Raw genomic sequence first — 121075 nt, forward strand, 5'->3', positions numbered from 1 at the left:
GGGACGCTATGGGACCTTTTACACACTGGAATTATAGCTAGGGGTGGGATTAAAGGCTAGATTAGGGTAGGGGTAGCGATAGGAATCTGGTAATGGTTAGGGTTAGAGTTTCTGCTGTTTTAGGGTGTGTTTACAGGGCTAGCTAAAACACCATTCCTCCCCCACAACTGTTTCCATGACATCCATACAAACCTATGTTACTGCCTGATTGTTCCTCTGCCTGCCATGTTACGCATTCATCATAAATTTTCTCAATTATGTCATTTGAAAACGAACTATTCGCATGGGATGTATTTTGAGTAATCCCTTAACCTACGTGTGATGGGGCGGGAGTGGGGAAGCGGTATAAGATGAAGCAGCTTACATGACTTTTTATTTGTAGTCCATGATCTACCATGTTGCTAAATTAGTTAACTTCTTTATTAAAGCAATAAACATTTCAACTGTAAACCTAACGGTTTTGACTACGCTTTTTTGAATTCTTCGTTATGTGTGATGCACAGAATGTCAAGACATTTCTTAATGCCGCTTCTTGTGGGCGGCGTTTACGGATTGTTGGTGGTGGTGCTGCTGGTGTCATTGTACTTCATTCTGAGACACTGTTCCCGACGTCGTCGTGACATGTCGTCAGCAGGTACAAATTATACACAGACATTATTAGGCCAGTCGTGTCCATTATGGTTTCTCTTTTTATATTTCTTTAAACAGAATGTAATAGGGACAAGGTGGAAAAGATTTTCTTCATATCTATGTTCACTGGAGAAGTCTTTTTTGGCAGCTCTTATAGAATTTTAAAGCTCTTTCATCATCCCTGATTTTTCTTACATCATTAATGACACATTCGGTACTGCACAAAAAGACATTACTTTTGAATATCTTTTAGCATATTCGATAAAGGGGTGAGTCTCAACTTCTGAACCCAGATGCACTCAGGTTGATACCTGTGTGGCGCAGCGTACTTCTCCCAGTCAACTGAACTGTCGGGGATGGGTACTAGACTCCATAGAGGGTCGGGAAAAAGCAGCGAGAGGTACGAGCTATGGGTACCGACATTATAAAAAGCCTATCTTGAGAAAAAAAGGTCTGTAACACCTCAGTCTCCAAGCGACCTAAAAAAAAAGAAATAGGGCGATAGGGGACGACTTTTGCCTTTGTTTGCGTATTTGAAATTCTTTTATTGAGTTTTATATATATTTTTAAAAATACTGCTTTTCAAAAGGTAGGAAACAACAGCATATGAATTTAGCTTTGTTTGTCTTGGTCTAGTGACCTAACTCTACAGATAAAAGCAATCTCAGATAAGTCATTGCTTTAATTGCATGTGCATAGGCCTGTTTCTTTAACTACGGCCTTTGTCTGCAGGTTTTATAAGCAGAGACACACGTGGAGTTGAAGATGGCATGGCGAGGACCGTGAGTCACCCACCCTCAGCAGCTTCACAAGATGTTGCTGGGATGACGGTGATACCCAGACGGTGGCCGCCTCGGCAGAAGGAAGATGTTGGCGGTGACGCTGTCAAGGAGAACACTATCGTCGATATAGAAAAAGAAAATGGAGATGATGTGGGGAACTCAAGGTCCAACAATCGTCTTCTATCAGACCACGTCATCTACGTGCCCTACACGTTCTCCTCGGCACGTGCGAGTCACGGGAAGAGCAGAGACGTCTGCTTGAGGTCTCGAGCAACGTGTTCCAAGCAGAGATCGGGGACCAGTACGAGCAGACAAAGCAAACTGTCGAGACCTTCTTGTCCAGTGTCATCTGATGTCATCGCTCCCGAGTCCCTCGTCGATCGCACAGTGACTGCCGAGCTGAAGGACAACCAGAAGAGGGAAGCGACGACGATTTCGATGTCGCCTGTCCGTCCATTGAGTCTTCGTTCGGAGAAAAAGCCTGCCACACAATGCACCCCTCGTAGTGCACCACGTGGCCAGCGTGTCCGCCAATCGGATGATCGAAGCAAATTAAGGATTGATGAGGATGGAGTTTTCGCGAGCTTTGTCAAAACCCCGCCTTTTATGAGGCTGTCGTCCACAAACTTGGCCGTGCCCAGAGTTTTAGCTGTTAGGTCCTCGTGCGGAGGACCGTGCTGCGAGGTCACGAGTAGGTCACAATATTATGGGGTACACACTTCTGAAACCTTACCTCGTCACAACTCTCTTAGTTCTCTCTGTACTCCATGCGACTGCCCATGCCTCGTTCGTCGAGATAACAGATGGCACCACTGTTATCGCTATGGCACTCGGTGTGTACTATGCATAAATCGTTGCTGTCACCGTCATGGGCTAGGAGCTTCAGCTCATGATGTCAAAGCTGCCAAGAAGCATGCACAAGCACTAAAGGAACACAAGTATTATTCCGATCTCGAGCGACATCGCCTGAAACGCAAAAGGTCCTCTGCATGCCCCACAGAGCTAAATCCGGGCTCTCGATCTCATCGTCCTGAAGCCACCCATGGGGGAGAAGCAGGTATCTCCCACTGCAGTCCCGTTGTGTTGCATTCAGCCTCTGAGACAAGGTCCCATGAAGTGGTTCACGAGGACGTGAAAGAAACCTCCGCAGATTCAAACCCTGTGAAACTGGACCTGGCCGACAAACAGCTTCTCACATCATCAGCAGATTCGCAACATGTCGGTGATGAGGACACTGGCGATGTGTCACAGCGACGTTCCGGTTCATCAGACAAGAATGTGACCACCTCTCTAGAAGTTTCCGCTGCCCCAGCCTCAGATCTTGTGAGTAGCAGTCCGTGGACCCCTTCCCAGGAATTGAGTGTCTGTCAGCAGGTTCCAGAAAACCAATCAAGCAGGAACTTCAGCGAAAACTTGCTCTCTTGTCATTCAAACATCGACGATGATGGTGACAGAATAAAAAGCAACCTATCGGTAGTTAAAGAACGACTGTGGGACTTACGAGTGCACGTCCCTGGAAAAACAAAGTTCCTGTAATATTGAATGGTTCTTGCACACAGCATTAGACTGAAGCTGTTGGTTGTTTTATTTATTTAATATTGTTTTATATTTTATACATGTTTTTAAAGTAGCTCAAAGTCTTAACAGACGTTGGCCTGCAGATTGCTAGTCAAGACTGCAGTTTTATTTATCGGTTCTCTTATCACAGACTACCTGAGCAAAATAATTTTAATTTATCGAGTATTAGAAATATTAACCTTCAGACAGTAGTAAAGTAGGAGAAGGAATAAAGAAAAAAATATTAATACTTTCTGACCGGAATGCATACTAGCAAGGTGACAAACCCTCCCGCATGTTGCTGATTACTAATCCCACAGGAGTCGAGGCCTAGATGTCAAAGTAATCAGGCAGAACATGACTAATCAAGCTTGAGTAAATTTGCAAGGATAACTGCTCAAAACAAAGTTAAACTTGCCAATAAAAATAACGGTAAAGCTTAAAGTTTAAAAGAATTTTTGTAGCAACTGCGCAGATTAGCAGGGTATTTAGCAGAGTAGGTCCGTGAGTTTAGAAGTGGGTGCGTGTAGTAGACAAGCAATCCTATGATTTTATTACAAAACTAGTTATTATGAAAAAAATTAGTTCGGGTATAATTTCAGAAAAACTCCAAAAAGTCTTGAAAAGGTGTCCTTTACGATGTCGACCTATTTTATATGTGTATATATTTTTTAATCTCAGCCCTTTATTGCCGATAAATTTTTGAAAGTCGAAATGAAACATTAGCATTGTTGTCGAGATATTTATGCTCTTATTAAGCACATGCAATGTCTAAGCTTTGTCAGCGAGTGTGATATCCTTTATCCCTCCCTCCAAACAAAATGTATGGAGACCGATAGTGTGAGAAGCCAGACACTTTTCGGGAATGAGTAAAGAGTGAGGGGAAAGACTGAGCAAGAAAATATTTGTCAAAATTGTTTTAGGTATCTTACAGGTCTAGTCATTGTTTGCATCTTATCGTGAAGCTGTAATGATTGTCATGTTTGTAGTGCTTCAAATATAAACAATGTACAACAGTGCTTGCTGAATCTCTTATGAAAGGTAAAAGTGGTATCCTCTCTCTCTCTCTCGGAGTGTGGATTTCCAGAGTTCACACTTAAAAGGTGGGCTGAAAAAGAAGAGAAAGTAATGAAAGAATAGTCTTTGCTTATGAAAAGGCTAAAACATATTTACAGTTACTGGCTAGATCCGGACATTCAGTCTCCTGCACCTCTTCGCTCGCAGTGAAGATGTCAAAAATGGTTGGACATGTGCTGATCATCTTTAGTCGTTCTAACGGATATAATATCGTCTGTATTCTGTAACTAGTCTCCGCTAGGTGACAGTTATTCTAGGAGAATACCTTTCGTATATTACATCGGGGATCATCCCCATTCAAAATTTGCTAATGTGAGAATTTGGGACAAGCAGAACAGTGTCCTCTGACCGACAGGACTAGTGTGATGACATGTCAAAAATGCATATCACACTGATATTTTACTTTTGGAGGATCGACCCACAAGATTTTAAAATATTCAGCACATCACCAAAGAGGATGACGAGTGCACCCAGCGGAGTGAGGCAGAGGGTGCGAGAGGATGTATGAAAGTTTAAATGCGTCAGGTGTCATCATTCAAGAGCATGTTGACGGCCGTTAAGTGGCGATTAATAATTTAGTGAAAAATAAAAGTGTTCGACATTAACGAGGGTGGCACGTTGCTGAAAGTATAAAAGCTTGGCTGAAAAAAACTGGTGCAAGGTATTGAAGGTAGTAAAGCGAACATCGGCGACTCTGTGAGACTAAGGCACTTGTTGGATGGATGCATTACACACTTCCAGAACATCCATGACAAGTGTAACCAAGCCTCACCATGCAGACAGTCGCAATATATACCAACTCTAATAGTGCTGATTCTGTTGTCACGCTTTTGATCGACTTTCTACATGGCCGTATAGTCTTTAAAAATCCAGTCTTTAAAAATCCAGAGAAATACATATTGTCCAGGTATACATTTTATGTTGAATCATATATTTATTGTTGTTTCTTCTCTTTTTTCTAGTCGCAATCGTAATGGTAGGAATAGTCCCTCGCTGTGCGCTAACAAAACCTAAAAATAAGCAGGAACTGTATTCAACGAGTGACAGAGGTTGGACCGACATCTGTGAGGGTGACAAAGGTATGAATGACAGCTGTGATGATGGGTGAAGGGAAGACACCAGCTGAGAATGAAAGAGCATAGACTTGTCACAGTCGGATAGGTTCACATCTTTACGTCTTGTATGAATCGTGATTTTCATGGCTGCACACCATTAAGCTGGGCTTACATCACTGATGAAACACACCAGCAATTATCGAAACAAGATCTGAGTAGCCGAGCGCGGGGATACCCACTCCCCGATCATCACTGGGAGGACGGACAGCTGGCAACGTGCCGACTGGTGTATCTCCCCTCCTTCCTCTCCACCCCCACCGGGAAAACAACCGCCTACAGCGACGTTAGTCACGGACCACGTGATGTGTAGGAGGTTTGTTTTACGACGTTAAGCACCCTTCCGTCTCCCACCCCTCATTGCCCTACACAGCATTTACAGGCTTTTATGTCCCCATTTAGCAATTTCTCCATGTGAAGTCGGTACGTACAGTCTGTACAGTCGTACAGAAAGAACATGAATGACCGCAGTAGAAGAAACCAGGGAAGCACAGGCATTAAGGAACAGTTAGTAATGTAATTATATGCTGTGGTTTAATCATAATTTTCTTTGTGCGTTGTTTATAAGCTAATGTAGAAGAGGGAGAGAGAGAGGGAGGGGAAGAAGGGTGTGTGGGAGATTTGTTTGCTTGTGTGTGAGAGAGAGACATAGCATGACATTATAAATGCCAATGACTCATGGTCATTATGACATGTGGGAGATACAAGCATGTAAACAATACAAAACAGCATGTTTAATAACACTCATGCAAGTATTTTATCGAGGTATGTTCGTTATACTTCTATCCATCTATACTTATGCACATCTATAAGTGGTTAAACTTTACCTGTTGAGTAGCATGGTATGTACAGCTGCATCTAAGTATAGAAACAGGCCACAAATGGTAGGTTCATACAACCTTTAGATCCAATAAATCAGTATGCAAATTTCAATTCAAAAACATAGATATACATGTCCACTAGGGACATTATTCTGCCTCCCAGGCATGCAGTACACACAAATTTCTTCTTCAGCTGTCTGTGTTGGAAGTAAGCCAGTGGGTGTTCATAACTACTATAAGAAACTCTGATTTATAACTACATGCTTACAAAAGGATTTCTATGCACACATATACCTATAATACTTAATTTACATGTATACAATATGCTGACTTTAAGATTATCCCATATTTATGTAAAAGCATCCATTTGTTACGAAAACTAGTCTCTGCTCTATTTGCTGAGTAGTGCGTTTACTCGCATATCATTTTTTTGCAGCTACCCTCCTAATATACCCACATGCTTGAAGCGGCTTCAATGCGTACTCTATATCCGGGTCAAATAGCTATCTTTAAATTCATCAAAATCTTATTCATTTTTGTATTTAATGGCGTTTTCTTCACATCATACATTTCATTGTCATAGTTTTTAACCGATGAAAGGAACCTCATATATCTTAAAAGACGCACCATTCCATCCCAGTTCAACTGGGAGACGGGAGGAGTGAAGTGCATTACCGACATGGAGATTACAACGGTCAGTGATCGGCTCTCGGATACCAGGAAATAGTCGATGACACTATATTTATCTATAGGGAGACACAAATGTAACTCTTATTCTATGTAATCTTCACAAGCACCATTCACTGTGACTAGGTCATAAGTAAACAAAAGTTTAACAGTGACCCGAAAAACTGTTAATAGTGTGACCTATTGTGAATTCCTTTCACATGTTTCGCTTGCCTCATCCGTGTCAACGGGGGAAATACTCGATGTGTGTGTGTGAGAGAGCATATCGATAGTCGACATCAAAACCGGAAGTGACCTCACATCGACTATGTGTGAAGGTCACATTGAGATTCAACACTTCCGGTTTAGCCGCCGTGGTTTAGCGAACAACTTCAATGGCTATGTCAGCGGAGTCTGCGAGAGTAACAACAATAAAGAAACGCACACACGGTGGTTCATGCTGCTGCATGGTAGAATGCCACTGTGCGAGTATCAAATGTTTCGGTTTAAGTTTTTTTTCGCTTCCGCGGGCAGGTGTATCGACAGAGCAAGACAAGTGGCGAGCGGCTCTCATTCATGCTATATGCCGCTCAGACAAAAGTTTCAATCCATTGACAGCCAAAATTTGTTCAAGGCACTTTGAAGAAGAGTGCATTAAAAAAGGTACCCGATCTTATCGCTGGATCACTTATTCACCTTTTGCTCTTCTCTTTCCTGTACGTGCTTTTAGTTCGCGACTAGAAAATTTTCACACCGCCGAAAATATGCCCATAAAAAAACAATCACATCATTCATTACATTACACGAGAAGTGTACTGATTAAATATTCTTCTTATTGCTTAAAAAAACCAGCCTATAAGAATATGCCAAGATTAAAAACAGTGCTTTAACACATAGATGATTTAATATGTTTCTCCCCTGTAAACCAGTATCAGAGTTTTTAATCAAGAATAAAAATATCTGAATTGTATTGATGTTCCATTTTTCTTTGATTTTTTTTTTTTTAGTATATTATCTCATACAGTTTTATATTTATGTTTCATTATTACGAGTGACATGCTTTTTAGCTCACACACCCCACCAGCAATGCATAGGTGATCTAAGATGTTTTTTAGGCTGATTTTTTTGTGTGTTTTTTGTTTGGTATGTATCATCTCATAAATTTTTATATTTTATGTTTTATTATTAATTCGCTTCAGCATTTTTAACAGGTCCTTCTGGAAAAGTCATAGGACTAGTTCCTGGGAGCATGCCAACTAGATGGATGCCTCTAAAATCATTGGAAACTCCGAAAACAACTAGACCCAAGCCTGTAAGTGTAATTTTTAAGTTTTGAAAAAAATCTTTTACTTTTAAGAGGTGAGGAGCCCAGAATATAAAAGGACTTTATACAGATAGATTTAACTATGAATACCTGTGAAAAGAACTACTATTTGTAAAGTAAATCCAAGTTTTTCTACTGCACCTAAAGAGTAGTACATTATCTGAAATATTGACTTTGTGAACAATTTTCATAAGCGTGCAATTATGGCAAACAAGTAGGAAGGGGAAACCCAATGATTAAGAAAAGTGTAATGCTATGAAGATAAGTCCAGATTTATTTTATAATAATTGAATGTAATTAAAAACATGTGGTTGTGTATATGGATTAGATAAACAGCATCATATGTTCAAAATTCTCACATATCTCTCTTCAGAAGGTACGGGAGCCCCCTGCCGTGCCAATTCGTATCGCCTACACTAGCTTCATGGACATGAAGAAGGATTTGACTCATCTGCCTCCTGAGTGGATCATCATGAAAAATTCTGAAGATGCTGTAGTGCTTGGCTTGTTGTCAAGTAAATCTGAAGAAGTATATGTGAAGGTGAGCTTTTCTGCAAAAACCGGGTTGCAGGCAAATGTGAGTGTGTTTCAAATACCTGCACCATGGTTTGCAAGAGACATTGAAATGGTTAGGCTTAAAATATTTTTGAAAGAATTGGGTGAAAAGACACTCTGCACTGCTGTCACTGAAACTGATCTGCAACCATTAGCTGAAATTGAAATCACTGATAAGAAGTATTTCCGACACATTACCAATATCTATGAGAATGGTAAGCTCTGTTCTCATTCATGTGTAAGGGCAACTACCTGTTCACTGTTGGTGAGTGGTGCAGAAGCAACATGCAAAGACTGTTTATTGGTCAAGAAGACACTCTATGAAAAAAAAAGCAGACAAGAAGCACGTTGCCAAGAAGCAATAAGACCAAATGACTCTCTCCAAGGTATCCCTTATGACAAACTGAAGGAAGCGTTTAAACAAGTCCGCAAAGATAAGAGTAGGCTGGAGAAGGATGTTGCTCAATTTCTAGAACATTTAAAACAGGAATACATGGACATAGACCCTGAATCTTCTGATAGTCTGAAAACATTTAATTGCTTTGACATGGGAGAACCTCTGCAGCAACTGTTCCGGGAAGAACAGAAGAAAGCATTTGCTGCAGAGCATCATGGCCACAGTTGTAATGAATCATTCAATGCTATGATAACCTGTAACAGTCTTTGTGCTAGTGTAGTGAATCCTATAACATACTCAGACCCTACAGAAGTATGACTAATTGTGTGTTAGCACTATTTCATATTCTTGCCAAGCCCTCTGAACACATGGACCTTAGATTCTGTCATTGAGTTTAATAATTTACCTTACCCTTCAAGGTAGTGATTGAGTATCTACATTCATATTTCTAGCATTTCTGTAACACCAATGTGTTATATTTGCTGTATCTTATGTGACTTTTCCACGTTGTGAGAACATCACTTACATTTGTTACCAGTCTGTATAATTTGTTTTGCTCTTGTATATTGCATAGTAGTACATCCTCCATTTGTGTGTCACCATAATTTACTGATCATCATGTGAATAGACTGATACTCCTTTTTCAACATCCGTAAGTAGTGTGTACATGTAAATGCTATCACTCTATATAGAGTGAAGTGACTTGTGATGTTATGAATGTGTGTATGATTATATATATGTCAGAGTCCATGTTTGCTACTCACTGTAAACTTTATTAAAGAAAGCTTTGTCCTCTGGTGTCAAGCACTTTTCAGTTTGCCAAGGACTGGTAAACATCACTGATGATTTGTAAATTTGTGTGGAATGAGATAAACAGGTTGAATATATTAGTGATTTGTTCAATAATTACTATCTAATCAGACCTAACAGTCAAATGAATACCTTTATTCAATGGAGAGCACTTTACATCTAAAGAAGTCAACTGAAATATTATCTTTTATTCATTTATGCTTTATGTTGAAGATTTATATATAATTTTACCATTTAATAATTATATTTCAACATGCTTAAACTCATAAACTAACATTTGTGATCATTGATGCTAAAATACACTTTCATAAATTTGTCAACTAAAATTATTTGTTAAACATGACTGACTGGAGGACTGGAGTACAATGTCTATGCTTAATATGTGCTTAATAGTTAAACCTTGGCTGTGTCCAATAATAAAATATTGCACACATTATTGCAAGTTGTTTCAAGCGGCAACGCAATGTTCGAATCCCAGGACGTTCGCTCAATCGCGCAGAGTGTATCTGCACATGCGTCGTCTCCCGATAAAAAAAAATATTAGTCAGAAGAGCCGACGACAATGAAGATCAATCATCGAACGATCATCTAGAACTAGCAAACCGTACCGTGCGCGAGTCCACGCATGAGAGAGATGTGTATTTGTATATGGTGGGTGTGTGCACCCGTTCTCTCATCTTTTATTTAATCTGTATTTTTTTCTCGTAATTATTTTTCTTTGCGTCTCATGCGCGTGCGTTTCTGCGGGACGTTGGAGTCTGCATGGCGAGGATTTTTCCACAGTGGCAATAAAACTGCTTCGAGCCTGCGTTTGCGCGCTTGAGCAAAGGTTTGAGTACTTCCGCTCGGAGACAAGGAAATGACGTCATACACGAAAACTGCAGTTTGAAAATCTGCATGATGAGCTCACTTCAAAGTCCTATCACGGAACCGGAAACACTGCCAAACATCCTGCTCCAAATGTAAAACGGGGGCTCTGTACTCTGTCTCTCTCGCTGTATATATCCTTTAAGTCTTTCCTTTTTGTTTTCCTGTGTCCATCAATACTATTTGTTTGGTCGACATCAGAAATGTCGTTATCGTCTGATATCCTTGGAAGACACTAATTAATGATTTGTGTAGAGAGATTCTAAGAGAGAGCAATCAAGTGGGCTGTCTATCAGTATATATCTGTGAACACACAATCGCAGGCTTCTCTCATTATCATTTTTTTTTTTCATTTTGATGTCTCCCAGGGTTATTTTCTAAACATCGTGGACATCTTCATTATGTCTTCCTACTGGGACATCTTTCTATGAAATAAATTCGATTTTACTCGAGTAAGTTAATTGCATCACTGTTCTTTTAAATACACATACTACTCTATTTTTATGAGCAATTTTTTAAAAAATGTAATAAGCTTTCGGAATACCAAGAAGACTGCTGTGTAACACTGATAATGTGCCATGAAAAGCGTTAATTTATTAAATGAATTGTTTCATAGTTCACACCCGTACGAAATATACGATTCATGATATTGGAAGTTCTTCATCACAAAGATTACAGAAGAGAGTGGAACTGTGAAATTAATTAAAGGGGTGGGTGGGTTAGTGCAGTATGAAGTTGTTGAGTTGAATAACTTACAACTCAGACACAGACACAACAGTTGACCTGCTGTGGTTACAGATACTGATCGTGATGAAGAGTGGCTGGTGAACTGCAGCGTTATCGCTGTTTCCGCTCACTGTTGCCTCTCTGCAGATAACACCGATGTCGACAGAAATACGATAGGTTTCGCCAACCGTCTTTTATATTCTTTCGTTCCCAGAGATGTAAGGCCATTGCAGACAGGCCTCTCGCGAAGCAAGGCACACGAAGTTTCCCACACACTAGAAACCTTTGTTTGTCTGTCAAGGACGAGCTTCATTCTCAATCTGGGGCGTCCGTCTCCCACTGCTGCCTCCGCGACACGCATGCGCCATCTGTGCAGCAGCCCCCAGGCTCTGCAGCTTCCGCAGCCATGAAACAACAAGACACGGACCATTGCAAATTCTCATGCAGCAGAAGTCAAAGTGTGAATGTAGTGAACAGACTTGCAGACCACTTCCGGTTCTCTGTGATGGAGGACAAGGCTGTATTCCCAGCAGTTTTTTTTTGCGTTCAGCTAATAAAGAATGTGGAATTCCTGTTTGTTTTGTTAAGTCTGATGATGACAAACTTGGCTGTCACCTGTTTGGAAAAACAGAAAAAAAAGAGTCTAAACCAGCCTGACCTGCCCGCAACAACACGAAGAAAGCCTGCGAAAATAGTTGGCGTGAAGAAGAAAACTTTTTAAAAAGGATTTGTTTTCTGATTTATTGGACATTTCCAGACTGTAAACAAATGTTTTTTCTCTTGAATGTCAGCAACACTTCGCCATGCCACAAACTTACAAGGAAGTGAAAGTGGGTGGGGGAAATGAGTGTGTGTGTGTGTTGTTTTGTTTTCTCTGTGTGTGGATGTGGATGTGGATGTGCAGGTTGTATTTGTGTGCGCGAAGAGGTCACAAAGACTACAGCAGGGTTAAAGTCTTTTGGAGTTGAATGTTAAAGCTTAACGGTAGAAAACAAAACAAAACAAAACAAAATTAAAACAAAACAAAACAAAAACCCAAAAGCCCCACCTAAGCAGAGCCATTTTACTTCTGCTTTCCTAGCTGTAGAGCAAGTACTACGCATGCCGTCTCCCAGGTAGGAGCAAGTTGCTTCCCTGACACCGCGCTGGTCGACTTTGTAAGTCGGAACAGATATACACAGGGTTCGTTTTTAGCATCAGGTAGTCACATAAAGTACTGATGTTCGGACTCGTACGATCGTTAATCTGGAACTGCCTGTAAATCACATTCCTGATTGCAGTCTACTGACACCAGCTCTCCACACGACGGCTTCACAAAGAAGTATTATGTCCCACACTCACAGACCTATTGTCGCAATAAAGAGTATTGAGTGATGGCGTTGCTTGTCATGTGAGTAAAGCTCACGCCTTACATTGATCTCTCTCCTGTACACTACCCTGCCAGTCACCTGCAACTACCCGTAGAGAACGGAAGCATCTCGACACGCGGTGCTTGCACAAACTTCCCACTTCATCTTGGACTGGTTTGCATGAGCTTGAATATTCATTCCGTACATAAAAGTATATCATAAATTGCGCCTCACGGGTGCTTAAATTGTAAGCAACAACACTCGTGCAGCTGGGCACATTCGGTGATGGTGCAAAAACATTGATGGACAGGAGGGTGCACTGAGCCGATGACGGGTCCTGGAGAGGGCAACAGACGAAATAAAAACGCAAGACAAGGGGAGATTATCGACGGCGACTACATTTCGATGGTCGGAAAAGAATATTTTCGGATTGTTCTTTGCTCTCACGTAGCATGGCTGGAGCTGATGGAATAATGTTGTATGGTCGATATTATGAACAGTAGCTGACTGGGCCACAACTCGGTGCAAGGGTTCTCTCCTATCAAAAGGATGGAAGGTTGGAGGGGAGGGGGAGGTCATCAGACCACTCATAATATCAATATTTGTAGGGAACTCTTTCTTTTTTTTTTCTTTCATAGTTTTGTCTTTCTTTTTCGTCTGTTTTTTTTTTCTTTCTTTCATTCATTGTTTCTCATTTCGCCCTGGGGTAACTACTTATTCGCGCGTCATAGATGCGGCACCTGGTGTTGACGAAACTTGTTTTAAAGGGGAAAGGACTTACTGCTGTAAAACGAACAAAAATAAATATTTATATTCAAAGCAGCGTGTAGGGAAAGGGTCGGGAGATGGGTTTGGGGTCACACACATTGTACTTGAGTAGTTTCAAGTAGCCCGTCTATAAATTTAAAGAGACTTTGTGCTCCATGAAACAACCATCCCCATCACAAAACCCAAAATTAAAAAAAAAAAAGTCAAAAATGGAAAAAAACACAGGAAGGCTGCTTATAATAAATCAGACGTGTCAAGAGTGGCAGCAGCTTCTCTCTTTCTCTACACAAACACCAGTTTTCCTGTTGCACGGATTTAAAGATGTAATAGGGTATAATTTTTAAGGACACTTTTATGTTAATGCTCAGTGCTAGATACCATTTCTCAAAAAATTTTCATGATGATATTTGTACGCATGTATATCGGGAATAAAAGAAAGATTTTCGCCCCTAAATGAAAAGTATCTCGCACGGAGTTTTATCTAATCAAAAGAAAATACTTTCATCCCGCCAAACCTTTAACTCATTTACTTGAGAAACTCAATTACCAGCGGCTCTGTTGATGTTTCACCAGATTTACCTCTACCATCTCCACTCACCTTGGTTTGTCCTTAAGGACAAGACTACACGTGTTGTTTACTGGCACACACGACATTTAAAAGCATCCAGATAAAAGCTTCAGGAGTTTGTTTCAGTAAATTATAATTATCTTCAGTTCTTGAAAACGAGGTGACACGTGACATGTGACACGCCCCATCAATCCAGCTTTTGGGACTTACTAAAGGTAAAGAATGTAAGTAAATCAATTAATATAGAAATAGCTAGGCAACCGAGATAAAAGAAAGTATGGACATACACTCCTGATAGAGGAGAACGTGAATCAACAAAGGGACAGAATTTCGGTGTCGCGATGAGTTGTCCTTCTTGATAAGCCGCTGGCCCCTTGTTGGTCTTTAATGTCTTCAAATATTTTACTTTGCTATCAGACTTCTGTTTCCTTCTATAAATACCTCCCTTTTGACTAGCCTGATTTTCACACATAAAGAAAGATTTTTTTTTCTCTCTCTCTCTCTCTCACCCCAATACAATTCTTCGTTCCCTCTTTTTTTCCCCTTCGTGTTATTCCTTTATTGTTGTTTTATTTCACTCAGCCAGAGACATAGTTGACACCAAAGCATATATCAGTTATCTGGAAGGACAGAGTTACTGGGTGATTAAGCGCGTTGTTGAGTTCCTCCCTTAAGTTAATGAGTGTGCTAATAAGTTCAGTTAATTAACACACTCGCCCGACAGAGAGAGAGATCGACTGTGCTTGTGTGGGTGTGTGTGTGCGCGCGCGTGTGTTTGTGTGCAAATATGTGGAGACAACAATATCTTAGGATAAAAAGTCAGCTTTTAAAAAATATATCAGTGGAATACAAAGTTAAACATAAAGTTTTTATTTAAAAATATTTTCTGAACCCTTGAACGGGTGCGCATATGCCTAAAAGGATAAATCGAGAGAGAACTGACATAATAGAGCATGAAACAGCATTTTATAATTCAGACAGAACTTGTTGATTTAGGGAGATGGTGTGCTAGCACGCACGTAGCGGGAGTTCCCATCATCCCGCCTCCAGAAGGGGGCGTGTACTTTGAACTTGTCCTCACCTCCCGGCACTTGGGCCGCCGGGGCTGCCACGAGCTGAACACAACACGTGCGGGAGGATCACAAGACTTCGCTCTTTGCCTCCATGGCCTTGCTGCAAGGGTGCATGTGTGGTGAGGGGACAACACATGGACACACGTGAGTGAGTGCAAACACGCGCGCATTCCCTCAGACTCATGCCATTCAGCGGGAAAAGAGAAGGGAAGGGGAGCTAGAAATGAAAGAAGGGGGAAAAAGTTGCAGGGAAAAACAAAATGGAAATAGGTTGTATCCGAGTTTTGCTATGTTTGTGATAAAAGAGCTGAGACTGTGAAAACACAATCACAGAATATGGATTGCACTAAACTTAGGTCAATGCCTGTACTTTCGGTGGTCGAACCATGATGCGAAAAGTAATAACAATAATAGAACTCATGACGATGATCACGACGATAATAATGATGATGGTGAGGAGGAGGAGGAGGTGGAGAAGGAGGAATAAGAGAATTGTTTGTTTTGGGTTTGTTTGTTGTTGTTGTTGTTTTTATTGAATCCTAGTATGTATAGTCTTGTATAGTATGTATAGTCTTCCTTTACTTTGTCTGTGTGCTGGATTGTCTTTGGTTTTCTGCCCTTTTCCATATGGAATGAACAAATGATATAGAAGTTTTTTTTTTGACTAACGGTCTCCGTATCATCTCACTTTCTTCGTGGTCTGTGATTTGTATCATTCAGACAGACTGACAAGGACAGACACAAGTGCAAACGCACTGACGAGACTAGGGCAGAACTCTCAAGATTCCCAGCAACATTTTGAGACTGGGTCACAACCACGAGCTAATAATAAAACTTTGAGCTCTTTCGAGATGATTGTGACCCATACGTGCTCAAGACACTTTATTTTTATAGCCTTGCGACGATGGGTGGTGTCAGCAGCACGACACGTGACCTCGAGACTGTGTGAAGTGTCTTCTGTAACTGTAGTGGGGGATGGAGAGAGGGGAAGGATGGAGTTAAATGACAGGAAGAAAGTTTTTATCTCAAGCGTACGTGGTAAGGACGAACGAGAGACCTTACTCTCACTTGGTCTAATAGCTAATTACAAAAAATAGTGACAACAACGCAGGGGTCGGGGGTCATATCTTCTAGGTTTATTGTTTATTGTTTGGTGCCGCCTACAATTTTAAGACAATTCTTGTTTTAGGAACGATTTGTTTTAAGGCAGTTGATAGACGCAGTCCCTGCTGATACATTGTCATTGCTAGCACATCAAAAGCAAAAAAAGAGGAATGAAATACAAAATGAAAGATGATGGTGATGATGATAATAAAACAAAAATATTGAAGGAAAGGAAAAAGAAGGAAATGCTTTTTCCGGGACTTATTATCTAAGGTTTGTAGCATACCCAGAAACTCCAAACACACGAACAAACACTCTTTACCTCATAATTCTGACAATTCTAACAAGATGAAAAACTTGGACAGAAAATTGGAACAAAAAACAGAAACGAGTAATAAAGCATTAAAATATACTTCCCCTATTTACAGTACTAGTGCTGCAAGAGTGATTACATATCTTTTGCCACTTAATGAAAAACTAGAGAATTGCAAACTCACATCACAGATTTACCGACATTCTTGTTGCTTTTGGAATGGATGATTTATGAAAATTTTTTACATGTTCGCTTTGATTAGTTTAGTATCTACTCAAGCCCGTAATTTGATTTACTGGAGATTTCTGTCGTCATTCATGCAAGCACAAAAATACGAAAAATACGATCAACCAGCCAACAAGCAAACGATAAAATGAACGAGACCAACTGACAGACAAAAAAGACTAACCATCCAAAAACAAAGACTCCAATCGAAGAACAAACCATTCAAACAGCAAACAAACAAACGAACAAACGAACCAACCAACCGACCGACCCACCAACAAATTAACAATTGAACTATACAGCAAACCAGCTAACTGACAAATTAGCAAAGCAAACCAAAACAAAAGTAAACGAACTACCCAACAAACCAACTAACAACCCAGTCAAACAAAGCAAACAAACCAGCCAGGTGACAAAAGAACAAACAAACAAACAAAAAACTGCAAAGTTAACAAACTAACGAACAAACCAATCAACAATCCAGTCAGCGAGAGACACACCAAACAAACCAGCAATCAAACCAACCAACCAACGAGTACAAACAGACCAATACGAATAAAGAAGCTCATTTCTTTACCCCAGATGTTCCTTTCGGACAACAAAGAAACCCCGGGTTTGACACCGGGTTGACATCTTTCACTTTTAACTCTACAGGACGAAGTGGCTTCCTTCCTGCCTCTTTGCCACCCTCCTTCATTCCTCCCCACCCCTCCTGTCCCTCCACACACACCACCTTATCTCTCACGCCACTCACTGTACGAGAGCTGGTCTGGCACTGAGTCGTCTGCTTCTTTCTCTCTATCCCTATTCTGCCCACTCATCTGCACCACTTACCGGAGACGGTGGCGTCGGAGGAAATGTAAAGAGAAAACAAGAAAAACTTTTAAACAAATAAAGAAAGGGTAAGAAGGGGTGAGACTGGCTATAAACCCCACAAATGTCCGAAAAAACAACATTTGTCGACATCATATTCGTGTTTTTGCGTACGAGGAGCTGAAATTCAAGCAGCAGCTAATGAAAAGATGGAGTGAGAAAGATGTGAAGTTGTGTATCTGTGTGCCTGTGTGTGGGTGGGTGAGAGAGAGAGAGAAGACAATGTGGCAGAAGACAAATGCCAACTAAAATGAAGCTGTTAGAAATGCTTCATCATGTCATCAGTGGACCAGAGTATCCAATGAGTGTCAGAAAGATGAGCAGCTGTCAAATAAAGTGATTCCCGAGTGGACGATGAAAGCTTTTAGGAGTGGGATGATCATGAGATACAATTAGACACTTCCCTGCTTAGTCTCTGAGTTCTCATTCAATGTGAAGTTTCTAATCTCAATTTCATTTATTTGTTTTTTCTTGCATGCTTTCACAGAAAAAAATGGTCGAAATCTATGTTAAAAAAGTATTAAAGGCTGCCGCTAAATTGGATCGCTCACGGATGCGTGGACGCATGAAGGTGTTTGCAAACCGTGCAACAGAAATTCCCCGTCCAGTCCAGTTTCCTGGGTTTGGTTGTCAGTGGTTACAGGACTGGCACGAAACAGCAATGCCATGCATGCACCAATGCCTTTACTATCTCATAGGAAGCTGCCAGGAACAGGTGAGAGGCACCAGAGATGGCGGTTTGAATTTGCCTTGATGGGTAATAAGAGTAACAAGAGCGAATCCCATCATACAGGGCTCATATCACGGATTTATTTTAATCAAGGAGAATACATTTTTTAAGGTATTGCTTCACATATTTAGCATGCACAGTTACAAATATGCATGCGCACACGTGAGCAAACCCATGCATCAACACACGTGCACTATGTACAAAAACAAGCATACTCATATTCACGAACATACATGAACGTACACACACACACACAAGCTCGCATAGTCACACATTTGACAACACTGACATCGTGAGAACTCCATTATCACAAAGCCTTTGAAGAAACTGCACATTTTGTGTGCGTGTCTGTGTGTGTTTTCAAGCGCGGAAGCGGAAATGTAGGGACAAATCTGAATTTGCGTAATTAATTAATTTTTTAAATATCGAATAACAGGATTTCCTTCTTCGTATTTAACGAACACACACATTCACATACATTTTTGTTGTAGTCTGAATTCGTGGGCTGTTCGCCAAGTTTCTAACATTCGAATTTCCGGTCTAACCCTGAATAACCCCAACCCCACACCACCTTTACCCTCCGCATATCATTGATAGGCCACTATCAAGAAAAGTAAAATTACATTCGCTATGCCTTCTGATTCTAAAAAAACAAATAAAAATTTTTAATAAATGAGTGACTGTTATCAACTTTAGGACAGCTTCAATAAAGTCATTTTGCTCAGACGAGATTGTTTTGTGAATAGATACCTGTCTCTTCCTCCTGTTGTTCAATTTTCCACCGCTCTCTCTTTCTCCCATCTACTTTTCTCTTTCTCTACTTCTCCATCGCACGAACATTGTGAATTCCTTGCCTAGCTCCCCTAAAACACTTTACATAAGCATAAAGATACATCGTTTCGGTGTCCAACTCTGCTGAGAGGGAAACAAGAGATGACAAGGGCAGTAATCCTGGCTGTGATCAATGGTGGACAGTGCAGATTAATATTCATTAATTTATCATGCGTGTTTGGTTGACTGGTTTGAGTTTCTTTTTTCGCCTGCTGTAAAAATCTTGATTGATTACTGCACCTTCGCGCCTCCTTGATAATCACCAGTTGTTGCAGTTAATGTTTCTAAAATTACCCTTCGTCATCTTTTCGCTCGTTTTCTGGCTGTGACGGGGTTCTGTCCCCTGGTCGACCTTCTGCCTGCAACCCTCGAATGATCGTCCTGGGTGTGTGTATAATTTTAACATGTTGTCATTGGCTTTTCTATGAAATTTAAACCTAAAATGTACAGTGACTTATTGACACTCACTTTTGTATCTTTGAAAAGAAACGAAACTCTTTTATTTACGAAAATAGGGAGGTCCGGAACCATTGATTGCAGTTTGTTTTATTTTTTCTTTCTTTTTGAATGATTCTTTTTCTCTCTTTATGTTTTCTCACTGGTATGATTTTAGAAACTCGCTTGTTTTGTATAGACTCGATGGAAATTATAAAAAGAAAACTACAATGCTATCAGTAACCTAGCAGTGTAAGACAAATATTCTAGACTAACGATTTTAAATTAATATTGACTGAATTATTTAAAAGATCATTTCAGTTCTGGATTAAGGATTTTACATTAATATTGATTTAAAGATCCAAGGGATTTAAATAGCATTCTGGAATAATTAATATTTATGATTTGAATGACATAACAGCTGTAGCTGTTCAAAAAATACTCTGCTTAATTACAGAGATATTTACGGAAATACGCTGTCTTGAAATTCCTCATGCATTGTCAGAAACCATGGAAGAAGAACTCAGTATAAAACCCAAGACTAAGGTTGTTGATTATTTAGAGTTGTCATTAGAATAAATACATATATTGACAAAAGATGAGGATTAATAGTCACATTTTGTGGCAGCCAGAATAAACACAAACAAACAAACAAAAATTCATAAAATGTCGTCACCGACAACTGACAAAGCATCACATAAAAAGATAGATATATGGGGAAAGCAGTGAAACATTTGCTTAGAAAGATGTAAAAAAGTGGAATGCAAGCTTGGCAGGCTGTGTACTTTGCGCAACTGGGGTCGTCAGATCGCTCGGCGCCAGGTCGCCATGCCGACAGCATCAGACAAGACATTGCTGGCCTCATCTGCTTTGCAGAGCCTGTCACCGCTCGGTTCATTCACTGGGGTCGTTCTCATCATTGTTAGCCAATCTTGAAGCTGTGAACCCTTGTCTATATATTTGTGAGGTAAAAATGGCCGTGCTCCAGGATCTCCGCTTTTCCTTCTTTTTTAGGGATTTTTTTTATTTATTTTTTTGGCAAGGGAGGCAATTTAGATTGACTTCAAAGTGGTCTGCCCTTTGGGAAAGCACAGCGTGCATCATAGGATGATTGTATGAACATACAGCTTCACGTGGCTTAACTGTTGACCTGAAGGCGACCTCCTGAAGCGAACATGAGTATGGAAGCTCATTTATGCCAATGAAAGTAATTTCTGTCCAACAAGTCACTGTTAGTCTATAATTAATCGGTGTTTGTGAGGAAAAAAATATGCTAATATGTCTATCGGAATTTGGGTTTATTTTTCTTTATTCATCGTCACTGTGATGACTGCTTTTTTCATCATGAAGCATCAAGCAGAAGATTTCTTCACATCACTGGAGTTACGAGGTGGTCGATAACAAATTTCGTTACGTGGACACGAGAACCGATGATGTGTCTGAACGTGATGAGAGTGGCTGCAAGTTGATTAACGACTAGATAACGGGAACACCATGCTGAGTCTCGAGCTCTCATCTCTGTTTGTTCTTTTATTTATCTGCCCTTTTGTCCTTTTTGTGTGTCAGTTTTTCTGAATTATACCAATATTGTATTTATGCTTTCCTGTAATAACTCTGACTTGTAACTCTCTAATAAAAAAGTAAATATATATCTCTCTCTGTTTCTCACAGACATAAATATATACATCATATAGATACACAGACAAAACATGCACAGTCCCACATGCTGAAAGAAAAAGCAGACGCGCGCTCGCACACACATACACATTTAAGCACGCTTAGACACACCCATACATGCACTTAAGCACACACACACACACAAACTCATGCACGCGCACGCATACACATATGGATATACACACATGCATACACATATCTGAACATATGTAAATGCACACACATGCAGATAGGTACACATGTAGGGTAGCGCGCACGTACACAAGCATCACGGACGCATGCGCATGCGCACAGCAGATGCAGACACCCTGCTGAACCCTCCCTAGTGACTGCAGGCGAAATGAAGGATGCCTATCAACGTCCATTTTTTTCTGTCCGGGCAGGTAGATGGCGTGACCACCGCGTGCACCCTGCTGCGTGATCACCGCTCAGCTCCAATACAGGGGCGCCTGCTGTTTCATTTTGTATGAAGGTGGCTGGTGCCTGGTGTTTTATTTTGTATGATGGTGATTAACTGAGTGCGGCCAGAGCGCGTGCAGGCGTCATGGGAGAGCTCTCACACCGCCATGTCTTGGACTGTCAGGTGTCAAAGGTCATTTGCGAGAATATGACGAGTCTCAGGTGCTACTCTGACTGACTCTGTGAATATCTCGCGCTTGCGTATTTTTATCTATGTTTATTTGTGTGCATGAGTTTTAAGAAATTTGAAAGCTTGTCCAGACGCGCCAATGCATGCACATGTGTTTGTTTGTGTGTGTGCTTGTTATGTGTGTGAGAGACAGTAGGAAAAAGTGACAAAAAGAGAGTGAAGGATCGCACAGAGCTCACTCACCCACGCCCGAGTAAGCACACGCACGAATTTTAATAAAAAGATTACCAGAGATTGTTAAGTATTTGCATGCCTCCTTGCTCTATTCCTAGAAGGGATGGGAACCCAGGGAGTTTATTTTTTGAAAGCAGCAGACGACCAGGTTGAGGATACTCTACACCACTGCTCTTTTGAAGCAGCCACCTAATGGCACACACTTTGGGCCTCTCTTTAATCTTAATAGTGGATCTGCCCATCTTCCCCACGCTTCTCGCACTAGATGTTAGTTTGTATTAATGCTATTATCTGTAATTATCGCTATTCTGAGACAAGAAGAACAGCTTCCACAGATAAACATAGTCTGAAATCTGAAAGTGCATCTAGTACTTTTGAATCAAGTTTGGGGCGGTTTTTTTTTTTTTTTTTTTTGCTAATCTTACCATTTTTACTGAATTTAGCGCCAGTTTTCCTTAGAGTTAAAAAAATAAAAATACCTTTAAATTGAAGTTCAACGGTGATTCTACTAAACCTTTATCGAGATTCCGCCCTGAACGTACATGATGTCGAATTTGTAACATTTGTAGTTAAATCTCATGCTCTTGTAGGTAAAACTTTCCAGGGAAATGTTCCAGCACCTACGTCAGTTTGGATCCATTTTGGTTGTCTCCCTGCATGATGCCGATAATCACGCAGTAATCACATAACGTCACGTGATCAGGTTAAGTTTCTCTGCAGTGTGTCACTAACGGTCTGTCTACCGCAGGGCCACCTACCGACGTCACTAGTGCTCCATCAGTCTCACAACAAGCGATTCCAGCCAACAGATGATTGCGTGTTCGAGGCTTTTGAACACTGAGTTGTACAGGCCATTTCAAATTTCACACTTGACTTCGAGGATTAGCATTAAAAAACTGGACTGGAGAGATTTAATTGTGGTGAAGAGCCAACCAACTAACTAATTAACTAACTATATATAAATTTAAGAAACAAAACAAACAAAAAAAACAAAAGCTTCCTCACTGTCAACGCTCTGTTTCAGCATCATCACAATTTCTAGCGTTTTGCCTCTCCCTTCCACACATGTTAAAGGAATCCCCCGATATTTGTGAGTGGAAACTATTGTATAAATATATTGACATCAGTGTAGAGAAATAGAAAAATGCTTGAACTCTTGTACTTGCGGTGTTCATGGTGTCACTTATCTATGAGAATGTATTTGACAAATACTATCAATTCTTTAGTCATAACTATTTATAACCTGATGTTCGTAAAAGAATTCTTTTCAGGGAACAACCTAGAAACATCTACAATTCACGTATGCACTACACGCTTAGAAGGTTCTAGACGATGAAAATAACATCAGTCACAGAACAATTCCAAACTCCAGAAATTTCTAACAAAGACCAGCACTGAGTGCACTCCCGGACCACACCGGATACCGCGGGACAATTCTTGAAACGAGCCTAATCAGTGAAGAATTAAAGTTAATTTCTCAGGGGATGACATAAAGAGGTTGAAAAATGTATGTTTGTTTCCTTGTTCTTTTCTTCCTTCATCAAAAAAACAGGAACGGAGTTTTTAGTTATGGTTTCAAACCAGACAACCATTGAACTATTTAGCCAATCAATTAACTAACTAACCCTCACATTCTAGAAACAAACAGATTAAGAAATATTGACTGTCAACGTTCTTTTCAGCACCTGTCGACAGTCCCCCTGAGCCAGCCTCCTGCCTCTCCCTCCCCAGCCTCCCCCCGATGTTAAAGGGTTAACTAGTTCTCCCGATATTTTTATGTTGGTAAATAAGGACAGCATGGCTCTTGCTATCCAGCTCACAGCCAAATGATTAATTGCTTGACCGGCTGTAAATCGGTGTATTGTGTACTATCATTTAAAACATTCCTTTTTCGTGTTATGCACTTTCAAGAGGGATACAAAGGAATTAAGCGAAAAGTCTCTTGGGGAGAGTGGTTGGGGGGAGAATGGTTGGTGGGGGGAGTGGTGGAGGTGGTGGTGTTTTTATACAAGAGTTGTTACCCATTTGACCTCTGTGCCATAACCCATTAACATACTGGTTTTTACTGTTTTTTTCTTTTTCTTTTTGTCTGTTGTGAGAATGTCAGTTTTGGTGTCGGGCAGGACAATCTCCATGCAGTTTATAAACCTTTTGATCGCGAAATGCACGATTGTAAGAGAAGAGTTGTGGTTTGCTCTTGCTTTTGCCTATCCCTCTCATTTCGAGGAAATATTGATAGCCTAGAGCGGAGGTTGATTACAATTTATGGAAGTCAGTGTCAGAGAGACTCGATAACATGCAAGCAGTCAGATTATAAAGAGAATTAATGATACAATTAACCCACATCTCGAGGAAATAATAGCTAGAGCAGCATGATGCCTGTTTTGGAAAACTCGTGACACGGACTGGTACAAAAACAAAGTGAGGGAGAACTTACTTTTTAATGAGATCGGCGATACAGGAGTTGAGAAGGAACGGCTAATCAATCATCATCTGCCTCCCTCCCTCACAGGTCACCTCCGTGGTCTAAGATGGTGAATGGTTAGAGCCTGTCGTAGCTGAATTCTGGGGCACACACATTTTAAATGGGCAACTATTAAATATTTTTATTGTTTAGTTCATCGGTCCATAACAGGAAAAGAAATCAAAAGAATGAGTGGATGTGGCGAAGAAATCAGTGAATAAAAAAGTCGTGTCCGGGACAAAAAAAATTCGTTTAAAATAGAAAATATATATACAAAGCTGGTCTCATCCTGAATTTTTTTTTTCTTTTCACTGATTTCAGCAACAGGAACAATGATCCCCTATTCGTATCTGAAGGTTTCTGTCAGTGACATCGCACTTTTTTATAGTCACCATACTTCGGTCATTGTCCTGCTTCATCCATAGTGTCCTTAGTTGTTTGTGGTAGTCACAGACTACAGCCAGTCTTGTCATTATTGTTACAGTGTTTCCTTCCTTGTAAGCTTTATAGTGTAAGAAAAATCTGCAAGAGCAGTAATTTGCCGGATGTGCCAGTCTCACATCCGGGCACATCAGGGTAAGGAAGATTTGCGGCAAATAGAGTGCGACCAGCCAGCCTGCTGCTGCAACTCTCTGTATCAGGTCTGTTCCAGCATCCTATCTGACGAAATACGATATCTTTCTGCATCGCCTAACAGGTTTGGCACTTGAAGCCCCTAAAAATGCAGAAGTGGGACGATCCCTTGAAGGTTTTGCATTGGCAGGTAAACGTTACAAAAAATAAGTCCCGGTGAAGAAGCAGTCAGCCACTCCACAGAAGCAGAGGTCGCCAAGGACACACATTAAATTTTTTTGGGTTAATGGGTTCCAGCATGAGCAGGAGAGACGGATTTGATTCAACAAATAGACAGAGGTGCATACTGCAGGCGATGCACTGGCCAAGCTCCAAAAGGATTTGTTAAACGAGCAAAACAGGGTCGGTACTCCGGCCGGGGTGTCACAGAAACATCCGCATACTGGAGGGTATGCTGCTGCTGTCAGGATCCGGAGTTGCTGCTGCTGCTGCTGCTGCTGCTGCTCCATACACACATATATAAACAGTCACCTACACTGCTTTAATTATAAGTGTCTATCAGTTCTAAATGTATATATGTTTTGTAATAAGATATCTTACAATTAAGACGAAGATTATCCACGTGCATACTATATATCTGACATCCGTAGTAGTATTTATAAATGCGAAGTGAGCCGCTGTTAGTCTCGGCGAGACGTAACAAAGAATGTGAATAAACCGGAAGCTATGTCGTCTAATGCCTCGTTTTAGCAGTTAACTGGAAAAAAATCGTCTGCCAGCAGTCCAGGGATATTAGTTGTGGTTTTATCAAACTGCAGGAGAAAACAAGTGGCAGGTGACTGAGAATTGTTGAATGTAGCGACAGCTACTGCGGAATAGAATCGCTTTGAACAGATGTTTGCAGGCAGCCAGTAGATGGGGAAGCTCCACTTGCAGGTGCAATATCCGGCATGTCAACATGTTATTATCTGATACTGTGTGTGTGAGTGAGAGAGAGATTGCTTTTCAGACAGGGACTTCTGCAGAGGTGAGATACATTTTTTAACACCAGACTCTGGTCCTTCTCTATCTATAGAGTAACGGGAAACATTTCCATATTTCAAGACACAATTCAAAGCACTATACATGGACACTATAGGAAGAATAGAGACTATCGCTGTCCTGTCCCAGGATTCGAACGCCGCAGCTGTCACAAGGAGACTGGACAAAATAAAAACAAGTCATCTTACATTTGTACACAACAACTAACACAGACCTGGTCAGACTTTACTTTTATCATATTATTTAATAAGATCACGCTATAAAAATATTCTTCTGGCTCACACTTGAGTACATCTAACGCTGAAGAATCATTGTAAAGTTCTCAGGGAGTAGAAGAACAGGTAAACCAGGTGAAAATGTTGCTTTGTCAGTGTCCCACATGCAGCGAGGAAGCTCAGGTAACCGAACCTGGTTTCTCTTTTACCAAAGGCAGTGACTGGGCAGACAACGAGCCAAATCGATTCGAACCCTGATACAGGGCTTGATGCCCCTGGCTGTGGATTCGCCGGCGGTGACCAAACGGCACCAGACCCTGTGCACCCATTCACACCACTACAGCAACAGCAGCAGCAGCGCGGCGCTACTCCCAGACTTGCCGCATGCAGCGCCACGTTGACGGATGTCGATAAAGCGGCGATAGGGTGGGCTACAGTGCAACAGCTTTTGGGTGTAACCGGCTGGGTGCTACCCGGGTCTGGCGATACTGTAGTGGCGAAACGGTAACCACTCTTCACCCCTTTTCGCCTAATCACGGGGTTCGTTCCACTTGCTCTCATGTTTGTGCTCCGAGAAAGGTTACACGAGGCTCAGCTGCTATCTTTCTCTCTCTCAGTATAAGTGTGTGCGTGTGTGCGCGTGCTTGCGTGTGCAGGTTTATTTATTTATTCATTAATTACCTTCCTTCTTTCTTTTTTTTCTTTCTTTCTTCCCTTCTTCCTTTTTTAAATTATTTTTAGGCAAAGAAATATCTTTAACAGTGTCATTGCACTCCCACTTTGATCTATGTTGCCAAGAAAGTTAAATAACTCACAATGCTATTATCCAAAGAGATAAGTTATCTTGTTTTATGTTAAAATTGACAAATTTTCTTCCTTGTTGCAAAGAGATTTCTATTTCTTTCGAACGATTTTCCAGCTATCATTATGCGGAAGTGCGAAGGGATGGGAACGGTCAGGACCTCTGCTAGACCTTTTCAAGGCGAGGCCTGATTACAGTGTCATTGAGAAAAAAGTTTCTGTTGCTCAGCATGTCCTCCAGGCAACAAACCGGCGTTACTGTGAACGGTTGCACTGTTGTACAAACATTTATAAAAAACCCACTATCATCATTTAGTGAAAATCTTCCGGGTTTTTCTTTTGTTCGATGACAAAGAATTGTTCAAACATACTAGGTTTAAGAGGAACACATTTTAAGAAGCTTAAATCCCTAATTAGAAAATTTTTGAAATGAAGTTTCTTCATAATATTTCAAAGACGACACAAACATTTTAAAAAGAGAGACATCAACTGCCGGGGAGGTTATCAGCCGTTGTGACTTCTGCTGCCGCCATGATGACAGGCACGGCCATCCAACGCTGACGTCATCTTTGTATACAATCCATTAACTCCATAGAACAACAACTCTCCTAATGATACAAGTCTAACATGTGTAACACTTCTTTAAATCGTTTCACAAAGGCCTTTGCAGGCATTCTTACTTGCGCTGTGTCGAAACCAGCAAAAACCAGTGATGGGGGTGGGGTGGGACGCATTTTGATGCTAGGTCCCTTTCCCTTAAAATATTTAAACATTTCGTGTGAGCACCTCAGCTCTGTTTTCAAAGTGCTTCGTAAAGCTTCTAGGTTACAGAATATCTTGACACGAGGTGGGTGGCGTGTGCGAAGCTACACTACAAATACTACTGCTAGCCCATAATTGTTTGCTTGACTAGTAAATGCGTCTTTTCCACAACTCCACTAATATTCTGGCCCCCATCGCAGGTGCAGTTTTATAAACTGATTTTTCCTTCCCACAAACCACCACATCCCAGAAGGATCTTATATAAGAGATGGGAGAGAGATTGGGAAGACAGAAAAAGAAACAAATCCATAAAGTGATAAATAAAAATAGAGGAAGATATTGCAGTTGGGCGATTAGGTGGGTATGTTTGAATTTCCTCAGAAATGGGAGAAATTTTGCGCAAGCGATCTAACCCTTCTTCCGTCCCTAGACCTGAACTGCATCAGCAAATTTTCTTACTATCTTCTTCCTCTTTGTCACCAGTAAGCACACAGATACTCCCACACAGCCACCCAGCTACCCAGCCATCTACCTGTATACACACATATCTACCAACCCACCCACCCACGAGCACACACACACACCCATAATCCTCCAACACCCACAAACCCAACCACACACACACTTCATGTCCACTTTATGTCTAAAGCAAATCTCTCTCTTTGCAGCCACACACTATAGTAAAAGAATGCGAGCGAGCAAGTGTACAAGTGTGTGTGGAATGTCTTCACACCCTTGATGCTGCTAATGAGTCTATTTACTTTACTAAGGAGCACGCGGAGAGGGAGGGTTCTTCGTAACTGCGCATGCGTGTAAGAACTTGTTTATGTGCATGTGTGCTCTGTATTTATAGATATATATATATGCTTTTATGTATCTATATATACTTTCTGTGTGTGTACGAGCGTGGCAGCAGGCTTGCATAGGGGTATTTGCAGCAGGTAACGGGTGGCACACCTGTTATGTGGCTTAAAGAAGGAGCATGAAGCACCTTCACTCTATCTCCGTCACTATAGACAGAACCATCTGTCATCTCGACCACCTGAACATTCTCCAGAACACACAGGGACTAGGCTCATCGTTCTCTTTAACTTCTCAAAGATGCAGAAATAAATACTAAATAAAATCATTCACACAGGCTACGTTTCTATTTTGAAGAAATTTCCGAATTTCCGAAGTTTATTGATGATATTTTTTTCCTTCGGAGAAGAACAATAGAATCTCTGAGTCTGTCCGCTCTTAGAATTTTTTTCTTTCTTTCTTTCTTTAAAATTTTTAAATTTGTTATTACATATCTTCAAAATGAACGACGACTGAGGCTTTACATCATCACAGACTTGCAATGCTCCCCCCAAACCCAGTTTCTATTAACATCACATACCCCGAAAGAGCAGCTTACAGCTATTTACTATCTCTCATCTTCAGGGACGAATAATCCAAACAAACGGCGCAAAGTTGGGCTGAGGGTGTACAATACCCGGCGAGCAGCAAGGGGCTGGTTGTCGATGGTTTGGGTGGAGCAGAGCGAATGTTTCCGGATGTTTCTGGATTCCGGTGCAAGCGGTAACGAAGACCGAGGCTGTGGATGTCTGAGGATCTGCAGACCTCTCTCTGAAAGGCGTCGGCCACCTTCGCCGCAATCTGTTCCTATCTCAAGCAGTAGCCTGAATGTGGCCGGCCACACCAAACACCACTAAAGTGTTGTGGGAGGAGGGGAGTAGGAGGTGGAGAGGGGTGTGTGTGGAAGGTGGGGGGAAGGGTCAAACGGCTGGAGGTTTGCTTCTTGGTTAATTGCTGAGGCAAGCGCGGTTCTTATCTCGAGAACACTGGGTTGGGTGTTACTCCTGGGAGTCAGTTAAAGGACTTTGCTTTCTCTCATTGTAGTCATGGTGACGCGCTTGCGATGTAGACACTTTCATCGTCGTCAATCTTATCTCCATTACAGTTGTCTTCCTCCTCTTCCTCCTCTTCCTCTTTCTCCTCCTCATCATCGTCAATCCTCTTACCTTCCTCCTCTTCTCTCCTCATCATCGTCAATCTAATCTCCATTACAGTTGTCTTCCTCCTCTTCCTTCTCCTCTTCCTCTTCTCCTCATCAGCATCATCATCGTGTTCTTGTCCATCTCTTCCCCCGTTTTCTGCTATTAATACCTTTACTACTATTTTTCTTTTTATACTTTTCTTTCTCCTTCTAAAACGAGGCAAATTGTTGGATTCAACTTTCCGTTGTTGTTAGGGTTAAGTTGATACTGATCTCTACCTGTCAGGATAAAACAGAAAACTGTGAGTTCATGTGTATTCCAACAATGGGAAAAGTCAAGTAGTCTACTCATGTCGGGGTCATACAGGTCAAAGACTACGTGTCATCGCTGCACACTGTTCTTCACACAACTGGTCCTCGTCACCTGCTGTCGGACACATAAACATCCACTGTGCAACGACCGAATTCCTCACCGCAGGTTTTCAAGTTTAACTGCTGGGGGGAGAAGGCTTGGTTGGGGGTGATTGAAAAACGATATTTGCAGCAAAGCACCTGTCGGGGGAGTCAACACTGCAGACAGCTGTAGAGCTCCAGGATCAAAACAAGGCGCCAGGTAAGAAAGTGGACTAAGTGGGATCACGCTGCGATTCACGAAATACCCGGACAACCTGACGACCACGAGTGTTATCGCAGGTTATTCAGGATGACAGACTGGCTGACGGCGCACACTGCATAATCGTGTCATTATCCATGAATATTATACTATTGAAAAGGCTTCCATATTTTCCATTAAAAGGGAAATTTCGCATTATGTTGGTAATGGAGTGGGATAGGCGGGGACGGGGGAATATGGGGAAAAGGGGATGAAGGAGGTAAAGGGTTACAGGTTTTTCTAGTAGGCCACCTCTTCTTGATTCCTTGATACCTGCGAAGTTTTCAGTGGTGGGTTGCTACATCGGTTAAAGGATCTCAGTGTTGCGTTGTTCCTTTATCATAGGCTGTTAGTAGCATCCAGAGGTATGTTTAATTCGACTTCCGAAGATGACTGGTTCGATGTCCAGCTGGGACTGGGACTGAAAAATATCGCTTTCCAATTTAGCGGCTTTCCAGAAGAAAAATGATACCTGATTTATCAGGGAAGGGTGGGAAAAAAAAAGGTTAGGCGCCTTCTCTCACAACCCCACTCCCACGCTAGAAATGTTGAGCCACTTCGGTTTGATACTCCTTAGGCTACTGCGATGTGGGATTCCTGGGTGCAAGCAGCCGGCAGTGGGTAGAGCAAGTGGTGTCTGAACGGTGAGCCACAAATACACAGAGATGGTTCCATACACGTGTGACGAAGCATACCTTCCTCACTTGTTGACCTACCTGTGGAATTACCTCATTACCTGACTCCTCAAAAGGTAAGGGAAGGTAGAGCAGAGAAGGGAGCGGAGATGGGCACCACCCTAAAAAAAACAACCCCAAAAACACGAGATAAGAAAGGGTGGCTAATGCCTACAACGTGACAAAAAACTTCATTAATGGTAGAGGCGTGAGTACTGCTCAGTATCAGACGGTTGTCTGTGACGTCAGCATCAGTCGACAGTTTTGCCATCAGTAACTGTTGATTTCTTTAATTGCCTGATCGTTCCGTTACCACGGGAAGAAAGTTGCGCAGCAACTACCGCCGTTAAAAATCTGTAGCCTAATGGTCACAACAGGATTTAGCTGTCTCCGCACCAACGCCTGCATGCCATCACCGTAGAGACAAAGTAGGCGACGGTTGAAGCTTGTAGCCGCCATCAGCACTTCAAAGTAACGGCTAATCGTCGTGTATTCGCCCGACACAGGCGTGTCTGTGTTTGCACGTGCTTGACGGAGACGAGAGTGGTCGTCATTGGCGTTATCTCTGTTGGGGTGGATGACAGACAACCTCTTCATTATTTTAGACAGGAATCGTACAAAGAGATGCCTTTATGAAGAAGGAAGAAAGGACAAAAAGGAAATAGAGAGAATTACAATTCGAATTCCTTTTTAGGGCTCTACGCAAATATAATAATAGATTGGAACACAATTTGGCTAGGTATAAAGAAGGAAATGAAATATAGGGTCAGGAAATGCTGAGAATATCTCTCAGTCTGACGCACGCAGTGATAGTCATGGGAACCATCTCCAGTAGCTCGTCATTGTCCCCTCTGCCAAGGCATGATAGACAATGAAGTACATCTGTAAAATATTTGTCCTCTTTATACAAATCTGAAAAAAAAATATTGTAAAATATTGAAGGAAGAGTCTTATATTCTCAAACAATTATATAGCATCATCAATGAGTCGGCAATTAAATAATTTGGACTATTTATATTCTTGATGTTGGGAAAACTTCGTTGGACAATGAACTGTTCGACTGTGTGGTAACTGACCAAAAGCTAATATCTTGACCCATCGAGAGAGTTGTCTGAAAGAAGAGCTCAGTAGCATCGCCTAGACAGACCTTGGCTTTGTGAGATTTCCGTCTGCAGGAGGCCTACAAGCTCTATCTTGTAGAGAAAGAACAGCATGCCGGATACAAGATCTGAACCCAGGACATCTATTCCTCACTGCACTGGTGACACCACTGGACCACCTACACAGTCCTGTGACATAGATGTTGATACTAAGGGAATAAGAGAGGTAACGAATAAAAATGCCTCTGAGTCAGATGAATTGGACTCCAACAGTGTTAACCAGAGCTGTCACAAAGAAAGAACTGCGTTTATGCTGACTGGATACGAAACCACTCCCTCTGAACAGTCACAGTCCCGAGAAATGTCGGAGGAGGGACGCGAGGTGTGGAGCTGCAGTTTCTGAGCAATAAACCAGAGGATGCCGTTTCCGGAGTACTGCTATGCTTTGTGAATATTTTAGTCGTCTGCATGTACAATCCTGTTGTCAAGTGAGTTTCTGATGTTGAGCGGTTTTTTTTTTTTTAAAAATTTTTTGCTGGTGAGTCAGTGGTGTGGGACGTGACTATTGTTTACTTACCGATGTTGGAGATTTGCCGAAAACAACAATTATATAGTTCAGCTGGTGCGTGCGTGCTCTCTTTCTGTAGATTTATTATAGTAAAGCAAAAAGAAAAAAGTGATTCTTGCTTTTGTTTTAAGGTCAGCAAATACGAAAAATGATTTCATCAGATAAGTTTAGACCTGACAGTATCTTGAGGTGAATATACTGTAGTCTTCTTGTCTGCCTGTCTGAGTGTGCGTGTGAGCAAAGAGGATACCCCTTTGAAGTGAGCGTTCGTGGGACTGTTTATTTATCTACTGTCTATCAGTTCACTACATTGTGCGTGTTTTTATTCCTACATGCTCACAGACGAAATCTGTGAATAATATAGAGTTTGATGTGAACACGAAGGATGGTTCAAATCTCTCCGCGGCAAAACGAAAACAATGCAATAGTGCGGTCTCGGGTATGAAACCTCGACACAGGTCAACACAGATGGCACACATAAAACCGAGCTCAAGATGGCGTTCCTGACAAGGGCAAACTTTCTCACAGTCAGGCAAGAGTTTGTACTGGAGCTGTAACCCTACTACTTCACCTCCGGTGGTCCTCTCGCCACACCCACAGAAACCCTCCTCTACTCTTTCAACAGGCCGCACCTAGGGACATGACATAGGACGAGGACTTCCATGGGTATCCTACTACTATCCTCCAAGGTTCTGTTAGAGTTTAGCCTCGGATTCCGCGCCACCTCGGAGGCAGCGTTACCACACGGGTAGGTAGCCTTGCGACACTGAGCTTGTAAGTCGGAGGGACACGAAGAATCACCTGCCCGACCAAGTCCCGCTTATCTCCCAGCGTGACGATGTTGTCAGGGGGAGTGGTCCACCCTGACATCTCGTCTTGTACTCTCTTTGCTCCCTTGAGCCTTCTGTTGTCGCTTTTCTGAGACACGAAACGCAAACAGGTGAAAGGCGGGAAGGGTTATCATCTACAGTCGGGGGCGCGACATGAGTGGTCCAAGACTTCGTTAAACTGTCTTCAAATATAAGGTCTAATATAACAAGTGGCGATGTAGGTCGTTATCTCAAAATCTCGGCATCGTCTTCTACACAACACAAACATTCTCGTGGAATGAAATAAGGACGGATGACTGTTATCGATTAGTCACGTGACACGTTAAAGAACGATTTGTTAGATCCCTCACTCTGTCTCGGAGGCCAGCTTTATTTTTTCCCTCTCCCTGTCTGCCTTCTTTGTCACAACCATTTATGGAGTTAGGTACCTATTCCTCAGGTGTCAGCTAGGGGTGGGGGAGTACCCTGACCTGATATCGAACCGACTTGTGTACGAACAGTCAGGCTCGATCGTCAGCTTCCAGTTAGAACTAGCTTTTGTTCTTTTTTGATACTTTCACCTCTACCTCTCTTTCATCCTCCTACCTAAAAGTTCTTGCATTGCTCCCTCCTTGTTAATCGATGGAAAATCACATTAAGTTTTTTTTCCTTGAAAATTAAGAGTTTCGCAATGAAGCCCTCTTCGGAGAAATTGAAAAATGAGACACACCCTCTAACGGAAATTAGGGGCAATCTAAAGTCCTCTCCCATTAAAAATAACAAACTGAAGTGGGGAGATAACAGCGGAATGTGTTTTGCCACGATGAGAAATGTCCACGTTTGGCATAGTCGAACAGCAGAATGGGGTAGATAAGGGAGTTGTGCAGCTTATATTTGGGGCTACAACTAATGTTGTTGTCCTATGTCCCTATGTTGATGTTGTCCTATGTTCCTAGGCTATGATGCAGTCTGACCATCGTCCAGAGGCCGGAGATCACAGCTCCCATGGGATGAGGAGGTACTGGAAGCTTTGTACCTCCTCGCGTTGTGCTCCATCCATTAAGGATCTCCACCTTGCCATGTGGTGATCTCCATCCTGCATGTACTGGAATTTCTTGCGAGTTTGTGAGTTCTTGCAACTCGAAATGCTGCCTGCCATGAGATCGCTGTCATCTGGACACCCATGGACACGCAGGTGTCATGGTCTGAGAGGATAATACGCACGATAACCTCCAGGTAGATGTTAAGCAGCACCGGGTACAAAGAGTATCTCTGTCCACCGTCGTCAGGAAGAGCTCTTCTTTGAATGTTGAGACATTCCTGTATATTGAATGTCTGCATCACATGACGAGGTCTTACATACACATACAGTGTTACAATCAGGTGTAATATGAGTCAAAACCCTCAAACGAGTAAAGGAGGCATTTAGGGAGGTTAAGAGGGTGGACAGTGAAGTAGGGAAATGGCGATCATTTTTACTCCCCCGACCCCTCCCCCACAACCAGCGATAGTTTTAAGAACACAGTTATCAGTAGGTCAGCAGTTTCAGACTTTGTCTTCCTTTCTTTGTGTCTTTCGTTTTACCGTTGGAACTTTTTTCTTTCATTCTTTATTTCTCTGTCTTTTTCTTTTTTCTCTTCTTTTTCCTTTTGTTATCGAGTCCTTCCTGTCTTTTATTTTGCCTTTTTTAAAAATCACTCACTGTCAGCTTGAGTTAGTGACTCACATACACTTACAGGACTAGGTCAGGTCACGCAGCGAGGTTTGGATAAGACGAGCCTGAACTGTGTCAACACACTAGAGGGCGCCAGTGTCAAGGGAACTGGGTTGCTAGTATACTGGTAACACTTCAAGAACAATGTCGGTACAGCTGCTCCTGTACTTGCAATACAAAGACTTTGGTGCTATCGCCTTATGTAAACAATACTCTTTAAAAGTCCTGAGCAAAATTTGTCAGTCGCGTGAGACGATTTTAATCAGTCAACATAGGCTGTCCTCTGTTTGTTAGAAAAAGTGCTAAAACACTGGTCGCCGATATGTGTAGGATGTGGCAAATTCTGACTACACTTAGTGATGAAGCACCGGTTAATTAGTCAGTCTGTCAATCTTGTTATCTGATTCGTTAATCTTGACTTTTCATGGTTCTCATCGAAGTCCTACACGACTGCGTGAAGAAACACTAAAAGGACCTGGAGGTGTTTGTCCCATCAACATACCTTCACTTGATATAGTCAACACTTTCTTTTCTTTTTCTCTCACACACACTTCCCTGCCACTGTGATCACAGTAACGAGAAGTCAGGCGTGACATATGATAACGATAACATATATTTGGTGGTGGTGGTTGTAGTTTTGGTGATTGATGATGGTTACAACCTGCATGACAGCGACCTGATCAAACTATGGTATTTCCATAAAGGGGCTACTGTTTCCCCAGTCTTTCTTTCTTTTTTTCTTTCTTTCTTTTTCTTACCTGGACAATTGCCAGCCAGAGACATCTGACGTCATTCTACCGGCTTATTTACTAACATAACGACAGCAGCAAAAATATTTATAAGCGGCGTAAGCACAGCACACAGCATGTATAAAAACAACCATTTTCTCTGCAGATGAAAGAAAAAATTAACAGAATACTCCCACGTTCTGGGATGATGATGAAAAATAATCACTTAAAAAAATCCTTTTAACACCGCCGTCATTTGAACTGAGATTTTCGACTGGTGAGGTAATCGAAAAAGGAAAAAATTAATAAAGAGAAGGGGAGAGGACGAGAGAGAGAGAGATTAAAAGTAAGATTTTACTGACCAGGAAGACGCGTGTATAAAATGAAATACAATTGGTCTTCAGCATTCGCATGTTTTCTGCCAATAATAAACGGATTTTTTTTTTCTTTTTCTCTTGCCGAAAATGGCACACGTTGCAAAATGTAAATAAAACTAGATAATGTTTCATAGGCAATAAATAAATAAATAAATAAAAATGTATGTTGATTATTCTATCACATTTAGAATATTAATCTGTGTGTTGGCGTGCGTGTGTGTGTGTTTTATGTGATAAACAGTGTTTAGAGTTAAGTCTTTTGGAACTTTGTGCCTACAGTCACTGCTTTTCAACCTTCAGCATCTTTAATTGCCGAAAACACCGGGTATCGACTGCCATACAAACGAGGACATAAATGTTGCACGCGCTTTGCACGAAAACTGAGTGCTGGAAGTTCGTGAAGCATGGTCTTTTGCCAAGTTCACCTGCTGGCGTCAGATAACAATACCTGGAAACTGAAAGAGGAACAAATGTAGAATGTGTTTATAGAGAGGTTTCAGCATGACGAATTGTGAAAGGTCCCTGACGCCATCAGATGCCATTCAGAGGCTAGGTGCACAATGTTCTAAACAATCACTCCTTTTGGAAAATGTGCTCACAGGAATGAAAGTCTAGCTTAAACAGTTTTATCTTATTTAAATAATTCTTAAAATTGATTGTTTAAATAGATTAAGACATTTAAGTGTTGGAAATTAGAAATGTTTTGTGCAAGTGGCCCAAGGTCTATTGCGTGAATTCACGGCTGTTTTTAGTCGATGAATCCTGAATCCACAGTAGCTAAAGACATTCGAACAAACGAATAGCATCAGGAAGAGACATTCGTATGTAGAATGTGCTGTCGGTGTGTTTCAAGAGTGATGTATTTTTAAAGGGCCATGAAGTCATCAGATGCAATCTTGCAGTCTTGATACCCAGACTTGGAAAACAACAGTAGAAAGTGAGGCAACGGAACCACATGGACCCAACTGAAAAGGTTTGCCCTATACCGGGTCCGTTAGGCGAGGTGTTGTTGTAGCCCTGTGCTCCTCGAGGAGTAACAAAGACTAAACTAAACTAACTAAACTGTCGTAATACTGATCGGATCCGTTTGCGACTGTTCCTTCAAGTATCCCAGCCCGCTAACATACGAAATCAGGAGGAATATGAGGACAGTGATTTGATTACAGAACAGCTGCTCAACTCGCCATTAACTACAGAGATGTCTACAACTTACACCTTGGTCTCTGGTAAGCAAATAATATAGAACTGTGTGTGTTTGTGTGTGTTTGCGCAAGCGTTTGTGCGTGCGTGCGTGTGTGTATGGGTGTGCAAGAAAGAATGAGTGATAGACCAATTACAGAAATGTACAGACAGGTCCTAGCAAGTGGAGGTGGAGGAAGAAGTTATCGAGAGGAAAATCTCGTGTCGAAACCAGACCGGGAGGCACACGTCAGCCACTCACGTGACCAACGATCGTTACACGAGGCACAGGATGGTGTTCATGTAACACCAGGGCACCAGGCACCCAACTGCATGTAGGAAGAGGGGATTAAGCAGAATCCCGTGTTGTAACCTGCCCCACCAGACTGACCATAGCCGCAAAACTGGTTTCTTTCTGTCCTGGGGACTCCCGTTATTTTTTTAAATTCAATGTTTATTGGGGTTCATGCAGTAAAAGTGCACAGAGAGACAGAGAAAAAGCAGAAATAAAGGGTGACAGACGATCGAGACGACAAACACCAAAGACACAAAGAAACAGATGGAAGACAGAAAGGGGGGAAAGAAAAACAAAGATGAAAAATAGAGAAAAGATAGTGAGTGAGTGACCCTAACTCTCTCCTATTATTCAAATGAAGTATAAGCAGCCCATGCGCTGTTTTGTTTGACCGAAAAAACTGGAAAGGTCTGTTTATTTATTTATTTTTTTTTTTTAGAAACAGAACACTAAGGGTTCTTCTGTCTACGCTAGTAGTCCACTGGTTTCTTTGAAACCTAAACTCTAACAGAAAGAGAGAGAAATAGATAAACAAAGCCTTTTCCGCTCAAAAACATTGGCTGCTGACACGAACAAAAGACATTTTCTGCCTTTTCATCTATTGGATAAACACCTCTAACATCAGTTACCGTCAACTGCTGACTGGCTTTGAAAGACATTTCACAAGACACAGCAGTAAGTAGCAGCTCGACACAACTACCTGAGTTCAAGGAGGTTTAGAGGAAACCTCTCTTTTTTGTTTAGTTAGTGGATTTACTTTCGAGACTTTCAAGAACTTCACAAAAAAAAACAGCGATGGAAACATTGTATTCTGAACTAACTTGATTGTATTGAACACGGCTTGGGACAGAAAGGTTAAAGAAAAAAAAACCAAAAAAAAAAAACCTTTTTTTGATGTGAATCTGGAAGAAACATTGGCGTTGAAGAGAAAATTTTTGAAGACAATTTTCATTAATAGAAGGATAATGCTGGTAAGAACAGAAAAGTAGACAAAGTCTATAGAGACAGTTTTTGATTAAAAAAAAACAAAACAAAAAAACCAAAAAAACAAAACAAAACCAAAAAAAAAAAACAACAAAAAAAACACAACAAAAAGCAAATCAAACACCATACAAAAGAAAAAGAAATCAAACCACACCAACCAAATCAAACCAAACATAATGATAAAGGAGACACTTTTATTATTCGTTGCACCAAATCACAAATATTTACAAATTATTAATTGTTGCTGTATGTGCAATCTGAGTGCTAGACAATAAAAAAAATCATAATAATTCTACGATTTAAATTATTATTTATTGCGAAAAGTCCTGCATTAAACCTGTATAACTGCAGGAGCTTACAAGTATCGCTCACAGTTTTACCAAAACAATGCCACAATGATCAGTGGTTGCTAAGCGACTAAATTTCGACACTTCCGTAAGTGGCATGTCGTAATAACACTCGTCAGGCTCCTCCGTGGTACAGTCGATAATACTGAAAGCCTTTCTCTCCCCCTCGTATCCTTTCCACTGGCTTAACATGAGATTTCCATCTCTGTTTGCAAGGCCGGCATTTATGTTTTTAAAAGGCTAAGCTGATTTAGTTTTTGGTAGAGAGGTCTTAAAAAGCTCGTGCGATGCCATCAAGGAAATGGGTATGGTGGCGGCTCCACTCCTGGCAGAAATCCAAACTAGAAAGTTCCAGTCCCACAGAAGTTAATGAGGCCATGATTTTTCCTACGCAGATTACATGCTTAGCCATTCGGCTGGCAGGATTTATGCCAGAATTTTGTGATTGATTTGTGAGATGTTTGCTGTGTAAAATTTGATGGCTGCTCTCGTTAATTCACTTTTGTGAGATATAATTGTAAAATTTAGGTGTTTTTAAGCATGAATTGCAAAAAGTTATGATTACTATAAAGATCTCATTGCTCCCTTACGCAAGAACAAACAAACAAGCAAACGAACAAACGAAAACAACCAAAGAACAAATGATACAATAAGAGATCGAACGAACAGATGAACCAACAAATTAATCAAAGAAGCTTGATTTTTGTTGTTAAAAGACAGAAAAAATATCTAACAAATGGTATTGATACAAGTAAATTAAACTAAAAATTAAGTAAAACAACAGAAAACCAATCCACCACCGAGAAAAGAAGCACGAACATATCTAGAATATATATCTAGAGGATGCGAAAAGAACTTGTACGATTAAAGGGGTCGGCTGCATATGAAGTTTTAAAATAAGTCCGAAAATACTGGTTTCTTGTCCAAGTCGACTTCGCGAGAATTTAATTCTGAAAAGTCTATCTTGCCACTTCCGAGAGACAACTATGCACTTATTTTCAAGACTTCCCATGCACGGCAAATCATAGCCGAAAAAAACTTGAGTTTCACTTCAAGTCTGACTTATGACATCCCATGAAACCTAGCGCAGGCAACACTAAATGTCTATTAGCTCTTTATTTTCTTTGCAGACATAATGGGACGTTTATTGCCAAATAACTTTAGCATACGTTTCAACGATGTTCCTGACTTAGGTCAAGACCTTAACGGTTTTTAACTTTTTTTTAAAGTAACATGCATAGACAGGTCCTAGCAGTGGAGGTGGAAGGAGAAGTTATCGAGAGCAAAATCTCGTGTCGAAAGCAGACCATCGGTCACACGTCAGCCACTCACGTGACCAGCGATCGTTACACGAGGCACAGGATGGTGTTCATGTAACAGGTTGCATATTTTTTCCCCTTTTATAGTCTTTTTATAGGTTTGTCAAACGTTTCCTTACTTCATCCTTATGCTATCTGACCTATCGTTATTATCATACTCTTATGTCACCTAACCTGCTCATTGTTTACCACGCTAAGTCACCTGATTGTTCGTTGACATCACATTGTTACATCATATGTCAGGATCATTATCATTTTATCACCGTTGTTACATAATACGACTGATCATCCCTTAATTCATTGTTACAAAGTCATTAAGATGCTCTCTCTCAGCAGAGATGGCCAAGATTAGCAATGCCGCCACTAACTCTATCATTTCATGTTTGAACACTACATGTTTGTTTGATGTTAAGGGGTCAGGACATGGGGTCATTCATCTTTCCTTCCAGCTGGTAATTGTTAGTAATAATAATAATATGAAAGCGCGTGGACCACTAGGTCAGGAAAATGTCTGAGTGTCTTCTGCATCTTGATTATACAAAAATTAAATAAAGTGACAAAATTATCAAAATTCCGCATTATCAACATAGAACACCGATTATAAGAAATCATCGAACAGCGCTTGTGCCCTAGTGGATGGCTAGGGAAGCAGGAACTGCGATCCAACCCAAGGGAGAAATGATAAACAAAGTATGGCAGCCTTTCGTGACGTCACATCATGGCGGGCTTTGAGAGGTTTCCGTGGGAGTCTGCTACTAGACATCACAGTCTTCAGGCAGGTGTGCGCATGTTCGTTTAGTGGGTGTTTAATTTCTCAGGCCTGCCTATCGTTAACGCCAGTACGGCTCTTGAAATTCTTCCCTGCTCCTCTCCATCTTGATGAGCAGGATGCTTTCAAAGAGCGAGCACCATCGTTTGCGGGCCCACGCCGGAAAGAGCGAACGAGTCCTCGCGAGATTAGCTCGAGATATCGTCTTTATATCACGTGATAAAAGTAATGACGATGGAAGAGGAATCGTCTCCAGACCGGCATCATGATGGTCACAGACTGGCAGAGATGGCCTTTGAAGCTCTGATAAGTGAAGAGTACAAATTGATTGCTGGTGTTTATGTACTGTCTACCTGTCCATATCCCTTTCCATATTTTCTTCTTCTGTATTTCTATTTTTTTTTCTTCCGTGTTCAGCTTCTTCTTCTTTCTTTTTCTGTATTTTTCTTCTTTCCTATTATTGCTTTTTTCTTTTTTCGTTCTTTCCTTTTTTTATTTTTATTCCTTACTGCCTACCTTACCATTTTTCTTTTCCTCCTATTTCCGTTTTTGTGACCAATCGCTGTAAGAGACAGGTCGGGAGGTCATAGTTCTCCAGGGACGCACCTAATTAACATCTATCTTGTCCAGCTCTCCCATTGGTTGTAACCTTGACAACGAAATGGTAGCTATGTAATTACTTATGTCAGTGTTTTGACTGCTTTTTCACTGAAGAAGATATTTAAAAATACTGGACAGTCCTTCAACAAAGCATGTGGCTGGTTGGTCATCAAACAAGGCAAGCCTGACTTAAAATATAAAAATAAAAAGGTTTGCTTATTGAGCGCCATACTTACACCCTGAGTAAGCTCAAGGCACTTCACAGATCACATAGCCGACGATGACAAACGAGGAGGATAAAGGATAGAGACTGGGCAGCATGATAACAACATAACAAATTGACTATATCGCAGCATTTGCAGCAAGCTTTTATTTTTCACTGAGTTAAGCTGGTATTTCGCTACGATGGCTACAAAATGTAATAAACTCGGACATAATTTCAGAAACAAGAAAATGGAAGTAAAGAAAATCGAGACATTGGGGAGGATAATTACATCAGCCAAAGCCATTATCAGTAATTTGAATGAAGCCAGCCTACAGAATATACAGTTTTTTTCAAAGCAATTAACCAGCGACTGGAGTGCAGAAATAATATTAAAATATCGCATGGGATTAATATGAGACTGTTGATAAGCGACACTTAATAGAGTCATCTAACGACACTTCAAGGAAATATTAAGGTTTGAACCACCTGGGTCACGAGGTTGGGAGTCGCTTGAATGCTCAATCACACGTTCATTGTGTTGTTTAAACGGAAGTTTGTAAGGCAACATAAACATTATTGTTTGACTGCTGCTTTGAAGCAGTGTTTGTTTTGATTTTATTGTGAAATATTCCTCAGCCAATTTGTGTATTAAAGCTTATAATTTGTCATTTGGCTGATTTCCTTAATTTTTTTCTTTGTGGTAATGCCTAGTTGAGATCATCCAAATTAATTTGTTTATTTGTTTGTGAGTTACTTTTATTTTTTCTTTTGTTGTTGTTGTTTTGTTCCTTTTTGCGTTTTATTATTTTTGTTTACTCGTTCTTTCTTTCTTTTTTGGGTTGTGTTCTTTCTTTACTTTTCTGTTGTTTAGTCTCATTTTTGTTTTTTTTAATTTTGTTTTTATTTATTTATTTTTTTTTAATTTTTTGTTCGCTACTTCCTTTCTCTGTTTCTTTTTTTAATTTGTTCTTTGTTTTTTTTACGTTCGCCTCGAGCTTTCCTTTCTTTGTTTGTTTCTGAACTTTCTGGAATAACACTCTCCATGGCAATGTCTTTATCAGTCTCAATAGATATACACCCCAAAAGAATAAGCCACAGGTAAAGTTTCCTGAACAGCTCGGCTCATTCCAATACAATGGCATCAGGTCCTCACGTCCTCACGTCTTCACGCTACACTGTGAATAAACATGAGTACACGATAGTGAGAAAAAAGCAATTAAAAGAACATCAATGTTCATCAAGTATAACGGCCTGCTGCAGCCCTGAGCACGTTTGTCGCAGCAGCGCACCACGACGCACGACGCAAGCTGCGTGCAAGGGACACGACGCTGAACACTTCTCACGCTCGTGATCACCGATGATACTTGCAAAACAGAATGGCGGGAAGATGTCAATGTAGCAGGTGTCTGACAAGTTCCACTTCTGTCACTTCTTAAATCAGGCATTTAATCCATTCTTATAGCAGATTTGATCAAATCGGTATAAAAGCTCATTTGTTTCTTAAAATTTGTGTATATCGTTAGAAACGTGTTAGTATGGTGTTAAGCAAAAATTTTGCTGACTAAACCTACTACATTAAACTTGAAAATTTTTCGTTGTAGACCTTTGCATATGTAGCCTCCGATCTCCCCTCCCCACAAACAGTTCCCACGGGGTCTTTCCTTTTGGAAAATAAAGAAAACGTAAACTGAATGATGGAGAAAAATCTTACGTATGTTAAAAATAGATGGTTGCAATTGTAATTAGTCAGCAAAGAAACAAACAGTAAATAAATCAATAAAATATGTGTATGACTTTTTTTTTAAATAGAAAGTTAAGTGGAAAGGAGAACAGAGATGACAAATGGTGTCAGATGTCTCCTGTGGGTGTAATAACTGCCAGGTTCTCACCACACGACTTTAAACTTATGGCGATGCACTTTGATCCTAGTACGTGTTCACAAGCGTTGTCAGGTTGATCGTGTCTTCTTCATCCTAGAGTTGTGTGCTTTCGACCTTCACCCCAAGTGTCGGATTGACCTCTTGTGATGTCAGCTCATCGCTATGTGCGTTATCTGAATTACGTTTGTGCTTACTAAGAAAAGAAGAATACTGTCGTCGAATCACTGTTAGCAAGCCACATTTTTAAAATTTAGCTTAAATGTCTAGCCATAAGCGCACGCGCAAGGACGAAGGAGCGCGCGAATGACGTCAGTTTGTGTGAATGCGTGTATACATGACGTAAAAAAGATGTGTGACGCAGGCAAAGAGAATGATTGGCCAGTCATCAGAAGAATCTTAGGTGGCAGACGATAAACAAAAGATACTGGAAGAACTGGAAGAAATGTTTTGTGTGTCCTCAGAGACGACGATTCATTTGATTTTCAGAGGAAGGATTTGTGTACCCTACAGACGACGATTCATAGCAAGTTTCATCATAACTTATGAAAGTAAGCGCGGAGAGAACTGAAAGTTGGACGTTTAAATTGTGAGTGAAGCGTATTGAGTTCTGACTGTTCTTAGTGAACGGAAGATTATGTATACTGGAATACCTTTTTCAAGTAAAGTTATAGATCGCCTCGGAGTTCCCTAACGTTTTAACTAGACGCACTCAAAAATGATTAAGTCGACTTCAATAGCTCAACTAAACAAAGACAGAAAGTATATTTATTTTTACCACCCTTAATTTCATGTGGTTATTTTCCAGGTGAATCGAGAAACAAGATATTTTCAATACTGAAATATATTTAACTCATTGAATGAATAATACCATGGATAACAAAGGAATAGTCACTCTGTCCGCGATGTAGTTGCTGCAAGCTGTTGTATACACGAGTTGCTATGAAGGATGGTTCACTCCATTCCTCTTCCCCTCAACAACATTCTCTCCCAGGCGGAAGACTGTTTCCTTTCGTTTTTCTTTTCTTCAGATCTGACAGGCTACAAGTCCGGGGGTAGCGCCTGGTGGCCTGTGTGCAGCCCTCCCTATCTGGTCTGTCTGGATCGACGAGGACTAATATTTCACGAAACAAGTTTGCCGGTCAAAGCTGCAACGTGTCGTGCTGGCCATGAATCATCAGAGATCACTCGGGAGTTCAAGGTGAAGAGTGACTGTGTGTGTGCGTGCGTGCGTCTGTCGCAGGTGACTCTGACAGTGTAGTTTCCCTCTCGCTGTCTTGTGACCTGTATCCTTACTGTCCTAGTCTGGAAATTTAAGGTTAGTTTGTGAAACAATAGACGAAGAAAAGGCCGAGGCAGGAGAAGATGTTAGTGTATCGGTGACGCCATTACGGAAGTCACCTGTCCGTTTTCCGTTTGATCGACTGCGACATCGTTTTTTTAAGACACGTGATGCGCTACTGGGAAAAAATAAAACTCAAATCCAGCTCCTCACTCGGTCAGGACTTGTGGCTCAGTCACATGATTATCTTTCTACCGCGCACAAATTCTCACCTTTATAATCTCTAGATGATTTGAAAGAAAACAAATATCTTCGATGATTTAAATATATTTAAAGAATGATTTTGTGCACGTGTGCTAAATTTGTCAGAGTTTAAAGGAAGACCTTCCACCTTAATCCATTCATCATTATCCTCATGACTACCATCATCAAAACAGCAGCAGCAGCAGCAGCAGTGTCGTTGTCGTCGTTGTCGTCAGAATATATATATATCGCATTATTATCACTTTAATCGTCTTTCATTTGCTAATTTTCTTGTTTATCCCTCTCTTTTCTCATTCTCTCTCTCTCTCTTTAACTCTCTCAACTTTTGTCTTGTGATATGATTGCGTTTCCTATTCTATCCTAAACACAGTGACGAGGGAGAGACATGTATTCATAAACACCTATGTCCAACATGCCTCAATTTTGGTTTCTTAATACTCTTAACACTCCATGTAAGTGGCCAGTTATGCCTTTCGGAGCTTTGAAGTTCTTAATTTGGTTGGAAAGGTGGGTATTGTACACAGGTTGCTTAATTTGTTCTGTATTTGTATGCGGGACAGCACATGGCAGGCACATGTACAATAACAGTCAATTTCAACACGTTGAAATATATATATTCTGGTTAGAGATCCCGTGCACAAACAATGAATAATTACGTGTAAATTTATAATTAAATCAGTATATCCCTGTGTGATAATAATCTTGATTTGTTGCATTGTTTTTGCTCTCTTGAAATTAACCCACCGTCTACTAAATTAATCTCTCGCATCGACCTCTACTCACCTATGCTTAATTACTACAAAACCAAAGCAGATTTGGAGTTGCTAACACCAGCTCGAAAATCCCATCCTCCACTGCAGCCTCAAGTATCTAATTGAATAATACGGCGCTGCTAATACCTGCGTTTGAACAGCGTGGCTGGAAACAAGTGGCAAGGGGGACATGTCTGTTGCCATATGACGTCACGCGCGAACAGCGCTACTGGGTCCTCAGCGCTGACTGGCCCGCTAGCCCACGTGCGCGAATGGCTACCTCTGATTGGCTGACGCCAGCGCGGGGGATGGGTGCAGAGTTAGCAGACGAGAACTGTAAAAAAGTGAGGGACAGGCTGTGAATGTAATACTGCTTGTCAAGGAATTTCGGCGTGACCCACTGGGTTTCTGCCAGCGAGCTGCAGCAAGTGCACACGATAAAGGAAAGTCGACGTTGTTACGGAGACGGTGAAAGGAAAGCTTTCATGTTTGCATGGATGTGTGTTGTCGAAGTTTGAATATCACTCGACTGGCAACGATTCACAGGAACCTCGCATTGGCCTCCGCAAAAGATCGTCGAAACTCATAACAAGTGTTTTTTGAACTCCTTCTAAAGTGTGTCAAGTATTACATCAGCGGCTAGCAAAGGAGTAATTAGCGCCTTTGATCGGATAAACATCACTGAAGAGGTTGTCAGAAAAAATAAACCTCGGAAATCTCTCCTTCGGAATGTCGACAACCTGACGGCTTAGGGAAGTCAGGGGACACGAGAAAGGTAGGGAAACTATTGTACTCAATGATTCCTTAATAAACAGATTCTTTTTTGTTGTTGTTATTTTAAAATGTTTGTTTACTAAAGCTTCATTCGAGTTTAAGTATATGACACCACTCCCAATACACCTGGAAGACTTTTATCATAAATACAGAGACAGAAAGGCGTACACATGGTGATGTATAACTAATTTTTAAAGCGTTATTTAATTCAGAATTTCTCGTACTATGACAATCTTTTCCAGTTCTTATCACTCCTCAAAAGAAATTTAACAAAGGGACTGGGCATACATGTGATTAAGTTCTCTTACACGTATCGTAATCTATAAACTTCAGGGTTAACAACATCAGAAGACGGACCAAAAGGGCATTTAATAGGTCAATGCAAGTATACTTTACGAAGAGATGTTATTGTACCAACAAAACAAAACAAAAAAATTGGAAATGGACTTTTATTGATCGTGTCTCTTTCGCATTTCATCCTCGAGGTGAATTTTGTGAAAGTACCCTACTGGACGAAAGTCGTTATTTCGCTATCTAATCTCTTCTTTCGAAAGGAAGGACTGTTTGCTCAAGACCTGGGTGAGCCAGCCCGCAACCTGTTTTAGTAGGTCTTCGGTGTTTCTTGTGTTTATCCTGTGACGCCGTGCCGATCCTGACAGGAGCGTCTCGCTTTCTTCTCGGGACAAAGACGTACGTGGCGCAACGTTGCGTTGTCCTGACTCCCAGTGTTGCTGAGCTTTCTGCTTGCTGTTATACATTCACGAATATGTGTTCGCTGACGATATTGTTTTCTATTCTGTGATTCTGAGGAATACTTATTAGCAGCTTTAAAAAAAGATTTTAAAACATTGACTTTCTTTTTATGTAAACGTATTTTTTTTTTTTTTGAATCTGAGCATCCTTCTGCTTACAGTCCCCTGTTAACGAACGTCCGAGTTACGAACATCCATACTCAAAAACGATCTGCCACGAGGCGCTGAATTTAGAAAGACTTCTAAATTACAGTTACAGACAAGCGGTCCAAGGTGACGCACGGAAACTAGTTTCTTATTATTGTGTTTTGAGATCTTTTAAAGTGTTTGGAAATGTTATTAAAATGTTATTAAGATGTTTCATGAGCACATAAATATGAAATAGATGACTAATGCGTATAACCAACTGTATGTTACGACTTACGTAAGAAATCGACTCAGGTAACGTAACTCGTGCGTAACTCGGAGACCAGCTGCTTTTGCTTGAGAGAAAAAAAAATGTAGATTAATGTGTGTGGACATGAGTCCCTGTGCGCATTTGTCTTGTGTGTGGGGGGGGGGGGGGTTGAGGTTGGGAAAGAGAAAGATCTGGAGGATAGGAGACTTTACACAAGAAGACAGGATATGGAGCTTTACAAGGAAGAGTAATAGCTGAGCAGAGAAAGAGAAGAGATGCATGTGTATGCGTGCGCGTAGGCTTGTGCATGTGTGTACGTATACGTGCGTGCATGTTTGTGTGTGTTGATATAGAAAAGAAGAAAGACGATTTTATAAAAGAGGCAAAGGTGAGAAGAAGGCGAAGACTGAGATAGAAGGCGGAAGGAAAGATTAGAAGAATTAGAGATAAAAAGTGTGGGCGGTGTGTTGCGTGGGGGAGGACGGAACGGAGAAAAGTCCTGGTTACACCCGTAAACTTGAATATTTCGGAACTGTTCGCTCATAGAGTGAGAGGGCGATTTATGGGCCCTGAAGCTCAGGGTAGGCTTAAAATATTTCTGTCATCAGCTGTAGTGCTGAGAGTCGCCGTCAACGACCCAAGCTGTTTCCCAATTGTCTTCTCCGCCCCAAGACTGCTGTTTGCGCATGCCCAAAGCGTGTTACGTGCTCGTATAAGAGGAGGCAGCTGTATGCAATATGTAACGCACACAGCGGGAGACAGAATGTTTGCCAGCTGGGGACAGTACGTCACAGCTGTCTCTATCTGCTGCAGGCATTCAGCTGCGTTCATTGTTTTAGAGTCTTCATTTTCATCGATAATTTAAAGGTAATTGAAATATAACTACAAGAAGGCAACGTACTCGCAACCATTTGATTATTTTAAATCCGTGCTTAATTGCTATTGTTAACCTGGATCTAAGACAACCTTTGTAATTCAAACCCGGTCGCGATGAGACATGATGGCATAGAAAAACTATTTACAAGTCAAATAAATGGCATTTAAAAGTAAAACGACACGTAAAAGCCGAAAGCCATTGAGCTGAAGGCCTCAAGGGGAAAATCTAGTAGTTAGTCCTCCCAGACTCCAAAGTATGATGGGATTGGTACATCATTCTCAATGGCCAATACCTTTCAGCTCTGTTTATTTAGTCTTCCCGTGGGAATCGTTGGAACGAGGTTTTAGTCAGGTAGAACTACTACAATCAGAAGTGCTTCAAGAGTGAGAAGTGACATAACACCTGTAATAAGCACTTGCTGTTGTGCAAACAAGTTTTTTTAAATCGTAGGTCATGTTTGTATTATCGCTGACAGATGAGAGACTGGTGCTGTCAGCGACATTTGTATCATAGGGCAGAGCAGCGGCCGCAACAGTGCACACTTGACAATAGCCAGTACATGTCTCTTCTGTTTTCTGTCTTTTTATATTTTTTTCTCTCTGTTCTCTCTACATTTGCTGCTCAATCACTCTCTCCGTCCTTTGTTTAAATTTTATTGACGTCATCTAATAATGTACAAGTACTAAAGCTGAGGGCATCTGATGCTCTCTGTATCTCTCTTGACTGTTCTAGCGACGTCCGATAACAATGTACAGTTGCTGAAGGCTTTCCCACCTTCTTATTATGGCGTTTCTCACACGTGTTCCGGTTGTCAATGTCCTGAAATAAAAACAGAAATATGTTAAACTAATAGACTTTTTGCCATGAGTGATCCCCAGTCTAGCGGCAGATTAATTTAATTCGACAACATCGATCTCTGCCGTCGTCCTCCTGAAGGAAGGTAACCTGTAAGTAGTAACTTTCCTGACCGAAGGACAGGCGCTGAATCTTTTTTCCTTTTCTTACGTCAGCCACTAGCTAACGAATATCACTTCAAAGCATCCTGATAAGTGGGGAAGGATTACAGAAGAAAAATGAGCAATGAAACAAGAAGAGAAAGAGAAGGTATGGTGTCAGTCATGTCTGGCAGCGAGCAGAATAGGTCAGAGACATGCAGGGAAGTAAGCTTGCCTTGACAGATATATCTGGCTGCAAATAACAGAAAGATAAATCTAATTGCTCTTTTTTTCCAAAAGACGTAATCCACATTTTATCAGCTTGAATCAAACAGGGATGGACAGATGTGGGTGTCGTTATACACCACGATTTCATAAAACAGGGAAATATCTCCTACCTGGCATATGATGACACGATTCAAAGCAAACACTTTGTAGCACTGTCTCCAAGCAACCGTAAAGTCATGCTTAGTTGGCAATCCTCTTGAGAGAGGAATAGATAGCTACAAATCAATGATGTTAATTTAATTGACTAGGTTGCCTATATATTTCTTTATCTAACACAAACTAGGAATATGATACTAAGTATTTTTTAAAAGTAACTTTGTTTCCTTTCAACGTTGTAGTGTTTACAATAGGTGAGCGAGTGTTGTTTGCTGGAAAGATACAGATCAGAATCTGGAGATATTAAGGTGAGGTGGAACATGACTGCGCTAACAGAATAACAGAAAAAAATGTAATCCCCCCTCCCGAAAAAAAGCTTTGTTACAGACACTGTGATTCAGCCGTTTGGTGGAGTTCGGATTGTATCATGTATACTTTTTTTCCATCAACAGAATGGACAGCAGTCTTGATCCTTGGGGAAAACTCTTGTTGACAAGGCTTTTCCTTGTTTCACTTGTCTAGACCTACAATGGCGGACCCCTCAGACAGAGAAGTTATTAGACTGAATGCGTGATCGCAAAGCTCGAGCTGATTCAAAAAATTGTTCTGGGTTTTGTGTTCAAAAATTGTTAAATGTTCTAACAAAATCCAGCAAATGCTGTGGAAGACATACAAACCTCCTCCATCCTTCCCAAAAAAATATTCCACCCTTGCAAACTCAGCACATGGTAGCCTATTTATCAGAAGAGGTAAAAATCGACAGAAGGGGAAGGTTGGGTTCTTCCACACGTGGGGCCCTAGTCATCACGAACACTTGTACTTCACTTACAGACCACCAGCCTATAGGACCCTTTGCGGTATCGTTTTGCCTTCTATTAAGATGAACATTCAAAAAAGAGTTTCTGTCCTTGCTGCGGTGTTTCTATAATTATTTCCTCTGCTCATGGTTTTCGCCCACACATTTAAGTGCATGCGTTCTCCACTTCTGCATTTCATAACTCTTAATACTTTATAGACAAATGATTCCAAACGCTTAATTCGAGTTAAACATAACCGAAACAAAATTCTAGTTTTAATGCACGAATCCTTATACATATCCGACATCGTAGTTATAAAAAAAGAGTATGGTGAACGGTTGTTATGTTATCTTTAAGTTATCTTATTTGTGTCGGTAAGCAGTAAACTAAAGAACGTTTTTGTACAGGAAATGACGCACCCTCTTTTATGGTTGACGTAAGTAAAACGGCCTCACACAGTCAGCCATGGTGTTTCAATGTTATTGTAAGGAGGCAACGCCAAACGTCTATTAAGACGCTCAAACGGATTTTTCTTTTACTAGGAAGATAGGTTTGAAATAATGGGTGGTTTAAGGTAAGAAGTGCCCTGAACAGATTTGTTTAGGCCAATTATAAATAACTGAATACTTGTTTCGAGTACAAGAAGAAAATATTCTAGGAACATGCGTCATACATTTACAGCTCAAGCAGTAAAAAGGGAGTCCTTAGAATGCACCTGGCACTTTTTGGTGGTAAAGTTTTTCTTTCCATCGTTTTGAGATTCAGCATTTGCGGATCTGCATCCAGGTAAACGGCGAAAACATATGTGGATAAACTGGAGGCATGAAGAGGTTTACGAATCTAATGATACAGAGCTTAGAGAGCATGGAAGTGTGTACTTTCGGGCGCCTTCTATTGAGAAAACCCGGCCCCGTCCCCTTTCCCCCTTAATTTACAAGCCGACCTGGGATAATTGAAGCAGCAATATCGACATCAGTTATGATGCATTGATGTTGTAAAGATTCCTTGCACGGAAATGTTCTTTTATTAAATTTAGGATTTAATCTCAAGGGATAAACGGTGTTGTTTGCAGCACATCTGTCCCGAAACTGTTACCGGAATTGACGGTGATGGTTCCACTTTCGAACAAACTGCTCGCGCTACTTAATTCACAACCAGGGTTTGGTTTTGTTCAAAACTCAAAATATTCTACGCCTCAGCTATTGGTTTACAGATGTTCAAGGCGCGAATCACTTTTCTGAAAGCGTGACACACTTCACTGCCTTAATCGACAGAACTTGGTCCATGAGTGCTGGTGGAGTATTGGTGTTTTATGCCGCCCCAGCAACTAAGACTATATCACTGTCAAGGCACCAAGCCCTATAAACAGATGTCACATGAAGATAAATAACAGCCTGCCCGAATCGAGAGCTGAACCCAGGACTTCCAGCCCTCACTGTATCGGTGACAGGTGATAACCGTTGCGCCACCGGACCGCCCTGGTAGTCAATGAACTACCGCATGTAACTGAAGGGCGCATGTATAGAGTCGGTAACTGAAATATGAGGCAACGAGGAAAGTCTTGAGATAAAAATACTTATACTCATACAGTCCTGACTTGTTATATTATGGCTTCTTACATCTTATATGACTTGGAGTAAATACGTTTGTAAAGACTTAGCAAGAATGATAATAATGAATTATTATTCACTTTCCCTCTTTATCTTTCATTCATAAATATACCCGTCATGAGCTAGAGGCTCACCTAAGTTCGCTGCACGGAAATGCAACGCTGCAGCCTAACTACTCCTCCAGCCGAGCTCTGCTGGAGAGAGTACAGGCAGACTTGCATGACTAACCCACCCAGAAAAGTGAGCCCCCTCCCAACAGACTGAGCAGTCAGTGGATCGCGAAAGCTGTGCGTGTCAAGACGCTACCTGCTGTAGCGCCAAGTGAAGCGGATATGATGTGGGCTGGGGAAGGTGGGTGACGGGAGGCGAATCGGGTGCACACGTATGTTTAACAGAAGGGTTAAGGCACGACAGGTCGTGTACCCTGTTAAGCTGCGAGACCCTGTAGGCAACAGAGACGTGCTTCTGACGACGAGCTTCATTAACAGCATGCTGCGTATATGCTTCCCCCATCCCCTTACACACATATATACAGGCACTTCCTGTCAATCTATCATATTCATTCGTTCACTAGCTCATTCATTAATTCTCTTCACCTGTACTGGTTAGCTGTGCAGGTCTGCGGGGGTGCTTGATAGACCCTGCAGATGACCAGGCTTGCCACAGAGGAATATTCTAGAGCAGTCAGAAGCAAGTCCTGTATTTATCATTCCGGCTGGCTCTTTCAATTTTCATGCATGCACGACTATATCGTCATAAAAAGCCGTCTGGAATAGCATGTGTGCACATAAAACCTTACTGCACCCATGCACACACATAATGATTGCATGCTAGGATACATTCAACTATTACCGATATAATGAAAAAAAACATGAAAGACAGAAATCTGGGCTGATGTTCGTCTCAGATGACGTGGCCTTTACCTCACCTCCCTCACTACCCCATCTACATTGACAAAAAATGTCTTGTGCACACAAATTCTCTGGCCTTCAGCATTTCCTGCATCATGTGCGCGCCCGCCAACTGTTGTCTCATAAAGAGGCCAATCCCCATACGACCAAGCTATTCCTTTGTCGCAAGTAGTGCTCTGAGGCATGTATACAATCAAGAGCAGCTGAGGTCATCTGACGTAGCTCTCAAAAGTATTGCATGAATGAATATTTCATGAAGCTAGTGAAATTACTGTCAAACAATTAATAAACACAGTAAGAGCAATGTACCCGAAGACATGTTCGGGAAAATAAAGAAGCTTGAGTTTTTCCAAGTTATACACAGTGCAGGCCCTGAGGATGCCTGCTGCAACTAATAAAAGGTGTCACCTGGGAGGCAATTAGTGGGATTTCTTTGCAGAGGGGAAGGGGAGTGCGTGCCTTGGTTTTCAAGCTTTGCCAGTGGCTGTCATGATCGTGTGTGGGTTATGCAGCAGGTTTTCCAAGTTTTTGAGACCTGCAGGAAGAAGCTGTTTGCAGCACCTCAGTCCCGAAAACTTCCGGAAGTGACCTATGGTATACATGATGGTCACGTATCCGTGGATTAATAGTTTGATCTGGAGATTGTCCACGTGGAGCTGTTAGTGGTTTATTATTTCTTTACAGCGCGGTTTGCTGAAGGATGGAGCCCAGCCCTCTCCTTCTGCTGCTTTTTATATGCCCCGATAAATCAGGTACGCGTGTGTTGGGTGGGTACGGGACAAGAATAGTTTCAGTCACAGACCCAGTCAAGCCTCCAACGGACAATTTTTTTTTTTTTTATTCAGGCTACCTGAAAAGAGAAAGAACAGAAAGAGGAAAAGAAAGAGAGGGAAAAAACGTTGGATATGTCAGACGGACGTCTGTAAATGTATAACACGTACAACGTGTAGTTAATAGCGGACAACAGACAGAGAGAGAGAGATGGGCGAATCTGCACAAAATAGTTCAGTGCAAAGATGTTTACATTTTTTCCCTCATCACACGAAGGACCGGCGCAAACCTGTAAAGGGGAAGGACAACCAGAAGCTAAAGGCTCCCAACTGCTTGTTTTGAGAAGGCAGTGAAGCAGACGAACAGAGACGGAGAAAGAGCTGACCTGACCGCCGTGTGTGTCTGGACCAATCAGAGCACGCTGTCTGATCCTGCTTGTCTCTTTCAGTTTAAGGTGAATTCAGGCAACTTTTTTACAGATGGCTGTTTTCTCCAACTGGCAATCAACAAGCAGTCGACAGATGAGCTATCGCTAAGAGTGTTAAGAAGGAAAGAAGTCTATTCAAATCGTAGAGCTCAGTGGTGTCAGGTAGAGCGAGGTTAGTATGAGGTGAAAGGATGAACTGTGCCAAGAACGATGCAGTCAAAATGGTGACAAGGTTCTGCTCGTTAGATATTTATTTCAGTTGAAAAATGAACTCTCATCGTGGTTGATGGCGATCGCTGATCTAAAATTATAGGACAGACTCTGCGAGCGTTCTACCTGGCCATCTTACTTCAGTGGAGGGCATTTTTAATGACTGGGTTGATCACATCAGGAAGTGCTGTTGCCCTAAATTTGAATGAATAACGTCTCGCCATTCTCTGCGCCTTCTCTGTACCCAAAGAACGATGATGCTGTCGTTAGTAAATACTCCTACGCCATTTCCACAGCAATCCAACTATCCCACAAAACATAACAGTAGACGCAGAGCAATTTTTCTGTTCTGCAGACAATTTGGCAGGCATTCGATCAGGCAGATAAATAAATAACCCGAGATTCAGACACTGCTTAAAACCTTCAGCGGGGAATAACACGCAGATTGGTGCGTGTAAAACACCAATATTTTTCTCTTCCTTTGATTAAAAAAATGTTAACTGAGAAAGAAAACATGGCTTAAAATATTCAGTAGGAAATTGCCTGTAAATTGGTTTCGCTAAACACCGAGTTTTTTGTCTTGCGTATTTTTCTCTAACTTTGAAAGAAGTCCTAAACTAACTTTTAGGAGTGCGAGCGATCCTGAAGCACAACCCGGCCCTGTAAGTATGCCGAGAAAAGGCCAGGAATACCAGAGAACAATAGGAACCACTTTACATTTACACTCAGATCTGGGAGCGAGAGTAGCAGTGGTAGGGACATAGCCTGTTCTTCTGTTTACTCTCTCGGTTGCACGTGCTGACCTCTGTAGCTCCCCCGTCGTCTTGCGAAAGGTCAGCGCTGCAAAACACTTCCTGAGATTTGCACGCTGCACGTCCCCAAACGTGACAGAAAGAGAGCTCAGATAATAGGGCTATCTTTAGTCTCGGACACTTCACAATGCGCGAGACAGAGATGCAGGCGAACTAAGACTACAATACGGAAGAGGCTATTCAGTCAATGTCCTGTGTTGAGAATGTTAAGCTGAGGTCGTTTCCTGCTTAATTTGTCTGCTTGCGTCCTCCCTCACTGGTTGTATGCCTGCATGTCTGTGTGTCTGCCAGTCTGTGGGGAGAATGATTCAAGTCTCTTGTAATTTCCTCAACATCAAACACGAGAGAAAAGAATGTTGTTCTTTGTGCCACTTAAAAGGAATTTGCTACAGAATATTTTTTTTAATCAAAAGGCCTCGTGTTTAACTAAATAACATGCTAATTTCATTCTCTTTTATGTTTCTTATTGTTACACTTGCTGTATTAGCTCTGAAAAGAGGTTATAACACAAAAAAAAAAATCTTTGAAACAAGAAATTCCTCAAATAATTCTTCAAAACATGTTATGGCAACAAAGGCTCGTACGTGGTTTTTATCACTGTCGTCACTGTTTTGGGGGAACATCGAGAATGACTAACTCAGTATTGTTCACAAAGTTTCAGAGAATTCTCGCTCACAGGAACTGACAAACAAGACACGAGGTGTAAAATGGTCTTCTTGGTTTGACATGACTTTGTTTTATTCTTGTGGAAACAGCTCTTCCTGTTTCCTTCATTAGCTGATGTAGAGTATAATGAGGTACGGCAGTTGAAAGTATCTCTTGTCATTTTCAATTATTGCTTGTCACGTCGCATCTGCAGTGCCACGAGATAGAAATGTGTTGATGACTCGCACGTGCATGATATGTGTGTGTTTTTGTATATGTGTGTGTGTGAGGTGGGGTGCATATGATTTGTAAGCGGGTGCTGCGCCTGTAGTTCGTGTTCTCTGAAAAGTCTCGCATTGAAAATGACTTCAACTATCTTACTGTCCTTGACGATCTTTGTCAATGGCTGCTTTACCCGCAGCACTAGGTCATGAAGTTTCGTCTAATCTCCCATTCCATGTTTGCTGTTGTGGTATCAATCGTCAGACACAAGCGCCTGTTAAGCTCTTCACTAAGAGGTCCTTAATATGTACACGCAAAAGTGAAAACAGAATATTTGTTCACTGTTTCGACAACACTACAGTCTTTATTATTATTATTGATGTATTGATGAAGTACTTTCAGAATTGTTTTATTAATCTGTACATTAATTACTAGTTTCTATGTCTTTTAGTTTTCGGCGTTAACATAGACCACGAACAACTTCATGTCTGCGAGAAGCAACAAAAAAGTAATACATAGACTCAAAAGGGAGGAAAAAAATCATTCATCTTCAGATGCTGAATACCCAGAGTCTCGTGCAGAGAGTAAACACATTTTTCTTTTTTTTTTTCTTTAATTTTTTCGTTGAACACTTTACCACAGGCCAGTGAATTCTTTAAAAGAAAACATCCGGCTTTCACTGGCGATGTCATCCTTGACGAAAATATGTTGGTCTCAGAGTGTGTCATTAATAGAACAATTAGCCTAACAGCTCTTAATTGTTCCTCATTGGCTGTGCTCTGCTAGATGAATTTTTCGATTAATGCATTGCAAGAAATAAATGGGTTTTTACATGGGCTTCTGCCGATTTAACTGGAATTAATTCTCTTTCCCTGTCCTTCCTGCTCCCGTCGCCTCACAAACTTAAAAAATGTGTAAATCGTTAATGTACGATTATATACGGTAGCTCAGAAGCGACTGGTCAACACAAAAATTGACAAAGTGTTAAGTGTAAATTGTTACCTGAGTCACTGCAAGACAAACATGTCTTTCACGAAGGCAAATTAATTGCTGTAAATCTCCTCCAGTAACAGGCTCTGCCATTAACGGTTACGTGGAGCAGAAGAGAAAGAGGGGTGAAGCTCGCCATCTCCAGTTCCGAAAATGCTGGTTAGCTGTTGTGCTTGGTATTTTTTTCGTTGCGTGCTTCAAAGCTGTTGACTAGACTTAGCAGCTGGAGATCTTGAGAAACAAGAAAAGCAGCAGGTAATTCCTGAAGGGGAAACAGGTGTCGCCGACTGACCGGCAGGTGAACCGGTAATACAAAGACCTCGGAGCTACATTCAGGTCTGTGACAAAGACCTAAGACTGGTCAGGTGAGAGCAGTTATGGATGCTTCACACGGTGCCACAAAAGCGTTACTACACAGTAAGTGTTGGAAGTGTTTACAGCAATGTTTCAATCGGAACTGGGCAAAGCCTTTGCCGCTCTCTCAGTGACTTTCTGGCACCTGTTTACAGACCAAGCTACTTTGATTTCAGAAAGCCTTAGATAAAACACCAATACAGCGAACCGCGCCGTGTCGGATCGTGTGGGGTCTACATATTTGTTTCATGGGCAGTTGAAAAGAAACTGCGCAGAAGATCCTGTTACTTCGTTTGTGAACACGTATTTAAGCTTAAGAGGTATACGAAAGAATTTACTCTCTTTCAAATTTGTGCAAGGACCAAGTAACAAGATTGACAAGGCGATAACTGTGAAGCATGGTGTTTGCACGCGCCAGACGTCTCCACGTGAGCTGTGGAGTAGGGTGTCGCATAGCCCTGTCACGGGACACAACGTACAGCTCCCCCCGCTCCCGCTCTTCCTCCCTAAACGTGCAAGATTAGACGTCCTGCTGGTCTTTGCACGCCGTCCATGGCTGAGTTAGTTCACCAGCGTGGCAGTCCGCGGTTCCTATGCAGAGATTAATCGACGACGCCATGCAGACGTGCATGAGAGGCCGCTATTCGTCAAGAGCGTACGCTGATAAAAAAATTAAATAACTTGTTCATAATGCGGGTGTGTCTCCCGGACGCCTTGTACTTAGGTCCTCGTTTCTGGGTCAGTAATTTTAATCCTGCTGCACACAGGAAGACGGCTGCTTGAATTTTGTTTCCCTTCTTGAATATGTGGTTGGTTGGGGAACTCTTTACTTTATCATCTGTGGTTGTTTACTAGACAGTTGGAAGGATTGACGTGCAATTGTTAACTAGGTACTTTGGTTTGTAAACTAGAGACATTTGATTAATTAAGTCTGTTATTGGTTTTACTGTTCTGCATCCAATCCAAACTAAATTTTCACTCTTTTTATAATAAACAAAAATGGTGTTCATATGTTCTGTACGATGAAACTCTACGCCATTGGCGGTCCAGGTATCCACGTGCTGTGGCTCCTGAACCTACGAAAAGACGTGACACAAGTGACGCTTAGCGATGCCGCGATAGGCTGTGCTCTTATTGCGTTAGTTTTGCATCTATTAGGTAGAGATCACTCAGAGGAAACCACGAGTTCTGAAAACACTACAGTTTTTCAACATTCTTTAAGACTTTATTATTAATAAGGTGATTGACAGCAATGAATGTTTACGTTTCGGAAGTATAGGATCTGAAAGTGACAGTTTCTTTTCTGGCATACTGGCGTAGCTGATTTGGGAAAGAGTTGCAGGTATAGATAAACAGAGAGCCATAATGCAGGCCTGTCTGAAGAATGCACGCTCTAATGACATTTTCGTTTGTACCTTATTTCAAAAAAAAAAATCGAGATTTCAGTGAAGATGTTTTTGTGTAGAACGAAGGTCATCCAACAGCTGCGCGAGCAGCTTCTAAACGTGACAAAGCACGTGCATGTAAATTCCTGCGATATGGAAGAATCTCAGCTCGCCAGCATGGATTTGTAGAACAGAGCCCTCTTGAAACCTCGTCAACAGATAACGTTATTGCGCGGGTAGACAACGCACCTCCGATGCCTTTGAACCTCATAAGGTTAAAACTTTGCGATGCGCCTACGCAAGTGTTGTTCTTGGATAAACACTGCTCATATTTCACTTTGCCTAGCCGAAGCCGAGTGTTTTGAAAATAAAATCCAGACTAGATACGCACTTGCAGCGCTCAACAGTGGGTGCTGTGGAATCCTTGCATGAAGTTTACAGTTATGCATAGTGAAAAGCGCTCAGCAATGACGCAGATCAACAAGCGCCATCTAGTGTGCAGTCTTGCACAAGGTCACAAAGCTTGGATGGACAACCGATGTGTATGAATAATTGCATAACACTATGAAACTCCACGTTCGTATCTTGCCTGCAAAGAATACAGGCATGTTTAAAGTAACATTAAAAACTATAATTATGAGAGATTAACGAGCGAAAAGAAATCTAAGGAAAATGGACGGGAGATGTTATACTTTGCTAAGCTGCTTGCATCTTAAATTCTATTTTTTATGTTTTTCTGGGGTTGCCTTTAAAGCACTGTCAAACCTATTGAGCGAATTAATTTGAACCTGAAAGCGTGACGATCTGGACATGCACAAACTCCTTCTCACCAGAAAGAATCCACACGCACGCGCCCGCGCACACTGTAATACAGATTATGGGTTTTCACTCAATGATAACGTGTATATTTTCAAAGCACAACCTTGTAAAAATTGATAAATAGTGATTTCCAAATAAGCACTGGTTGTTTCGTTTAAATAATTTCCTTGTCCTAGCGAATAACTTATTGTAGCTTGAAATCAGAAACGGACGGGAATTCGTCTGAACAGTGATTTAATAAAACTTTCGAAAGGAGAATTCCATTTATATAATTTTTTATTATTATTTATTGATCTAGTCATCTCGCTATCCATGTCAATAAATCTCTCTGTGTGTGAGCGTGTAGGTATGTGCGTCTGTGTGCGCGCATTTTTTGCTTATTTCTAATCTTCCATACCCCTTTGTTTATCATTCCACTGAACTTTTTCTGCCCGCTCTCTTCCTCTCTACTCTTTTGTCTCTTTCCAGATACTGAAAGTGGACAAACAAATTTTACTACAAATCAGAAGTGATTAACAAATTTATTGGCTGAATCTTTGTATGTCCGATATCTTGCGAACATTAGCTAGATTTTTACACTATTGTTTCGTGTACTCATCACTATGTACCCTCCGCCCCCTCTCTACATACCAGCATACCTTAACTTCGAGCCAACAAAGCTAAGTCTGTGTATTGTTGACAGGCACATTTTTTTCTCGGAGATGTATGCTCACACGTGCTACTCACAGCACATAGCAGAATTCACTGTGACTCTTAGAGGTCAATGTCTTAATTGTAGACACTAACTTATTAGCTGAGAGCAGTCCTTCTAAAGGGAATTAATTTAAAATTTGTGTAAAGAAACCTTCAAGTACAACTGAAATGAATAAGTGCTAAAGAATTTCATGGCTTCAGGAAACTAAAACCATAGGCTTCAGGAAACCAAAGCTATCAAACAACAAATGAAACTACATAATAAGAAGCAAAGCAAAAAACAAAAATGGTTGTGCACAAAATATCGAGAATAAATGTTAGAAAACCCTAACACTGGGCACAATTAACTGTCCAGAAGTTGAAAGAGTCTTCATTCTCTCCAGTCACTACTTCCAGGCTCTACCTTTCACGTGCTGAATCCGAGCTATGGTGAGTTGCATTCACTGCCCCTACTAGGCTATGGGGCCATTTATATTTACTTGCTCTTCCACACACACATTATTATATCAGCGGCTCTCAGACCCTAAATTTGTATCCAACTGACTTACACAATTTTGCCCGTGAGACTTTTTGAAATTTGATATAAAATCAAATGAGAAAAGCTTTGAAATTAATTGCAACTCTGTGCTCAGAATCTGGATACAAATAAAATACTGAACTGACCGAATTCGATAATCCCCAGCTAAAAGTAGGGGACACTGCACTCTACACACTTACGCCCTTGGTGACAGGCGCACAGCATTGATACACAAAATAAATATTTTTAATCCCTGGCTGACAGTCAAACAAAGCGGGAATGTTTGACTAATCTGTACTTGAACTGCCGTCTGTCACATTCCCACCGACGACTGGTTTTAAACCTGACACTGCTTTAATCATGTGACATACCTTGGTTCAACTTCTTGCTTCTTTCCGAAGCTCTGATTTTAGAACTTTGGGTATTTTTACAAACGTTCTTGGACTGCTTCGTTTCTACTTTTAGAACTCCTGGGTATTCTCATATAAAGATATTGTTATAAGAATTCTGGGTCTGCTTCTAGAAGTTCTCAGTATGTTTCTAGACTGGTCTCATTTCGCTTCTGATGTTCTCGGCTGATGAAAAATATTTTTGCAGCCTGCCCGCCATACACATGCTGTAGTTTGTAAATTGTGCAGAAACAGCGCTGGCAATCTGGTGAGCTTGTGTATCTCTACATCTCAGCAGTCGCTCTAATGTTCTGGCTGATAAAAGAATGTTAGCCGCGTCTGTCACCACTAACATTTGCCGCAGTTGTCTCCATCATGCACTTTTTTTTTTCCTGCGAAAATTCCCTCTTAATTGTTTGAAAGGTTCCGCTGCAAACGTGGTTTTCTTCGGAGACGTTTGCGTGTATCGTGTGTGAATGTTGACTACCTAGCGTTTCTTTTTTGAATAAATCACAGGCAACATATGTTTCAGTACAATTCAAAAACCACTTACATGGGGTCATTCATTCTCTGTTCAGAGACCTCATTTTGGGGAATTCTATTTTCAAATTTCGCACTCTTCAGCTATTTTAGCTTTTGATTCATCACAAGAAGCACTTCTTTTACATAAACGAAGTAGATGGATGAAGATGAAACACCGAGGAGTAAGTGGAAGAGTTTTCTTGATCATGAAAGCTATTTCGTTAAGAGAAAGGCTTTGGGTCATACTTGAAAGCTTTGAGTGTACAGCTCAAAGAAAATAGGCGGAGAATTCCGAAAGGTGAATCCAGAGGAGTAGAAGCGTCTGCTGAACTTCTTTTGTCTGGTGTTCAACAGAGAAGGGCAACACAAGCAGACCGAAGAGACTGACTCAGGTAATAAGGCCTCAGTAGCACAGACAGGTATGGTGGAGCAAGACCGTGAAGACAACGGTAGCACAGAGTGGTGATCTTATAGTCAATGCCATCTCGGACCAGTCTCGTAGAGGAGGAGTGTAGAATGGTCAGCTTTCATCTGCGAAAGACAACACGAGCGGCATTATTCTGGACCCTTTGAAGTTATACAGTAACTGGGAGATCAAATACTAGAGAACTGCAGCAGTTTAGCCGAGATAACAAATTAGGAGATATGAGATATTTGGCATCGTAAACTGACAGTAAGAATCAGATGTGATTGAAACTGTGCAGCTCACGGAAGATGGACTAAAGACTGCATTGATGTGAGATTCATTAGACAAAAATATGACGATGATAACATTACGGTCCGGATAAGAGAATTGCTCGTTCCTGAAATGTAATAGAAGATGGCGCACATTTCAGTTTATTTGCAGAGGGGACTGGAATGACCTCCGTTTGTCGTCATTCATTTTCATGATGAAAAAGAGCAAGAGTGTGAATGACAGAGAGGAATTTACGCATCTGAGAACTTCTTTTGCCCACAAAAAAAAATAAACAGTTAGATTAAGCACGTTATCGCTCCACAAATGTGCCTAATCAGCAGATTCTTGATGAGCTCTTTGCGTCCCTGTTCGTCTTTCCATCAATCTCTTTCGAGCATAAAATGGATGTATGTTAATAATTGATACTGTTGTTAACCCTCTTGACTTGGGGCTGACGAAGCTAAGATAATAAATAATGTCAAAGTTAGCCTCTCTCTACATTTTGCCTTCTCTTTTCTCATTCGTTTGTTTCTTTCACTAATTTTGTTTCTCTCTCTTTCCTCATTCTAGAGTAGAGCTTTCATTAACTCGTGGGCTGATGCTAGCTTGCATGATGTTATCGCCATCTTTTCACCTTCAGGGAGCAGGCAGGTAATCCGTCTTGCGTATCCGTGCAGACAGCGAAACGAGACCCCGTCAAAATGTTCCACCATCTTTCTCATTTGACAAAATATGGAGCTTTTTAAGAGTTTTTTTTTAAATTCCTTTTATGTGTCTAGTTTGCATAGAGTTCTCTACCCTCTGAAACTGCCAAGCACTTTACGTATGGAATTAAGGAACTCTCATGCAGCCCGCCCCTTACTTCCTAATGAAGCCTAGAAATGCCTGTTTCGTGATATATCGGGTTACAATGCTCATTGGAGTGTGCGCCTTGCTGACTTGGCAACTACCGCGATTATTTCTCTTTTTTCAGCAGTGTGCTGTTCAGTTAACACTCGCTCACTCCCCCCTCAGGCAAACATGTGAAACCAGTGACTATTTACTTCTTTGAGATGTGGAGTCTAGACGAGCATTAGTTGATAAATAGTGATTAATAAAGTCCACACACCGTTGGATTGAGGAGAAGCGAAAATAATATGCAAGAATTACTTGGATAATATGCAAATAAGGACTTCAATTTTGATTGAGAAAATTGTCCCCAAACCTACCCTACGTCGAAAGCAGCCATTTCACCTCTAGCAATGAAGTCTTCTTTCAGACCCCATGTCCATCCTGCAGACCCTGCAGACTGCCAAAGACAAAGAACTGAACGACCTGACCACCACCCTCACCTGCTTATGCAGAGCCCGCATGGTCTTCTTGAAGTGGATTCCTTCTCACTGTGGCGTACTTGGCTACGAAGCCGCCGACACAGAAAGGAGGGATCCAAAGCAGTTAGACAGGTCTTCCACCTTCAAAGAAGCCTAGGCCATCATTGGGGCTAAACATCACAACAACTGGCTGCAACAACACCAACAAAGGAACAAGCATGACCTGTTTACGTGCTTACAAGGGCTGCACAGCTGTGGACAGGCTTCAACTGCTTAAACCATCACCTCTATTGCTTGTTCCGGATTGGCCAGTTCCCGTTCCAGACCAGAACATCTGCTGCAGGATGGTCCCTTTCATGAAGTCATTAGGCATCAGATCTGGACGGAGGAGACCCCAGTGGCACGGAAACTTCAGGGCAGCCTGGGTGACCTACAGCACACGTCGACATTCGTCGGCGAGACGTGCGTGTCCATTTGAGTAAACGACACGAAGAAGACACTAGCCGAGGCTGCAGCGAATGTCTGCGTCAGCCCTTTTTTTGAAAAATGAAGTCTTAGGAGTGTTTTTTTTTTCATTAGATTCATACCTCTCAACAGGTCAACTGTGTTTTAGTAAACAAAGGGACTGCACCTATTTTTTTTAAAACACGTGCTAGCACATTTTTGTTTTCGTCCGTAATTCAAATCACTTATTGCCACTTCATCCACATTTTCCTAATGTATTGTTCGTGTGCCCGCGGACGTCAGCAAATCTCACCACAAGCACAGGTGGGCGTCAGGTGGGTCTGCTGACGGTTCCTGATGTTCGACTAGGGTTGATTGCTACATACATCTGTAGACTAGTTGTTGGCAAGTAAGGCTAAACCTCTACAGGGTAGAGGTAAATAACTGCCAAAGCCACAGAGAACTGACGTGTTGAAGACGATACACAAAACAGGATTCATAATCTTCACGATCGTTTCATCGTGTAAACAAACAAGATGTATGCATAGATAGAGGCGTAATTTCAAACTTGCTTGCACAAAGTCAGTCACACAAGTATGAACGCACGCACGCGCACGCCGCGCGCACAAACACACACACACACACTAACGCAATTGCATAACGAGAGTTCAGTAGCAGCAAAAAATAATGCTGTTGCCTTGGTCGCCGTACAAGGATCTGCCACAAACTTCACAAACGAGCAAAACCAGTCAGATGCATGTAAAGATTTGCAAGAAGGTCTAAGAACAATTAGCAACACGTGGTGACAACGTGCTCATTTATAAACACTACTTTATCAAGTGTCTCTTTGTTTATTTACTTCATCACTCTGATAAAGTGTAAATAGATTAAAAAAGGGAAGCATATTTGCATATCTGCATGCACGTGACAAATAAGTCCTTTTCATTGTATGTGTACAAATGCCCATGTGATTATGAGTGATTGTGTATTCGGACACGCAAAGTGCTCGCCTTTGTGTGTCTTTATGGGCATGTCTGGATATATGTATGTGCTTGTGTCTTCGTGCGCGCTCGCGTGTGCGAATGCACATACATTCGTGTTCAGTGAATGGTAAAAAAAACTAAGACAAGGGCTGCCATATCGTTTCGCATCCAATGACAATGTTCGTGAATTAGCCTGGAATACACAGCCCTCCACCGTTGGCACTGCGTTTTGGTCAGGTCTTCTTTTCAGCTTGGACTTCACATAGATACTATGGTGTGTCGATACTTCTGGAAAGTTCACAGTTCTGCTGGCGTTGCTGTCCATGTCTTCTGAACCCACATGTGTTTTGTCGAGAAATGTATTTTTTATGGCTGGTGTCTACATTATTTTGTGATTAAATTCATGTTTATAGCTTTTTCTCACTTTTCAATGGAAGGAAGCTTTACTGATATTTATTATCGATAATGTCGGTTCTTTTCTTTTCATCATTCTAATGAACTCTTAGATCAAAGAGGAGGCATTTGTTAATGAAAGCTTTGCGTGGTTATCTTCTATAATGCAGACTCGAAGACTACGGTAAAAGTTACCCATCAGTAACTTCCAATGTACAGAGTAAATTGATTATAATCTCTCAGAGTGCAATATTGCGCTTAAACATGCGCTAGAAACAAACATTTCTTCTTTATTTCAATGCCGCTCTAAGATATCCGACATAAAAAGATTTGTTTACAGATATCTAGAAATTTATGTATTGCTGCAAGGAACAAGATTTTACTTAAAGAGCTCTTTGAAGTCTTCTAAGATCGTTCTGTAAATTCATATCACAGATTAAAAATAATTTTACCAAATGACATACCTCTGGGGCAGAGGAAAAAAACCTATTTTTTAAAATTATAACAAACAAAGAGTTGACCTACTAACTTTTCAGTAAAAAACTTGAAAGTTTTCATGCTTAAAGATACCGAACTCAGCAGTGGAGCCACTTTGTCCTTTGGGTATCAAGATTTTTGTACAACAGAAGGAGTGTCCGGTTACAACGCTGTTTTACGACGAGCACAATCTTTTCCTTGATTAACCCGGACACGACATTTTACTGTTTGTTCACGTGCAATTACCTGTAGAGTTGTTGACAGTCAAACAAAGCATCTGTCGATTACCTGCTTGTCACGAGCAAGAGCTTAAGTCACGTGTCCACTTGTTTTTTAACGGAGAGAGACCGCGAGCAACCTAGTCCGAGACCTCTGGTGTAAGTAAATGCCGGGCCTTCTACAGAGGTTTGTGACAACAGAAAGGGAATGAATAGACAAGAAAACCATTTGAAGAGATGGGGACCTGTAAAAGTCTGAAGTTTGTTAACAGTTTTGAGCAACGAAACTGTCGGTACCGTTCGAAAAAAAAGAAAAAAAAAAAGAAAACTAGGAGAATAGCTTTGGTTATATCTCTCACTGCCAGGCGTCATGATCGACAGCTGAGAAGTATGACGACTTTATGTCTTTGATGACTATAATCTACAGACACCAGGTATCTTCAATGACTATAATCAACAGACACCAGATGTCTTCGATGATTATCATCTACAGATGATATAAAGCCAATCAATGGCAGAATCTGTAACGTGGCTTTATTTCGCGTCTTAACCTTTTCTTGTTTGCTGAAGAGTTGGGAGCGAGAACCCAGATTGTCGATATTGTCAAACTGCCTCCATCCTTGACATTCATGTTTGGTAATCGAAAACTAAAGCTTTGATGATGACGATGTTATGATTTCACAAAAATGGGAACAGAAATATCTAATATCTAGATAAGGTACAGGGATGTCCTCAGAATAGTATAAGAATGGTGATCTATAACGATAATAGGGGAAGGAAGAAGACGACAAAACAAAGGACATATTCCAATATCCCATCGTTTTAACCAGGTGACAGATCATTCCAATCCCCAGTGTAAATGCACTTCTGTTCACGGAAGCGCGGTGTCGTCATTAAATGTTGTGCATATTTCCTGTGTTGACTGCACTACAGCACCTGTCCCTGCCTGTCTACCGACTCCAATTAATCTGTCGTATCAAATTAGTTTCATGAGATGGTTACTCAGGTGGAAATATCAGATTTCCAGAGTAATTGCAAGAGTGTAATTTAATGGTGGAAATAATTCATCAGAGTGTTTCTAATTTTCTAAGTGAGGATTTATTTGCGAGCAAAATCATCTTGACACTTTCGCAAATTCATTTGTTTGCTTGTTGGTTTATTCGATCATTTATTGATTTACTCATTAAACATTATTTATTTTACTATTGTTACTTTTATCGTGAATTAGGACAAAATTTATACATGTTTTGGAAAAAGAAGTCTTGTCACGAAGCGTGCTAACATGTGCTAGAGTCAACCATTCCTCCAGATGACGATTAAGTCTTCATTGGCCCATTAAAAAGAAAAAAAAACTAGCAGAACAATTCTCTGCTCTGAGTCGATATATATATATGATTTAAGTATGGGATGGTAATTGTCATCGGGGCAGAAAGCATTTTGATTTTTTTTTGAAAAGACAAAAACAGCACAAGTCGGGGGTTTGTGGAACAGTCAAATGAGAATTAAGTGATACATTCCAGGAAGCTGATCTTGAATTAATTCTGACCCCCCCCCCAAAAAAAAAAAAACAAAAAAAAAAAAAACAGCAAAAAACAAAAAAAAAAACGTTTAGGAGAGGTACAGAGCCCAGAATTTCTATTTTGCCCTCTTTTGCTTCCTGATAATTCATTGGGGCTAGGTGGGCCCAGAGAAGGATCGAACTGGCACTTGTTTGCTGCCAAGTCAACTAACCACTAAGGAGTTCCAGACGTTTGAGACAAACATTAATCATCCATCATACCCTCTTTTCAATGGCTGCCAATCGCGGATCGAATAGTCCATAAACTTTCCACTTTGACTTACTCCGCTATTTCTGAACTGGTCCTCGGTACCTCTCCGAACTCACTCCCGTCTCCCATGTCCACACGACTTCTTTGCTCACCTTCCGACACCAGGCTTCTTCGAGCCCCACTAGCTAAGACAAGTTTGTATGGACAGAAGTCTACCAATCGAGGTCAACTTGGAACAGATTACCATCGGCCTTCGTCACTCTGATTCTGTTACAATCTTTTACTAAAATGAAGAAATCTTTTCAGAACGGGGACTTCACTGTGACCATGAGCGTGCGTCCATAGTGTGCGTGTTTGATTTACTTTGTGTATGAGCTGGTGTCTGTTATATGCAAATATGATTGAATGGTTGTTAGTGATTCAGTCTATATATCCTTTCTGTGAAGCGCTCTGAGAAAATCATTGGAAAAGCGCTATAGAAATCATCATCATTATTATTAACACAGGATCAGACTGAGGTTGACATTTTCTATTTGGAGTAGCGTCCAAACTAATGCCTAACCTTTCTTTCTCTTTTGGAAGAGTGACAGGCAATGCTGATGCGGGCAAGAAAAGGTATGCTTACTTTGCTGGGACTGGTGTTGACTGGACTGGTTCTGACCCTCGAAACATGCGAAGGTGAGTTCACTAAGGGGTTAATATTCATAATCTACGCCTCAGATATTCTTGGTCATCTTGAAGAAAAAAAGAAAGAAAGAAAAGAAAGAAATTAAGAAAGAAAGACGGAATTTTTTTTTTTTTACTTTATTTGTCCTGATTTTGTCCTGATTTTTTGCTGCCCCGATCTTCTTCCTGCATCTATTATCTCTCCCACATTGTTGTTTCTGCTTTTTATTTTTCAAGTCTCCAACATAATTATTTCTTCTTCTATCTTCTAGGGTCCCTCAAAGACTGTCTTTATATTGCATACCAGTCGCAAGAAACATATTTTTAACTCCTAATGACTTTTTTTGTACAGGCAAAGTGTATATGAGTGTATCCCCGTATCCCGCGAGAGTTTACGAGAATGCCCCGGCGGGTGTGCAAGTGCTGACAGTTAAGGCCTACGACAACGTCACAGGAACACCCGTGACGTCAATAGAGCTTGAAAAAATTAGCGATGCCGAATACTTTAGAATAGGCAGTGATGGGATTCTTGAAACAGCTAAAAAGATAGACAAACCCTTGCGGTACAGGTTCCAGTTCTTCGTCTTCGCCATCATGCCCGCCAGCTTTGAGGTGAGCGATGACAACAGGAAACCACAGCTGTTATTAATTAGTGGCTTTAAATTGTAGGCTGAGAAAAATGTAATAATGCCTGTAACCACCATATTTTTTTCCCATTGTCGTTATCAGTAATAGTCTTAGGAGAAAGAAAAGCAAAACACACACGCACGGCGCGCACTCACACACACCCCAGCACAAACAGACATTCTCCTACACCTCCCGATACATCCACCAAACCACCAAAGCCCACTCATCCATCCAAACCCACACAGCCATGTACACGGGAGCATCGCACACATACGCACAAATGCACTTCCACACTCTCGCGTATACACACAAACATTGCAACTTTGCTTCATTTGTAATATTATAGATAAAGATACTGAAATCGACATCAAAATACGTTTTATTTCAGGTGGAGTACAAACACGTCATGGTGGAAATCTCCTCGAAGAACATGTACCCTCCGACATTCTCACAGTCTGTTTATAACTTCTGCCTGTACCGCTACGCTGACCCCGGACTGGTTATCGGTTCTGTCAACGCTACGGACTTGGATACAGACCAGTTCAACAGCCATTTCGTCATCTACCCTCAGGGCGGCCAGTCTGCCCTCTCTTACGTGCAGGTCAGGTCCTCCGGAGAAATGGTTCTCAATGCGACACCACCGCAAAGCCAGTCGCTGCTTCAGCTGGTCCTTCTGGCTATTGACAGCGGCTCTCCGCGACTCACTGGAAACGCCACTGTGTACATCGCGATAGAGGATGTCAAACGTGAGTGCTTTGGGGCCATATTCAGGAAGACAGGGTACACCGTTACCCGAGAGCAGAACGTCTTGTCTGTGATAAGGGTGCACTGTTCAGACCCCGTAGATATTGCTTTATGCTACTTTACCAGCAGGGAATCTTTTAAAATGAGAATTCTGGGGTAGAAAAACATCCATTGATCTGGATTCCATTTGATAACTAAAGAGATAAAACACTTGGTCTTGATTTAAGGGACTACTAGTTACCCTCGATTAACAAATACGACCCCTGCTTTGTGTCATGTCTTTATTTTTTTCCCCCTCTATGAAGCTTTACTTGTGCAATAATGTGTATTCATTTACTTGAACGTCCGCAATATATATGAATTCCTGATTGAGGGAGGTACGACTTCAGATATGTCACAAGTCATGCACAACTTTCGGTCATAAATCATGCACTTTCTATGTGATAGAATATGACAAAAGCAACTTTCTCTGTCCAGTTATCAGTGCTAAGCGGTTTTAGATTGTGATAGAAAAACTGTACTACCCAAATAATGTAACCTACCGTACAGTTTGCATACAGTCATTTTTACCTTGAGCATTATGTCAGGATCTGTTCTCATGCTGATTTTTCGTGTCCCTTTAACTCTCCTGTATTCTAGCCCCCACCCCCGCACCCCACACACACACACTTCACACACACACACACTTAAAAAAATGACCACTAAATCAAGGACACTCGTTATCAGCGCCTTCCTGTATATAGGTTTGATGTCGGATCATCAAACCTGCTCTCCTCTATTTTTCCTTTCCCCTACCTCTGCTAATGTTACCCGATGTGGAAATATCTACCCACGTCGACCGATGTACACCTATTGAAAAAACTGTTTTCTTGTCACAAGCCTATTCATTCACTCACACTGGCTTCTCTTAATGGGTAATACTGCAAAAAGTCAATCACACACAGCAAACATGAAACCACAAAAATAAACGAACAAGGACTGGTTGCTTTGCTTCCAAGTCTGCTGCAGCTGTTCTCTGGAAGAGTCTTCGTCGGTTTCTGTACGAACGTCTAACGTCCTTCAGGAGCTTTATTTTCCTGCTTCTTGATTTGATTTTTCCCTTGTTCTTTAATGTATCTTGTTGGTGACGAGTATATGTGGAAGCAGGACATGACACGCTTATAGGGCTAATCTATTTGTTCTCTGCTCGTCTCTACTCGTTCATCGCCAAGAGATCCCCAATTTATTTTATCTTTAAAAGACTTGCAGAGCAATCGTAAAATAAAAGGATGTGGAGAGGCTGCAAACTTAAAACTGAGGTAAACATTTGGGGTAGTCAGGATTATACGTTCTCTTAATAATTTTAATTCGTATAGCCCAAATTGGAGAATGAGAAAAAAAAAAGAGAAGGACAAACTGCTGGAATAAAACTGATGGCGAAAAGGGGAAAATAGAAGGAAACCAGATGAAAGAGAGAAAGGAAAAGAAGACGGAAAGAAGGAAGAACGACAAAAAAGAAAGAAAAAACAATAAGACTTAAGAAACAAAAAGTGAACTACAGAAATAAAATAAGAAAGAATTAAGAAAAAAGAGAAAGCAAGAAAGAAAAAAGAAACAGACAGAAAAGAAAAAATAAAGACAAGAAGGAAACAAGAATTAAGAAAACAGTTAAAGTAAAAAAAAAGGAATAAAATATAGAAAGACGAAAAGAAATTCTATTGTTCTTGTCTGCAGCCCATATCGACTCTAAGGAATGAAAGACGATTGTGTCAGTCAGTTCACACAAGACCAGCCATGAAATGAACACTGCAAATCTACCATCTTTATCTTTCTCTCGATTTTCACACGAGATGCAAGCACGATGGTGCTTCTGCTGCTAAAACACCTGAACCACTCGCACTTTTTTCATGGAAAACGTGAAACACCTTTTTCTCAAGAAAAGAGATTAGCTGAAGCTGTTTCCTGGTGTTTGTCGGTGGAACTCAAGAGCAAAACAAACTCTAAATAACCTGCTTCCTTTCGAAGCAAAAAAAAGAAAAAGTAAAAGTATAGCTGCTAAGATTTATGAAACATTCTCGGCCCATCCTAGCGGGGATGGTGAGCATTTCAAACAAGGTGTTGACACATGTGAAGTCGACCGTATATCATTTCGTTACTGACGAATTAAACGTGGTAATATAAGAAATAAATTTATTCCAAGATTTCTTGAGCCCTTTGAAATATAAAAAGTGTTTCAAATAGCAAGCCGTTTAGATGCTGAGATGAATGATAAGTCTGAAACTGTGCATGTCTGTGTGTCTGAACGTGTATTTGTGTGCGAGTGTTTGTGTATTATGTGCATGTTGAAACATAGATTAGCACCATGACAGCGTTTGTTCAAATATTTGTTTTTATAATTATGCAATCAAAGAACAGTTCTGCTCTTTGGGGCAATATCATCTATCATATCTGACTTGTTTTGTCCGAGTTCTCTGTTTTAAATGATCCTGTCCTCTACTGAGTAATGGAAGAACATTCTTTCCGTTGTACCCAATGATAATCTGTTCTTATCGCAGGCTTCTAGAATGCATTGTGGATTGACATTTACAGCATATCATGGTTATTTGCATCTGCCTAGTTTCCTGAATGCTGACAACATCGTATACCCATCTCACTTCCATCATTAAACCCATTTTTCACCCATTATTCACCCATCTTGCACCCATCATTTACCCATCTTCACTTGTTGGTCTCTATGCCAGAACCAGACACGTTTTGCCTGGCAACGACAGACAAGGACACCACGCTGTGTTGGAAGAACCCAATGCCAGGACGAAACTTCACTGGCTTCCAAGTACAGGTCCATAACCAAAACCTAACCTTGACCTTTAGCCTCTTAGTTGATCCCACGTCGCCGAGTTCTGCTTCACCAGCGACAGGATGGTGGCCGATGAAAGCTACACCTTTCGAGTCACCGTGACCCCTAATGCGTCATCGACAACCTGCGAACTAGAGCTCTCTTTCGTCAAGCTGGGGCCAGGTGAGGGTTTTATGAAGTGTGGTCACATGTGTGCGGGTGTGTACGTGTGTGTGTGTGGACTGTGATTATGGGAGCTTACGTACGCGCGTGGAGGGATGTGTGTGTGTATGCGCGCTTGCATAACTCAGTTGTTTACCTTATTTTGTCTCTTATAATCAAGCGTGCGAGGGAATAATCTTAACAAATGCAGAAATACCGAAACTTTGTCATCTTTGTACACTCTTCGTTGATGTAATATTGGAGTCCATTTGTTATCTTTCAAAATTCCTCTTTTTAAAAAAATATAGCCTCTTTTACAAGCAGAACTGGTGGATCCTCGTATTGATGGATAACATCTGTCTATACACAGCCTTAATCTCTGTATATTTGCACTAACTTTGTTTACGTTTCTCAACACCCTGTCTCCGGCATTTTGAATATGTCAGAAGTTGCTATAACATAGATAAAATTTCTTCTTTTGTTATTATTATTATTTCTTGTTTATCTTCTTCGTAATCTGTTTTTTTACATTACCGGCCACAATCTTCAAGAACACCACTCGAACTAATATTGCATAAGAGAAACCTTTTTCTTTTTACAGGATTTTCACTAGACTGCGTGGAGAAACACTTCCAAGCCTGCAGTTTTCTAAGACCATGCAGGAACGGAGCAACGTGTATACCCGGTGGGGGTGGAGGACTGAACTACACGTGTAGCTGCCCTTCCGGGTGGCAAGGCATCAACTGTACTCAGGCAAGTCACAATGATTAAACGATTTGTTCTTCAGTGTGCTGCTCTCTGCTCATGACGGTCAGCTCCTTCAGCTTCTCAGCTGGAAAGATCTGCTGTCCTGGGTTCGGATCTCGGTACCTTCTTTGCTTCTGTCTGCAGTGCTTTGCCGTAATATAGACTTAGTTACTGGGTTATCATCGAAGACAAATGTTCTTCGTACCCCTGTTTTAGTTGTTAGATTACTCAAGAATTTAAGATAAATTTATTTTCTTGATTTGTTGTGGTGTCTGCGATATATTTCTCGTTCTACTCGTTATCTCTTCTTCTTCCTTCTTCTCAACAGTTTGCATTAATAATGACATGCTCAAAAGGCTACCCCGGAAAATATAAGAACAGTACTCGAAGTGTTAGTGTTCGGTTAATGTCTAGGGCACGTTGCTGCTACTTTTTGGTGGTATCATTGATTTTGATAGAGAAAGTGAGTTTTCGATCGACAGACTGTACCACTGTCCTTTCACATCTATAGTTAGGTTGTTTGGCGTTACAATATATTTTTTAAGGTGGATAAGGCTAGTGATGTAAGGGTATTGGTCTGCTGCTCATATCCGCGCTGTAATTAAGAGATTGACAGGAAGTGGGGACCTGTCCCTCCCTCAGACACATGCAGACGATTTCCATGTAGCCGAGCTGAGAATGATGAGCCATCTCTCTTCTGCCTTCGGAGGTAGCTTCCGGTGACGGATTTCCGCTTGACTTGTCATCGTTTCCCGAGGGGGGGAAATAGGAAGGAGCTGTTGGTAGGAGGTTCTGAAACTTGGGAGAGGGGGACAGAGTCGCACGTGTGAGTGGCCACGTGAAAGCTGTTCTCTCATCTGGGGGAAACAGTTTAACTCCCTTTAGTCGTCAGGCAGCCATTAGGGAATTACCCCAGCTGTTCAACCCAATCTTTCCTAACCCCACCATCACAGAATTAAAAAATACCATTTATTTCTGTTGTCTTGTAACGTGCTGTGAAAACACTCGTTTGTTACCTCTGCAGTGTAAGTCTTTGCGTTCAATTTCCGTCTCGGGACACGGACTACTTTCTGATTTCTGAATGTGAGGCCTGTTGGCAGAGCTGACTGTTGCCTCAGAGCGTTTCGTTCTCCATCGCCGCTTACTTCCATCACCCAGAGTGCGAAAGTCCCACTAGTAGGAAAAAACTGTCGTGTCAAATTATCCAGAGAGCCAACCAACCGATTAAGAGCAAACTCACGAGAAGTACTGCATTGTCCAAACTATGTATTACTTACACTTTAAAAGCAAAAATCGTGTTGTTACCGATTATGCACTGACATTCCTAACATTCATAATTACCAAGTAATTTGTAAAATCATAAATTAATTGCCGTCTGCCTGGTCAAGATTGCAACTGGGATTGAAATGAGACTGCACAGAAATACCCACGATTAGCCCCAGTGGATCAAAATAAAAGGTGTGCAGCAGCAGCAGGAGGGAGGTTACTCTCCTGTAATTTGCTGCGGGAAGTGGGACTGCTGTATAACTGACTTAACAACGGGGGTAACCGAAACCGTGGGTTTAGCCGGTATCGAGACTTAATGCGTGTTTGACCAGCTCTCAGGATCAAACAACCCTGCGCCTGATTGCAAATTTTAAAACACTATTTCATCGCCAGTCCCAATGACCGAGCAATGTCGCCATCTTGACCAGCCTCGTCAATGACCGCTGGACAAGAGTGATTTGATGGGAAAGGAACGACTAGGTGCAGACGGGCACTTTGCTGCGGTGAGCTGAGCTTACTCAGTGAACGTGAGCCACTTGTCCGTCATCAGAGAGGGCGGCCCGCTGGTCAGGTCGAATGATTATGACCAGAAATTCCCGGTCCCGATGGTAATCGGGGCAGTGTTACAGTTACCAGTGTCGCGTCTGGTGGTCAACAAAGTAATTAATGTCACCTGTCGCAGTCCACACGGAATTGTTGAGAAACATAAATACCAAATGCAAGAAAATGTTTTATCACTGAACATTGTTTAAAATTATTCACTTGGAAAAGTCACTGGACTGCTGGTTCTAGTCTTTCTCTATATTGTTCAATCTTTCCCTTTTTTCTAGCTAGTTTTTGCTCTTCTTTCTGTCTTTAATAACACGTGACTTCTTCTCTTTTGATTTTTTTTTAAACCTAGGAAACACTAGGTATCTCAAGTCCGACAGATTAGTTCACTAGTCGATTTCTTGTAAAGCTTGTTTAATGTATGTAGTCTACATATGAACTATTTACTTATAATTTGCCTTTCGTATTAAGTGTCCCACCTCAGTACACATATTACAGTCCCATTTTGCAAGTCCATAAAACATGTGAGTGATCTAGATGAGACCTACTGATTAATGAACAATCAACTTTGTTGTCTGACTTGTGACTGAGGCTTTTAATGTTCTGCTGGCTTACGTTTCTTATCCTGACTTTTTTATAGGAAGATCTGTGCACACAGATTCCTTGCCAAAATAAAGGCAAGTGCATTTTTCAAGGTCACCAGCGCTATACCTGTGTTTGTCCCGAGAATTTCTTTGGTGATGTCTGCCAGCATCGGAACATTTGCTCAGCTGACAGCCCGTGCCAGAATGGAGGGAGCTGTCACACCTTTGACAACGGCACGTACTCCTGTTCTTGTCCTGACCACTTCACTGGAACAAACTGCTCTCTTCCTGACCCGTGCTCTCCGTCCCCCTGCGGAACTGGAGGAGATTGTATTAAGGTTGGTATCTTTCACTAGCATCTTTGTGACTAACCGGTCCGAGTTCTTAAAACGATCTTACATTGTTGTGCCGCAGCGAGACAATATATGGAATCCGTAAATCAAGATGTGAAAAGAAAGACCAGCTTGTTTTTTGCAATTATATATAATGATAAAACTACTCACCCAAGGTGTGAACAATACTCTGAAAACCTTTTATCAGACATTAACAGTCGTTCGTACTCTAATTTTAAAGTAGCACCGCGCTATCAATAGAACTGCATTACTCGTAGTGTAATATTTGGGATAGGTGGCGCTTGACTCGCGGCTGCTGATGTACAGACATTAGTCCAACCAAACCAAAGCGGACCTTACTTTAAACAACAATTTAAAGTGAGGGAAGTCTAAGAATCACAGAAATGAATAGACAATAGCATGGCCTAAATGATTGTGTAACACAGCGCTTCACACGATCCCAACGAGTGGACGTTAAACTTTATCCTTCGTCATTTAGTTACCTTTTTCCTTCTGTTTCTCGTTTTCTTTTGTCATTCAAACACGAAGTATGCCATCTCTATTTCTCTGTGTGTCTCACAATCACACACATGTTTGTCTACTAGGAAGGCATTGTTGTCTGCATGCTTGTGTATGAAAATGCATTTAATGTTCACCTTGAAAAGGTATGTGCTTGTGCGCCTGTGTGTGTGTGTGGATATGTAAAGTGCTTTTAGCCGGCTGGTGCTGAGAAAAGGTGTTTTATAAATTGGCTGCGTTGTGTTCAACTTTGTGACACAAAGACACACGCAGAGATCACAGGAAGACTGTGTTGTGCTGCGGCGTTCGCCTTTGAAAGAAAGCGCGGGTATTGATGGTGTACATTGCGGAATAACATTTGAAATATTTTTGCAGGTGTTTCAAACCAACTCACCCATGAAGTGTCACAGAGCTTGGGCTTGTATTATGAAGTGTTTTGAAAGTACACGCTGCATTAAAAATATCTTTTATTGTAGCATAGTCAGAGCTTCACGAGGCATAGGGGAGTTGACAGGTAGGGGGGTTGAATGGAGAAGTTATGAACTCAGTCAGCAGGAAGCACTGTCCTAGAGTGAGGCCAAAAACATGCTGTTCAACCCTTTGCCAAAAAGTAAAAGTATTTTATTAGATGTCAACGCCACACAATTGACCAGTCAACAACATGTAAGCTAACACTATACCAATCAACAAAACAATACAATCTGCACCAGTCAACAAAGATTTACTTTACACTCGATATCACTCAAGGAGCTTGAGAGTCAACAACACTGCACATTAGAGTACTCAGCCAACAAATATTTTACTGCACACACTAGATTAGTCAACAAACCTGTACGCCACTCACTTGACTAATCAACAAGCATTTACTCACAGTCTACAATAGTCAACAAACCTTTACGTCACACTGTCTACAATAAACATGTGAACAGACATCTATGCCACGTATGTTCCACACACCACAACCTTCTTCTTACCTGGAGGTTTCTCTGTGGCCAGGTGTCTGAGACTGAAGCAAACTGCTCGTGCTATACCGGTCGTTACGGCTCGACGTGCAGCGAGGTTAACATCTGCGAGCTCGACTCCCCCTGTCGTCACGGCCAGTGTATTAGCCTCGGAAACAGTTCATTCACCTGCAACTGCACGTCTTCCTATACGGGTAAGTTGACTTTGGGTCTTCTCCGGTAAGTCAGCTGAGGTACCCTGCTTTTTATGGATTTGCTAGCGAATAATATTAGTTATAGGAATATGTTAGGAACTCTAGCACGATGAGTCTGTACAAGGCAAAAATAAAAATCACGAACTAATGCCAAACCAAAGCTGCCAATGTACGTATATTGGGCCCTTGCTGGTCCTGAGAAAAATAATAACACACCACACATTTACTACACAGTCCTCAGGTTCCATGCCGCCTACAAATCACACAACAAAACTACATCGGCTAGTGAACACCTTGGCTGTGGTACGGTACAATATTTTAAGAATATAGTTAAAGATACTGAATGCAGAATCTACGCTGAGGTCCCTTCGATGGACTAAAATAATGGTGAATTTAATTATTTCTGATTCACACTAAGTTCGGTAAGAGCTTAAGGGGCAGGATTAGACCTAATGGTCCACACATCAATTACTCAACTTGACCTTTGTGATTAAGGTCGGGATTGCATCACAGCGTCCTTCATAAAAAAACAAACACTGATGTTCGGGGTAGAGGAGAGAGAAAGCTGTACACAGGGCATGGTGAAGATTTGTGAAGACCACACAGTCGCCTCAACTTTGTTAGCGTCGATTCTCTGTTGTCCTCTTTAGCTTTTCAGTCTGTGAGATATGCTTACCATAATTTAGTGCGATGGTCTAAAAGTCTTTTTGTCTTTAGTCACTGGTTTTCTGGTGTCATCTCAGGTGCGTTCTGCGACACATTCAACCCGTGCTCTTTGAATCCGTGCCAGAACAACGCCACCTGTCACTTTCATAACAACGGTCAGTACAATTGCACTTGTTCACCGGGTTACTATGGTGATGAATGCCAGCACTACAATCGTTGCTACGGAAACCCCTGCAATAAAGGCAGCTGCAATGAGAATTTGGCAGAGCCGTTATGCAGCTGTCCTTTAAGTAAGAACTTTTTGTTTTTTTTCTCTCATACTATTGTTTTAAAAATTATCTCAGATAGCTTAATCCCGCTTCCTTTTTGCTACTTATTTATTTAACCATATTATCTTAATCGCAATCAATCTGCCATCAGGTTAAGACAGCATTTGAGAGTTTGTTCGCTGTACTTTAATCTATTCCTCAAGAGCGTTGTTAACAACCGATCAAAGAGTTATTTGTCTATAATTAGGATGTAACATCATCGCCAGTAAAGTGTCATCGCATCCTTACTAAATTAAACAGACTTCCTAAGAACTGTTTGCTCTGACTTTCAAACATTCCGGCTGGGTTGGGTGTGAGGTCTTGGAGATAAGTTTTATATCGACGGTCTCAAGTACGACTGTATTAAGTTTAAGACCAACGACTTAAAGCGCGTTTTGAAAAACTCAGACACACGGTAGTCAACGAAGAGTTTTGAAAGTTTAGCCTTAAAATGTTTGACTCAAGGCCTCACATGTACACTGGGCAGCAACCCGAAAATATTTTGGGCAAAAAATAAATAGTATTATATTCTAGTTCAAGGGACTTCTAAATAAATCTAGTGCAATGTTTTTATTTTGCAAATTGTAAAGAAAATGGAAGTGGGCAGATTATGTCGAAGCTTGTGTTCTTTTCAGTCATGAATCTAGAAAAAATACAGATTATTCCAGGGCACATCATGCCAGTCATCACCTTAAGGCATTGTGTAGATTATGCCGAATCTGTTGGTTTGCCAGTCGTAAACAAAATTCGATTTGGCAGATTACGACGGTGACTACTGCGAGCGCTATGATCCTTGTTTAAATGACCCTTGCGGAGGTCACGGAGAGTGCGTGGTACTGCCTAACAACATGACTCAAGGAGGAGGTGCGGACTTCGAATGCCGCTGTACATCATCATGGTAAGTTTTTCCTAACGACGCTGGAGGATCATCTGTTACATACATTTAAGTGACTCCAGAAATGTACACAGTTATAGACCTCTTCATGCTTAGAATCTACTGTCTTTTCATTTTTGCATAGTTAGCACACAGGCCGTAGCTCATTGAGCAAGAAATTGCTTATGTATCCAGGATGCAACACACCTCCTCTTCAATTGCTGCTTTGTTTTCCTGTCCTGCAGTAGATTGCTGGTATGTCGGCAGGTTTGGTGTCCATTGTGAGAATGTCAACAGCTGCTTCCTGAATGTTTGTAAGAACGGCGCGAAGTGCGAAAATGAACAGCCAAACAAGTTCAGGTAAGTTCTTTTGTTTGTTTTTATAAGGCATTGTGCTCGTGCCAGCTTGGTTCAATCTTCTTTAATGTGTTAAAAGTTTTCTTTTTTTCTCTGCCTCACTCACTGACTGCATATACACGCGCACATGCACGCAGTTAAGATAAGATAAGATAAGATAATACTTTATTAATCCCTAGAGGGAAATTCAGTTGCAGCTCGATTATAGAGTAAATCCACAGGCAGTCGTGTTGCAGTCAATCATACCAGCTCGATTAAAGTCATACATGATCGCATGCACATCACATTCATAATCCATTCAAAAGTCTGACGGCTGAAGCAACAAAAGACAGCCGCAGTCGGTTTGTCCTGCATGCAGGCATACTATATCGGCGACCTGATGGGAGCTGGACAAGTTCACCCGACAGAGCATGCCTGTCATCACGAAGGATGGCAGACACTTTCAGTAGAGTCCTCCTGTTATACAGATCCTGAAGAGAACTCTGGGTGGATCCAACGACTTTGGAGCAGGTGGATACCACACGATGTAGGCTGCTCTTGTCCTTCACCGATAAACTATTATAGAAACAGATGAACGAGAAGGACAGCACGCTCTCAATATGTGATCTGTAGAAAAGCTGAAGAAATTGGGGGGAGACAGAGAAAGACCTCAGCTTCCGGAGAAGGAAGAGGCGTTGTTGAGCCTTCTTCACGACAGATTGAGTGTTGACATCCCAGCAAAGTCGCCTATCGAAGATGGTGCCCAGGTTACTATCCAACACTCGCGGACGTCTAAGCAAACACCTTCACACGCATTGACACAGACTTACTAATAACAACAACAATCTCAGTTGGCTTGTACAGCGCCTTATCCTCCCCTGTGGACAAGCTGAAGGCGCGTCACAGCTGACAGATGCTGTGACGTGAAAATAAGTTGACGTCAGAACAAAATGACGGTACTCCAGGCCAAAGGTCAGCGTCAACACACAGCAAATACACAATCCGCAGGTCAAATATCAAACACGTCCCAAGCCGGAATACACTCCACAGCAAATACAGTTCAAATAGCACATCCAGCAGACGGCACCAGTCTCACTGCCACAGCAGCAAAGATCAAGTGGACATGAAGCTCACTAAGCTCCGCAACCATTGACATCAGTTTCCACGCTTTTAGCGAGGAGTGTGACTAATGTGATAAAACAGCAACTATCTATCTATCTATTCCTCTTCGTGCATCAGGTTGCACATAAGGCCTCAACCAGAGTCCGCCACCGATGTCGATCAGCTGAAACACGCTCTAGGTGACCCCATGTCCAGCCCTTTCCTTTCATCTCCCTTTCCACTGTTCTTCTCCAAGTTTCCTTTGGGCGGCCTCGTTTTCTTCGGCCGTCTGGAGTCCATCGTAGGGCGACTCTGGAAAGGTCTGCTGTCTGCTGGCGGAGCACATGTCCAATCCATCGCCAACGCCTTCGTTGAACCTGCGTGGTGATGGACTCGGTTTCAGTTCTTCGGTGGAGTTCTTCGTTGGTGATGGTGTTTGGCCAAAAGATGTTAAGAATGCGCCTGAGGCATCTGTTTTGGAAGACGTCAAGCTTGTTACTGATGGTTTTGGTCATCTTCCAAGATTCTGATCCGTAAAGGAGGGTGCTGATCACATTTGACTTGAAGATTCTCAGCTTGATCTTCTGGCTGATGTTTTTTGCCTTCCATGTGCTCCTGAGTGAGGCAAAGGCCTGGCTGGCTTTCGCCAGTCGGGCTCGAATCTCCACCTCCGCATCCCCGGTGTTTGACATTTTGGACCCAAGATAGGTGAAACTGTCAACTTCCTCAATCTCTTCTCCATTTAGTTTGATGCTGTCTTGGACTCTGGCGTTCACTCTCATACTGTTAGTCTTTTTTGTGCTGACCTTCAAGCCAAGGTTTCCAGCTGTTTCTAAGAAGGCCTTTGTTTTTTCCTGCATGTCTTGGTGGCGGTGTGACAGCAGGGCAATGTCATCAGCAAAGTCCAAGTCTTCTAGTGCTGTTGTTGCTGTCATAGTCATGGTCCATCTGAGCCCTCTCCTCTCGCTGTCGGTGGAAGTCTTCATGATCCAGTCCATGGCCAGGATGAAGAGGAACGGCGACAGAATGCAGCCCTGCTTCACCCCAGTACTGACGTTGAAGGGGTCTGTGAGCTCTGTGTCACAGACAACCTGGGATTTGAAATCGCTGTACAGCATTGCAATGACCTGAACAAGTTTTGCAGGGACTCCGTAATGCCTCAGGATCTTCCATAAGGATTCGCGGTGGATGCTGTCAAAAGCCTTCTCCAGGTCGATGAAAATTGATGTACAGCGGTGTGTTCCATTCGTTGCTCTGCTCCAGAATCTGTCGCAGAATGAAGATGTGTTCGGAGCAGGATCGCCCAGGGCGAAATCCTGCTTGCTGTGGTCGGAGGTCTTTCTCAAGAGTTGCCGTCAGTCTTGACAAAACAATCTTGCTGAAGACCTTGCTGGTGAGGGAAAGAAGTGTTATGCCCCTCCAATTATTGCAGTCTCCAAGATCTCCTTTCTTGGGTAACTTGAAGATGAGCCCTGTCTTCCACGCAACAGGGACCTGCCCTGATTCCCAAATTTGCCTGAAGATTTTAGTCAGCTTGGGAGCTGTCATATTTATATCTGCTTTCAACATCTCTGCTGTTATTCCATCTGCCCCTGGTGCTTTGCCGCTCTTCATTGTCTTTACTGCTGCTGTCACTTCTTCCAGGCTTGGTGGGTCTGTGCAGATGTCAAGGTCTATAGCTGCTGGCTGGATGTCTGCAAGCTGAGGGGGATCTGGTCTGTTCAGAACCGACTCAAAATGTTCCTTCCAGCGCTGTATTTTTCTGCCTCTCCTCGATGACATTACCGTTCACGTCTTTCACTGGCACATCACTGTTCTTAACCCGTTGTTTAGCTGTTTGTTTATCTTGTACAGTGTCTTCAGGTCATTTTTACTTGCTGCATTTTCTGCTTCATCTGCCAGTTTCTCTATGTGATATCTTTTGTCGGTTCTTGTCATCCTCTTTACCTCTTTGTTTAGTTTTGTATATCTTTGTCTGTGTTGTTCCTTCAGGCGTTCAGATCTGGTGCTGTTGATTCTTTGTTTGGCTGACTTTCTCTTCTATCTTCTTCCATGTCTCTTCTCTGATCCACTGTTCTTTCTTTTTCCGTTGGAAGCCCAGTATTTTCTCTCCTGATTCCTGTAAGACTCGATTGAAGTCGTCTAAGGTCATCTCTTGTTGGTCTCCTAGTGCCTGGAACCTGTTCTTTACTTCCATAGCAAAGGCCCTTTCGGTGGCTGGATTTTTCAGTTTGCCAGAGTCCACTCTCTGCTGACGTGCCTGTTTTCCTCGTGATCGACGTAGCTTCAGAGAAACTGTGGCTATCACAAGAGTGTGGTCACTGGCAATGTCTGCTCCTCTGTAGGCTCTAACATCTTGAAGTGAGCTCCTCCATTTTCGGTTGATGATGACATGGTCTATCTGGTTCTCTGTGATCCCATCTGGTGATGTCCATGTTGCCTTGTGGATGTCTTTGTGTGGGAAGAGTGTGCCTCCAATCAGTAGGTTGTTTTCTTCACAAAAGTCTGCCAGTCTCTCTCCGTTGTCATTGATGGTTCCGATTCCATGTTTGCCCATGACATGCTCCCTGCAGGTGTTGTCACTTCCCACCTTGGCATTGAGATCGCCGATGATGAGCAACATGTCGTGGGCTGGAACGCTTTCTGAAGCTGCCTGGAGCTGATCGTAAAAAGCATCCTTGTCTTCTGCCTCAGAGTCATTTGTTGGTGCATAGCAGGCTAGCACTGTCAGCTTGGTGTACTTGGAATGGAATCTTGCTCTCAAAAGCCTGGGTCCATAAGGCTTCCATTCCAGCAGTGCCTTTTCCGTTTTCTTGTTGAGGAGTAGAGCTACTCCTTCAGAGTGCTGAGCGTCTGATCTTCCTGAGAACAAGATGGTATGTCCTGACGCTAGTCTCCTCTTTCCCGTGCCGGTCCATCTGACCTCACTGACTCCCAGGATGTCCAAGTTGTAGTTGTCAAACTCCTTGACTAATTGGAGCATCCTGCCAGTCTGGTACAAGGTCTGGACGTTCCAGCACCCCACCCTCAACTTTTGCCTCGGCTTCAGTAAATCCGCTGTCGGGGCGCCAGCTCCCTTTCGGGTTTGGCTGTCGTCCGTCATTAGTCCAGTCTCCTGGTGTGCCTCATTACCTTCGCCATCTGTGACGAGTTCTCTGGTTTTAGTTTCTGTAACATGATTTTTTTTTTACATGGTGGGGTTGTTGGCCCTACCACAACCTATTTTACCTCTAGGTGAGGTGTCCACCTTTGTCGCCTCTTACGACATGCCTGGCTGGATGGCAGGGACCCTATTCTTGCAATGCTTGCTAGGCAAGCATACCCCGGGGTCCCACAGGGGATAAAACAGCAACACCAAGCCCTTTACATTCTAGAATTCATCGTATGTAAAATTCTTACATCACTCTGTGAAAATCTGCGAAGGACGCTATAAAGACAAAAAAAGCAAGTACAACGCGAATTGGGCCTAACTGATATATTCTGAAGATTACGCTCAAAATGTCGTTTCTCAAACAAATCGTTGTGGGCAAGAAGTGGTTCATGCACTGTGCAGCTTCGTTTTGTGGCTTTCTTTTGTCAGATGTACGTGCAGTCCCGGCTTTTATGAGGCAGACTGCTCACGGTACAATCCTTGCGAGGCTCCCCCTGGCGGCGTTCCTCTGTGTAAGAATGGCGGCAAGTGCTACAACACTTCGGACGGCAACTTCAGGTAAGTCGGAACAACCCAAAATTTACTCTCCCTTTCTCTCATAAACACACACACACACACGAACGCACGCACGTCTCCCTCATTCCTTCTTTCTCATGCTCATTCCCTCATGCTGTTACTGACTGATTCACTCACTCCATCACACACTAAGAGCTCTTCAAGAGGACGCCCAGACGAGGGGATGACGAGTTAGAGAGGAAGCACTGCTCGACGTTTACACAAGTTTATGCCACGTCAGTGTAATGCAAAGGATGTAAAGTAGCATAGGGGAAGTGGAACCTAAATATCTAAGCACAAGACGCTTTCGATGAATACAGCATTTTATGAGGACTCCTTAAGCTTTTTATGCAGTTGTTTACTGGTAAACTGAAGTAGTTCATTGTTCGGCGTAATGCTTTATATCTTACAAATGAAACATGGTGTAATATTATATATAATCAGATTGCACATAAATGTAAATATACATACAAGTACAGTAGGTGATGGATAACTTAGTAGCCATTCTTAACCGAATGAATCGGGACAAACGTTTGACCGAATTTGGCAACGTCTTATGTAACCGTCTTGTAGAATCTTTGCCAAACTTGTTTAGCATTAGTCCTTATTTGACCAAAGTAAGAATGATCTTAATAAAGAGCCAAATATTTACGGAATAAAAATAATTGAAGAAAAAAACCCGAAAATAAATAGATGCTGACGTAGTTGACAATAAGAGGAAATAGAATTCCCAGTTTGTGGCCCTAAACCTAATAAACTATTTAAGTTAGAGGCAAATCTCATCAATAAAATGTTTCTGATGTGTTCGGAACAAAATAGCAAACTGATGGGTAAGACAATCTGTAGAAGAATTAAGGAAGCACGAGGTGCTGTGAAGAACCAGTTGAGAATCGTCCTGAAAGAAGACATTTTTCTAGCTCAGAAACGTAAATATCTTATTCGTCCCTAAACGCACTGAGTGCAATGGACTTCAGAGAGAAGGAGGAGCATCTGTATCCTGCGAAAGTGAGGTAGACAACGTCGATAAGAAGTTTTGGGGTAAAGACCGCAAGATAAGTACTTTGTGAACAAAGAGCAGTCTTGGCGTTGAATAATCATTGGACTGGCGACTGCCTGGCTCTTGAGTAAAGTACCGAGGAAGGGTTCACAGGTTGTGGGTGGTTAAGAGACTATTTTGAGACAATAATGAGGTTGTGACACGGGGAAAAAAGGAGGCTCTTTCTGACTGCCACCTTGAGACGACTTGCCAACAGTCTCTCTACTATCTGTTCGTTGTTTCGCCTGTATGTCCGACCTAACTGCTTGCCAGTTAATTATGTATTTCCTCTTATTATTCGTTATGTGTGTGTGAATGTGCCTGCTTGTGCATGTATGTGCGTATATGTGTATTTATTTGTTTGAGTGAATGTTTTTCTTTGCTGTTTTGTTTTGTGGCCAAACCTTTCTCCTTCGCCGTCGAACAGCGAGATAGTAAATAGCGACAGAAGTTTTAATACAAGCCGTATGAGGATACCTGACCTTGAAGTCACGTAGCAGACTCGTTTCTTCTCGCAGAGCAAAAATCCCAGGCATCAAAGACCAACTACCCTTCATCAAATATGTGGTTTATTAGGCTTATCAGACGTACACCGGCCATTCTCTTTACCTCCCTCGGCTTCACAGGCAAGCCAAACACTTTCAGTCAGGCAATATTGCCACAGCTTACTTATGCGCTCTTTCATTTACTTTATAAGACCACCACCACCCCACCTTTTTGGCTGGATGCCGTTGGCCCAGGTGTGGGTGGACTGAAAGTGGTGTGTTTTATTGTCAACATCTACGCCGCAGCCAACTCCTCGCACTTACAGCAGTGAAAGATTACAGGCTGGTGTTACAGGTGTAACCGAGTGGTGTGTGATTGAGGGGAGTAGAACAGTGACCACAACAGTCCAGCACTCAAACCAGAAGGCAGGAGCCTGTCAGCAGTTACACAATTCTTTTAATGCCAATAGATCTACAGTCACGGCTGCGTCGCTTGTCTCGCGTCTTCTCTTCGTAGTTTTCTCCCCTGTCCTTACGTCTCAGCTCTGCCCTTATATACCTCGCGGGTGGGTTACTTTTCGCGCTCTTTTGCATCAGCGTACTTTTCGCGCTCTTTTGCATCAGCGTACTTTTCGCGCTCTTTTGCATCAGCGTACTTTTCGCGCTCTTTTGCATCATCGTTATTTTCGCGCTCTTTTGCATCATCGTTATTTTCGCGCTCTTTTGCAATCGTCCTTTACTTACTGGCATGCATCAGCATTTTCTGCCTAACAAGCGCTGGACTACCGGCCATCTACACAGGTACGCTGTCAAACGGCACACGCTCCACAGTTTACCCCCTACTTACCTTTCTGTAAGAGAGGAATGTCAGCAGTTTCCCCTCTCGTGTCGGGGCCATGGCCATGGGTGGCAGGACTGGGTAGAAAAATAGGATTGGGGTGAACAGCAAAGGCAAAGTCACAAGGCCACCCGTACAACACACAACAGCGGAGATCTTTTCAAGTATCCTGAGTGTTCACTATAATATTTAGTGTGTCTCAGACTGTTTTACACGTCTTCTTTGCCCTCTATAAGTCTGAGTTACGTTTAATATAAGTTTCTCCAGCTCATGAAAAAGAATTCTCTAAAGAATAAATATCAAGCTTTTCATCAGGCTTTTAGACCTTGCTTGAAACTAAGGTTAACTAACAGATAACAAAAAATCCCGATGTTTCCAAGAGCTACTGTGTGAATAAACTAAGAATTTTTAATGTGGTGGCGAGTCTGAGAAATTAGCTAGGGTCTAATCTTGATGCAATAAACAAAGTCTTCCTTTGCATACGAAGCAGACAGCTTAATTTTTTTTAAAAGATATAAGAAAGACAATGAGACATTTCCAATTATTTTCTTTTCAGCTGCGCTTGTGAACAGGGATATTTTGGTCCTCAGTGCCAGAGGAAAGACCCCTGCTCATCTTCACCTTGCACAAATAATGGCACCTGCACCAGCTTGACGGACACTCAGTTCAGCTGCACGTGTAGTGAGGAGTACACTGGCGACCTCTGCCAGCTCCGTAATCCGTGTTACAAGAATCTCTGCCAGAATGGAGGACTCTGTCGCTGGAGACCGGAAGCCGGAGAAAACATTAGCTGCGCATGCCCTGAGGGTTATCTGGGCTATTACTGTCAGATCCGCGATCCTTGCTACGAGAACGATGAGGCCTTATCCCTGTGTGGGCATGGATCCTGTCAAGCAGTTAACAGATCGCTGGCGTCGCAGATTAAGGAGAACATAGAGGAGGTGGATTTTCTGTTTTTATGTCGTTGCTACTCTGGATTCACGGGAAGCAGGTGCGAGGATCCCGTGTCCCCGTGTGTTGACCAAGTCTGCCTCAACAATGGAAACTGCCAGCATGGCATCTGTGTTTGTCCACCCCTATTCACAGGTAAGCGCAGCTCTTTTCAACCCATCCTTTTACCGAAGCGATCTGCCTCACCCTATTGTGAGGAGGATTCTGTATTCTGTGTATTTATGTGGTGTTTGTCGTAACACGGATTTTCTATTGAGGGAAACTTTGTTTTAAATCCCCTTTTGGTACATTTCTTCTGCCAAAACATTATCAAAAAGAGACATTTTATTAATAGCAGTACACGAAAGTGGATTTAATCAAATCACCGACTCATTGGATCCCATTATAGCGGGTTTTGAGAATGCCAACCGAAATGAAGTACCTGCAGATTTATCAGTCTCTTTATGTGAAAAGGATTTACTTAGTGTCTCTCAAAACACAGGTAGGCGTTGAGTAGGTGTGAGAAGTGTAAAGGCCAGTCATTTAAGAAGGTTGGTGGGACTAAGACGAGATGTCTCCAAGTTCGCTTCAAAGGCAAATTTTTTTTGGCCTCCCAATTCCCTTAATCTATTCACTGGAGCCACTTGTAGTCTGAAATATTAAACAGAAAACAGAAAATATGTCAAATGTGTTTTGCCAGTACACAGAAAAATAGATAGCGATCATGTTTACACTACCTTTTCCCATGAGCACCAAAGAAAACGTTTTATCCCTGTCGTCATGTGTGGTTCTTTTAATAACAACGTCTAGTGTTAACTCATTTACTAATTCCCGAAATTAGAGCAAAAATTATGTTATGTTCACGAGATAGAAGCATTCAAACATCAGTCTTCCTTGGGGCTTAGGAAATAGGTCATGACCTCAGTTCCTGTAAGGTGAAATATGTCAACTCGCTTATTGGGCAACGAAACTCAAGCATATCACAGAAATATAAATTTAGGTCAATCCACTTATGCTTTCCTGACAAGAAATTAATTAAAAGCTTACTATATATTTGTGTAACAAACTAATAACAGCTGCATGCTGAAGCTCGGTATAAACATTCATCCTAATTACTTGACACTCGGGCTAGCGCGTCATCATTTATGGGCTGAGACTATGGTCAACCGATGAAGTTACTTCATCACCGTTGCAGGTTCCAGATGCGAAACGCAGTTATCACCTTGTGACCTTGACCCCTGCGGACCGGGCCTGCGATGTCAGAACTCGGGGACATCCTACACGTGTATCTGCTTAAATGGACAAACACCGCCATTGTGCAAACCAGGTTTGATCACTATGACATGCTTTCTGCTTTCTGTCTAACCAGTCTTAGTACTACACCAACAAAAAAATGATTTTCTTCTAAATTGGACTAATGTAAAGATCATATATATAACTTCTTTTTTCATTTCTTGCGGAGGTAATTAAGAAGTGAGAACAATTAACTGTTTTTCTGCAATGTATCAAGAGGCGGTTTGAATGGTGAAAGAAATGAACCCTTCCCCTGTCGATATGTTGCAGTGTGTCGTGAGGAAGTCACATATAGTACGAAAACTGGTCGCTTTAAGTGGCCACAGACAGGTGTAGACGAAAATGCGCGAGTTTTCTGCCCATTCGGAGGCAAGATGGGCAACGAGAGTGTTGCCACACGGAAATGCTTGTCGGCAAGTGGAGGCAACGCCATCTGGGCTTCGTATAATGACAGCGACTGCAGAGAGGTAAGCGTGTGGTTCCGCTGAGCTCTTAGCTGTATCACGCTGCTGACAATCATTCTCAAAAGTAATTTTGTCTGTTCGTATTTTAAACAAAATACTTTAACTCAAATAGACAAGTGACGTTTGATAGAGTGTCAGTAGAAGAATTCCCAGAGGCTAATTTTTTTCAGTTTGTGAAGGAGATAAACTACTCATTTCTCATAGAAGACTGCATTCTGTCGTAGGAGCGTAGACTTGGGGTCGAGATTGATTATTGTTGTCATCGCATCACGTGTAAACATAAACGTACTTACTGAAGATGAGACGGGCTTAGTTATTTAATTTCTGTGTTTACTTTTTTCATCGGAAATGTAACCAATCACTTGTCTGCAGCTTGACCTCATGGAGGCTGGTCGCAGACTCTCTCTGCTGAAAAACTTGACCTCAACTCCATCCTCGCTGGGAGCTACGGACGTGGACAACATTACGTCAGCCCTAGAGGAGCTGTACAGCTTCACGCTGATGGAGCAAAGCGTACGTCACACCCACACATTTCAACCGCTGGCTCAGTCTCAACAGAGATTTTCGGAAACTGTTTAAATATTTTGACTTTGGACTCGTTAACTAACTGTACAGACTAGACATACCAGCTTCTTCTCCAATGTATTATGAACAGTTGAGAGGGAAAGAAGTGCCATCAAGAACATGACCAGAAAAAAATTAGTAATTAATATATCAGCCATACATTGAGTAAAATAATCAATGTACAGAGAAGAAGCATAAAACCTCGGAATTGCCTGATAGTTTTATTGTATTGGTAATGTATTGGCATTGCATTGTAAAGCAAGTTTGAACCAAGTTCAACATGTTGTAGCGAGTTCCAGCGTCCTTACGTTCGCCCCAAAACTTTAATTACACAAGACATTCTCATACAACGTTGTCAAAGTCAAGTGTTTAACGGCATTTTCTGTTTAAGAAAAGCCTCTTACATCTGTAAGTGGAAGAATAGTAAGTTCTAAAAACGCGGCAATGTTACACTGGCGATCAAATGGAATCTTTTTCAGTATTTGGTTTTTGAAACTAATGTTTGACAGAGATTCAGAGATTAAAATTTAGATGTGTTTAGCTAATCATTACTAAACACAGATAAAAAGAGTAACTCAGTTTTAATAATAAAATCATTATCTAAAATATAAAAAATGACTATCCTGTTTACATGTAAATAGCTTTAGAGATTATAAAACTAATGTATACTTTATTTCCGTCGGAAAACAGTTTGAAATCAAAGGTGTGTTCCTGAACTGCTCTTGCAGATTGGTAAAGTCATAGAGTATATATTGTATTTACGTGAGTGTTTCAAAATCGTGTGTGGCTTCAACAGTAGGCTAGCACAGCAAGCTAGGCTCACCTCAGTCTCAAAAACTATAATTGTAAGTCTGGTAATTATGGTTAATCCACATCTAGCGATGACGTCATGTTTGCGCACTTGCCAAATTTAGTTTCACAGGATGTTGAGCCTCCAGGTGCTTTCTGCAAGAAGTTACACCTGCTGGTCTGACATCACGCGTTATTCATAAAAGAACTCCCACACCTGTTCGTTGCCATAGTACTCTCTCTCTCTCTCGTTTTGCTTTTTCGCACCAAAGCAACGACTGGTGCTGACATATTTGACCATTTTAGCATGTTTAACATTTTTGTCACCAATCGAAAATACTCGAAAATTTTCTAAACTTGCTTCACGCAACATCATTGCTATGCATACTCTTGCAGATTGCAGAAGATTTGATGAACGTCATCAGTAACCTTGCTGACGTCAACAGCTCCATCACTATCATCAGCAACAAGAACAACGCCACCAGCGATCGGTCAGTGCCTTGTTCCTAAGATGCTTGTTGCAGAGATAACATCAGCCGCAGGATCTCTAATGCCTGAAATGTTACACTCTAGACATATGCTGTTTAGCGCTCATTTTATGCAAAATATTTTAATTGTAACTTCACACTAAAGTAGATAAACTAAAATACATCCCAACGTCAAAGTAGATAACTCGCTTTGGCAGATTCATGACATCAGTGCGTTACGGATTGCCGTGTATTAACTTTAGTCCAGACGTTCAAACACATGTATAACATGCTTGATTCCTTACGCAGGCTGCTGAAGCTGCTCAACGATTTTAGTGCTGATGTCATCGTGAAGCCTGGCAGCAACATCACTATGACGTCACCTAATTTTGAAGTGGTAGCTGTTGACGTGAACGACACAGCGTCAGACGTCATGTACATCCCGTCCATCGCGACAGGAGGCAGCGTTAAGCAGGTTGCTCTTTCTCGGCTTCCTCTGTTGCACGCTAAGTTTATCGCAGACATTAAGCTCATATTGTGTGTAGAGATTGTGTAAACAACAGTAACATAAATATTCCATGCGATGGTTTTTTTTTCTCACAGAAACGAAACAACAACTGCCTATTTCATTGTCCTTGAGGTTTTGTTTTGTTTTTTTGTCTTCGCCTTCAAGATCCAAAACGGTCATCGTTTACTCTTTCAAACAGCTTTTTTCTTCTATATTTCTTTTATCTGCTTTATTGGCTCGTTCTCTTTTATCTACGTAATATTCATTTTCACTTGTTTGACTGTTTTTTTTCTTTCTCTGCTCACCTGACGCATTCTGTTTTACCTTTTTCAACACATCTTTGATCAGTTTCTCTCTTGCGCTTCAGTGTTTTTCTCCTACGCATCTTCGGCAAAAGGGAGAACCTGACAGCTTCATCCGTAAATCATTTACTTGAAGACTTAACAGAATTCGGCTTTTTAAAAAAGTGCCCTTGACCTTTACACTCCACAGCTGGATGTAACCATCACCATCCCCAAACAAGCTCTGGAGCTCGGCAGAGACCAAAGGACGCCACCGACCGTCACGAGGGTGCAACTCGCTGGTCACCGTAAATCTCAGTTCTTTATCCCCAACGACCTGGTGTACGGCAATGACGTCATCCAGACTAAGCCGGTGATAACGGCCACCATCAAGGGGAAGGAAATCGTAAATCTAACCTCCCCTGTCGTGTACAAAATAAGGAATCTGCATGTGAGTGAACAGTGATCATCGTCATCGTCTTCTGTTTTACTTCTTCTCTCTACTTCTTCTCCTCTCTTATCTTTTAAAAGTCTTTCTTTCATAATACTTTACTTTCATTTTATCCTGCTTTCTTCCCCTACTCGCCTTTCTATTTTATTTTGATTTTACCTTATTACTTTTTACTATTATTTTTGTTATACATTAAAAATTTAAGTACTACTGCTATTAAAAATACAAGCATTTCTTTCGTTTCTTCTAAAGTTAAAAAATCTCTTTTAAGATGTGGAAAATGTAACATCAGCTTCGAGAAAATATTCTGTGGGTTTGCTTTGTGTTTATAAAATATGAATTCTTGTATCTGTTTTCAAGGTATCGTCAAACTACACCTGTGTCTTCTGGGACCCGGATAGTAAGAATTGCATTTAGTCTCTCACTTAATTGGTGATGCACTATTCACTCCAGTGGAACTGTCTCAATTCAACGACTAAGCAATCAAATAAAAAACTGTCAATGACACTTTACAATAAGTTTGTAAATATTTATTATATGATCTTTTAAAAAAGTCACGGTGCCTGAATAGTCGGTTATCAGTATTTTATCAGAAGTTTATCTTGATACATGTGTATATTGTGGATTGTAGGGGTTTTGTGTGTTTTCTGAACTGCCGATAACCCTGTACGCCATGTTTACTGCAGATCACGCTTGGTCAACAGAGGGTGTAGTAACGGTTTCAAAGAGCGGCGACTACACCGAGTGTCAGTCAACTCACCTCACTAGTTTTGCTGTTCTCTTGGTAGGTACTTACGTCCCTTGAACCACAGTTCTGCAGAGGCTCTATGAAGTGCAGGAATTATCTTATTCACATGCTTTCTCCCTTGGGTTGTACAGCTTCACCAGGGGTTAAAAAAAGTCTGTGGCAATAAATGTCTGTCGACATGTCTTAGTTCACCATGCGAAACTAGTTTCCCGTATCTGAGCGAATGACACGCTAGATGTTCTCTACAAAGTCTTGCCCAGAACAAGGTTAAAATCCGGAATGTATGTTTTGTTGTCAATGCCAGTAGGAGAGCTAGAGCGATATATGTCGATTAGCAAATATGTAAATATAATGTGACGTCATAGTTTTGAGGTTCGATCCTGCCAGCTACTGAGGTCAAAGGTTATTAGGAGTATCAATAATATTCCGTGGTCACGTGCTTGCAGGATCCCTCTCCTGGATTTGCTCTCAGCAGTGCCCACGAGATGGCGCTAACCTACATCTCTTACATCGGTTCGGGCCTGTCCCTCGTCTGCCTGGTGGTAACCACCTTAACCTACAGTCTCTTCAGGTTTGTATTTTTAACCACTGGCTACTGTAGCAAACAATCCTGTCAAGTTTGTGCCTTTAACTACTAGTTACTGTAGACAACAGTCATGTGAAGTTTGTGACTGTAACAAGTAGTTACTCTAGCCCAGTGGTTCTCAAAGTGTGGTCCGCGGACCACTAGTGCTGATAAAGGGGAGAAACCATAAACATTTATGGATTTTTCCCAACGAGAGTGTTTTCCCTTTTGACTGCAGTTTATAAATACATATAAATACAAACCAGGACAAACTATAATATAATTAAAATTATAAATTTTTATGTGTTTCCTTTAAGCTACTTTTAACGATTCGTCAATTACGCAGCGTAAGAACAGACAAGAACACAATTGTTGAGCTGAGCTGAGGCTATCAATCGACTCAGATCTTTAAACAAGTGTTACCATAACATGTTTATCATTATATTTCTTTGTGGTCTGCCGGTACTTAATACAACTAAAAGTGTTACGACACTTTTTATATTTACCCGTTAATCATTTTTGCTCTATCAAACATTCAGTAAATGTTTTCTGTGCTTTCAGATGATATATATCTTGGTGTGTATGTTATGTCTAAATGTAATTTTTTATCGGTATTGGTGGGATGCGTGTAAGAAATCGTTCGCTGAGAACACTTTTGGAGAACAAATATGTAGGCAGCCTGACATAATACAGATTGACTTGCTAGTGAATACTTGTTTGACTCTCGATGCTGGTTACTCAGTTTATGTATTTGTTTATTCCTTTATTCTTATTCGTCACCCTCTTCTTTGCTTCTTCCTCTTTTTTTTTCCCTCTCCTTGTTCTTGTGGCGTTAATTCCTGAAATAAACTCTGCCCTTTTTGATGTGTTAGACTTCTGTCCACCACATTCAGTTTCTGTAAGCTTTTTGAAGAATGTATGCCATCATATCATTTTGAAAGGAGCCTGAACAAGGACAAGTCGGGCAAAATTCTCCTGAACCTGTGTGTGGCCCTGCTGTTGCTGAACATCGTGTTCCTGGCCAACGGACTGAGCGCCGGAAGTGACAACAGCACCAGAGCCAGCTGCACGGCCGTGGCAGTTATTCTACATTACCTTCTCCTGGCCTCGCTGGCTTGGATGCTGGTGGAAGCAGTGGAAATGTACCGAGCCCTTGTCACTGTCTTCTCCAAATACGCGCAGTGCTACATGCTCAAGCGTTGTGTGGTCGGCTGGGGTAGGTTGACGCGCCCTCTAGTGGCGAGGTATACATGATATGTTAATACTTGTCTCATACGTATGTGTGTATGCTTGTGTTTTTGTGTTACATAATCTCTTGTCTTTCGCTATATCAATATCCTCAGCTGTCATGTGTTGATGAAGCGTCTGTGCCACTCTTTTTCGTGCGTCCCGACCATTGACAGTCATAAGCTTTACCGTCTGTTTTGTCGCCAGTAGCCCGTGCTTTAAACGTCTGCACTCAGAGCTCTGAGTTGGTCTGTCTTTTAGGGTTTTTTAGAAAAGCCTTGTCCATCGAGTTCAAGTTGCCGAACTCAACGCCTCGAACTCACCATCCTTACATCGACTGCTTTCCTGCCATAATTCTCATGCTGTGATATTGTGGCAATGTCATATTTCCGATTCTCTTTTCCGTCTTGCATTTATGATTAATGATATCTCTGTGTATGTATGTAGATATCTTTTAGTCCTAGTATGCTATGTGCGTTTTGCGTCTTCCTTTATTGCGTATTTAAATAAATTATTTTTAAATTTAAATTTATTGTTATTATACGGGTGTTGATATCAGCACAAATTCCGCTATATGACTGCATATTTATGAGACTTTATGTGCGATGACAGGGGCACCAGTCCTCATAGTGGCGATCACGTTGGGAGTTTCCAGAGAACATTATCAGTCCAATGCAGACTTGTAAGTCATTGGAATGCCTTCCTGGCTTTCGTTAACTCTATGTGCTCTGTATCTCCAATATTCTTTACTTTAGTTAATTTCAATAAGATAGAACAAGCTAAATATAGCAAAAGATTAATGGTCACGAGGATGATGGCATGGTATCTGATGCCAAATACAAGTCTGCGAGCTGCTTTTCTGTGTTGAGACAGACCGAATAATTGTTTCTGCATGTCGTGTTAGATACAAGGGTTGTAATACAAACGGGATATTTTATAGAAGTTCTAGCAGACCCATGCATTCTTCTAGATGTTTAACTAAACTCATGGATCCTTTTCTAGGCGTTGTAATATAATCCAGGACCTTCCCTTTGATATTGTAATAGAGCAGGTGATTGTTCTTCTTGTAAGAGGCCCAAGTATCTTATTAATTTTATGATAAAGTAAATGATTTTTACGAAAGGTTGTAATAAAAACAATAATCATTTTTGACATTTTGATAAAACAATGATCTTTCTCTGACTTTGTGATCGTTCTTTCAGCTGCTTCCTGTCGAGGTCAAGCCCCATAGCTTACTACGCCTCATTAGTCGCCCCAGCTTGCCTCGTTCTACTCGTCAACACTATTATCTTCATCATGGTCACAAGGGTCATCCTTAAGCCGAGGTTCCAGCAACAGAAGAAAGATCAGGAGGGCATTACGCCCGCACAGGTATATATATATTTAAGTACTACAGATATACATATATAAAATTATACATATAATTACATATATATATATAAAGAATTTAACGTGTAAACTTTTGTAAGTTTCACAAATGCACAGGTAGATTTTTCTTCCTGACTAACGCTTGAAAATGCACCTCCTTCTTTTGGGACATTTTTATGCAGATTAATGTGATCACATTGCTTTGTTCCTCTCACGTGATTGCTTGTCTTGCTCGTGCTGTAGCGTTCACGTCTTCCTGTTTGGTTGCGTTCTAAATATTTGTAATGGATTAGGAAAAAAAGACAAAGAAAAAAGAAGAAAATGAAAAAAAAGAAAAAATACCGAAAAATGGACAAAGCATAGTTATTGACGCGATTACAGCACACAGTTCCACAGAGTACAGTACAACATAAAAATTAATTACTGTACAGAATACAGTACAACAAAGCACAGTACAACATTACTGGTACACAGTACAACATATACTATAGTATAACAGAGCAGATTAATTACTGTACAGATAACTACTTTACAGCTGAAGTAATTGCGGCACTAAGTAAGATAAAACCACTTCGTTAATATATTGCTGTACTAGATACGATATACTATAATACTATACTGTACTATAAGATCTTGAGTGACTAGTCATTTAAAGACCAACCCACTTGCTGTTGCAGGTACGCGGAGCATTCACCGTTATGTTCCTGCTGGGAGTGACCTGGGTCTTCGGACCACTGGCCATCAACGAGGCTAAAGTGGTTTTCAATTACTTGTTCTGCATCCTCAACTCACTGCAAGGCTTCCTCATCTTCGTCTTTCGCTGCCTCTTTAACCCCGAGGCACGACTGGCGTGGGTGCAGCTGATCAAGACGGGTACCCTTAAAAAGCGGCGAGGACCGGTTCCATCTACATTTTCCTCGGATTCTTCTTCAAAGTGCGACTCTCACCTCAAGTCCAGCGCTACGGGAACGTTTCACAGTCGCCAAGGGGGCGGAGGTCACGGAGGGAGCGGAGGAGACAGCTACGTGGGTAGCACAACGACCACCAAGACCAGCCTTATCCAGAGCAACGGTTGGCATCCCAAGATGAATGGGTACGCGGGGGCACACGGCCTTGGCGACGCAGGTGACAACTTCAGAGCGCAAGACCAGCACAACCAGTCAGAAGAGAAGAGGACTGAGCAGGAAGAAAGAGACGACAGCAAAGAGGATCCGGAGGATGAAGAGCAGGTGAGCAGCGAACTAGACTATGGCTCTAGCGAACTGAACAAGGGAGACGGGAAAATTATCTCCCCTGCCGTGGAGGCCGATGGGAACAGAGATGGAAAAGCCGACGGGGTTATCATAGATGTGGATGAAAATGGGGAAAATATGCACGACCTTCACGATTCTCTTGAGGAGAACCACACTGTGACGATGGCAGAGACAACGACGACTCTGACTTCTACCAGCAGCGACAGAGCACGTGAAGAACAGGTGACGTCCTCTCACGTGACCAGCATACAGCGTCAAGACATCGCTGTGGTGCCTCGCTCCTCTTCTATCCAGCACGAATCAAGCGACGAGAAAGCGATGCTGACCAGCTTGTGAAGTCCTAGGCAAGTGCTGACGCAAGAAAAAGTGCATAAACTGTCAGTGACATAAAGGAAATCGACATGATCATGTCCGTGATAAAAGTGGGTAAAAGATTGCTGTGCTACATGATCTCAGAGTCAGTGGCCAAAGCTCCACATTTTTTTTTTTTTTGGAAAAGTCGTATGGTGGCGCTCAATGCTCTGTTTTCCCATTGAAGAAGATGAGTCACTTCTTTATGGCATAAGAGAGATATGAGGAAAACAAACCTCACTGAGGCGCATTGAAGCGTCTGCAAACAAAGACACATTGCTTTTCTTTTTAAAACTTTAATAAATTGTTTCTAAGTGAACACGCGATAATAACTGTCCTCGGAGGAAACTGAAGAGCAAAAGGAAAAAAAAACCAACTTCAGTCGATTGGTCCTCAAGCATCCAGAAGGCAGAAGCAAAGCTTACAAGACAGACCTACTGAATGGCAAATAAAACATTGGACTTCTAACAAGCAGAATTGCTTGACTTTTAAAGGCAAGTTTGATGCGTCTAATGTGCGGTGCACTTCAATGTTAGGAAAGCCATGTTGTTTAGCGGAACTCCTGAAGTTTTAATTATAAAAATAAGAGTGTGTATGTGTGTTTTCCTTCCCCATTTCTGTGCACTGAGGATGAAACATTTTCAGTCGGTGATGGCTTTAAACTGGCAGTTGAGTATCCGGAACCTTGAGCGTGGTTCGTGCAAAGGTATTGCTTACAAGGGCGGAAAAGAGTTTAGAGAAGTGTGGAGGTGCATTAACTCAATGTGAACACATCCTGAACTATGAAATCACTTAACACAACGTTCTTTTCTTCGTTATGTATATACACCTGGACACAGTGTACAACAGTGGTAGACCTTAGTCGTCAGTATCTATAGTCCGTCTATTTGTTCATCCAAAGAACGGTATCAAGTGGATTGCTGTCTGGGATGCCTACAACGCTGTTACCCATTCTTTTGTGACAATGGTTGTTTTGGATGGATGGCTTGACTGTTAGGGTGGGGTTAACGAGACTCAGCACTCTTCAGATGTGATGGGTTAAAAAGCCAAAGTAACTCGGGGAATGCCGAGGGTGAACATGTCTCACTGAGGTCACAAGCACGATGGCAGCAAACCAGCGAGTGACGTCATGAAGTGTCGCGTGCAAAGCGGTTGTACGTTCGGCTTAGAAAGTGAAGCTGTTATTATTTTTCACAGGATATATATATTTGTTGATGATGCTGCTGAAGACGTTGTGACGTTTTTGTTGTTTTTCTGCTGATAACTATGATAAGTATGCACTATTTTCGTCAGGGATTAATTCTCAGAAAGTCCAGGCACTTGAAAATATTTATCAGAAATCAGGGTTGGCTGATTGTTTAACATCCATACGCTCCGTGCGTGTAGGCGAAATTTAGAAATTATGGGAAGGAGGGGTAAGCAAGTTGGAAGGCAACAGCTTGTACAGATGCCTTGTCAGAGAGAGACCTGCCAACTTTGTCATAAAACCCTCGCCATTCTGTTAACTGGTGTCCTGTAATTAAATGGCCTGTTTCTTCTGCTTCATTAGAGGTACATTGTCAAGTACCCATGAGAAATAAGACAGGCTAAATCTCGTAATAAAGCCATATTATTTTAGTGCTACACGATAAAAGGACAGGTTGTCCAGCCGAAAGAAGAATAAAATGTATCGGAAATGTTTCTTAAAAATTTCAAGACACCGTTCTCATCTTGGCTGAGTACACAGTCTCCTCCTTCCTTGAAGATTGCAAGAACTAGGCACAGGCATGTGCAATACACAATGAGGTGATTATTAGTTAGGATTGTGTGGATTACTGAGCACGACCATCTCCACTATACAGTGAGGCGCATACACCATTAGCTTGTGTTGTAGCGCTTGTTTGTCAACATTGCTGTGTCTGTTTACTGTGAATCGTTTTCTGTTTCATGTGCACCATCGAGTCAAACGAGGTGCACAGAACTGCTTAGCTTGCGGGTATTCAAACGATCGATTTGAAACATTTTCACAAGTAACCAGCTGGAAATATTTGTGCATCTCTTTATCAGTGTTTATTTTCCCTTTTTGGGTACAGAAAGCAGCCCCAAACGGAAAAAGGGTTTTAACGAAGATGTGGTTGTGCTCTGATTTTGTTCTGCATGGTTCTTGGTGAGTGAATCTTAGAGTGAGCAAGTTCAGGTGAAGAACTATGTTCGTGAGTTGATAGACACGTGAGTTGTTGAGTGAGTGGGTGGATGAGCATCTGATAAGTGAGCGATGAAAGGAAAATAGCTTGATTTCTTGTCATTGTTATAAAGTTATTTATAAGTTTAGCCCTTACAGCTCAGACCCGAGGAAGCAAATATATCCTGCCAATGACAGTTCTTTGAGGAACTCCCGTGTACTGATTGCAGAAAGTACGGTTGTCCCAGAGACAACCGACATAAACAGACTGCCTTTGGGAACACAAAAGTGAATGTGATACAGAGATTAAAACTATGCGGATTTATTTTTCCCGAGATGAATATGGAACCAACAAAATCAGCCAATCAGATTGCACTTGTGTCCAAACCTACATCATAAAATTTGTAGTTTTCACCATGTTTGGTAAAGCCGCTAAAGTACAGTGGTAAAAGTCAGGTTTTTTAAAATAATTTCTTTCAGCTTCCTTCTTATGTGCATGAGTTATTGTTTTTTATAGCTCTTAACATTTTTTGTTTTGTTAGTCTGCTCGCTCGAGAAGCATGCCTCTGGGTTACTGCATGTGTTAACGTTGGAATTGGGCTTTGAATTTAACCGTTTTAACTGCGTTTGTTTGGACCTTCTTTCTTTGGTTGATCCCCTTATTCGTCTTGGGAACAATAATTTCATCCCCGGTAAACTTTCAAACTAATTATTATCTCTCCTGTCGCCAGACAGAACTTACGTATTATTGCCAAAGAAATCGTAATTATCACAGTTGCATTACAAAGATGAATGTCATAATACGAGTATGCTGCATTTAACCAGTAAATCCTGATTGATCAGCATGTCATAGGCTCGCACCTACTCGACAAGTTTCAGCATTCTCACTTGTGCATCACGTCCTCTGTATAGAGAGTGAGCTCTAGGGGCTTAACTTCGTTTTGCTTTCTTCACTTATAAATTTGTCTCTGTGGCTGGCCCTATACACCTCAGTCAAATTTTCTTACCTGTTGAAAGTCTCTACTGTGCTGTTTATTTATTTTTAAAAGATTTGCTTAATTTTGCAAGGATTTGTGGGGTAAAGGTAGGGGTATCTGTTCTCTGCTCATCACTTAAGTTCGACATTTGCCCCTATCCCTAACTGACAGACTCTGCATGCACAATTCAGTTGTAAAATAACAGATACCTGCGCCTCACTCTCATCTTTTGTTGAACCTAAATAAATTTGTAATTGCCAGAAGTACATCTGTTAGACAACAACTGAATCGTGCTTACAGAGTCTGCCAAATGTTGCGAACTAAAGTTCTGGCTAGCTAAAAGATCGTGAACTAACGTGTTCTAATCAGGTCTCTTCCAGCATTAATGTATTTCATACACAACCGTGGATTTGACTATCCATTTCGTGGCGAAAGCCTGTGAGAAAGCCCTTTGACAGACAGCTGTGAACTGCATTCTTGTTTATTGTTGTGAAATCCAACTTTGTTATTCTTGTAGTACAAGGCCACAAGTCGCAGAATGGCAGTGGGCCTTCCCAGCCAGCTTCATCGATAAGCTTCATGATGGTTTTGAGCTGATGATATCTTATGTTGACCGTCTGCCAGTCCTTTTGTTTTCTACGGTGCTTTATGTTCATGTACGATGCATTTACGTAGTATTTATCAAATAAATACCAGCTTACACTAAACAGTGGCTTTCAGCTTTTATGTATATATTGTTTAGCAAGATAACTTTTTACATGACATAATTACCTTGTTTATAGACTTACTCCTAACTGTAAACGGCGTACCAAAGTACACTAAGTGTTTTTTTGGGGTTTTTTTGGAAACTGACCTCAAGTGAATGTAAATAATAAAATTAATTTTATCACAAGCTGATTGATACACACGTAAAGCAGAATTAAGGTTCTGTATTTCTGTTCACAAAATCATCACCAAGCTTCCCTAACTTTTAAATAAGACCCAGAAAATTAAAAGGCAGCCGCAATACCCGAGAAAACCCAAGCAGACAGGGGAGAGAATCACAATGATCCTGGGCGGAAATGGAGCATTTTTATCATCAAAGTTATACAAAACGACATTGAACAAGACTTTAAAACATCATGTACCCACTTTAGCCCACGTGACATTTTCCCAACCCCTGGTGTCGGCGTGAGGAGCGCCCAGGCATTGCGAGCCAACATGTAATGCATATTGTGACCGACATGGCGCAGTCAATAATGTGCTCAATAAAATAAGTGCATCGAGGACAGGTAATCGATTGTGCTTTTAATATTATCGGCGTTCTGTTGGTTGGAGTCAGCAAAATTTGTGAGCAGTAACTAGCAGTGATTGGGAGGAGACAAGATTACAGAGAAGCGCGCAATAAAATGCAATAAATAAGAATAATTCTCCCGCAATCAAAGTATCTATCCAGGTCGCGAAGAGAATTCATATAGTTCTCATGCTTTCGTCACTTTTTTAACGAAAGACTACTCTGTTATAATTGCTTTCATCTTTTAGCTGCTTTATTGGATGACACTGAAGTCCTTTTTGTCTACTTGACTCTTACTATTTCTGTCCAGTGCTGACAATGCTGCCCATGATTTCTTCTTTTTAAAAATATGTTCTTCCAGCGACAGATATTAGCACCGTAGCCTATACTGCAGCAACAGCTGACTACAATTTATGATGATTAATTCCAGGGATTAATCTTCTTAGTTGTGCAATAAAAATTTGCTAATACGTTGTTCCCTCTTGCTCAGCAAGATTGACAAACCCTCGTCTTTCTCGGTCCTATGAGGATGAACCAAAAGTCTAGTTTTTCTAACAACAGAAAATATCTGAACCGGAAATTACCTGGTGTATTTAAATCCATGGAAACATTAGGTCTACATGGATGCTAGAAACTCCTCCTGTTAAAGAAATATCTTCGATGCGTTATTTATTTGTCCAAAATTTCAGTAAACAATTCGTTGTAACTATTACCACCTGTTTATGGAATCATGGGATTGTTCCTGCTGCTTATCTGACGGCTTTCCTTTTGTTTTTCTTCTGATTGCGTTTCTTTTTCTTCTTTTCGCGTTGAATTTTGAGGTTTGGTTGTATTACTTCCTCTTTGAGCACATCCACATTGTTAGTCGTCGTCACGATGGGAGGCCACTCAAGCCAGACCGTTCTCGTGTGAAAGGGTTCGTCTTCGGTGTCCAGGTCCCGTTCCTTCTCCATCTCGGCTACGAGGTCAGCAGTGTTCATCTCCGGTGGCTTTCTCCTTCAGAGGAACCTTCAGGACTTGGGGATCCTTGATTCCTTCCAGAGCTCGCCGGCGCAGGATCTCTTCCGCGTCCCGCTGGATCTTGCTCAACGTGGAGAGGTCGCCGGTCAGGGTCGCGTTCATCAGGCGCTCGCGCCGAACTCGCGTGCCGTACTCCGTGTTCATCAGCGCCATCTGCTCCCTCATCACCAGCTCCTCCAGCCAGTCATCGACCTTTTCATCGTCCGCCGAGGCCCGCACGACTGCGGCTTCCTCCTCGTGCCTGTCCAACCACTTCCGGAGCAGCCGCCACCGCAGGTTGGCGTCTTCTGGAGCCGCTTCTTCGATCGCACGAACATCTGACGGTTGTCTTGCATCTTGTCCTCTCTGTTCGCCGAGGCTGCCTGCTGGGCCGAGATGTTTGCTGAGGTCGAGTCTTTTGTGGCGGCAGAGTGCTGTGGAGTAGTGGCCAGCTTTTTCCTGAGAATGACATCAATGCCCTCGGGATGCCGTGCAGTCTGATCGTCGTCTCGCAGGTCACGTTTCTGTCTGTGTATTTCCACGGCGGTCTGTGAATTCTGCAGAGTCCCGGTGTCCCAAACACTGCTACTAGAACCTTCTAGATCGTTGCCTACCACGAGCATTTTGTTATGATTGATTGTCTGTTCATCCCTTTGTGTCTCATCACTTTGTTTGCCATTTTGTGCCGTCAAAGAAAATCCGTTCTTTCTCGCTTGGTTTTCTACTTTGTTATCACCAAAATACTCTTCTTCTTCATCTCTGTTCTCCTCTGGTACTTTGAAGCTATCTATCCGCTTTTGTCGTGATAACGGTTTTATTTCAGCGACAGAATCGTCATCCTCTTCGCCGATGACATCATTCTGCTGAGCACGGTCTATGCTCGATCGCTTCATTCTCAGCAGCTGCATGAAAATTTGCATTGCTTCTCTTTTCTCGAGACAGAATCCTCTCCTCCAACAAGCTTCTATCCTTAGAGTCCTCACCCGTAAGATCCTTTTCTTCAGTTAACAGTCCGTCCACCCGCTTCACCCTCGACAAGACAGTCTCGTCTTTATCACCATCGGATGTGACGTCAAGGAGACCGTTCTGGTCTTCCGTTCTTTTCTGCCTCGAAAGCACCTTGCCGCCATCTTGTGCATCATCAGATCCTATCTCGTCCTCCACACCGGTTAGTCTCGCAAAGTCTCCTCGCTTAAACGAGACAACTCAGCCTCTTTCTTGCTTATACGGGATTCCAAGTCGTCGAGTCTCTTCTGACGAAAGAGGGCGCTGTTCTCGTCCATGTTGTCCGCCCTCCTCTCTCTGCCGTGGGATGTTTCATCGAAGTCGTCGAGTCGTTTTTGTCTGGAGAGCGTCAGCTCTTGTCCTGAGACTTTCCAGTTCGATGTTGCTATCTGAAGAGACACATACATGACTCAAGATTTTTCTAGAAACACAATAAGCAACAAGTCATGAGTGTGTATACCAGTAAATATATTACTGAAGCAATACAGTCACAGATTAAATTCTTTTTGTGTGTGTGTATTTGTGCTTTTAAATGCGTGCAGCTGGGAGAACAGACGTTTAGCAATAAAAATGTTTATTCTATTTCTAGTAAAGTTTTCAGTAAACATCAGGCAAAAAAAAAAAAAACAACATTAAAACACAAACATTAACACAAGCAGCCATTAATCTCGCACTAAAGTGAGTTAATTCCGCCTTTTGAAGCAGGATTATATGTTGTCTGCGTGTTACAAGTGGCACACAGACTCTAACAGCAATCTCGACACGTTGTGGGTGGGATCATAAAACTCCATTATGAGTGGGAAGCAGATGTTCGGGAGGGGCTGCCAGTCCAGCTGAGGTGTGCACGTGACAAGTGTAGCTCTGTCTGTCTCTCTCTCTCACACACACATCGGACCAGCAGTCTATCGAGCTCTCGATAATTAAAAATGACATTTATATTAACATGATTTGGACACACCTATGAAGATTGTTTTAATCGAACATCTAGATTATAAGACTTTGAGCCCAAGCATATATTTGAGTCGACTGTTAAAGTAATTAGATGCTTTATTAATTCTAATTATTTTCTCCTCTTGTCAGTGCGCAGGGGTGTGTATGTTGTTTTTGTGTGTGGGCGTGTGTACGCGTGTCTACCTGTGTTCATGAGAGATGTGTTTTATGTATTGAATGCGCCTGAGTGTTTATATTGTGATAGCGGTGCCCTAAGGTGAAGCAGTCGGAGAGAGAGAGAAACAGTATACACAGCATTTGTGAGTCTTCGGAAATTTCTAGTATACAACGCTCCACTCCTATGTCAGCTTTGTCATTTTACCCCGCATGCCTTTCAACAAGCTCCAAAAGAGGTGAACAAGTTTGCAAAATCAACTTACTTTTGCTAAAATGAAATTCCCGAACTCTCACTAACAAGGTGTGTGCTGTGACAGAATAACCCGTGATACAAGGAGAGTCTAAGCAAACAATTTGAGAGTCAAGTGGCCTTTAACCTATCCCATAATTTAGTTTATGAGGCTTTGCTTTTAAATTTGAGAAGAGAGAGCGGTGGGGGAGGGGCTGTAATTTAGAAAAACTGGAAATTGTTGTGTTCTGGTATGTGTTAACTAAATTAGTAGAACTATACAGCTGTGTGGCTTTAAATTGACACTTCGATCCTCACCCTTCCAAAAGTAGACGTACTGTCTATAATTCAACAAAAAGCAACCTATATAGAGCTCTCTCTCTCTCTCTCTGCCTGTCAAGATATGTATATATCCCTAAATTATGATAAAATAACAAACAATCAGCAAACAAAAACTAATCAAATTATCACCCTACCAAAAGTTTTCAGAACACTGGGGATAAGAAGTAAAATGGCACTGACCTGAGTTACTAGAAGTACAATCAAGACAATTGTCAGCGAACCACACAACAAAGCCATGCCTCTTGTGACTGTCTATGAGGCCAACTGTAGGATGGTCTTCTACTCGCTGCCCAGACTATCCAGGTGATCGACATGAGGCTGACGACGAGCGATGAAAGATGACAGGAACAGCAACGGACGACATCAGATCTTACAATCTCGTGAGGAGGACCTTGGTGCTCGTGGTCATGGTGAGCCTCAGGGCTACGTGCCCCCAGAGTTGTAGCGACATGCGCAGTGCGCACAACCGGCGTCAGACTCGCGAATTACGTGCAGTTGACGTCCATTAGCCGGCAGCTGCGCTGCAATTACTCGCGTGCACAGCTGGCGTCAGGGATATGAACTTCACGAGCTGCACTCAATACGCCTCTGTACGCTTCCTGTCCAATTATACTTCGTCTGTGATTTTATTGTGCTTTTAAAGAGAAATATTCTCGCTTATTACAAATCACCTGATGTACAGTAAATGAAGTAATGATAATCGAATTGGTAAAGAGCACTTCTGTGTGAAGGCGAGCTGAATGCGCTATACACGAAAAGATTACAGAGTGTGCATAATTATTACTTTCTGAGGTGGAAATAATAATAATAAAAAGCACATTCCCATGGACGCAGCTCAATGCTCTTTGCAAGATGTTAAGGACATTAGGCAGTGATTCTTTATGACAGAAAACAATCAGGCACACAAACTCACAGACAAGGTGGAGGAATCTGAGTACTTGGAAAAAAACTATGAACAGCAGACACTCATGAACAAGTGTCATATTAAATGAGAGGCAGTGCCGAAACCGAGATACGAACCGACCACAGCCGAGTCGCACTTTGGTGGTAACTAGCGTTCAGCCACTGTCCTCATGCAAATTATAAAAATAAATCAGTGACAAGCCATTATGAGTTCGTCACAGCAAAATGTCTTTTTTCACAGCTAGAAATGTGGTGTTCAGAACAACTACCTCATCTGCTCACAACTGCACCACAGATGCTTTAAAAAAGAACCTCACTAATCATGAAACATAAATAACCGTACCTACTTAAAGTTTTATATGAGATAATGAGGGATGGTACACTTGTGTGGCTGTACATTTTATAATGCTGATAACCTCGTATTGTTCTCACTTTAGCTTTTATTTCACAGTGGAAGTACATGGCCAGCTGGCTGGATGGTCCGGTGGTTACAGAACTAAGAACAAGTACACAAGCAGCTAACTCGACAGGAAGACAACCATAAAAATAATATTCATGAATCGGTTTAACCTTTACATTTGGAAATTATCAACAGAATAGAATTTACGTGGCATGCGCTATGACAGTAGTGACCTTCGCCATTTGTCAGCCGAGCCGTGACCTTTTCTGTGACGAGTGTTTGGAGAGTGGAGACGGGTTGGTTGGTTGTTTTACTTCGTGCCAGAGTGGGGTAGAGAAACAAGAGAAGAGGTCTGTCACTGAAAATATATGTTGTCACATTACAAAGCTTTTTTTAAAATGTATTTTCACTAATTTAAGCTTCTTATCAGTCTTATAACAAAACATTTTATACGGAGAAAACGGATGAACTTAAAAGAAATCAAAACAAGGTATCAAAAATAGCAATAAAACTATTTTAAATCTTTAACTGGAATAGAAAATACATGTGTATATGCGCCCACGATTTGTATGTGGGTGTGGGTGTGTGAGAGAGAGAGAGAAAGAGAGAGATGGACAGACAGAAAATGACAGTGAGCAAGAGTGAGACAGTATAAAAAAGTGATTTTCAACATATCATGCCCGGGGCATAAAATGGAAAAATAGTGTATTGAACAACATGAAAACATTACTAGCATACTTTTCAACATTCTGAAATGAAGCAAAGAACTGCTTGAAAGAATGGATGACTTTTTATTTGTGATTTATTTGCATTGTTCTTCACTCTCTTCTCGGTCCCCTCAGGTGGTGGAGTTAGGCCAAGCGAAGTTCCCCAATCTCGTCATAACAATACCAGGGCCGATCACTCACGTCGACAAGTCGAAAGGAAGTGACGCATGTGCTGGTTTCGGACACGTCATCGTGGAGCAGACGGCGCTGTCCACGTGTGACGTGCTGGTCATCTCGGAAAGCGGCTTTGGGAAAATCGCTGCCTTCCTCCGGAGCACGGACCAAGAACTTTGCTTGTTCCACAACGGGAAAGTAGAACCGTTTCGACGAGATATGAGGTTCGTCAACAGGCAAGTTTTAACTACTTTAACAGGTCTACGACGTCACAGATCACAGAGTTGGACATTTTCTTGTCTGTGAAAAGCAAACTTCGTGATTTAGAAGAACGAATACAAAGGTAGCCAGTTCTTTAGAAGCAAAAGATAAACAAACTATTATGTGGTACAGACAAAATAAGTTCGACGTCCATATAAACAGTGTGACCCTTTGTCCTACAGGAAGTAGCTGTGACCTGTTTGTGACAAGTATGTTCTGTACCAATAAAGAAAGAGTGATGAAGGTTGGGAGAGGTGAGTTGTCACTAACAATACACGATGACACAATCCAAAGGTCTTCCAATCAGCTTTTGAGGAACCAGCACAGACGTGTGAAAATCGAGAAGAACATTTTCTGATTGCGCTCTGAACGCAGTAAAAACTCGCCTCTGATTTTTTTTCTATCAAATGTGAAAATAAGTGAGCAAACTGCAGACCGGCCAATACTCCTGTTATCTAACTTGTTTTGTAGATTTGTTGAGGTTAAAGGCGACAATCTTAGCGAGGCTCACGAACAAGAAAAGGAAGTGTTGGATGAGGTAACTGATCGACCATATGCCATTTCTCTATTCTTGTCACAGACACTCGCATACACGTACTCGCTTGGACAATCGTGCTTTCTTTCTTCAGAAAAATAACTGCCTCTTTTGTAGGCAAATATACATTTATTTGTAGGCAAATATATATATAATGATATTAAATGATAAATTTATACTAATAAAAATACATCAATCAATCCTTACTGATATCTTACTTTAAAAACACTCTTTAAAAAGTTCCTTTACTTGGTTGAATATTAAACATAAAAAAATAAAGTTTTGAGAGCTGCACAACACTGCTATCACTGATGACTAATCGGATAATACTCTCAAGTTTAGTCATTAGTAATTGTTGTTCCACTGTACAAACAGTTAATGGGAACTAACGGTCCAGAATCCAAAAATATATCTTCCACACACACACACTCACAAATTATCTTAAACCGTAAGACACTCAAAACACCACTGACGCCTACACTCGGGGACAGACATTATACACTAAATGAAGCTGCCTCTGGGAACGAGCGACCTCAAACTTTAGTGGGCCAAATACTCCAGGATACCAATAAACTCTTAAACAACTCACAAAACAAAACAACAAAAACTCTTCAAATACTTTTTGGCATTAGCCAGACCCACTCACGTCCCTCCACTCCATGGCCCATCTCCCGGCCCGCAGACTGCGCCAATTGATACAACAATATGTATATACACATGTATATATTTAAAAGAAATAAAGGGAAAAGCATACAAAAAATCCAAAATACAAAAGCCTAAGGTGCAGAAAATACAAATACCGCACCTTTCTAGGCAGATGCAGCCTCCACTCCCCCCACACCTAGCGTTCCTCCACTTGCCGTGTCTCCTTAGGAAGTGAAGGGCTGGTGGGCGAAAGTTAATTAAATTGCTCTCCACCTTTCTTTCCCACTTCCTAAAAGGTGAGGCACGGCCACCCTTGCTGTGCTGGCTGTTTAGTCTCATGTTACCCCTCTGTGACAATTCTACTACCGTTTAACATGCTATTAGTACTATTTTGATGTTCTTTATCTGTGTTCACGAGTTTTGTTCTAAGCTGAATTTTGCTGTTCGCCCTTGTGACTCAAGTTGGTTATTACTCCACAGAAGATTGTGTTTATGTGTCAGCACATCACTTTAGGATCTGTAAGTTTAGTGGTCATGCTTAAATATGAGCGCCATGTTGGATCAGCAAAAACCTAGAAGCAGAAGTATGAATAGAAGCAACAGAAATTGCAATTGTATCAGTAGCTACAGAAGTATTGTTCATGGGTTATTTTTACAATCAGTCCTACTGTACTACTTCTAAGCTAGTCCATCAGCTTTACTGTTTATTTTACGACCAGTCGTGTACTGATGCCAATAGGACCACTCTCTTAAAAAAACGAGGGAATGTCCATCTATTACAAGTTAAATCGTTAACTTAAACCGATACATGGAGTATCATAGTTGTAAATGCGTCAGAATCCGAAAATCTAAAATATAATCAGGTGACGTGTAAATAAAACATTTGGCCATCCTCAATCAAGAGTTTGTCCCCTTGCAACCAAGGCAAGATTGTTGTTCTTAGGTTCGGATCTCGCTTGAGGCTTAAATAGCTTCTTCTGCGTGAGGCATCGGTTTATAGGATAGAGGCAGAAACAGTGGAATGATCATACTACTGTGTCATCAAGTCAGCAGGAGCTTAATCCTAGTGATCCACGGCAGTACAGATATAACCAGGAGAAATTAGGCTAACAAAGATATCAAAATCTTTTTCTTTGCCTGCAATCTAGGTGAAATGCAAACTTCATTAAGCACGATTTCATTTAAATGAGTTCCCCGAATAACATATACCGTCAAACTTCTGTAAGGTCGAAATATTCTCCCGAACTCGAATTTCATACATCAATTAGTTAGTTGCAATGCATATTCAACTTTCGTAGCTTGAATCGGCCTAGCCAAAAACTTTTCGAATAATTTTAAGCCGGTCAGCATGTTGAAACCATTTAAAATACGTCGGAAAGTGGAAAATCGTGTACTCCTCCCCCATTGACCCTGCGCTCCTCCCCCATCGACCCTCCCATATTCTCCTTTCTGTGTAGGAAACAAGTGGGTGATAATCGCGACTCCGCAGGGTACCGGAGTGACTTTAAAAGAATGACAAGAAATGAACATTTGGTTAAAATTGAACTTCCACGTGAAAATAATGTTCTTTTTTCTGTCAACTTCCTTAAAATCAAACCTTCCGTAGCTCGATTTTTTTCATCGGCCTCTTGAAGCTTAGACGTATGTATTGCATATTCTCTAGCATGGAACATTGTGAGCTATGAAGGCCGCTAGAAGAAATGTGCGACTCCAGCATGGACGAGCGAAGATAGAGAACCCCTGGCCAGACTGAATGTTTAATGAAGGAAATCAGCCGAGTGAACGATTTTTATAATCTGTCATCTTCAACGTAGCTGTCTCCCCTGCTACCCCCGTGACCTCCGCCGCCGTGGCGACCGTGGCGATCGTGGCGACCGTGGCGCTCTTCCGTGGCGCTGGACTTCGGGTGGGAGTCACTCTTTGATGACGAATCCGTGTAGTTTCCAGATCGAACCGGTTCACGCCGCTTCTTAAGGGTACACGTCGTGATCAGCTGCACCCACGCCAGTCGTGCCTCGGGGTTAAAGAGGCAGCGAAAGACGAAGATGAGGAAGCCTTGCAGTGAGTTGAGGATGCAGAACAAGTAATTGAAAACCACTTTAGCCTCGTTGATGGCCAGTGGTCCGAAGACCCAGGTCACTCCCAGCAGGAACATAACGGTGAAGGCTCCGCGTACCTGCAACAACAAGTGGGTTGGTCTTTATATCTTTTGTATCTAATACAGCAATATATTAACAGAGTTGTTTTATCTTACTTAGTGCCGCAATTACTTCAGCTGTAAAGTAGTTGTCTTCCTTTTGGAGATTTCATCGGTTTGTGGAGTACTGTGCTGTCTGTACAATAGTACATTTTAAAGAGTTAGGCAGGTAGACAAAAGTACCTGTGCATTTGTGCAACTTACAAACGTTTACGCGTTTAAGACTTCATATATTTATTTTTATAAATATATATATATCCAGGGCCGTGCTTAGGGGCAGGCGGACGAGGCATCTGCCTAGGGCCCCGCGCTTCAAGGGGCCCCGCGCTTTTGATGGATATGGTAACTAGGCATATGGAAGTGTAGTCAGCCGTATCACATTAGTGTTGAAAACTTACACGTTATATTATGCCGTATGTTTACGTGTTGCTATGTTATTTGGTTACTAAATCTGAATGTCTTTCGCATGTACGTGTGTCGGTGTGTGTGTTGTGTGTTACTTAATGGCGGATGCAAACCCATCAACTCAACCTCAACTACGACTGCAGACTGTAGGGTTCCCTTCGTTGTAACCTATTGACGAACGTTACAAATAAATTAATCGTAGGCTTATGTTGTAATGTGTATGCAGCGTGCTGTCAATGATAAAAGACGAGATATCCCTGAGGAAAAAAGTGACTTTAGATCCCAACTAAAACCGTGTGATCGTGGCGTGAGGGCCCCGCACATGCCCTTTGCCTCGGGCCCCTCGGGGGCTAAGAACGGGCCTGTATATATCTGTATATATCTATAGTAATTTTATATAAGTGTAAGTTACCTGTCCAGGCGTGATGCCTTCCTTGCCTTCCTTCTGTTGCTGAAACCTCGGCTTAAGGATGACCCTTGTGACCATAAAGAAGATAACAGTGTTGACGAGCAAAACGAGGCAAGCTGGGGCGACTAATGAGGCGTAGTAAGCTACGTGGCTTGACCTCGACAGGAAGCAGCTGCAAGAACGATCACAACGTCAGAGAAAGATCATTGTTTTATAAAAATGTCAAGAAAAAATCTTTGTAAAAATCCTTTATTATAAAAATTAAAAGATTCTTGGGTCTTTTACAAGAAGAACAATCACTGGATATGTTACAGTATTAAGGGGAAGGTCCTGGATTATGTTACAACGCCTAGAAAAGGATCCACGAATTTAGTGAAACATCTAGAACTTCTAGAAAATATCACCTGTTTGTATTACAACCCTTGTATCTAACACGACATGAAGAAACAATTATTCGGTCTCTCTCAACACAGAAAAGCAGCTCGCAGACTTGTATTTAGCATCATATACCATGCCATCATCCTCATGACCATTGATCTTTTGCTATATTTAGCTTGTTCTATCTTACTGAAATTAACTAAAGAAAAGAATATTGGAGATACAGAGCACAGAGAGTTAAACATAAGCCAGGAAGGCATTCCAATGACTTACAAGCCTGCACTGGAGTGATAATGTTCTCTGGAAATTCCCAGTGTGATCGCCACTATTACGACTGGCACCCCTAGTTTCAGGCATAAAGTCTCACAAATATGCAGTCATATTACGGAAACAGGCAGATACACACCTATGTTATAATGATAATAGTAAAGTGGATTTACATAGCGCATCACTCAACTCGAAACTTTACAAAAATTATTCAAAGAAACATAGACACAAAACGTACAAAGAATCCACACTCAGACCAAAATATTTCTACATACATGTACAAAGACATCAATAATCCTAAATACAAGACAGAAAAAGAGAATCATAAGCACAACAGTGGCACAACATCACAGCATGAGAATTATGGAAGAAAGGCAGTCGTGGATTTGAGGCGTTGAGTTCGGCAACTCGTACTCGACGAACACGGCTTTCTTTAAAAAATATAAAAAAAAAAACAGCAACAAACAAAACAAAACATAACAAAATACAGAACAGTCATAAACCCGCAAACTCTGGACTTCGAGTGCAGGTGTTACAAGCAAGTGCTACCGGGTACAAAACAATGTTTGGGACTCACGAAAAAGAGTGGCACAGACGCTGCAGCAACACATGACAGCTGAGGATATTGATGGAGCAAAAGACAAGAGAGTACGAAACACAAAAATATATATAAACACACGCATACATACAGACCCGTGAGACAATTAACACATATCACGCCACTAAAGGGCGCGTCAACCTACCCCAGCCGACCACACAACGCTTGAGCATGTAGCACTGCGCGTATTTGGAGAAGACAGTGACAAGGGCTCGGTACATTTCCACTGCTTCCACCAGCATCCAAGCCAGCGAGGCCAGGAGAAGGTAATGCAGAATAACTGCCACGGCCGTGCAGCTGGCTCTGGTGCTGTTGTCACTTCCGGCGCTCAGACCGTTGGCCAGGAACACGATGTTCAGCAACAGCAGGGCCACACACAGGTTCAGGAGAATTTTGCCCGACTTGTCCTTGTTCAAACTCCTTTCAAAATGATATGATGGCATACATTCTTGGAAATGCTTACAGAAACTGAATGTGGTGGACAGAAGTCTAACACATCAAAAAGTGCAGAGTTCATTTCAGGAATTAACGCCACAAGAACAAGGCGAGGGGAAAAAAAGAGGAAGAAGCAAAGAAGAGGGTGACGAATAAGAATAAAGGAATAAACAAATAAACAAACTGACTAACCAGAGTCGAGAGTCAAACGAGTACTCACGTAGCAAGTCAATCAGTATTATGTCAGGCTGCCTACATATTTGTAAAAGATTTACGGTTAAATATAAAAAAAAAATTAGCGATACTTTTATTTGTTTTTCAGTTTGGCAGCAAATATAACGATAAAGCAGGTTATAGTAACACGTAGCCTAAGCACAGCTCAGCAATGGTATTATTGTCTGTTTTTACGCTGTTTAATTGATGAATCTTTACAGGGCCGCCGAGAGCCATCCCGGGCCCCGGGACAGACGACCTCTCCGGGCCCCTTGTACTTGTAATCGTAAATTATTTTCCCAGTATATAATGTATGTTTACAATTCGAATCTCAATATCTACACTTCATTCAGTGTCACGACCGGTAGTCGGACATTGCGCATTCTTTACGAAGAACGACAAGAGATCACTTCAGATTGAGACGTTCTGTTATTTATTATACACCAAAAGAAAAAATACTAAAAAAAAAAACATAAATTGTAATACAAGAATTTCCAGCAGGTCAAATTAAACCATACAGCACAAGTTCACTGTTATCCGTTCTAAATCAGAAAGTATACATCCTAGGTTGGTTCAACACCGACACTACGGCAGCGCGCAGGCTGCTACAACAGTTCTCATACATATGTCCGTTTCAATCCACATCTAACGATACGTCTCTCCGAGCACTTTTCTAGCCACCAGCAATGTCCGTGTGCTCATAAATGTTCATCAAACACATACACACAGTCCGTGTAAACCGTCTTATTCTCCCTCTAACGTTGACGGTGGAGATAAACAATGGGGGGTACGACCTTCCCCCTCTCTCTCTCTGGAGGTAAACTCAAAAGGCAAAAGTCTTACTTTGAGTTGTCGGCACCAGCGGACAATCAAATCGTCAGTGTCCTCAACACTCCACTGCACGAATTTAAAGACAACAGCGACGGCCCTCCACGCGGTCGGTGTGTCGTCGTCGTTGTCAAGTACGAGAGTGGAGCCCACTTGCTCAACACTCCCCAGCTGTGATGAGATGCTGCCCGCCTATAGTCGTCGGCTCGGGTTGTTCTTCTCTGGAACTTCTCAGCTGGCGATGTCCACCGCTCCCAGTAGCAGATTCGGCGAGGAACCTTCAGCAGCAGTTCTACTGAAGTTGCGATCCCAAAAACACAGCAACAGCAGCGGCTCCGTAGCAAACACGGTACAGCAAGTCCGTCATCAATACACTCCACTCACAATTAACACAATTAACAGCCGCCGCTGTATCAATCAGCTTCTCGATCGCTGGATGGCTCTCTCTCCCCCCTCAACTCGCTGCTCGATACTCCCTCTTGTTACTCGTTTCTCCCTCCCCCCCGACCGACGCTACGGTCCGCCTTAAATCTTCACCCCCAGTCCCCTAGACCAGGTGTCGCATTCTTTCAGCCGCACGTGAGGTCCGAAACTCACGTGGGGTTCACGACCTCTATATCCGTCAACTAATTACGCCGTTGACTGTCCATCGCAGAGGGGCACACACACAGGGATGGCTACGCCACCCCGCTCCCCCCTCCATTTCCTTTCACCAAACTCAGGCGCAATTGCCACAAAAAAAACAAAATAGACTGCAAACAGTAGGACAAGTGCACTAGGATCTACATCACTACTTGAACATAAAGTTGTTTACATGCGAGTGGTTAGTAAATGAGGACAAATGATGTTAAAGGATCAGACTTGTAGCACTTGAGGGTATGTGCATGAGTGCGTGGTGCGCATGGCACTGGCATCGATATAAATCCACACATTTTGTCAAACTCAACTAAATTTGACAGGAAGATTATCAGGCAAACGGACATCACCTGGACAAAATGCAGTACCCATGCTAGTAATGAATGCAAGAAAGTGAATGAAATTGTACCCGTTACATTTTACTCTACCGTGGGTAAGTAGACCTCTTCGTTGCAAAGGCGTAAACTTTGAAAAAGATTGCTTATAAGGCCTGCAAGATCTCGCACACTGTTCTATTTAGTAAAAAAAATAGTAAAATACAGTCAAATCTCTCTACTACACCACCCCGCTACTATGCCACTCTCGGTATTGTGCCACTTTTGCTCGGTCCCGACTATAAATTCAATGTAAAAAAAAATTACCATGCCACTATTGTGTGACTGTTAAAAGACACAAGTTGTGAAATTCCACGCAGTGCTCGATTATTATACTGTATGGTAGTGTGGGACATCGCAGTTAGTGGGGATGGAACCTAGCACGCACACAGGGAGGGTGGAGGCTGGCGATGTGGTGGGTGGTGGTCGCTGGCCGGGTGACAGCGGGAGAGCGGGATGGGGTCGACTAGCGACAGGATGCAGGTGCGCGGATGTGGTTGGGAGGGGTGGAGGATGAAGAGGTGAGGGGGAGAATGAGAGGAGACAGCTAGCGAAGCCGACGATTCTTGAGAGCTTTGGACTGACAAGTAACTTGAGCAAATAAAGCCGTTTTTACGAACCCTCGCTACTATGCCACTTTTGCTCGGTCCCGGTAGGTGGCATAGTAGCGAGATTTGACTGTAGTGTCATACAATAATCACCTTTTAAAAACTGCCTAGGGCTAAGACGTATCTCTCTCGTAATCTCGTTAGTACCTCTTCTAATTGTCTTCTGTCTATCCCAACACTGTGGTATCACATAGCCCTTTTGTACTAAGCTCATTGACGTGCAAGGAAATGTTCTCTATGTAAGTGATTTATACTTCTACATGTAAAGAGGAAGAACCAAAGAAGTAAATGCCTAAACAAGTCTTCATCGAGTGTCGTTAATAACCTCATTTAAAAAAGTGTTTGCTGTGACGAACAGCAGAGCACATCAGTTATCATTTTTATCAACTTACATAACAAACACGCAGCACCTATCGAAAGTCCCTTCCTATATTATTCCTTTAGCAAAACCGCACGCGCGCGCACACACACACACACACACACATTTTGAATTTATCCAACTTTTTACGAAGCATAAACTCGGTCGACTTCAACCGCCATCAGTCACTAGCCGTTAAAATACCTGGTCAGGTTTAGAAGACAAAGCAACTGTTTTAAAGACTAGTTAGCTAGTAAGTGTTAATACTTTTAATATTTAAGGAGATTAGAATGTTTTGTAAAAATGACATAAAAATAGAAATGTTTGGCATATTTTAGCTCAATCGTAATAGTTCATAGAACAAAGTTATACAAGACTAATATTGTCATTTTACCTGCTGACTAAAAACTTGTAACCAACATGTCAAATGGCTACGTAGAGGGGGCTGTCGTACCAGAAATATCACAGAGATGGAATTCCGCACTGAAGTTTTTTATTCAGTTTTGCTCAGCGTCTGGCCTAACTGCTCTCTCTCAAATTCACAAAAGCTGCCATCCCACTGTCAGTCCTACTATTTCTTCTCCCTACCCTCGAACATTCTAGCCCTTCTTCGCAGACATTTTACTGTGAACATCGCTACATTGTGGAACATCATTTCCTCCCTCGCACAAGGCATTCTACCTTTTACATTGCTGCCGTGCTGAACATTCTAGAATATAGATGCAAATCTACAACCCAAAGACATTATACTTCGTACACTACTAGAGTGCTACAAACTTAATGAGCTTTTCTCACAAACTTCATTATTGTCAGTCAATTTGAGACGCTAGTCACTCTCATTGACACTGATGTTCCTGCCTTGTCAAATGCTATTTGCCAATAAACAGAAAATCATAGAAGCATAAATAAAAAACTAGTGTATTTACCATAATAACAAAGTGCCGCGTATCTCGGCTTTTCGAGTGTAGAAGACAGCGTGCGACAGGCAGGAGAGTGAGTGTGAAATTAAGTGACTATCGCTATCTCTAAGGTCCAACTGTCCAAGCTTTCTTTGGTCCAATGACTATATCAGATCGAAAGGGATGGGAAAATTAAGTGTCAGGTCAAACACACGGCGACTTTACCGCTGACTCGTCTATCTCATAAAAATATCAGTCTACACCTCCAATTGCTCCAAACCCCGACCATTTAATTCCCAGTCCATTCCGTGGAGTCTTCCAGAAACTATCACACCCCCACCCCCTTTCCCTTTTGTCGTGTTGTCAGCAACAATGCATTACGGCCCACGATGGCCGGCATGGGTGGAAGTTGCTGTCATCTTAGTCACTGGCCTCTAAACTAAAACATAATTTGCCTCTACCTTGATTGTGGGGTTCAAGACATGGAGAAATTTAATGAAAAGGTGGACAAACTAACACTTATGTCATAACTCATAACACATCTGTAAAGTTTTCTTTTCTTCCATTCTTCATCGTGAAACAAATGTACGTTACACGAAGCTCCTTTAAAAACACATTCAAATATATGTGATAATTCGAAAAGCAAATGTCGCAGCCACCGCAAAACTCAATATACAGCACCATATATGACAGCTTCTTTGAAGACAACTAGCGCACAATCAGAAAGATTCCGAGGTGGCTTTGGGGGACGGATGGCGGGTAGATAGTATCTCCTTTTTACTGGGAGCTTTGTCGGCAAAGAGCAAAAGAACCACCGTGATCAATTTATAAACCTAATATTTGCGGGACAGCAGTTTTTAAAATGTTTTGCAATAATGTGTTCTATTTTGCTGGCTGCGATAGTATTACAGGATAAAATAGTCTCATTGTATCAAGGATCTACTGTGTAGACTAATGTAGTTGTTTGCATGGTGATGGAGATACGGTTGTAACTACGAAAAAAAGCAGCCTTGATGTCTCTCGCTTACAGGCTGCAGCGCCAGGGGCGGGCCCCCACCATGTCGGTTCACAGTGGCCAGTGCACACAT

General features: G+C 41.7%; 4 protein-coding genes across 5 annotated transcripts in view; 2 read left to right on the forward strand and 2 right to left on the reverse strand.

Moving 5' to 3' along the window:
• Positions 1-7114: 7114 nt before the first annotated feature.
• Positions 7115-10569, forward strand: LOC112572277. Its single transcript, XM_025251865.1, has 3 exons — positions 7115-7308; positions 7857-7957; positions 8343-10569. Exons 2-3 carry the CDS (start codon positions 7895-7897, stop codon positions 9237-9239), a joined length of 960 nt encoding a protein of 319 aa, XP_025107650.1. The 5' UTR covers positions 7115-7308; positions 7857-7894; the 3' UTR covers positions 9240-10569.
• Positions 10570-44571: 34002 nt separating this feature from the next.
• On the forward strand, positions 44572-103504 carry LOC112571820 (cadherin EGF LAG seven-pass G-type receptor 2-like). 2 transcript variants are annotated; one of them, XM_025251128.1, is made up of 27 exons: positions 44572-44678; positions 45159-45328; positions 69471-69566; positions 69907-70166; positions 70570-70927; positions 73646-73923; positions 74504-74655; positions 77105-77386; positions 78896-79055; positions 79799-80011; positions 80789-80927; positions 81171-81263; positions 85921-86049; positions 88962-89491; positions 90531-90662; positions 90899-91095; positions 91465-91605; positions 92842-92936; positions 93222-93387; positions 93913-94152; positions 94513-94552; positions 94839-94936; positions 95347-95471; positions 96407-96681; positions 97305-97374; positions 97895-98063; positions 98738-103504. In XM_025251128.1, the coding sequence occupies exons 6-27, from the start codon at positions 73824-73826 to the stop codon at positions 99647-99649; spliced, it is 4458 nt and encodes a 1485-aa protein (XP_025106913.1). In that variant the 5' UTR covers positions 44572-44678; positions 45159-45328; positions 69471-69566; positions 69907-70166; positions 70570-70927; positions 73646-73823; the 3' UTR covers positions 99650-103504. The 2 variants fall into 2 exon arrangements, with proteins under 2 accessions (XP_025106913.1, XP_025106912.1); XM_025251127.1 differs by lacking the exons at positions 44572-44678; positions 45159-45328 and adding an exon at positions 46614-47200.
• A 213-nt stretch (positions 103505-103717) lies between these two features.
• LOC112571821 lies at positions 103718-108267 on the reverse strand. Its single transcript, XM_025251129.1, has 2 exons — positions 107938-108267; positions 103718-106468 (listed from the first exon to the last, which is right to left on the reverse strand). Exon 2 carries the CDS (start codon positions 105992-105994, stop codon positions 105260-105262), a length of 735 nt encoding a protein of 244 aa, XP_025106914.1. The 5' UTR covers positions 105995-106468; positions 107938-108267; the 3' UTR covers positions 103718-105259.
• Positions 108268-110986: 2719 nt separating this feature from the next.
• The window catches only part of LOC112572041 (adhesion G-protein coupled receptor G2-like), a 23944-nt gene continuing 13855 nt past the window's right edge, over positions 110987-121075 (reverse strand). The window contains exons 15-18 of the mRNA XM_025251547.1: positions 115782-116056; positions 115045-115114; positions 114397-114565; positions 110987-113558 (exon numbers count right to left, since the gene is read on the reverse strand). Of these exons, the coding sequence (XP_025107332.1) occupies positions 113172-113558; positions 114397-114565; positions 115045-115114; positions 115782-116056 (901 nt within the window). The 3' untranslated portion in view covers positions 110987-113171. The remainder of the gene's footprint in view (positions 113559-114396; positions 114566-115044; positions 115115-115781; positions 116057-121075) is intronic.

The sequence above is a fragment of the Pomacea canaliculata genome, linkage group LG9, assembly GCF_003073045.1.
Source record: "Pomacea canaliculata isolate SZHN2017 linkage group LG9, ASM307304v1, whole genome shotgun sequence".
Classification (NCBI taxonomy): Eukaryota; Metazoa; Mollusca; class Gastropoda; order Architaenioglossa; family Ampullariidae; genus Pomacea; species Pomacea canaliculata.

What these genes read in the sequence shown, in the direction of transcription:
- LOC112572277 (XM_025251865.1), top strand. Translation starts at nt 7,895, where the DNA reads ATGCCAACTAGATGGATGCCTCTAAAATCATTGGAAACTCCGAAAACA. An exon ending in AAACAACTAGACCCAAGCCT is followed by an intron (nt 7,958 to 8,342) that starts GTAAGTGTAATT and finishes ATCTCTCTTCAG; the next exon opens with AAGGTACGGGAGCCCCCTGC.
- LOC112571820 (XM_025251128.1), top strand. Translation starts at nt 73,824, where the DNA reads ATGGTGGCCGATGAAAGCTACACCTTTCGAGTCACCGTGACCCCTAAT. An exon ending in ACTTCGGACGGCAACTTCAG is followed by an intron (nt 86,050 to 88,961) that starts GTAAGTCGGAAC and finishes TTTTCTTTTCAG; the next exon opens with CTGCGCTTGTGAACAGGGAT. An exon ending in CAGGAGGCAGCGTTAAGCAG is followed by an intron (nt 93,388 to 93,912) that starts GTTGCTCTTTCT and finishes TACACTCCACAG; the next exon opens with CTGGATGTAACCATCACCAT.
- LOC112571821 (XM_025251129.1), bottom strand. Translation starts at nt 105,994, where the DNA reads ATGCAAATTTTCATGCAGCTGCTGAGAATGAAGCGATCGAGCATAGAC.